Source organism: Schistocerca gregaria, chromosome 10, assembly GCF_023897955.1.
Source record: "Schistocerca gregaria isolate iqSchGreg1 chromosome 10, iqSchGreg1.2, whole genome shotgun sequence".
NCBI lineage: Eukaryota > Metazoa > Arthropoda > Insecta > Orthoptera > Acrididae > Schistocerca > Schistocerca gregaria.
The window spans coordinates 149,950,580-150,072,475 of NC_064929.1; the positions used below are offsets into that span (position 1 = coordinate 149,950,580).

The window sequence follows — 121,896 nt, forward strand, 5'->3', positions numbered from 1 at the left end:
GGACCCCACATAATGCCATCCCAAAACAGCAGGGAACCTCCAGTGTGTCTAAGGCGTTCAGCCTGACCGGGTTGCCTCGAAACACGTGTCTGAAGATTATCTGGTTGAAGGCATACGCGACACTCATCGGTGAAGTGAACGTGATGCCAATCCTGAGCGGTCCATTCGGCCTGTTGTTGGGCCCATCTGCACCGCGCTGCATGGTGTCGTGATTGCAAAGGCGGACTTGCCATGGACGTAGGGTGTGAAGTTGTGCATCACGCAGCCTATTGAGCACAATTAGAGTCGTAAGACGACGTCCTGTGGCTGGACGAAAAGCATTATTCAACATGGTGGCGTAGGTGTCAGGGATCCTCCGAGCCATAATCAGTAGGTAGCGGTTGTCCACTGCAGTACTAGCCCTCGGGCGGCCTCAAGGAGGCGTGTCATCGACAGTTCCTGTCTGTCTGTATCTCCTCCATGTTCGAAGGACATATCTTTTTGGTTTACTCCGAGACGCCTGGACACTTCCAGTGCCCTTCCTGGCATAAAGTGCCCACACGATCGAACCGCGGTATTGACCGTCTAGCCACGGTTGAACTACAGACAACACGAGCTGTGTACCTCCAGCCTGGTGGAATGACTGAAACTGATTGGTTGTCAGACACCCTCCGCTTAATAGGCGATGCTCATGCATGGTTGTTTACATCTTTGGGCGGGTTTAGTGACATCTCTGAATAGTCAAAGGGGCTGTGTCTGTATGCAATATCCACAGTCAACGTCTATCTTCAGGAGTTCTTGCGAATGGGGTGATACAAAACTTTTTTTGTTGTGCGTATATATACAAATATATATATACTGCAAGTTCACTCTGCCATCTAAGAGGGTGTGTCAAAGAATGTTGTCATACATAAGCAAGGTGATAATGGTGAGATACGCAGGGCACTTCAGTTGATAAATTGTTTTATGATTTTATCCTGAAGCTGATACAGGTCAGCTCTCTGAGTTCCATCAAAGTGATTCAGGTAAATCTCTACGTAGAGTTCTGTATTCGGATATTCACATACATGTATATGATCCAATAGGGGGGGAGGGGGGGGAGGAAGGGGTCTTTGCATATTTGCCTTCCAAAGGATATAACTGATGAAAAGACCATTATTAATGGCCGAAATAAAGACAAGCACTGCCTCTGGAGTCCCTTACGGCTTGTGAAAGAAATTATAGGAAACACGCATATGTTCCGTGAAATAAACATTTGAAAATTCTTACTGACTGCTATAAGCACGGTGGTATTAAATTTCCCGTGAGTCCTCAGGACACCGTTAAATTTGAAAGTCAGTACCCCCATATTTCTATTCATGTATGTGGCCTGAGGGGATGCAAGTCAGATGGTGCTGGAGTTATGCACATGGTCATTGGACACCTCCACTTTTCTAAAGTTGCTGGTCAGCGTGCGGCACACGCAGATGTGTTGTTAATCTCCCAGGGTGAGAAACAATACTGTGGGATCAGAAACATTTCGCGCCATCTCTCCTACAAAATAACAACACATTATAGTGAACAACGTTTTTGTCCAAGGTGCCTGAACATATCCGGTTCATTGCTCTACCAAGGATGTGGTACATGTTCTAAAACCTGCTGAGGAGAATGAAATCTTGAAGCTTAAGAATTTTCTCCAGAAGGGGCTACTATCCTTTGTTGCATACCCCAACTTTTAATGTCTTCTCACTGCTATGGCAGGCTTTGAAGACGGTCCTATTTTCTCATATACTACTTTCACTAAACAGCACGTAGCTTTTGCAGCTGCCTAACAAGTTTTATGTCCATTTAATTCAAATCTTAATCATTTTGATTCATACGTTGTGGACAATTCTATGGATTGGTTGTCTCTGAGCTTGAATACCACGCAAAAAAAAAGAAAAAGAAGATGGTATTTATGACAATATCGTTCCAATTACCAAGAAGCAGCAAGAAAAAAAACTGTACAATCATGCAGTTAATTGTTATATTTGTGGGGAGCCGTTATATAAAGCGGTAACACCATGAAGGAATCACTGCCATCTAACAGGCAAATTCTGCAATGTTGCACACAATGCATTCAACTTAAATTGCCAACGCCCAGGACATGTACCCAGTTTAAGTGGGTATGATGTCCACATCCTAGTTAAGCCCTTTGCTGATTAGGGATGTGCAGAGGTCGAGTTGGTGTGCATGCATTTCATTTTCGAAAAGAATCACCAGTAATCCCACACTGATGTTCTTTGACACAGTGGAATTTAAGCAGGCTCCACTACAGAAACTTGCTGAATCCATGTGTCAGCAAGGACTTACATCTCACTTGAGCTGCATTTCTCGATGATGCTAAGTTTCAGTTCGTAATGAAGCAGGGGTTTTCCTGTGCGAATATCTGGATTCATGGGAGAATCTCAATGAAAGTACACTGCGCGACATAAATGCATTCTCCAGAAAACTTTCAAGCACTGTCTTATCAGTTGCGGAGTATATGCACTTATTGAGTTTATGCCAGGAGTTCAACAGCCCTAATTTAAAGGAATGTACGAAACTTTATATGGACAAAGGTGTGCACTTACTTGCAGATGTTTCAGAACGATTTCGGAGTGTGTGCATGAATAAATACTAACTGGATGTGCCTACTACACTACTGGCCAATAAAAATTGCTACACCAAGAAGAAATGCAGATGATAAACGGGTATTCATTGGACAAATATATTATACTAGAACTGACATGTGATTACATTTTCACGCAATTTGAGTGCATAGATCCTGAGAACTCAGTACCCAGAACAACCACCTCTGGCCGTAAAAACGGCCTTGATACGTCTGGGCATTGAGTCAAACAGAGCTTGGATGGCGTGTACAGGTACAGCTGCCCATGCAGCTTCATCACGATACCACAGTTCATCAAGAGTAGTGACTGGCGTATTGTAACGAGCCACCACTGACCAAACGTTTTCCACTGGTGAGAGATCTAGAGAATGTGCTGGTCAGGACAGCAATCGAACATTTTCTATATCCAGAAAGGCACGTACAGGACCTGCAACATGCGTTCGCGCATTATCCTGCTGAAGTGTATGGTTTCGTAGGGTTCGAATGAAGAGTAGAGCCACGGGTCGTAACACATCTGAAATGTAACGTCCACTGCTCAAGGTGCCGTCAATGCGAACAAGAGGTGACCGAGACGTGTAACCAATGACACCCCATACCATCACGCCGGGTGGTACGCCAATATGGCGATGACGAATACACGCTTCCAATGTGGCTTCACCGCGATGTCGCGAAACAGGGATGCTACCATCATGATGCTGTAAACAGAACCTGGAATCATCCGAAAAAATGACATTTTGCCATTCGTGCACCCAGGTTCGTCGCAGGCGCTCCTGTCTGTGGTGCAGCGTCAAGGGTAACCGTAGCCGTGGTCTCCGATCTGATAGTCCATGCTGATGCAAACGTCGTGGAACTGTTCGTGCAGATGGTTGTTGTCTTGCAAACGTCCCCATCTGTTAACTCAGGGATCGAGGCGTGGCTGCACGATCCGTTACAGCCACGCGGATAAGATGACTGTCATCTCGACTGCTAGTGATACGAGGCCGTTGGGATCCAGCACGGCGTTCCGTATTACCCTCCTGAATCCACCGATTCCATATTCTGCTAACAGTCATTGGATCTCGACCAACGCGAGCAACAATGTCGCAACACGATAAACCTTTATCGCGATATGCTACAATGCGACCTTTATCAAAGTCGGGAACGTGATGGTACGCATTTCTCCTCCTTACACGAGACATCACAACAACGTTTCACCAGGCAACGCCGGTCAACTGTTGTTTGTATATCAGAAATCGGTTGGAAACTTTCCTCATGTCAGCACGTTGTAGGTGTCGCCACCGGCGCCAACCTTGTGTGAATGCTCTGGGAAAAAAAAAAAAAAAAAAAAAAAAAAAAAAATTGTTCAAATGGCTCTGAGCACTATGGGACTCAACTACTGAGGTCATTAGTCCCCTAGAACTTAGCACTAGTTAAACCTAACTAACCTAAGGACATCACACACATCCATGCCCGAGGCAGGATTCGAACCAGCGGCCATAGCGGTCTCGCGGTTCCAGACTGCAGCGCCTAGAATCGCACTGTCACTTCGGCCGCGCGAATGCTCTGAAAAGCTAATCATTTGCATATCAAAGCATCTTCTTCCTGTCCGTTAAATTTCGCTTGTGTAGCACGTCATGTTCGTGGTGTAGCAATTTTAATGGCCAGTAGTGTACTACTTTCACAGAACAGAACGTAGCTTTTGCAGCTGCTTAACAAGTTTTATGTGGATATGATTCAAGTCTTAATCATTTTGATTCATACGTTGTGGACAATCTTATGGATTGGTTGTCTCTGAGCTTGAAAACCTTGCCAAAAAAGTTGATGGTATTTATGACAATATCGTTCCCATTATCAAAAAACTGTACAGTAATGCAGTTGATTGTTATATTTGTGAGAAGCTGTTAGATAAAGCGGTAACACTATGAAGTAATCACTGCCATCTAACTGGCTAATTCTGCAATGTTGCACACAATGCATGCAACTTAAATTGCCAACACCCAGGACATGTACCCAGTTTAAGTGGGTATAATGTTCACATCCTAGTTAAGCCCTTTGCTGATTACGGGATGTGCAGAGGTCGAGTTGGTGTACTACCTTATACCACTGAAAGATGCATTTCATTTTCGAAAAGAATCACCAGTAAACCTACACTGATGTTCCTTGACACAGTGAGATTCATGCAGGCACCACTACAGAAACTTGCTGAAACCATGTGTCAGCAGGACTTACGTCTCACTTGAGCTGCATTTCTCGATGATACTAAGTTTCAGTTTGTAATGAAGCAGGGGTTTTCCCGTGCAAATATCTGTATTCATGGGAGATTCTCAATGAACGCACACTGCCTGACATAAATGCATTGTCCAGAAAACTTCCAAGCACTGTCACATCAGATGCGGAGTACGTGCACGTGTTGAGTTTATGGCAAGAGTTCAACAACCCTAATTTAAAGAAATGTGCAAAACTTTATATGGACACAGGTATGCACTTACTTGTTTTCGAACGATTCCGGAGTGTGCGCCTGGTAACATATGAACTGGATGCTGCCTACTACTACACTGTGCAAAGGATGTCGTAGGATGCTATGTTGACATGTTGTTTTTACAGTGAGCGATTCTGGTGGGCTTTGTAAATGTGCAAAGGCAAACAACCTGCGAGTGTTTGAACATTTCATTGCGTATGGTGATTTAAGTTATATCATGTACTTGGATGAAACAAGTTACGCAACAACTTTCACCTGTCTGAAGGGTTTTGGTTACTGTCTCATAAGGAAATCACCCAACTGTGTGAAAATATCAAACTTGTGCTGGCAGATTCTGAAATGGGATACGCTCTAGAAGTAGATTTAACGTACCCTGTTAGTTTGCATGATGAGCACAACAATGTTTCACTGCGTCCAGAGCACCGAATTTCAGAAAACGATTTCCGCCCCACGGTGATGACAAATCTAGATTGGAAAACAAGGTAATCTCCAGCTATGTCTCGAGTTGCAGTTGAAACTGGATGGAGTCGTCTGCTCTGTTTCTTTCAAGTAGTGTTCCTGGTTGGAGGAAAATACTGCTTGAAACACTGCAAAGCGGCCTCACATGACATGTACTTTCGATAAAGAGTTTTGCAAACTTGAGAATAATGCAAAACTGTGCAAAAGTCAGAGAACAGTTCGAAATTCACGTAGTTACTTGCTGTAAGGGGCTTTATGGTACAGCAGATTATATTACCAGGCCAAATTTTAAACAGGCCACAGTCTTCAAATAGATTTCGTTGCTCTGAGGTTGTTAAGATTTTGGTAGAGTTCTCGAAACCTGTTTATGTCAGTATGGTTGTATTAGACTTGTCCAAACTCTTCATGCGCCAGCTTCAGTATATTATCATAAAAACTCATTTCGCTGTAGGAATCAACATGGATTCCGGAAACAGCGATCGTGTGAGACCCAACTCGCTTTATTTGTTCATGAGACCCAGAAAATATTAGATACAGGCTCCCAGGTAGATGCTATTTTTCTTGACTTCCGGAAGGCGTTCGATACAGTTCCGCCTTGTCGCCTGATAAACAAAGTAAGAGACTACGGAATATCAGACCAGCTGTGTGGCTGGATTGAAGAGTTTTTAGCAAACAGAACACAGCATGTTGTTCTCAATGGACAGACGTCTACAGACGTTAAAGTAACCTCTGGCGTGCCACAGGGGAATTTTATGGGACCATTGCTTTTCACAATACATGTAAATGACCTAGTAGATAGTGTCGAAAATCCCATGCGGCTTTTCGCGGATGATGCTGTAGTATACAGAGAAGTTGCAGCATTAGAAAATTGCAGCGAAATGCAGGAAGATCTGCAGCGGATAGGCACTTGGTGCAGGGAGTGACAACTGACCCTTAACATAGACAAATATAATGTATTGCGAATATATAGAAAGAAGGATCCTTTATTGTTTGATTATATGATAGCGGAACAGACACTGGTAGCAGTTACTTCTGTAAAATATCTGGGAGTATGCATAAGGAACGATTTGAAGTGGAATGATCATATGAAATTGTTGGTAATGCGGGTACCAGCTTGAGATTAATTGGGAGAGCCCTTAGAAAATGTAGTCCATCAACAAAGGAGGTGGTTTACAAAACACTCGTTCGACCTATACTCGAGTATTGCTCATCCGTGTGGGATCCGTACCAGGTCGACAGAGGAGATAGAGAAGATCCAAAGAAGAGCGGCGCGTTTCGCCACAGGGTTACTTGGTAAACGTGATAGAGTTACGGAGATGTTTAGCAAACTCAAGTAGCAGACTCTTCAAGAGAGGCGCTCTGCATCGCGGTGTAGCTTGCTGTCCAGGTTTCGAGAGGGTGCGTTTCTGGATGAGGTATCGAATATATTGCTTCCCCCTACTTATACCTCCCGAGGAGATCACGAATGTAAAATTAGAGAGATTCGAGCGTGCAAGGAGGCTTTCGCGCGCAAGCAGGGTTTCCGGCAGTCGTTCTTCCCGCGAATCATATGCGACTGGAACAGGAAAGGGAGGTAATGACAGTGGCACGTAAAGTGCCCTCCGCCACACACCTTTGGGTGGCTTGCGGAGTATAAATGTAGATGTAGATGTAGTCTAGATGGATGTCAACAGCCTTGTCACGATGCATAGGAAGTAATAAGGTGCCACGCCAACACATTCGACATGTCTGGATACGTCTATAATCTTTATGGCATAACACCTACCAGCACTAAGGTTATCAGCCTGATGAAAGACGAGGCAAATGGGTCGCGATTGTGGAGTTTGTAGGTCGTTGCCAAAAAAATTACACATCCTGTATAGACACAAGTGGCATCCTTAAGCATGAAATGTTGCATCGATGGTTCTCATGGTTGAAGACTACTTGAAATGCTGTTCAGCGATGATGGTGATGTTGTCTACCTTGCTCCGCATTTGGGACAGTAGTTCGTATTCAGTCGCAAAGACGCGAGGTCAGTAGCGGATATAGAAAAACCTCAAGTAGGGTGCGCTAAAGATCTCCTGAGCTACCTTTATTTTTACCCTAATAAAAATAATCAAATGACATGAAAAAATTCAAGAAAGTTTATTTTAAACTGATTATACTCATATACAAGATAGTGTCATCTTATAAAACAAAGTTACATACAAGATAGTGTCGTCTTATAAAATAAAGTTACAATTGTGGTTCTCTTCCTTAAATGATGAATTCTATGCGCCTATTCTTCATGGCAAATTGGTTAAGTACATCGACAATAGGACACTCAGTGTCAGGGTGAGAGTTCAACATTAAGTTGATTCTCCTTCATTGTCGACCTCAGCCATGTCTATGTACGCCTCAATGTTGAAAACCTTCTTTGTAGTGTAGCAATAGATGCAGGTAGACAAGAAAAAATTTTGCACAACGTGTGCAAACTAGGATAGTAGGATCTAAGCCACACAGGCAACGTTTGTTAAACAGAATCACGATCATTAAGGGAGGACTTTCATGAAAAACACACACTATTTCAAAAATGCACCAAATCCAAAATTTTGGAGATATGGCAATGAAATTTTGTACCACATTTTACATGAAAGTAACACATTTACATATAAAATCCTTTTATTACATATATTCAGCTTTTAAAAAAATGAAATTTGAAGTTTTATTTTCAAAAAATAATGTATGTTCCTTTTTCTCTGAAAGTATTCAAGAGATTTCTGCAAAAAAGGTTTCTAGAAAATTTTCTCTGTTTCATCTCTTTATGTGCTGTAAGCTTCTCTCATGAGGTTTTTGGAATGGGTCAATTTTCATAATTTTTAATTATAATTCCACAAGTACAGTTTTCAATTCGTGCAAAATTCCAAGCACTTATCCCAATATCTCAGAATTGCAAAATTTTCTCTTGAGACAACGTTTATTAGGTTTACAGAAATACGTGTACAAAATTTCATAATTCTAGCATTAATAGAATCTGAAGAAAAGGTACATAAACTTTAAAAAAACAAACTTTTCAGGAAACCCAATTTAAAGTTCAACCTAACTTTTTTTCACTTCTTCAGAAGGCACTACATTTGTACTCTGGGTCGTATTTCCCCTCAAGACTTCTCTTCTGGTTTCTTGTTGTCTGTCTTCTTTCCTTTACCATGTCTTCAACTGACTTTTCAGCTGCAGAGACACGCTGTAAATCTATTTTTCTGAGGATGTCTTGAGTAAAATTTCCTACCTTGAAGCCCATCCTCTCTGATACTTTCATCCTCCCAATGTTCCCGTCATTAAACACAATAGCTGCATCATAAGTTGCAATTCTGACAACTGTAGCAGATGGAAATGAATTTTTAGGGTATCGTTTCCGTATGAGTGTAAAATTTGAAATTTTCCCGGCCAATCAACTGGTCAAAAAGATTTCGGGTTTGCAGCCGGTCGTCGTAAACTTCATTGCACGATATTTCGGCTGGACAACTGCAAGCCATCTTCAGGTGAGCCGATCAAGGACGGACGAAGACGTTCTCCGCTCCAGCTTATGTAGTGCTCTGATAGTACTACCGCGCGTGCGTTACAGTTGTCCTTGATCGGCTCACCTGAAGATGGCTGGCAGTTGTCCTGCCGAAATATCGTGCAATGAAGTTTACCACGACCGGCTACAAACCCGTAATCTTTTTGTCCATTAGAGACTCGTTTGGAATTTGGTTTTTGCTATGAACACACTTTTTGAGAATTGCAGGATCGACCAGAAACGTGTAAGTGGGCTTTACAAGATCCAGGATACAATTTGGAAGCCTCTTCTTGTGAATGTAGGGGTTGTTATCCCTCTGAGCTTGGCGTGGCAGGGATGTCGCGTCGCACTTCTAATTATTTTTCAGGCACTTCGGATGCGATTTCAACATTGAAACTTTGGGAACTTATTGTCCATGAGTTGTACTAAACAAATGAAAAATAAATCGAAAGTTGACACTTTTTGTCAGTTTCATTTTGAGGGCGTTTATGCTCGTTTCCTTGTATTGAAGAATCTCTCCCATTAGTCTCTTTTTGACCACAGAACAGTAGAATATTCGCGACTTTTCTCGAACAAATGCCAGACAGAATAACGTATCGAGATCATTAGAATGGTCGCGACTTTTCTCGAAAGTACGTATTTTTATCTTTTTGCCAGACAGAATCCGCCACCACACACTGTTGGGTGGTATAAATGTAGATGCAGATGTAGAAATACGATGACGCCGACGCGCGCACTACATGGGAAAGTACAACTACTCGATAACTCGATTCAGTCGAGTCGATTGATGAAAGAAACAAACGAATAGCGTGCGGGCTGACAGGCGGGGGCGGCGCGGGTGGCAATGCTGGTGCCGCCTGTGGAGGGGGTGGGGGGCGTGAGCCGCGCGATCTCCATATGTATCCGCCACTGCATGAGGTGCAGACTGTATCACAACTGAGACTCCGCCATCAAAATCACTTGGGTGATAAGAGTGAGTGTAATATGTAATAGTAAGACCCACTTATCATAGTGTGTGTATGTATATGTGTGTTTATATATCAGTGAGTGCATGTGTGAGTGATTGCCTAGCGTGTATGTTAGTGAGTACTTTGTTTATTGCACACCATTTGTATGAGTAATGTTGTTTTCTGCACACAACGTCTGTATCTACATCTATATAGATATTGTGCAAATCACATTTAAGTGCCTGGCAGATGGTATTATCGGTACAATGGGTAAAGGTATGCGGTTGCTGGTCATACCAAACGAGATCACGTATAGTTTAGTGTTTTGTCTCACAGGGAAGTTGTAAATAAGTATTTCGTGTCAAGCTTAGATCAAATGTGTAAGTTTTTCAACTCCTACGATTATTCCAAGCTGTAAATAAATACTTTATGTTAAATGTAGTTAAAATGTGTCTGAGAGGAATATTCTAAGCTGCTGGAAGAATAAAAATGTAACTGTTTGTAAACGGTGCTATGAGTATTCCCAGCCACTGAAATGTGTACCAGCTGCAGAGTAAAACATAACCTGTGAGACCTATTTTGTAGATATAGTCCTGTAAGTTGTTAAGTTGCTTTTTGTAAACGTTTTGTATATTCCATTTTTGTACCTTGTTTTACTGTGTATTATTTTAAAATCCTACATGTGAAGCATATGGTTTTTTCTGTGTTGAGAACAAGTATGTTATGTGAAATATGAAATAAGAGGGTCTTATTTTCTGTAAGAAAACCTATTACCTGCAATTTATTTTCAGGAAAAAATAAATCTATTTGTGTTAATGTTTAGTCATTCATTTTCTTTCATTCTACCCTATCATATGTATCTATGTTTACTGTGTACAGCTACATATTGTAAGGTGCCTCTTATGTGAGGAAGACATTTTTACCAGTTTTAATAAATTGTTGTCTCTTATTGATGATTTACGATAGTTAGGAAGTGCTGTAATCCCTAGCTGGCCATGAGTTGGATACCATTTCCCACGCTGGCTGGCTAGGTGACAAAGCCACTGTATGTCGCACATAGTGGGGTGGGGCTCGGCGCTGGACCGTAGCAACAATGTCAGCCTGGGAAATATACATGACGGGAAGTACCGCCATCTTGGCGCCAGAGTCACCGATTTGGTTTATTTATATTTAACAATTAAAGTCATTTATGATAACATCAATCCTAGGAGGAGCCTCTGGATATTTAAAACTATTTATCATAATTTTTCCTCGTTAAGATTCACACCCGTTCATTAACAAATGCATATCTCAGTAAGTACGAACTTGATCAGAAATCCACGAACTGTGACGATATTAGTAAGAGATACGGACTGCACGCCAAAGTCGGCAGTCGGGGTTAAGAGCTCTTCCTGTCTTGTTCTATGGTCGCCATGCTCTCGGTTACGAGTAGTTTGTGACATGAGTGTTTCATTACTGATTTAATAGGAATAAAATGATATTATGGCATTTCGAGTAAACAGATATCACAAAGTTGATCGACAGCAATTTCATGTAATTAGCTTCTACCGACAGAGACATCCAATGCGCCAATGAGGAATCTGGCACGGGACGACATTTACGAGAGCTGCGACGCGCATAGGTAGGAGGAAATCCGACGACCCACCAAGGCGGATCAAGGAAGGTCCGACTTACACTCGCAGATTCCGGGTGGAAATAGTGACCAGCCATATTGTACGTCACATATACTACCCTCTACGATCTCGCAGCTAAGCTGAGTGATAACAGTTTCAGTATAGAAGCGAGGGGATCTTGCAATATGCATTGCACACATCCTTTCTATAAAAATGCAGTGCGTTAGCTGAACTGTCTTTTATACCATGGTGCTTCATGTGAAAAGGTTTCTGACGTGATTATGGCCACACGACAGGAATTAACGGGCTCTGCATTTGTGGAATGGTAGTCGGAGCTAGACACATGGGACATTCCATTCAGTATTCTGAGATCCACAAGGTCAAGAGTGTGCTTAGAATACCAAATGGCAGGCATTACCTCTCAGTGTGGCCAATGGCCTTCACAAAATGACTGAAAGCAGCGACATTTGAGTAGAGTTGTCGGTGCTAACAGAAAAGCAACACTGCTTGAAATAACCACATAAATCATTGTGGGTTGTAGGAGGACCATACATGATAGGACAGTGTGTCGAAATTTGGCGTCAATGGGCTATGCCATCAGACGACCAATGGAAGAGCCTTTGCTAACGGAACGGCATCATCTGCAGCACCCCTCCTGGGCTCGTGACCATATCAGTTGGACCCTGGGCAACTGGAAAACGTTGGCCTTGTCACATTACTCCAGATTTCAGCTGGTAAGCGCTGATAGTATTGTTCGAGTGTAGTGCAGGCCCCATGAAGTCGTGGACCCAAGTTGTCAAAAACGCACTGTGCAAGATGCAACGGCTCCATAACGGTGTATGTTGTTAGAATTGGAAGGAAAATCAGCATTGGCCGTATTTTGTTGTTTTATTGTCAGCAAAATCGATTTTCGGTCACTTAGTGACCATCCTCAGTGCTGTAATATACCATTAAAATTGGTGAGTTTATTTGATCGCTCTAAGCTTGTGGTTATAGCTTGATACAAGTGCCTACGAATTTTAATAGTATATTACAGCACTGAGGATGCTCACTAAGTGCCTACAATCGATTTTACTGACAATAAGACAACAGAATACGGCCAATGCTGATTTTCCTTCCAATTCCATCCACTATTTGGTCGTGGTGCACACAACCCGCCATGGAGTCGCCAGTCAATAAAAAGGTGTATGTTGTGTTTACATGGAATGGACTGGGTGCTGTGGTCCTATTAAAACGATCATTGACTGGAATTGGTCATGTTTGGTTACTGCTTTCTGACCATTTTCAGCCACATGGGATTAGCCGAGCAGCCTCAGGCGCTGCTGTCATGGACTGTGTGGCTGATCCCAGCAGAGGTTCAAGTCCTCCCTCGGGCATAGGTGTGTGTGTTTGTCCTTAAGATAATTTAAGTTAAGTAGTGTGTAAGCTTAGGGACTGATGACCTTAGCAGTTAAGCCCCATAAGATTTCACACACATTTGAACATTTTGACCATTTTCAGCCATTCATGGATTTCATGTTCCCAATCAATAGCGGAATTTTTGTGAATGACAATGTGCTCTGTCAGTGGGCCACAGTTGTTAAAGATTGGTTGGAAAAACATTCTGGTTAGTTTGAGGAATGATTTAGCCATGCAGATCGCCCCACATGAATCAGATAAAACATTTATGGGACATAATCGAGAGGCCAGTTTGCGCACGAAATCCTGTATCGGTAACACTTTTGCAGTTACTGGCGCTTGACACAAGATTATTAGAGAAATGTTTACGTGGTAGTACTTAAAATGAAAAGAAAATTTTAACAATTGTGTATGGGAACAGATACCAAAAACCGTTCTAGTAGGACTTGGTTTGCTAGAAGCTGTTCTGTGGTTCAATGATAGTGCAGTCTGAAGGATTACTGTTATGTAACTTATGGAAGCGACTGGTGGACTAAATATGCATGGAGCTTTAATAGCCACTGACCAAAGGAGACTCTTAGAAGCAGAAAAATCAGTCTTGGGAGCCAATGAAGCAATAATAAAAAGAAAAAGCGTGAAAAAGAGAAGGGAGGAAGATCAACACAGGAAACAAGATGAATATGGAGCTCAGATGCATTACTGTCATTCTAGTTTAATAGAAAAAGCAAGTTTTAACTTAAACTTGAATTTCCCAGAAGTTAAATCATTTCATGTTCTTGTACACTTTGGCCCAAAACTATTAAAGATTTTGAATACAGTTGTAAAACGTGCTTAACTAAAAAGTTGACTACTCTTGTGACTTAACTTTGAAAATAAAAAGCTTTTTTTGAAGAAAAAACCCTGATTCATTTCCAACGTTTTTGATAATCATACCTAAAATTTTTTTGTACCACAATTTATGACAGCACCATATTTTCAATAGTCTGCTATGAAGATAATAATGTAAAGAACAGAAAGGAAAAAAATAAACCTTCTACTTTGTTTGTATTTTGAGTAATGTGTACCTATGATGTACATACATAATTAGCGTGGTTTATTTCACTTGCAATAAAAAATACAAATAAAAAAAGGTGTGAGAGCTAAAGCTGTGGTTCATACATAAAAATGTTCCCGAAAGACGTCTTAACAGAAGATAAGCGTTATATAGGCTTACAAATCGTATTCTTTGAGTTACGCTGTTTAGAAAACTGACAATTTTTTCAAGGCTTCCCTTGATATTCACGGACCAGTCCCCTTAAGTATAGCACAAGTGGATTTGATGGGAAATGCGAACCCCTTTCGAAATGCGAACCCCCCTTCCATTTTTAAACTGAAATAACGTGATGCTGTATGACATATGCGTTGAACATTTGGAACTTGGGTGGCAGTTGTTTAAACGCTGACATCAATGGGGAATTACTGAGGGCATGCAGGATGGAATTACAGAGTTACCTGAATACTGTAAATAGCCCTACATGTCTCTACAGAAGATTGCTTCCCTTTGTTCTAGAACCTTTGATTCTGACATCATAAAGCTGCGCCAGCAGTTCTATATGGATTTGTTGGTCCATAACGAAACAAACATATGCCAATAATGTATCATTAGCAGATAAAGTTGACATGTCTGTGTGGAAAATGGGTAGTATGCATGTAATTATACATTGCGCTTTCAATATCATATTTCGTTTCATCACCTCGTCTTTGAACTGTGTTGTTGCTCAGGGCAATTCTTTTGAGTACATCATAAGCAGGGTTTTTGTAGAACAGCATTTAAAACCCCTCCAATGGCTGTCAAAATTTATTTTTCCTCACTAGTACGTGGTTTTCCAAATGTTGCTATTAGTAGTGAGATATTGTAAGATGCCTGGAAACCATCATATCTTTGTGGTGTAGGCGCGAATTCAGTGTCCAGATGGGTCTCTTTTTGAAGAGTTTAAGTATCTGAATGTATTTCAAATCTTTATACGCTATATTAGGACAACACCTTCTCAGATGATCTTACAGGTTGGATGGTATCATTATGTCTTTGCTTAAAAGTTAGTTGCATTAATGGCATAAAGATAATTGCTTGTCTGACAATGATGGAATGAAGCCGAACTTCAAATAATCAACACTGTACTGTCTACATTTGTTTTTAGACTTGGCTGTGTTTAGTATCAGTTTTATAGGGACAGAAACTAAGCTATTTCTGCAAACATGACCAAACATAGCAATCAAAATCAACCCTCTCAACCTCAGGTCATGACTGACATGTGCCTACACAATCAAAGGAACTACAAAAATAAAATTTGATAAAGAATAATAATGACTTTTCTCTGGCACTCCAAATCAATATGACATTCATTCACTTTAAGTTCTGTGGTTGTAACTATAATCCGTCTGCTAAGAGATGAATGAAGGAATTCTAGTCCTGGATCGGCACAAGTCTGTCGACTTGGGCCGTCTTGCGTTTTGTATGTGGCTGCTGTCGGTCTCATAGTTGTAACAAAGAACCTTACATAACCAGCCATTGTGAAGTGATTTTTGGGCCGTGTTAATAGAGAAATAAGAGCAGATGACCGTAGAGCAAACAAGGAAAGTGTTTTCTTTAAGTCTTTGTGAACTTACCCAATATTATTAGTTCTGCCTCCTTTGCACATAGATATTTCTCTGAGTTTGACCGAATAAAAGAATGCTAACATGTTTTGTCCCAATACTGTCCTATGCTGTAATCTTTTGTGGTGGTGCAGATAAAATAAAAATATTTATTGTACAGAAGGGTGAAGTCATAATATTGTGTTAAGTTGATAAAAGAACTTCTGCCAGTTGAATCTTCAGGAACATAGGAAATCTTATAACTGTGTGTGCAATTCACTAATACAGTATTAAAAGTAAACTAGATTCGCTATCTAGACTGCTGACTGGAGTTTTGTATTCTGCTGCAAAAGTTTATGACAAGTTGGTTGTAGACCTCTGGTAGGTAATTGGAGATTATCTCATTTTCAGTAAGTAAAAGATATCTAATTGGCTGCTCCTATAATTTATTAGAATATAGTGAAATTCAAAACATTTCTAAGCAAATTACGTAGTAGAGATACTGTACTTGTCCCTATGAATTCCTTCTTCAGGAAAATTGTATAGCTTCGAATGTGTCAGGTATTGTTCTGCTCAATACTTGATCTGAATCCTTGTAACATCTTTTTGTTGCCAGGGATCGCAGTGTCGCCATCAACCTTACATACCGCAAAATTACTCTCCTCGTACAAGTATATTGCCTTGTTATGTGTGGAGTTATGAGCATATATATATATATATATATATATATATATATATATATATATATATATATATATATCACCACATTCATTTGAAAATCATTTCGCCAGTCGTCGGGTTTGGCTTATGACTCTTGATGTAAGTTAATATGTGAAAGCTGCCATCACTTCAAAGGTACTGACTTGAGTATTTAGATCGTTCTGTCTGCCTCTGACACTTTATTAACATTTTTAAAGCTATTTACAAACACAGACTACAGCAGAATTTCCTCCTCTATCAGTTAGTGCCCTGGCCTGAAATATCCTTCACGAGGGATTAGCCACTTCTCACTAAAAGTTTTTCTGTAACGGACCCTCACACGTTGACTAATATTATAAAACTGTCAACATATTGAACGTTTGAGGGAGCGTATTGACTTTTTGTCAATCCTAAAAATTTTGCTGACCAGTAATGATGGACCTCAAAATATTCTCAGTATTGTCAATACATACAGAATGTGTGAGGTCAAATATTAGCTGTTTGACGATGTTCTCGATTCCTACAAGGTGCATTCCATAAATACTTCGACCAAATTCGTAAAAAATCCTTTATTGAATATATTCATACAAATAGTCAAAAATTTTCAAAATATCGCCCTCTTGCGTCGATACACTTCTGGAGGCTTTTTTTCCATGCCTGGAATGCATCCTGGAATGCCTTTTCCGGAATGTCCTTTAGAGCTGATGTAACATGCACCTGGGTGCTTTAAGTTGTGTCCCAATGTTTTCCTTTCATTACCCCTTTTAACTGAGGAAACAAAAAAATCTCAGCGGGAGCCATGTCAGGACTGTAGGCAGGCTGGGGAACCAATGGGGTCTTGGTTCTGGCCAGGAAGCCGTTGACAATGAAGGCACTGTGACCCGCCACATTGTCGTGGTGAACTTTCCACCTGTCCTTGATGTCGCTTCGACAGCTCGAGACCCTCCTTTTCAGTCTTTTGAGCACTTCCAAGTAGAAAGCTGAGTTCACTGAAGTCCCGGTAGGAACGAAATCGTGGTGGACAATGCCTCTGGCGTCAAAGAAGACAATGAGAACGGTTCTGATCCTGGACTTGCTCATGCGTGACTTCTTGGGACGGGGCGATGATGGTGTGTACCACTCTGAACTCTGCTTTTTTGTCTCAGGGTTGTACTAAAAAATCCACGACTCATCACCACTGATAACTGAGTTTAAAAAATGAGGATCATATTCACACATTTCCAACATTTCTTGGCACTGAAGCACTCGCATGTGCTTGTGTTCGTCGGTCAACACTTTTGGGACGAGTTCGGCACACACCTTTCTCACATTCAAATATTTGGTCACAATGCGTCTGTCAGAGTTGGAACAATCACGCACACTCGTCACACTTTCGTCGACTCACGCGGTTGGTGACCGTCGGTGATCTCCTCTCGGCCGTCCACGAACGACTTGTGCCATCGGAAAACTTGTGATTTACACAAGCAATAATTCCCAAAGGCATGCTGAAGTAACGGAAACGTTTCAGTAGCGGACTTACCAAGTTTAACGCAAAATTTGACAGTGAACTGTTGCTCTACAGAATGATCCATTGTGCAGTGTTAACATAAACTCAAAACGGGGTTGACAGAAAGTCAAGTCCTGACTCTCCAGCAGCTCGCAGCCGAATGAGACAAAGAGAGTTTTCAAGCTAATACCCCGCTCCACTTAGCCCAGCCAGTTACAACACACTGTGGTGTATCGTAGCGTCAGAGAAAAATTGGTCTTATTACTAATGAAACACACTCTGTATGTTGCCATAGCTTCATGAACAAGCCACACGGCGTTAGTGTGCACTTTTTATTTTTCAATTCGTCGTTGTGTGTATCATAACTTAGAAATGAGACAAAGAGAGTTTTCAAGCTAATACCCCGCTCCACTTAGCCCAGCCAGTTACAACACACTGTGGTGTATCGTAGCGTCAGAGAAAAATTGGTCTTATTACTAATGAAACACACTCTGTATGTTGCCATAGCTTCATGAACAAGCCACACGGCGTTAGTGTGATTGTAAGGAATCACTTAACACTGAAGAACTTCAATAGGCGTATACAAGGATAATCATTGTACACACATAAAAAAAAGTATTGCATCATCTTGGTTCCGAGAGTTCTGGACCTGTACAGAAAATTGGAATAGAGATAAACATCATTTCCGCCCTTTTTTATTGTTCATGAAAATCACACTTTGCATGTCGTACCACCATACAGCGAGACCTTCAGAGGTGGTGGTCGAGATTGCTGTACACACCAGTAGCTCTAATACAAAGTACACGTCCTCTTGCACTGATGCATTCTTGTATCCGTCGTGGCATACTCTCCACAAGTTCATCAAGGCACTGTTGGTCCAGATTGTCCCTCTCCTCAACGGCCATTCGGCATAGATCCCTTAGTGGTTGGTGGGTCATGTCATCCATAAACGGCCCTTTTCAATCTACCTACAGCATGATCGATTGGGTTCATGTCTGGAGAACATGTTGGCCACTTTAGTCGAGCGATGTCGTTATCCTGAAGGCATATATGTCACTGATTGGTGAAGAGAACGTGATGCCAATCCTGAGTAGTCCATACGACATGTTATTGAGCCCATCTGTGACTGGACGAAAAGCATTATTCAAGAATAATATTTTCACTCTGCAGCGGAATTTGAAACTTCCTGGAAGATTAAAACTGTGTGCCGGACCGAGACTCGAACTTCAGAGCTACCCAAGCACGACTCACGCCCCGTCCTCACAGCTTCACTTCTGCCAGTAACTCGTCTCCTACCTTCCAAACTTTGTAGAAGCTCTCCTGCTAACCTTGCAGAACTAGCACTCCTGAAAGAAAGGATACTGCAGAGACATGGCTTAGCCCCAGCCTGGGGGATGATTCCAGAATGAGATTTTCACTGTGCAGCAGAGTGTGCGCTGATCTGAAACTTCCTGGCAGATTAAAACTATGTGCTGGACCAGGACTCGAACTCGGGACTTTTGCCTTTCGCTGGCAAGTGCTGTACTACCTGAGCCACCCAAGCACGACTCACGCCCTGTCCTCCTGTCTTCTTGTATCTAATTACATATTGGATGCAAAATTCCTCTTTCCATTTCGAATACAAAGACTTAGTTATCGATGTTTTATGAAAAATTGTTCATAAAAGTTGTTTAAATTAAGAAAACATAACAATTTAATTTTTAAGGCAAAAATGGAAAACCAAATCCTCTTTATTTTGACTAAGTCCGTCGTTTTCTATCACAGATGAAGATAAGTATTGTAGAAACCGCCATCCACGTTTTTCTTAATCAGGCTTTAGCTATGTAATTTTTATTTCAAAAATTGTATATAGTCACAGTCTCTTACTGTTGTGCTTTGACTGTCGCGCTATTAATATGTAGTGTGCAAGTGGATGGGAAAAGGAAAGAGGTTAAGTATTGTGCATATAGGTAGCAACTGCGGTTTTGCGGAAGGTGGTGATTTAATTTTTGAGTCTAAGAGAACAGGAGACTATCACGAAGAAATGAACGGTGAAATGTTTCTTCAGTGGTGCGCAGAATAATTACTCTGCTGTTAAGTCAGGAATTTTCGTCATTCTTGGTTGTAATTACAATAGTACATTAGCTAAACAGGATAACATGTTGGGTTTTCGTCTAGTCGTCTAAGGAGCGTGTTGTGGGGGATTTGCAGTGTGTTATTACATCTGCTTAAAAATTAAATGACATTCGAAGCTGTGTTGCTACTCTGCTCATCTTATTTTACGTGAGAACTGGAGCTGGCCATGTCACTGCAGCTATACCAGCTGACCGGCCAGTGCTGTCCAAGTTAAATACGCCGGTAAAGCTGTTGTCCCGTATTACGACTAAGTCGATGTGCACGAAACAGACAGTACAAACCGTACCCTTATTATCCTACTTGAAGGTACTCGAGACAGCTTGGCAGCAATCCCAAGTGAAACGGAAATCCAATGAGGTTCAGCAAACGGGGAAGGATACATAATACAATGTTTACATCAGGTTTATTGTTATGGTGAACGGATTATAGTAAGAGATCTGGGAAATGCGTGTCTGTTTCACCAAATTATCACAGATAGCAAAAAGTTTGACGTTAATTGCATGTATAGCTCTTTGACAGGCAGATATAGCTGCTTCATAGGTTTCCATAGAATTTTACTAATTGTGCTTGCTGATGGTACAGAACTAAACTTCGAGAATTAGAATGATCTGTCTATCGCCAGATATCTCCTAATCTCTTGTCGAATGCGACTGCCTCTCTCATTAACGTATTTTTCTTCTCTATTTTATCTCGTATCAAGGATGAATTAGGGTCAGAATACCTGGACTGGGGCATGTTACAGAGGATTTAGGTTCACTATGTACAGGCTTTACTAAGGAAGATACCGTGGTTATTGTGGGTGGGCCGGGCAACAGTATTGATAGAGATCCGGGGTACAGCATAGAGTGTGACCTGGCAAAGATTGCATCAACATCGAGTCATACCAGTGTTGGGTTTGTGTCGGTTTTGGAGCGCCACGACCGACGTCACTTGAGCTCTTCTGTCAGGAGAGTTAATTTGGTGTTGGAATGGCAACTTGGATCTGGTGCAGGGTCACACATTGGTGTGGTTCCTGTTGATTCACTCTGTAGGTGGGACTATACTAGACATGGCCTACACCTCAACAAGAAAGGGAAGGGTAAAGTGGCTGGGCAGATAGCAGGAAATTTAAAGGGGGAGGTACTACATCTCATGGTGGAAACTCTTTTTTAGTGTAACATCACTGTCCAGTGGGAAACTCAGCCAGGCAAGTACTAAAGATGTTAAAAAAGTTCAAGATACAAAAGTAAAGTGAAAAATAATGTTAGTATATTTCATCAAAATATTGGGGGATTGAAGAATAAAATTGATGAGCTTCTGCTTTGTTTAGAAGATATAGAAACTGAGCATGTAATAGATGTACTATGTCTGTCTGAGCATCACATTGTCACTGATATGCAAAAGGTTAGCATCAATGGGTACAAATTAGCTGCACATGTAAGTAGAGATAATATGATGAGACGAGGAGTTGCCATATATGTCAAAAGCTTCCACAGTGTAAAAAATTTAGAAACTAAAATTTTTTGTGTAGAGCAACATATGGAAGCAGGTGCCTCTGAACTAAAACTACATGATGGCACTTTCATAATTGTAACAGGGAATTTCCAGCTATTTCTAGAAAACTTGGATGCTTTGTTGTGCTATCCTTCAAACAGGGGGAAGCAAATTATCATTTGTGGGGATTTCAATTTTGATTCCTGAAAGAGTGTAATAGGAAGAATGAACTTGTAGTATTACTCAGTTCTTTCAATTTGAGCTCCGTCATTGATTTTCCTACTCGGATAACAAAGAACAGCAGGACATTGATAGATATTTTTTATAGACCAAGATAAGTTTAAGGACATGAGTGCTTATCCTGTTGAGAATGGTCTTTCAGATCATGGCGCACAGCCATTACAGTATATGACATAGCTCCATGCAGTACATCAAATCAGAATTTCAAAGCAGTGTGTTCAATTAGCAATATAAATATTGCAAACTTTAAGGAAAGCCTACAGCAGCTAGACTGGGATGAAGTGTGTAAGGAACCCGATGCAAACTTGAAATATAACTTATTTCGTGATACATTTTTAAGGGTATTTGAAAATTGTTTTCCCAAGAAAATAGTTAAACATAATTCCAAGAAAATATATAAAAAACCTTGGCTAACTAAAGGAATAAGAATATCTTGCAACCGTAAAAGAGAACTGTATATAACAGCAAGAGGGAGTACTGACCCCGAAGTTGTTCAATATTATAAAAACTATTGTGCGGTACTAAGAAAAGTTATTAAAAAGTCCAGAAGCATGTGTATCATGTCTGAGATCAGTAACTCTGATAACAAAATTAAAGCAATTTGGAATATTATTGAAAGGGAAACAGGGTAACCAAGAGCACAGGAAGACTTTAGTGCCATAAAACTGAATGATAAGTGTACTAACAAACAATCAGAAATTGAAAATATTTTCAATAATCATTTTTTAAATGTTGTGGAGAAAAACTATAAGAGGCAAGGCTACTAATAGAAGAGGCCATACATGTGCAGTTTGAAACAACTGTATTTCCACCAACCTCTCCACTGAAATCAGTAAAATAATAAACTCACTGAAAAGTAAAAGCTCTTACGGAATTGATGGCATTTCCAGCAAGGTATTTAAAGCTTGTTCCCCATAGATAAGTAGGATTCTCAGCCACATATGTAATAGCTCTTTGGAACAGGGTGTTTTCCCCAATAGACTGAAATATGCCATTGTAAAACCATTGCATAAAAAGGGGGATATGTCAGATGTCAACAACTACCGCCCAATCTCTCTTTTGACAGCTCTATCAAAAAATTTTGAGAAAGTAATGTATTCAAGAGTAGCCTCCCATGTTTGTAAAAATAAAAGGAGGTTGAGGAGGAGATTAGTGTTTAACGTCCCGTTGACAACGAGGCCATTAGAGACGGAGCGCAAGCTCGGGTGAGGGAAGGATGGGGAAGGAAATCGGCCATGCCCTTTCAAAGGAACCATCCCGGCATTTGCCTGAAGCGATTTAGGGAAATCACGAAAAACCTAAATCAGGATGGCCGGAGATGGGATTGAACCGTTGTCCTCCCGAATGCGAGTCCAGTGTGCTAACCACTACGCCACCTTGCTCGGTGTGTAAAAATAAGTACTAACAAAATGTCAGTTTGGTTTTCAGAAAGGCTTTTCAACAGAAAATGCTATATACGCTTTCACTGATCAAATATTAAATGCTCTGAATAACCGGACATCACCCATTGGTATTTTTTGTGATCTCTCAAAGGCCTTTGATTGTGTAAATCATGGAATTGTTTTAGAAAAGCTTCATCATTATGGTTTGAGGGGGGGCAGTGCACAAATGGTTTAAATCATACTTAACTGGGAGAATGCAGAAAGTTGAAATAAGTGGTTCATGTAATATTAAAACAACAGCTGATTCCTCAAACTGGAGGGGTTATCAAGTACGGGGTCCCACAGGGTTCGGTCTGAGGCCCTTTACTGTTCTTGATATACATTAATGACTTACCATTCCACATTGATGAAGATGCAAAGTTAGTTCTTTTTTGCTGATGATACAAGTATAGTAATAACATCCAAAAACTAAGAACTAGGTGATGTAATTGTAAATGGTGTTTTTCACAAAATTATTAAGTGGTTCTCAGCAAACGGACTCTCTTTAAATTTTGATAAAACACAGCATATACAGTTCTGTATAGTAAATGGCACAACTCCAGTAATAAATATAGACTTTGAACAGAAGTCTGTAGCTAAGGTAGAATTTTCAAAATTTTTAGGTGTGCCCATTGATGAGAGGTTAAACTGGAAGCAACACATTGATGGTCTGCTGAAACGTCTGAGTTGAGCTACGTATGGTATTAGAGTTATTGCAAATTTTGGTGATAAGAATCTCAGTAAATTATCTTACTATGCCTACTTTCATTCACTGCTTTCGTATGGCATCATATTCTGGGGCAATTGATCATTGAGTAGAAAAGTGTTCATTGCTCAAAACCGTCTAATGAGAATAATTGCTGGAGCCCACCCACAGTCATCCTGCAGACATCTATTTAAGGATCTACGGATCCTCACAGTAACCTCACAGTATACATATTCACTTATGAAATTTGTTGTTAATAATCCAACCCAGTTCAAAAGTAATAGCAGTGTGCATAGCTATAACACCAGGAGAAAGGATGATCTTTACTTTGCAGGGTTAAATCTAACTTTGGCACAGAAAGGGGTAAATTATGCTGCCACATAAGTCTTTGGTCACCTGCCAAACAGCATCAAAAGCCTGACAGATAGCCAACCAACATTTAAAAATAAATTTAAAAAATTTCTAGATATCAACTCGTTCTACTCATTGGCTGAATTATTAGATGTAAGTTAAGGGGAAAAAAACAACTTAAACATTAGTGTCATGCAATATTTTATGTAATGTAATATCTTGTACAGACATCTTTTATTAACCTGACATGTTCCACATCATTACGAAGTGTCATATTCATGATCTATGGAACAAGTATTAATCTAATCTAATATAATCTACTAATAACGTGTTATACGATGCAGAACTCGTCGGAAAAAAATATACGAAATCTTTCGCGTTCGTGATTCTGATTTCAGTCAGTAAATTAATATGTGGCCAGAGGCGCCTGTTTTCAGTCAATCTCGGTTCGCATTTCCTATTTTTCGTTGTTTTCTGTTGGTTGCAACCTATAGCTATTATAATTGCAGCAGTCGCTTTATTTTGGGGCTTCGACAGCTTAACTTTGAAATGTCGCGTTGTCAACTGTGAACTTTTGCCAGAGTTGTTAGCGAGAGGTCGCTTCGCTTCAATATATTGAGGTTTGACAAAGTAGTAGGGTCAATAAATATTGAACGTGTGTAGGAGAAATGGTAGGCCAGCGTTACATTGAAATTGTGTCATGTGAACACTTTGTCGGCGATTTTTTTTGCATGTACAGAGATTTCCGCAGATATTGCATTCATAATGTTGCGTTTGGACCGGTACTGAGATGTGCTCCGGAACTTTTACGCTAATAAGGCTCCTTAGTGTAGTTTTATCTTTCGTATGAAGTCTTTGTAGTAGCATATCTTCTGTTTACATAAATAGCGTCATGATATTGTTGTATTTTACGGTGAGCTTGGAGGAGACGGAAGCGATGTGAAATATTGAGCAGTCCTAAAGCTACACATTTGTAAGTATTAAACTGCGTAATATAGAGTTTTTCTTTTCTTGTGCTCTGTTGGTTTAGAAAATTCTATTGGACGCAGGTTTTATTCGTAGAGTTTTTATACGACAATATCAACAAACGACTATAAATATGAAATTACCTGATTATTTGCTCACTTTCAGATACTTTGCAGTCGTTTCTTTATTAATCGAATAAAATTATTTCCCCTTTATGTTTTTAGTGAATCATGGCGTAAAAATTATTAAAATATAAAAAGTGCCTTCTAATGAAGATTGCGCTTGCGCTATGTTAATTGAAGTGGTACTTGCTCTGTTTGTTGGTACGAGGACATCACCGTACAAAAGTGTTTCTTCCTCTGTGTAGTAGCCTATGCGATTGGTGACATTGCGGCACAATGCCCGTTGACAATATATCGTACATTCTGAAAGAAAATGTCCGCATATTTAATATCTTATGTTAGAAATATTGTGGAAAATACTTATAAACCTGTACGTTATTTTCATATTTAGCTGTTGGCCAAGTCTCGTGTTGTTTGTTATTTCAGATAGCTGCTGTCGCGTCTAAATATACAAAAATTGTATGCCTTTATGTTTGGTGACCTGCGTCTGTAACGATCCCGTATTTAAACAGACACCGTTAAATAAACTATTTCTTATTTTAGACAGCTTTTATTTTTTGTTTGGCACGTGTTTCAGTGATTCAGTTATTTGTGAATACACTAACTCAATCTTTCTTCTTGTATGTTTAATGTTCATGCCCTGGATAGTGTATAAATTAGAGTGAAATTTGAATCTCTTATTTTATCAGGTGTGCAGAAAGAGACATGATCCAATTTCACCACCATTCTGGAATGTGTGGAATGTAATTGAAGACTTGCATAGAAGGTGGGATTTCTGAACATTGGTTTTTACTCTACATTTACACTATTTTTCTTTTTGTTTTTCAATGTTTTGATGTATTTCGTTTATTTTTTAGAAGTGCATGAAATAAAGATCCAGTTAATCTTATTTTATGTGTTTCATATTGTTGTCAGCATATTTGGCAACCCATGGTTTCATTAGCCATTGTTTAATCACCAAGCACCCTTACCTTCTCCTTTTGATATTTCGTTAAAACATTGGAGTGCAGGTTACACAAATAGGTCAGAAAAATGCAGAGTTATCTCATATTTGTTGCAGCACATCAAGTGGCAGCAATCTGGTATACCGTTATTACAATGAGCTGTGTGTGATGAAATATCAAACCATGCCACAATAATAGCTGCCCTAAGCTAACTTAGTCTATAAGGTGGGAACCATTTTAGGAAATCATACAGTTAAGTTGTTTTGATTCCATCTAACAGGAAACCTTGGCAGACATACGTGGTGGGAAGATATAAATTAATGGGTTTAGAGACCGTCGTCAAATTATCTTTGTACCACACATGCAGTTTGAAAAGAATCTCTGCAAGGTGGCTCACTGTGGTAATTGAGTCAATAAATTGAATGATATTGACCAAAGTTGACTAGTATTCGCTCACTGCCAGTTAACTAATAGATGACACTGTGTTTTATGGGTTTAACATGTCTGTGAATAAATGATTTCAAACTTAGTTGCTCATAACATTGCAGCAACCGTTAACGTGTGGCATTCTTGCTTTGGCACTCTCAGCTGTTTACCAGTTTGTGTTATCTAAAGTTGCCAGTGACAAAAAGATCAATTAAAAATGTTGTCTTATTCTGTTAAAAGCTGCTGTATTGCCTGTTTTATTTGTTGAAACTAGTTTCAATTGTAAAATGTTAATTTTGCAGTGAAGCTTACAAAGCAAAATTTTTGCTGTCAGAAAATGTAAAAATCTTAGCTTTTTACTGGTGAAATGGTGTCATGCCACATTTACATATTGCTTGTGCCTCAAAATTACTGCTTGCATTTGAAATAAGTACTGCCAAATGAAAATCGAATCTGGCCAGTTGCAATAATCCTAGAGTTTGAATCAACTGTCCAGTGCTCACCTGGTAATAGTAATGTTGAACAGAGGCGATGATGTTAACATGGAAGGAGCCTGTACAAGTAACATGATTTTACCTTTATAAGAATAAGATTTTTATATTTGGTTTCAACACATAGGCCTACAGCATATATACATCAGCTTTTGATGGAACACATTGTTTTCTGTAAATACAATGAACATGTGGAATATTGCTTGGGGGGGGGGCTATGTTTATACCGATTGATATCATTTGATATGCTTCTGTTCTGTGTTTCCCATCAGCTGCCTTCCTGAGAATCGTAATATTGTGAGTGTTGTTGATCGTGCCAGCACTTACCATTTACACATTAACTGTATTCTGTATGAGGTTAAATTTAGGATAGATAAGCTTCAGTGTTTGCAGAACACTGCTCTGTAGTCATAATAATGTCCTGAGCCATTACTTTAAGTCAACAAGTCCTGTATCTGGGTAAGCTGTCATATCCATGAATATTCCATTATCATGGGTGTCCATTGGCCTTAGAAAAACAGTTCTAGTGGAGAACAAATCTTAAAGAACTTGAATTTAATTGAGAATAATTGATCTGCATACAGAGCTTACAAGTCACTATGTGATTTGTTGTGCATCATACTAAGTTAGCATTTGACCATTAAAACTAAATAACCTTGCTATTTAGGAGTGCTGCATCAAACCAGTCTCAGGACTGAAGACCACAACAACAACATCATTTAGGGTTCCTATTGATACTTCATTTATGAAGTGTTTTTTTAATTGCATTTTTGTCTAAAAGCACTTATTAGGTGGAAGATGGGTACATATGATTTTGGTTCCATCTAGAAATAATTTCCAATTAAAGACTTTTCCGATGTCTGTGCAGTTTATCTGTTGCTGTTGGACCTAGAGGTAACACAATATTGCCCTGCAGTGACTTACATTACGCTCTAGCTTTGTGTTACTGATTCAGAAATAAGCACAAATTTTATTTAATTTTCATTCTCAATATTATCATTGGCTGGAGAATTAAGTAGCGTACTTTTCACTACTAGGTTCTTAATACTCCTTTCCCTTTAGAAATTATTAAATATTCTGTTTTGAATTCACTTTGTGAAAGAAATATGAGGGTGAGTCATATGAAAAAAATTAAATTTTTTTAAAATATTATTTATTGTGCAGAAGTGGTACAAAGCCGTATCACTTTCCAACATAATCTCCCCCACACTCAATGCAAGTCCTCCAGCACTTACAAAGTGCATAAATTCCTTTAGAAAAAAAAGAAAAAAAATCTTTCGGTAGTCTATGCAACCATTCGTCTACCGCTTGTTGTACCTCTTAAACAGAATGGAACTTCTTTCCTCCCATTGTGTCTTTTGAATGGTCCAAACACATGGAAGTCACTTGTGGCAAGGTCTGGTGGGTATGGTGGATGAGGAGGACACTCAAAATACAAGTCTGTGATTGTTGCAACTGTTGTACGGGCAATGTAGGGCCTTGCATTGTCATGTTGCAAAAGGACACCTGCTGACAGCAATCCACGTCGCTTTGATTTGATTACAGGCCACAGTGATTTTTTTTAGGAGATTTGCGTATGATGCACTGGTGACAGAGGTCCATCCAGACATGTAATGCTCCAAAACGACGCCTTTTTCGTCCCAAAAGAGTGTCAGCATAATCTTGCCTGCTGATGATTCTGTTCGAAACTTCTTTGGTTTTGGTGGTGAGGAATGGGGCCATTCCTTCCTCGCTCTCTTCATTTCTGGTCGGTGGAAGTGAACCCAGGTTTCGTCCCCAGTAACGATTCTTGCAAGGAAGTCATCACCTTCACGTTCAAAGTGCCGAAGTAGTTCTTGACAAGCATCAACACGTCGTTACATGTAGAGGACATCCAAAATGTGCTATCCACACACCCATGAAGGTCTTTGCTGTCATTTCTTCTGAAATGTCTGCTCGGAATGGCTTCTGGCCAATGGGTTTATCGATCAACTGCCGTAAGAAGGTAGCGGAAACCATCTGAGGGCTGTAATGGCTCCACCAAGTCAAGATGGACATGAGCAAATTTTTCGCACCTGTCAGGAAAAATCCCTAACGGAGAATGGGCTTCTTTGGCAGGCCAAACATTCTTGCGCCCATGTCATGCATTCTTTGCGTATCCCGGGCCGTATGAAACATTGTCACCAGACGGACCGTGCTGCCGATGCCAGGATGGGTCTGGTCATGAACGCAATGAAATCCTCATCTGCAGTAGTGCGTTGGCACAAATGGGTGCTTTCTACCTGTAGAAATGTTGCACCAAACTTTGAGACTCGAGTGCGGTAATCTAATTTGCACTGGATGGAGACCCGTATTCTCGTTCAAGAGGAAATGCTGCAACTCTGCATCCTACCCTAGTGCCACTGCCAACTCGTGAAAGTCGATGGTTTGGAATATGCCATTTATTTGGGAAAGATAATGTGCTGCAAAATTGTCTGCCTCTGCTGTATGCCGTATGATGGTTGTGAATTGAGCTATAAATGCAGTCTGTCTGTGTTGCCTCGGAGAAATGTGTTTGCCTCGCTGTTTGAAGACAAACGTTACAGGTTTATGGTCCGTGAAAACGATGAAGTCTTTGGCATCTACTGACGTTCTGAAATATTTGATTGCCTCAAAAACCGCCAGCAACTCAAAATCATGTGCACTTCAGTTTCTTTGCTGCACATTTAATTTTTTGGAAGAAAAATGCCAAAGGCTACCACACAAAAGTAACATATTGTTGCAGGACTACACCTATGGCTGCCTGACTTGCATTGACAACAATTGCCAAGGTGCCGTCGTATCAGGGTGTGCTAGAAGCGTTGCATCAGCTACACTTTGTTTCACTGCCTCAAATGAGCGTTGCATTTCCATAGACCACTGAATTCTGCACTTGACTTTAGTGTTGGTACCTGTGAGTGCTGCAGTCAATGGCTCCTGTTTCTCCACTGTCCCTGGTGAGCACCGCCTATAGAAATTTTTGTCATTCCTAGAAATCTTGGTATGTGGTCTTGGGCTGTAGTTTTAGAAAATACTAGAATGTCGTCAATGTAAGTGATACAAAAATGCAGGCCACACAAAAACTCGTCGATAAACCTTTGCCATGTCTGGGCTGCATTTTTAAGTCCAAAAGGCATATACATGTGTACGAAAAGGCCAAATGGGGTAGTTACAGGTGTCTTTGGGACATCTTCTGCCACCATTGGAATTTGCATATTTGCTCTCGCAAAATCCACTACACTGAATGGCAAAGCCCATGTGCTGTCAGACAGACAGTTCATGTTTTCCTTCAACAATTTCTCTAATTCTTGTTTTGCTATTGCTAGGGGTGGTAATTTCTGTGGCCATGCAGATACTGGTGGACGCCGGTGTGGTTTTGATGAAATTTTGTGTGTTATGTTTCAAGTCTTTCTTCTCGTATTGTGGTGTAACAATCTCGAGAAAGTGTAGAAACAGCTGTGTAAACTCCTTTGTGATGGATGCTTTTTGCACTTGTTTCACGGGATAAGGTGCCTGGGTGCCTCTTGTACTGCAAGCAGAAGTATTGTCGATTAGACAGCCAATCCTGACATCAGGCAGCAAGCTGAAATTTGCAAGGAAGTCTGCTCCTATTATTGGTTCTGCTACATCAGCTACAATAAACTGCCACTGATATCTCTTCCCCAGTCCGAGATCTAACGGCATAGTTATTTCACCAAATGTCTTAATCAGAAAACGGTAAGGGCATGGGCTTCACACGAACACGTAATGTCTTGTGCGGGTATAAGGAAGCATTCAACCCTGTGTCTGTGAGGAACTAGCACAGTGAGTTTGTCTGCCACAAAGAGTCTGTGCGAGAATGAATTATTTTGTTGGCACTGTAAATAACTCCTGCAGCCGGTCGCTCCTATTGCTGGCTGTTCAGGGAGTTTGGGTAATTGCACGGTGGTGAGCACCGTGTTGTACGTTCACCAAAACGCTTGTGATACCAACAAAATTGACATCGATGTGGGCTCTCGTCGACATCCGTTTGCTCATGCTGCACTGTTAACGTCTCTACTTGGAATGACAGTTGCTGTACTGCACTTGGGGTCATTCCACGTCAAGGGGACCAGGGGTCCTCACTCAACCATCTCCGAATCTAATGAAATTTGGTGTGGAGGTTCTTATGGTCTTTGGTGGCTACATACCAAATTTCAGGTCAGTATCTTCAGTGGTTGAATTCTTAGGAGATTTTGAAGAGAGGCTACTCACCTCCGCATCCTGTACAAAGGTGCACCTTGGGTAGGCTTTTTTGAAAGTTCTAGCAAACATTTGGTCATTTGCTTTAATATACACAGACAACTTTTTTATGCTGAGACACACCGTGGCAGAAATTAGGGATTTAGCCTTACATAAATATAGGTTCAAGCCTCTAAAGAGGATAAAATATTTGTTGCGCTATTCTGAGAGCCATGGTTTGACCAACCACTGCTACTTTTCATATTAATCAATCACACCAAAACTTAAAGAGGGTTATTTATATCTGTGTCTATATATCGACCAAATACTATTAACATTGGATGCCCAGATGAAAAAATATGCATGTGCAAAGTTAGCTAAAATTTTCTACTTGCAAATTTTAGGGTATTTTTGGGATGCAATACCTCAACTGTGTCTTCTTCAATCCTCTTTTTCTTGCTACAGTTGGAAAAAGCATGCTGTAAGCTTTCAAAGAAATATCATTTAGTTTCTGGATCTTTCAGTTTGACGAGTAAGAATACATTTCAAAAGTTATTATTTTAGCGATTCAAGAAGATAGTCAAATATTTTGCTCATTAAGTCCCATAATTAATTATTTTTATTTGAGTGTATAAGTCAGTTTCAAACATTAATTTAACACATGACATGAAAACAAGTATAGTACAAAATACAGCTAATTTACAGAGCAAAAATATTAGTTAGTTCAACTTTTGGTTAAGCACTTCTACAATTTTGTGAATGACAGATTGTGGATAACTGTCTTCCTGATGATGATGTTGATGGGGCTTCTACAGTCATGAAGATATGTTGCTCAGGAATCCAGCAGGTATCTTTAGCAGTCAGCCAGTGGAACGAACGAGCATGGCCATGTGGGTGCATAAAACTGATGAGGAAGTCTTATTGTTCATGTGAAACTTCACACTTTTTCAAACTGCCAAAAATTGCCATACATACAAATAACATACTGTCCTGGTTGTAAACTTGGAATTGAGACTGCTTGAATTTCTTCATCTGCTTCGAAGGGGTTAACTGTGAATGCTGTAGCGTCATTGGAAACTCTGCTTACTCTGTGCTGATTACATGTAATTGATTTTCTCTTGTTCCAGATACTGTATGCCCCAAGGTAAACCTTATTTCTTGATCTGGGTGGATTTTTTTTCAATTTCTTCTTTTGGTACACACAAGCTGTACGCCTGAAGTACTATCATCACAGAATTTGAATAAATTGTATGGAATCAATATTTGGTTATCTAAGGCCCTCTGCAGACTAGCACAGGCCGCAAGTCCTTTTGCTGTTCCCCCAATGCCATCTCAAGGCAGTTTACATTGGCTTGTTCCAAAAAAAATTCCATTTGGCAATGATGCCAAAATCCTTTTCATGCATGCATAAATTGATGAAATTTTTGAAATTCTTATATTGAGCTGCTGAATCACAATTAAAGTAATAAATGTTCTTAATGGTAGTATGACAGAACAATCGCTGACGATATGAATGCTAATACTCGTAACATTCTTTGGCATTGAAACGGACATCAGATGGATGAAATGTGTCCCGACTATTTTCCCAGTGGAATCCTTGCACAGTATCGTGAACAGCCAATGCGTAATTCCCAGTAAAATCTATCACTATAATTAATTCGTTTTCTGCAAGATTTCTTTTTAGCTGCTTAAGATATAAACTTTGGTGTTCTGACACAAAGTGATGGCTTCTTTAACTGGTAATTTTCAAAATCAGTGCCTCCATGAAATCTTCAACAGTTCTCTGGCAAGTCTCCAATGTGTCTAAGCCAGCATGGACCCATTGCTTGTATTCCATTGTTTTGCCAGGGTCATAATCTTTAAAAGAGTCTTCAAGAAAAGTACTTGTCGCATTTTTCCTGGACATTCTTAACAATGTTGGAGCATACAATTTTTCGATTCCAAACTGCGTACAATGTTTTTCATCAAATCCTTGTAGTCACCTGTAATGGATGTTGCTGAAGCCAACATTTATTTGACATTTTGATGAAATGCACATACACATAATGAACGTGATCCAGAAGTATCAGCAGTACTACACTATTTTGGCCTGAGCTCGCAAAATTTTGAGAAACAATAAGAAGCGAACATTTTTTTAAGGTTACAAAGGCGCAGGCATTTCTCCTTGTGAATCTTTTCTTGTTTATTCTTACTGCAACACAATCCTTTTTGCCTCGGTGTAAATGAGAAAACTCATCGTCTTCAAAGAGGACATTTTGTTTAATTTCATCAGTGAGCTTTTTCGGTTTGCAGGTGTTGCCAAAAACATACAAATTAGGCTGCCAAACATATTGTTTTAGTGCTTACCTTCAGCTGCAACAATGATTACTGATTATTCAAACACTCAGTACTCAACACTAAGATTGTTCAGTATCAACATTAAAGATTACACCGCACAAAAGACTGACAGTGTGAAAATTGCCAATAATGAAAGCAGCAATTGAAAGTGGTGATTTGGCAATGTATATCATTGCTGTCAGGATACAGCCTTAAAAAACAATTGCTGCTTTTAAATACCAATGGAAACCGAGTGACAATGCATTGTAAGGTTAAAATCTTCTATAGCAACATAGCATTCCACTATAATCTTCTAGATTTTATAATCTTCAGGGCACTTTCTGAGGTTTTATTACATTTCTATTCTACACTGTAAAATAATGTAAAAACACTTCTTATAAGCATAGTTACTTTCCATAAACCACAGGAAAATCCTACACTATTAAAAGACACTATAATTACACATTTTTTGATTTACAGCTTCAAGCTGTATAATATTTGTATTTACAGTAATCCATTTTCCCTACTTTTTATAGGTATTCTCATTCGTCAATATGTAGGATCGAGAAATTAAGCAATATAGCTTTGAAAGCTCAAAGGAAAAAAGGGATTGAAGGAGACACAGTTTAGATATTGACCCCCAAAAATACCCTAAAATTTATGGATAGAAAAATTTGGCCAACTTTGCAAATGCATATCTTTTCATCTGGGAATCTAATGCTAAATAAATTTGATTGATTTATAGACATCATAGGTAGGAATAGCCATCTGAAGTTTTGGCTGATACAAAAAGTAGCAGTGCTCGGTCAAACCATGGCTCTCAGAATAGTGCGACGAATTTCTTAGCCACTTTAGAGGCTTGTATCTATATTAAGGTATGACTAAATCCCTAACCTTTGTTGTGCTGTGATTCAGCATAAAATTTTGTCTGTGTATATTAAAACAAATGACCAAATGTTTGTTAGAACTTTTAAAAAAGCCTAGCAAAGTAGGCACATTTGCATCTTTGTACGTGATGCGAAGGTGAGTGGACTCTCTTTAAAATCCCCTAAGAATTCAACCACTGAAGATACTGGTCTGAAATTTGGTATATAACCATCATACCAAATTTCATTAGATTTGGATGATGGTCCGAGTGGGGACACTTTAATATTCGTCTCTTTGACGTGGAATGACCCTTTGACAACTGTTGCAACTCGTCCTATATACCTGTGTGGTACTTCCGCTGTGTCACTGTGGCCATCTTCATTGACGCTGCTGTATAATGTCGTGGAAGTTCTGTGACTGGAGGTAGCGGAAGTGAAATTGCTTCCTGTATTCGGTCAGCCATCTCTGTCAGCTTATCTAAATTAGATTCCATACGTGAACATACAAAGGTGTGCACTGATACAGGTACGTGATTTGTCTACAGCGCTCGTAGCATTGAGTGTGGCATTTCCATGTTCACTGCATGGCTTCTCAGGCATTGGAGAAATTGCGAAGGTGTCTTGTCTCCCATCTCTTCATGATGCAATAAATGTAGGGTTTGTTGCTCAACTGACTTGGAAACCCATTGTATTAATTCTGACTTCAGTGTTGGTAACAGTTTTCAGATGGTGGGCTGACAATTAAATCTTCCACCATAGATGCGTAGTTTTGGTCCATCTGGCTTACCACATACGCGAACTTCGTTTTCCCGTTTGTTATTCCACTATACAGGAAATTTGCTCCTGCCAAATTTTCGGGCTCTGTGGCCAAAATGAAGGTAAACATAGAGCTATCTGTGAGATTAAACCTGTTTATGATTCGCTGCTGTTACGAAACGGCACGGATAAATTTTTGATTGGAGTTGCTTGAACTCTGCTGCTTTCATCTTCCTGCCATCCAATTTCTATACATGATCGAGTCCCTTCCATTCGTGTTGTCACTTTTCTGTGTGAGCTAATTTTCGTGTTTGTAATATCAGAGTCACCACTGAAGTTACTAATATACATTGCTGAAATAACGCAGAACTTCTTGAGATTGTTACTTGGCTTTTATTATTTGACTGAATCCACAAAACACAATCAGATTATCAATCACACAAAAACTCACAAAATAATTCCAGAAAACAACACGAAGTAGTCAAATACAAAAACTACGAATAATCAAGGAACCAAAGGGGTTCCTGCGCAGTTGTACTCCGTTGCGTTGGAAGGTCTGCTTTTAGCACGACCACTCGAAATCACTGTTGTTCTCCACATCTTCACTGCCGAATTGGTGGCTGTCAAATGAGTCCTTAGCCACACCTGTCCTTTCACCAGTGACTCCCTAATCAGCCTTCAGGCTATAGACCAGTACTACCTTCATCACCCATTAGTCACAGCTGTCCAGGATCTTCTCTCTGACATACATCAAACTGGACAGCCTGTCACCTTTGTTTGGACTCCTAAACATGTCGGGATCTTAGGGAATGAATGTGCCGACTGCTTGGCAAAGTTCGCTATGAGAATGCCGATTTTGGAAATGGGGGTCCCACAACTGGACCTTCAGTCGACTCTATTACGCCAACAAATGTTGAAATTTGGAACTCGGAATGGTCCGCCCTGCATTTCCCAAACAGACTAAGGGCAATAAAGGAGACCCCAATCATGTGACAGTGTTCCCTTCTCACTTCTCGCATGAAATCCACTGTCCTTTGTTGGCTACGCATTAGCCACACTCGACTGACCCACAGACAAATTCTCCGACCTGAAAACCCTCCTTACTGGTGATGTGATACCCACCATACATTGGCCGACATCCTACTAGTCTGCGTAGATTTGGCTGCCTTGCGGTGATAGCTTAACCTTCCCGACAAACTAAGTCTGGTGCTAATGGGTGACAGCAAAGCAACTGGACCTGATTTTATATTTCACCCGCAAAGGTGCTTTCTGCTCTTCTCTATGAGGAGCAGCACCTCGTCTGCTCTGGCTCAGGGGACCCACTCAGCCCTTGCTCGTCAATCTGGCCTGGTCTGGCCCGGTCCCTACCTTTCCCAGCTTTTTATTCTACATTTTCTTATATTTTTGCCATTTTTAATGTTTTGTCTTTCCTAAAATTTTATCATGTTGTCTATGCTACTCATTTTCTTGGGGTACCAGTCGGTAGGGTAGTGCTGGTGTGATGCAGAGGGTGCGCCCTCACCACATACCATACTCAGGTGACCTCCTCCATTTTTCCTCTGTCTTATTGTGTCTTGGCTACAATTGAGCGTCCCTCGATTTGCTTTTTGTATCCTTGCTCAGAGGATTATTTCTGGTTCGATACATATAAGATGAAGAGACTGATGAACTTGCAGTTTTGTCCCCTTAACTGCAACAACCAGCCAAGCAATCTGTCACACTTCCCTGGGAACTCCTGCCAGTACCCTTGTTTCTGACGAACACTTGCCATCGAGGACAACATACAGGTCTCTGTTACCTACAAAGTCTTTGAATCAGTCAGATATCTTGGAACCTATTCCATATGCTTGTACCTTCGTTAACAGTCTTCATTCAAAGCCGGTTTTTGAAACTTTGTTAATTGACTTAGTTGGGATAGACGTAAACTATCTTCAAGAGTCTTCCAGTTCACTTTCATGTGTATCTCTGTGACACTTTTCCATGGATCAGACAAACTTGTGACCATTCTTGCTGCATTACTCTGACGTCCAATACAACCAGTTTGTCCTGTCTGGTATGGGTCCCACACACTTGAGTAATATTCTAGAACCGGTCACACCAGTGATTTGTAAGCAGTCTCTTTTGCAGACTGATTGCACTTCTCCAGTATTCTACCAATAAACTGAATTCCACCACCTGAACTACCCACGACTGAACCTATGTGGTCACTCCATTTCATATCCCTACAAAGTGCTACACCCAGGTATTTGTATGGGTTGGCTGACTCCAACAGTAACTCATTGATATTATAGTCACAGTACACTTAGTTTTTTTTCATTTTGTGAAGTACACAGTTTTATTTTATTTATTTATATATTTTTCAGATTTAAAGCAAGTTGCCAATCTTTGCACCACTTTAAATTTATCAGGATCTGACTGAATATTTATGCAGCTTTTTTCAGACAATATTTCATCATAGATCACTGCATCATCTGAATAAAGTCTGAAGCTTTTTGTAGTATCTGCAAGGTCATTACTATGCAACATAAACAGCAAGGGTTCCAGCACACTTCTGTGGGACACACCTGAAGCCACTTCTACATCTGATGATGACATGCTGCTTCCCCCGACCAAAGGTCCTCAGTCCAGTCACAAATTTCACTTGATGTATATGATCATACTTTTGACAATAAGGGTAGGTATAAATCAGATGCTTTTTGAAAATAGAGAAATACTGCGTCTACCTGACGGCCTTTATCCAAAGCTTTCAGTATCTTACATGAGAAAAGTGCAACTTGAGTTTCACATGCATAGTGTCATTCCATGTCAAATTAACTAATTGTACTGCATGATTTGAACCATGACCCCTCAGATTTGGATAATTTTTTTTCATGTAATGTACCCACTAACACTAGCTTAAATTTCAAATTTTTCTGACCTTTGGTTTTTGAGTTTATAGGGTTTAAAAATAAAAATAAAACCTCTGTTTTTGATCAATCGATGATTGTTTTAAAATGCTGTAGCTCAAAAACTATACAACCTAGAGAGCTCAAATTTGCACCATTGTTTTCCTCTAAGAATTCTCTTCAGTTTGATATGTAAAATGACTATGCTATCTAAAGCTGAAAATTTTCAACTATTCCAAAAAAAACATTTTTTGAAATTTCTAAAATACGTACCCTCGGATTTTTTAAATAAAAATTATATATGTTGTCCAGTCTAAGTGACTACATGCATGCAAAATTTCAAGATGGGGTCTCAATGGGCTCTTGTATAAAATAATATTTTACTACCGCAATACACACTAGTGAGGTGAAAACACAGACTATTTCGAGGCTATGAATACCAAGGTAGACATGTGTAATTCTAATGAACTCAAATTATTATGTTAGTCTTTTTATGCAACATTACCCTCTTTTGCATGCATTTAGTCAGTTATAAAAAAACCGAGGGTATGTATTTTGGAAATTTCAAAAAATGTTTTTTTGGAATAGTTTGAATTTTTCAGTTTTAGGTAGCATAGTCATGTTACATATCAAATTGAAGGGAATTCTTAGAGGAAAACAATGGTGCAAGTTTGAGCTATCTAGGTTGTATAGTTTTTGAGCTACAGCATTTTAAAACAATCATCGATTGATCAAAAATAGGTTTTTATTTTATTTTTAAACCCTAGAAACTCAAAAACCAAAGGTCAGAAAAACTTGAAATTTCAAATTTAAACTAGTGTTAGTGGGTACATTACCTGAGAAAAAATTCATCCAAATCTGAGATATCAAGGTTCAGACTGTTAATTGATTTGAGATGGAATGACCCAATAGTGTTTCCGGAATTTATGCTACTTGGAATTGAGGAGGTTATTCTGATCAAGATACCTCATTATGGTTGAGCTCAGAATATGTTGTAAGATTCTACTACAAATTAGTGTCAAGGATATTGAATGGTAGTTTTGTGGATTACTTCTACTACCCTTCTTGTAGACGGGTGTGACCTGTGCATTTTTCTGAGAAGTGGGTATGTTTTTTTTTTTTTGTTCCAGGGCTCTATGGTAGATAATGGTTAGAAGGGGGTAACACATTTGCAAATTCAATATAGAATCTGATAGGCATTCCGTCGGGTCCTAGAGCTTAACTTAATTCTAATGATTTCAGCTGTTTCTCAACACCACTGTCAGCAATATTTATTTCATTTGGGATTAAATGGGGGCAATTATCTTGAATTTCCCTTTGCAAAGCAACATTTGAAAATGGCGTCAAGCATTTCAGCTTTTGCTTTCGTACCCTTAATTTCAGTTCCTGTCACACTTGGTAGGGACTGGACACCAACTGTGGTGCCACTAATGTACGGCCAGAATTTCTTGGGGTTTTGTGAATTATATTACAGTATTCTGTTACAGTAGTCACTGAAGGCATCGAGCATTGCTCTTTTGACAGCCAAACATGTTCCCATTACTGACTGTTGTACTGGGTACATACACTATGTGATCAAAACTATCTGGACACCTGGCTGAAAATGTCTTAAAAGTTCGTGGTGCCCACCATTGGTCAGTGAGTTGCTGGAAGGTTTATTGGGGAATGGCAACCCATTCTTCACAGAGTGCTGCACTTAGAGAGGTATCGATGTTGTATGGTGAGGCCTGGCATGAAGTCGGCATTCCAAAACAACCCATATGTGTTTTATAGGATTTAGGTCAGGACTCTGTGCAGGTCAGTCCATTACATGGATGTTATTGTTGTGTAACCCCTCTACCACAGGCCACGCATTATGAACAGGTGCTCGATCGTGTTGAAAGATGCAATCGCCATCCCCGAATTGCTCTTCAACAATGGGAAGCGAGAAGGTGCTTAAAGCCTCAATGTAGGCCTGTGCTGTGGTAGTGCCAGGCAGAACAAGGGATGCAAGCCCCCTACATGAAAAACACGACCATACCATAACACTACTGCTCCGAATTTTACTGTTGGCCCTACACATGCTGGCAGATGACCTTCACAGGCCATTCAGCATACTCACATGCTGCCATTGGATCACCACATTGTGTACCGTCATTCGTCACTCCACACAACCGTTTTTCCACTGTTCAGTTGTTCAACGTTTACGCTCCTTACAGCAAGCGAGGCGTTGTTTGGCATTTACCGGCTTATGAGCAGCTGCTCGACCATGAAATCCAAGTTTCCTCACTGCCCGCATAAGTATCATAGTACTTGCAATGGATCCTGGTGCTGTTAGGAATTCCTGTGTGATTGTCTGGATAGCTGTCTGCCTATTACGTGTTAAGACTCTCTTCAACTGTTGGCGGTCTCGTGCAGTCAGCGGACAAGGTCGGCCTTTACACTTTTGTGCTGTATGTATACCTTCACGTTTCCACTTTACTATCACATCAGAAACAGTGGACCTAGGGATGTTTAGGAGTGTGGAAATCTCACATACAGACGTATGACACAAGTGACACTGAATCACCTGACCATGTTCGAAGTCCGTGAGTTCCGCAGAGTGCCCCCTTCTGCTCTCTCACGATGTCTACTGACTACTGAGGTCACTGATGTGGAGTTCCTGGCAGTAGGTGGCAGCACAGTGCATCTAATATGAAAAATGTATGGTTTTGGGGGTGTCCGGATACTTTTGATCACATTGTTCTATCTAGTGCATGGGCCAACTATTCTTTTAAACTTGAGCAAGAATTCCTCCACATGCTCCTGACCCGTACTCAAAGTTTCACGTTCCTCATTGAGATATGACACTACTTACTTTTTATGCTGAATTTATGTGTCTCGCTCGTTGTAGCGAAAACCTCAGCTCACTTGTATGTAAGTTCCTCAATCATACAGTAATCATCAGTGGAGACTTTAATCATCCAACAATTAAATGGGAAAATTAAAAGTTTTGTTGGCAGTGGGTGTGATGAAGACATCGAGTGAGACATTACTATATGCTTTCTCTCAAACTACCTAGAACAGATAGTCAAGAACGCCACTCATGATATAAATGTACTGGAACTCCACTCATGATATAAATATACTGGCTCTAATGCTAACAAATAGACCCAACCACTTGGAGGATATCCCCGACCCCAGTTGAGAAGCGTCATTTGTTCCAACAGTGTCCAGTTGGTTGCAGTCTGTTTTTTCAGTGCCTACTGCAATAGCCTCTTCGACATGTTGACATGTCCCTTGCTGCAGTTTCCCTAAGAGGAACCATCATAAGCCATACATTTGTACCACTGATGATTAATAGGCCATGCCCTTTTGGCATAGTCCATATCAGTTCAGGCAGGCTAGGAAAAAATCTTACCTTCATGGTCTCGGATGTTATTGAATTTAGCATATGTTAAAATTCAGGAGTAAGTAAGAAACGTAATTTTTTTGTTTTCTCCAAAAAAAAATTCAGCCCTCCAGAGATGACACTGCACACACCATTTTGAAGGTGCAAATTTTGGAAAAATTTTTAAAATGCTGTATCTTTGGAACAGTTTTAGACATTTTGTTGTTTTTTTTTTATTTGAAAGATAACTGTTTTATGATTACAAGGAAATCCTCCATTTGTACTTATATGTCAAAAGTTCTTTTATTATAGCGTTCTGAACTTTTTTTATAATAATGGGAAAATTTTTATTTCCAAAAATGCCAACCCATAAAATTTTGATTTTTTTTTCTATGTAATACCATTTAGTTATATATTCCCTGAAAAGGAGAGTTTCCACTTTTTGGTTGAACAGGTTTTATAAACAATTTAAATTTTTGCCATACATAGAACCAGTTTTGTTAACACATTATCACATAACAGGCTCATAAAAATAAAATTTATGTGAGAGGCCTGAAGACGTTAAATCAGAACTTTTTAGGTTAGGCTGTACTGTGACTGTTATTGACATTAAATGAAACCACAAGTTTACTGTTACGAGTCACTGTTTATTTATCTCCATGATGCATTTCAAAGGTTTAAACCTCCATCATTAGGTAGATTTATATTTGTTAGTATTACATTTGTGTGTGTGTGTGTGTGTGTGTGTGTGTGTGTGTGTTGTGTTACATAAGCATATCCTTTACCACAGACAACAAGATTGTACAAAAGTTACCCCACATCATCAGCACACGAAACCCACTTCACCACACACGTGTGTACAAAATTGAATGTTTGGACAGCGACTGCTTCTACATAGGCCAGACAGGCAGGTCATTTAAGATTAGATTCAGATAACACATGGCAGCACTAAAAAACAAAAAAATACCACACATTAGCAGTAGCCACTCACCTGCATGAAACAAAACACCATGTTAACAACACAAGTATCAGGATCTTACACATCCAACCAAAAGGCAGAAAACTAGAAATCCTTGAAAGACACCAGATATACAGCCACCAAACCAAACAACCTGAATCCATCTTAAATGACAAAAATGATAATATTTACAATAGTATCATCCCTCCACTCAGCAACTGCCTCGGTTACTAAATTTTCAAACACTCTCTCTCTCTCTCTCTCTCTCTCACACACACACACACACACACACACACACACACACACACACACACACACACACACACAGAGAGAGAGAGAGAGAGAGAGAGAGAGAGAGAGAGAGAGAGAGAGAGACACCCCTTAACCCTTTGGCTGTTGCAGCCATGCATCCATCTAGCAGGGTCAAGCGCTCCATTGAGGCTGCCTAATCCTGGTAGCTGCGCTAACAGCTTTCCCCACTGGAGCATACAGATGCCACTAAGGCGGCGCGCATAAACATGTTTAGAGTACGAGGTAGAAGGACTGGTGATGTGCGTAAATATGTTCAGAGTACACAGGGACAGCTACAAAAGTGCGCGTTAACGTGTCCAGAGCAGTTAAAGGGTAGTTATGTTACCTTGACGTCGCCAAGTGTACAACAGATTGATTTCATTTACAGATATATCATCACACCAACAACTTGTACCCCTTGTCAGCTTGAAACTATATTTACATCAACTACTGGCACAAATTGTAAATCCATCTGCACATTTTAAAGCAATCACCAATGTATTACCCCAACCTTTAGGCATTTATTACATGTAACAGATGACCCCCTTGCCTTGTAAAGTTTGCTGTCATACAATCACTCTTTCCACCCTCCCTTTCACTTTCTCTTCCTCTCCCTCTGCCTACACCCTTTGAAACACGTCGTGGATGTAGTAACCAAAACCAACCGCGGGAACGCCTTGGGCTGTGGATCAGAGCCGCCAGGTGGGAAGCCGCCGGCAGTGGAGCACGCACCACGGAGTAAACACCAGGACGAATCGGACGACAGACCAACGACAACCGACAATGACCGACACAACAAGAAAGAGATAAACAACGGAGGCTTGTAGAATCCACAACACCAAACACCAACAGTAAATCCACTCAGAACCAGAGCCAGGCAAATGTCAACAACGAGTAACGACCAGAACGCAGTACCGTCAAGATAGAGAAGCAATCCAGAGCGAGTACCAGATTGACTGGACTAGGGCAGAGCGGGTCCCTATATACGAAACCAGAGGGAGCGGCTATTGGCTGCTGTCTGCACGTGGCGTAGCGGTGGCGCCCTCCCTGTGCGAGAGCCGCTGCATGGAATAGCCGCCGCGGACATGGAGCCCTCTATGGGCTGACCACGTCCATTTGTTCTGGTGCGTGTTAGATTTCCGCAGCAGGAGGTACTAGAGTGGAGATAAACAAACAGGTCCAAAGATTTAAAGGTTTTAATTTATAAAACTTTTGTGCTCTCTGTTTTGTACCGACATTAGCCAGTCAGTGAACTAAAAATGTGTTCTACTGTTTCGGTATCTTCCATTGATATAAAGTGATGGCTTCCTGTTGAACCAATAGTAACTGGAGCACTTACAATTTTCAAAACATTGTGAACAGGAAGTGAGCACGAGTGGAGATGTGGCTGTCCTTCAGCTGGAAACCTGTATCCAGCAGCTGGTCCATGTGTGGTCCATGTGGTAGTATAAAGTTCACTACAATTTTGTTTAACTTACAACTGGTGTTTATAATCTCTGCAATACACCAGTCACTGTGATACACACACACTGCAAACACCCTCTTTGTCAGGTTGCGAATCTGAATATTATCCTGCTGTTTCTGAGGTGTTGGCTGAACAAACTAAATTTCTTCTTTCTTGCTATTTAAAGTCCAAAAATGTGTCTTCCGAATTCCTTTCACAGGAGTAGTTTGTTTGGACCATTCTTCTTTTTTCTGCTCATGGAATTCTTCAATTTCATCTTTGGACAAAAGAACGAGGGCTGTGGCAGATTTTAAAATGACTGGGAGCACCATCAGGAATAATTATGATCTCTGCCCTGTTTGCAGTTGAAGAATTTTACGCATCGCTAGCAAAGCAAGTGATGAGTCATGTCCTGTGTCATCACTTATAACTACAACACTTGGGGTCTTGTTTTGAAAATATGTGACTTCTGTAAAAATTGAAACATTGTCATTACTCCAATGATACACTTGTACTTTTTGTTGGAGAATAACAGATCAGTTCTCAGAAAAATCACAGTGAATCACTAAACACAGTTCTTCAGCCTGTACACACCCTTTCGCTTCTGCAATTTCTTCAGATGCTGGTGTTTACTACTTTCACTGACGATTTACCAAGTTCATCAAGGAAACTGGCAAAGGCGACAGTTTCCTTAATTAGTATATTTTCCTTCCATGTCGCATATGTAATTTCTGCAGAGTTACCTGCTGTGTCTTCCAGGCCAAGTGTCTGTAAAGACAGTCCTCCCTTTCCAGGGCAGTCATCACATTCATGAAACAAACAAATCTCTTGCTTTACGTCACAGACTACTAATGACTTCACACGCCCAACCAAGGTGTCATATGTCATATGCTCCACTAAGTCCTTCAAAGCTACCTCACAAAGTTCAAAATTTGTGCAGTACCCACACAGACAGACATCTCTAGGTAGGTGTGGAACTACCCACCTAGGTCATAGTGCAGAAAATTTTGATGTTCCAAATATGGGAAGTTATATAGTTGCTCTTACAAATTTAAAAGTTTCACTAATACTGCGAGTCATGTACCTCTTCACTTTCAGAACTTTTTGACCTTCAACTGTTACAGTTGTATGTCTTTTTTGTTGGCACTCTGGCGAGAACGGTCCCATTTATCATCCAGATAAAATGACGGAACTATTTGAACTTGAGCTGCTTCTACAGGATGACTATAATAGCGATCTGGTCTTCCAAATTGTCCTTTTACAGACCTCACATTTTTTGATTCGTCTACCATGTACTTCAATACTGATTGAATGTGGTTCAAAATTGTTTTCTTTGTGAATGTCTCTGAAATAATAGTTATAACTTGCATCTTTTCACTGAAGGATGCACAATATTCAACAGCTGAATTGATATTTGTGAAAAATTCCTGGCAAGAGATGAAAGAGAGCTTTGGTTCATTTCCTTCTGAAGGTGGATTTTCTGCTTTGAAGAGTTTGGTCAGTTTTGCTGTGGTGTATTCATCCATAGCTTTAGTAATTTCTCTGTGATTTGTTCATGCATAGAGCTTATGACTCAATTTCACCGGCCACAGTTTCTTAACATGACTAACACTTACCTCTGTAGTTGACTGATTCAGGGTATTTAATTCTTCCTCTATTGATGCAAAAGCTGCATCATCTGCACCACGGGAGGCTTCACCTTGTTCAGATACTATCATTGTTGTTACCGTGTCAGAACATTTATAACACAAAAAGTTGTCGCTGGAAACATCTTTACTTTGAAACAGTCTTTTAATGAGAACACTTATTCCCAATCTGAACAAAGTCTGTTTTTTGGTTTGTCTTATATATCACTTTTTTATGGATATGCAAATACTCAGCACACTTCACTTTCCTGTGGCCCCAGTCAGAAGACATTTCAAATAGTCCTTTCACTTTAGAAGCCTCTTCAGTAAACAAGTTAGCACTGAACAACTACAATATAGAAACCTGCAATGAACAACCATGACAAAGAAGCTACACGAAAGAAATGTCTGCAACAATGAAAGTGAAAAGAAATAATGGCAACAAAGAAAGTGATCAGAAATGACTGCAGCAGAGACAATAGAAATAAACATTGTAACAAAGAAATTAGTAAGATGCAACTTCAATGAAGACATATAAGGTGTGATTGGAAAGTTTTAAGACTGGATCCACTACAGCTTGCTTGTCTGGCGGGCAGGTACACGGAGGGTGGGGAGTGAATTATTGCCTTGTCCCTGAATGCCCACTGACAGGAAACTGTGTTTCCTTTATTCAGTTCGTTGTGGCAGCTGGTTGAGTGCAGGTCTGTTAGGGCTTCTTGCCGGATTCTGTCTGCGTGAAAATGGACGTAAAAATGGAACAACGAGTTAGTGTGAAATTTTGTTTCAAAACTGGGAAATCAGCTTGTGAGACTTTACTGCTTTTGGAGATATTTGCATGAGCCAATCAAATGTTTTTGTCTGGTTCAACTGATTTAAAAATGGGTGCGAATCATTTGAAGATGAAGCACAGTCCGCCAATCCTTCCACCTCAAAAACGAATGAAAATGTGAAAGTTTGTGACTTAGTGCGCTCTGATCGTAAGCTTACTATTAGGAAGATGGCTGATTAACTTAATTCAAGTTTTTATGCAGTTTTAACTGAAGATTTGAACATGTGTCGAGTGTCTGCAAAATTCAATCCAAAAGTGTTGTGAAGTGATCAGAGACAAGACCAACTTGAAGTGTGCCAAGAACTGATTAATTGGACTAAAAATGACCTAGATTTGTTTGATAGGGTCATTACAGGTGACGAATTGTGGGTGTAGGGATATGGATCCTGAAACCAAAGTGCAGTCTCCGCAGTGGAAGACTCCACGTTCACCGCAACCGAAAAAAGCACGGCAAAGTCGGTCGAAGATGAAGACAAATATTGTGATTTTTTTTCGATTATACCAATATTGTGCATCATCAATTTACCCCTGGAGGACAGACAACCAGTAATACTACAAATGTGTCATAGAGCGTTTGCGTGAAAAGGTGCAATAGAAAAGGCCTGCATTTGGGGAAGACAGGAGTTGGGTGCTCTGCCTCATTGTGTCTTCTCCATCATTGAATTTTTGACAAAATTCAAAATTCCTGTGCGTCCACAACTGCTCTATTCCCCCAATTTGGCCCCTGTGGACTTCTGTTTCTTAAACTGAAATTTTCACTGAAAGGGAGGCAATTTGACTTGATTGAAGACATCCAGGCAAATATGTAGAGCGTCCTTAACACACTTCAGGAAGAAATACCCCTGCGGGTTCGGGGGTTAGAATAGGCCCGCGGTATTCCTGCCTGTCATATGAGGCGACTAAAAGGAGTCTCAAACTTTTCGGCCTTTTATGATGGTCCCCTGTTGGGTTTGACTTCCATCTCTCAAAATTTTCCGAAGAGCGAGCCGATTGGGGAAGGGCGCCTTACTTGGTGCATTGTGTCCATCTTGCGATCAGACCTTTCGCCAGCACCGTTGAACTGCAGTCCTGTCCACTCTCCATCTCTTGGGCATGACTCCGTTTTTGCGTGCAGATTCCACCTTGCACTGTGCAGTGCCTCTTTCTGCACCGACGGCGACCATGGACCACATGTTACCTAACATCCAGCACGGTAGCCAGTCCGTTGTGGTGGGGCCGCCATGTACCCTGTTGGTTGTAGCCCCCTGACAACACAGGGATCGCTCTACTGATGCCTGCGCCGTTAACTCCCCACGTATGCCAAGGAGTAGATGCCTATTCTCCTGGGGTATCGGGACTCCCGGCAACGGCCATCCTGCCAGGTGGCTCTTGCCGTGGCTGGGTGGCGCCTGTGGGGACGGCCCTTGGTCGGAGTAGGTGGCATCAGGGCGGATGACCCGCAATGAAGCGTGGTACATCGTCTCTCACTGGTGGCCAGCCGCCAGCAGTCTCTAAGCGTTCTCGGGGTCAGTTTACCGCTCAGAAGTACGATCCGAAAATGTTCCCCTCCCTGGCCACGCCGTCTCAGGATGGCAGTAGCAGTTACTCGCCCCGCTTCTTAGTTTGTACGAGGGCTGATGGGGAGTCTTTTCTCTCCACAAAGCCTCAGTTCTTCGTCGAGCATTTAGAGGACAAGTTTGGGAGGTGGAGGGCTTGTCAGAAATGCGCTCTGGGTCAGTCCTGATACAAACGGCATCCTCTGCACAGTCACGACGGTTACTCACTTGTGACAAGTTGGGGGATATTGCCATTACGATCACACCCCATAAGAATTTAAATATGGTCCAGGGAGTTATTTACCATAGGGATCTTCTTTTGCAGTCTGATGAAGAGCTGCGCGTCAATTTAGAGCGCCGAGGTATACATTTCGTCCGGTGCGTTCATCGGGGTCCGAAGGAAAATCAGATTGCTACCGGTGCCTTCATCTTGGCCTTCGAAGGGGATACATTACCGGAAAAGGTCAAGGTGATGGTCTACCGATGTGACGTTATGCCCTATATCCCTCCCCCGATGCGGTGCTTTAAGTGCTGGAAGTTCGGCCATATGTCTTCTCGCTGCACTTCCAGCCTCACATGTCGAGATTGCGGATGCCCATCACATCCTAATAGCCAAACTAAATCTTGCAACAAAACCCATCCACCTGTGGGCACCAGAAAGTATAGAAGCCTCGTCGGTAGCTTTTGGAGAAAGATTGACACTCTTACAGGCTTTAAAAACAACTGCGGGGAGCACCATTCACCTTGCTTGCCAGACTGCCGAATTTTCCAGAAAGAGCGTAAAATCATGGAATACAAGACCCTGGACCGACTAACCTATACTGAGGCCAAAAGGAAATACGACCGACTCCATCCTGTGATAATGACATCTTCCTACGCTGCTGCTACAACACCTGTGCTAGCCCCATCTGTTTCTCCAATTGTGGCCGGATCGACGAGTAGTAAAACTCCTCCTGCCCCCTCGCCAGTGGGGGGGCTCTACCCACTGGGTTGCTCCTGTGCCACCTACCTCAGGAGCAACACCATCCCATCCATAGGGGACGTCCGTCCCCACTTCTAAGCCGGAGAAGTGTCCAACTTCTTCGGCTTCTCACGCTCGCAAGGGGTCCCTTGGGTCCCTTCCTTCCCAGGTTTCCGCTAGCGAGAAGGCTGACGACCGACAGTGGCGTAAGTGCCCGCAATCAGCTGTTCGTAGGGCTTCACGATCCTCCTACGTCCCGGAGACTGAATCGGTGAAGCCCCCCCCAGCCGGTGCGACCCAAGGAACGGCGTGAGAAGCCCAAGAAGAGCTCTCAGCCCAAGGAACTCGTGGTGGCAGCCATCCCACCGCAACCTTCAAGCTCTGCGTCTGAGGATGCGGTGGAGATTCTGGAGTCCGCTGAGGACCTCGATCTCGCCGGTCCATCAGACGCCATGGACAGCACTATCACAGGTGCTAAATCGGAGGCAGCTGGGTCTAGCAGGTGACCCAGCGGCGTAATCTCCCTTCCCAGTCCCGTCACGCCTTTCTCAGCCATGGACAACACCATCCTCCAGTGGAACCGCAGCGGTTTCTTCCACCATCTAGCTGAGCTCCGCCAACTTATCAGCCTTCACCCTTTCCTCTGCATTGCTCTGCTGGAAACTTGGTTTCCGGCAGTGCGAACCCCTGCCCTCCGTGGCTACCAGGGTTATTATAAGAACTGGGCGGCTTATGAAAGGGTGTCTGGTGGCGTCTGCATATATGTCCTGAACTCTCTTCACAGCGAGTCTGTACCTCTCCAAACGCCTTTAGAGGCTGTCGCTGTTCGGGTGTGGACACCACAGGCTGTTACCGTCTGCAGTCCTTACCTTCCACCGGATGGTGATGTCGTGCAGCATGTCCTGGCTGCTCTGATAGCCCAATTGCCGCCACCTTTCTTGTTACTGGGCGACTTTAACGCCCATAACCATCTGTGGGGTGGGTCGGCGGCAACTGGTTGAGGCGCCATCGTTCAGCATTTATTGGCGCAGCTCAATCTCTCGATTTAAAATGATGGTGCGGTCACACACTTCAGTGTTTCGCATAGCACATACTCTGCCATTGACCTTTCGATCTGTAGCCCTAGCCTCGTACCGTCTGTCCAATGGAGAGTGCATGATGACCTTTGTGGTTCTGACCACTTTCCGATCTTTCTGTCACTGCCACAGCATCAGTCTTCTGGGCGCCCTAGCAGATGGGCTCTGAATAAGGCTGGGACTTGTTCTCCTCCACTGCCGCTATTGAGCCTCTCTCTACCGATGACATTGATGCAGTGGTTCAATCGGTCACCACCGGTATCGTTACTGCCGCCAAATCTGCCATTCCCCGTTCTTCTGGGTCCCCTGGGGTGGCGGACTGTGCCTTGGTGGTCGCCTGAGATCGCTGAAGCGATTAAAGCTCACCGGCGGGCGCTCCAGCATTACAAGCGACATCCGTCAATCGAACACCTTATCGCCTTCAATCGGCTGCGTGCGCGAGCCCGCTGCATTATCCGCCAACGTAAGCAGGAGTGCTGGGAGCGGTATGTGTCCACCATTGGCCTCCATGTCATTCCATCGCAGGTCCTTGCCAAGATTCGCCGCCTCTATGGCTATCGGACCCCTGTCAGCATCCCTGCCCTCTCACTGAATGGAACAGTTTGTACGGACTCTGACGTCATTGCAAACCGCTTGGCAGAGCACTTTGCTCTGAATTCCGCTTCTGCCAACTACCCCTTGGGCTTCTGCTCCATTAAAGAGCGGATAGAACGTCGGAGTCTTTCTTTTCGCATCCACCATCCTGAATTGTACAATGTTCCATTCAGTGAGTGGGAATTCCGCAGTGCCCTTGCCGCTTGTCCTGATACCGCTCCTGGCCCAGATAGCATCCACTCTCAGATGCTGAAACACCTTTCAGTGGACTGCCAGCGATGCCTCCTCGACCTTGACAACCGCATTTGGGTCGAGGGTGAGTTTCCGTCGCAATGGCGGGAAAGTCTTGTTGTCCCCATTCTTAAACCGGGGAAGAATCCTTTGAATGTGGACAGCTACCGTCCCATTAGCCTCACCAACGTTCTTTGCAAGTTGCTTGAACGAATGGTGAGCCAGCGCTTGAATTGGGTACTGGAGTCTCGGGGCCTTCTGGCTCCGTCTCAGGGTGGGTTCCGTAAAGGCCACTCCGCCGCCGACAATCTGGTGAGCCTGGAGTCGGCCATCCGTACTGCCTTTGCCCGCCATCAGCATCTGGTCGCTGTCTTTTTCGACATGCGGAAGGCGTATGATACGACATGGCGTCATCACATCCTTTCTACGCTTCATGGATGGGGCCTTCGGGGCCCTCTGCCGATCTATATCCGCAATTTTCTGTCATATCGTACCTTCCGCGTGCATGTCGCGGCCTCATGTAGTTCCTCCCAAGTCCAGGAGAACGGTGTGCCACAGGGTCCTGTTCTAAGTGTCTGTCTGTTTTTAATAGCCATTAACGGGCTCTCTGCGGCCGTGGGAAATACTGTCTTCGCTTCCCTGTATGCTGACGACTTCTGCCTTTACTACAGCTCTATTGGCATTGCAGCTGCTGAACGTCAGCTACAGGGCGCAATCCGCAAGGCTCAGTCTTGGGCTGTAGCACATGGTTTTCGGCAGCCAAGACCTGCGTTATGCATTTCTGCCGGCGACGCACTGTTCACCCAGAGCCGCGGCTTTATCTTGACGGCGAGCTTCTTACAGTGGTGGAGTCACACAGGTTTTTGGGGGTGGTTTTTGGTGCCCGGTTGACTTGGCTGCCTCATATTCGGCAGCTTAAACAGGCGTGTTGGCGGCATCTAAATGCTCTGCAATGCCTGAGTAACATCAGGTGGGGCGCTGACCGATCTACTCTCCTACGGCTTTACCAGGCGTTAATCCAGTCCCATCTGGACTGTGGCTCAGCATCCCCATCTGCGTTGCGGCTGCTGGACCCAATCCTCCACAGCGGGATACGCCTTGCCACTGGTGCCTTTCGGACCAGCCCTGTGGACAGCATACTTGTGGAGGCAGGTGTCCCTCCACTGCAGTTACGACGCCAACAATTACTGGCTGCTTATTCTGCCCATGCTTTTAGCTTGCCCGGGCTTCCAAATTATCGTGTCCTGTTCCCTCAGTCAGTCTTCCTCTGCCAGAACGTCGGCCCCGGTCGGGTTGTCCGATCGCCGTACGCGTCAAACAGCTTCTCTACGGGCTTGGGTGTTTCCCTGTACCACCTACTTTCCGGGCCCCTCTGCGTACACCCCCATGGTGTGTGCCTCGCCCTTCTCTTCGGCTCGACTTGACACAGGGCCCGAAGGACTCAGTCCCTCCGGTGGCCTTCCGACGCCGCTTTTATTCCATCCTGGCCACGTATCAGGGCTCTGGCGTTGTCTATACCGACAGTTTGATGGTTGCTGGTCACGTTGCTTATGCACTAACTCTAGGGGACCATTCTGAACAACGTTCGTTGTCGGCTGGCTGCAGTGTTTACACTGCTGAGCTGGTCGCCATCTTTCATGCCCTAGAGTATATCCGCTCCTGCTCAGGTGAGTCCTTCGTTATCTGTAGAGATTCCCTGAGCGGTTTACGAGCTCTCGACCAGTGTTTCCCTCGTTCTCGTCTGGTGATGGCTATCCAGGAATCCCTGCATACTCTTGCCCATTGCGGCAGATCTGTGGTCTTTGTTTGGACCCCGGGCCATGTTGGGATACCCGGAAATGAAACTGTTGAGTGCCTGGTGAAAGAGGCCACTAGTGCACCATCTCTGGAGATTGGCCTCCCGGCGACTGATTTGCGGGCACTATTACGCCGCAAAGTTTTCGATTTATGGGACACTGATTGGCGCAACCTGCCCGTGCCAAACTAACTCCGCCGTATCAAGGAGATGACTACTGTGTGGCGGTCATCCATGCGAGCCAACTGCAGGGAATCAGTCGTCCTTTGTCGTCTCCGCATTGGCCACACCCGACTCACGCACAGTTATTTACTGTGTCGTGAGGATGCCCCTCTTTGTCGTTGTGGGGCGTCCTTGACGGTGGTCCATATTCTGTTGGAGTGCGCCCTTTTAACTGTGCTCAGGCAGACTTTTGAGCTGCCTGATACGCTCTCTGCGCTTTTATCTGACGACTCTTCCATAGCGGACATAGTTCTGCGTTTTATTCGGGCAGGGGGATTTTATTGCTTAATGTAAGTGTGTGAGTTTTTGTGTTGATTCTGGCCTATGGCCTACGATTTGTCTGATTTTTTTTTTCCCATGTGTTTCTCGGTGGTTGGCTTTTGCCTTTTTGTTTGTATGGTCAGCCAACCACCGTCACACTCTGTGTGATTTTAGTTAGTCTTGTCTGGTCTTTGTCAATGTTTCTCTTATTCTGTGTCGTATGTCTTATCGTCTGTTGATTGTTTTTATTCTCTGTGGGTGTTTTTAGTATTTGGAAAAAGGGACCGATGACCGTAGCAGTCTGGTCCCTTTAACGCCCATAAACCAACCAACTTCAGGAAGAAAGTTTCCAGGAATGTTTCCAAAACTGGAAACACCATTGGAGTCATTGTGTTCAGTCAGAAGGGGACTATTTTGAAGGAGGTGCATCACAGTATCATGTAAGTATCACCATTGTAAGTTACAAGCCCATTCTTAAAACTTTCCTGTCACACCTCATACATTACCATTGAGAGTTAATTTTTTTTTTTTAAATAAAAACTGTCCAACTTAAAAGTGGAAGCTCTTCTTTACAGAGAATATAGTACTACATGGTATTAACCAACAGGGAAAAAAAACTAAGTTTTCTCAATTGGTATTTTTGAAATTTTTTTCTGTAAATATTAAAAAAAATCCAAAGGGACAGTAAAAAGTAAAAGAACTTTGACAGATATGTCCAAACGGATGATACCATTGTAATCATAAAGCAGTTACCTTTCAAATAAAAAGATTGTAACAAAATATCTAGATCTGTTACAGATATATAGCACTTTAAAAAAAGTTCCGAAATTCACATCTTCAAAATGGTGTTTGCAGTGTCATCTTTGGAGGCCTGTATCTCAGGGCAGGAATTTCTTGGAGAAAGCAAAAAAATTATGTGTTTCTTACTTACTCCTGAATTTTAACATATGCTAACACCCCCCCCCCCCCCCCCCCCCCTCCGCTATGCCTGAAGTGATATGGATTATACCTTTTGAATTTGCCTCCTCTTGATACCGGACAAAACAGGTTTCCCAAAAACAGGTAAAGTGAGTCCCTCTGGATCATTTTGTATCAGTGAACGATGGCACCTCAAACTTGTTCGTTAGAGGGATTGGTACAGCACCCTGAGTCCTCCCTGGTCCCCATCCACCCGGTACAGGTCACACAGCTCTACCACTGACACGCCACTCACAGTCAAGTCAGATGCTGCACTTTCTGCAGAGGAGACAGGATCCACAGTAAAGGATAGCACTTGAGGTATCACAGGTACAGGATTCTTGGGAACTCTCCCAGCACACCAATTTGCTGCAGCTACCAATTGTTTGATGGTAATCTGGGTGATTTCTAGCTGCTTATGAATGTCAACCAACTCATCTCATGTTAGAGAACAGCATTCACAGTGGGCTGCATTTTGTCTGGTGCAATGAACAGATAACTTTAAATTAAGCCCGCTGATTATCCTTTAATCTGTTTTACATCTACATCTACATCCATACTCCGCAAGCCACCTGACAGTGTGTGGTGGAGGGTACCCTGAGTACCTCTATCTAAAAATTTGCTAATTCCCTATGAGAATTGAAGCAAATATATAAGATTCCGTTTAAGGCAATACAAAAATCTGTGGTAAGAACTACTAGTTTCCTAAAATGATTTGGATCTTAGTTATAGTTGTTAGCAAACTTGAAAATAGAGTTAATTTACAATAAATATAGATAATAAATAAAGCTGTTACTCTTTATGGGAACACTAGATGTAATGGAGTATGTTAGTTAGAATACCTGCTACAGTAAATAAATCACAAGTGCTGATTTACTACAGATTTCTCATACATTGTGCAAGAGAGTGTGGTAGTGTCCGAAAATTCTGAAAAACGCACGTTTATTTGCATTGAAATATGATGAAATGCAGTGGTGATGTATTCTTTGGCAGTAACTGTGACCAGAAATGCTGATACTCTAATATAAAAATATGTATCCAAAACACTCCTCCATCCATAACTTGCAGCATATTATGCGAGAAAAGAGAGTTTTGCACGAGTGATGCTTTCTAAAACAATACTGGTTTGTGGCCATAAGCTTTTTGGTCTCTAGGAAATTTATTATATTCAAACTCAGAATGTGTTCTAGAATTCTGCAGCAAATCAGTGTTACAGCTATAGGTCTGAAATTTAATAGGTTTGTTGTCCTATCTTTCTTATATATGTAAGTCACCTGCACATTTTTCCAGCTGGGTGAGGTATTCAAGATAAAAGCAAGCTAAGTAAGGGACTAGTGCTGTAGATTTTTGTTCGTAAAACCAAATTGGGATTCCATCTGGTCCAAGTGACTTATTTGCTTTCATATTGTTCAGTTGTTTCTCTACGCGAAGGATGCTTATTACTAAATCTTCTGTATGCAAGTTTCTCCAAAGGTCAAATGATGATATGTTTGTACAATTCTGCATTAACAATTTGTTGAACGTGAAATTTAAAACTTTGCCTTTCGATTTGCTGTATTAAACTGCCATACCAGATTGGTCAGTGACTAACTGGATTTTACTGCATTATGCAGATCTAGGGAACATCCGGGATTTTTTTTTTCTGTGTCCATGTATACACCCTGATAACGTTGGAGCTTCCAGTAACAAGCAAACCCCCAGCCCACATGTGCCTGCTAAGAGCCTGCTGAAGAAGTGGCCACAAGTTCACTCGCCGGATGAATGGGAGAGGTCTGGTGGCCAGTCTCCACATTGGCCCTCCACCTCGAGTGCTGCCAACGTGTTACTACGTGCATTTCACCCTGCAGTGAGGGTGGATCTAGCATGTTAGGTGCACTAGGAGGAGGTCGGAAGAGAAGTTGGAGCAAATCACGAAAGCTCTAAAGGAGGCTGCCAGCAAATTTGGGCTAAACATAAACGAAGCCAAGACGGACTATCTCGTTATGTCGCGTGGTCATTGTCAGACTGCTGATCATCTACAATCACTGCATGTTGGGGGCCATTCCTACAAGAGAGTGCAAGAATTCAAATACCTAGGGGCACTTTTCACTGAGAACTCGTCATGTGAAGCAGAGGTCAATGCCAGAATACAAGCAGGAAACCGATCTTACCGCAGCCTAGCACAATTGCTTCGGTCCAAATATCTGTCCAGACATGTAACCGTAGGCTTCCGCGGCCATTGTCAATGTCAATAAAATTCTTCTGGGTTAGAGACCGCATTGTCATTTATAAAATTCCAACGTTTCGGCGTCTGTTCCAAGACGCCTTCCTCAGGGTGTGCTGCTAACACACCCTGAGGAAGGCGTCTTGCAACAGACGCCGAAACGTTGGAATTTTATAAATGACAATTCGGTCTCTAACCCAGAAGAATGTTATTGACATTGACATCTGTCCAGACAGTTCAAGATTCAACTGTACAAAACCCTGATCCAGCCTATTGTTCTATATGGCTGAGAGACATGGAGTATCCGGAAACAGGACTTCCATAAGCTCCTTGTTTTTGAGAGAAAAGTGCTTCGGAAGATCTTTGGTCTTGTTCTGGATGCAGATACAGGGGAATGGAGGATCAGATACAACTAAGAGCTTGAGGAACTATACCAGCAGCCCAACATAGCAGGAACTGTCAAAGCCAACCGAATGCAGTGGGCCGGCCATGTGGCCCAGATGGAGGATCACAGATGGCCTCGGAAGCTCCTGGATTTCACACCTACAGGAAAGAGACCACCCGGGAGACCCAAGAAGCGTTGGAGGGATGGACTCAATGAAGATTTAAACAGAGTGTCAATAGATGTGGACAAATGGCAGATAGCCGCAATGGACAGAATACAGTGGAGGACGAAACTTGTAGATGCGTGTGGTCCACTGGGCCTGATCACTTAGTAGTAGTAGTAGTAGTAGTAGTAGGTGTCTTGGCAGCAGGGCCCATGGGCAAAACAAGGGACTCCTGAGGTTTCCGATGCGACATGCCAGATTCGCTGCCATTGCTACACTCCAAGGCAGCAGCCTGAAGGTGGTAGGTTGTAGTCGAAAGCACATTGTCAATATAGACCGTAAAACAAGACTTTTGTACTTATACTGTAGGTGCCACACCGTTGGAGACCTTCTAAGTGTAACTGATAGTACATAAACTGTAAATTATGAAATTTAACAGTGTAACATTTTTCCTCTTTACAGTTGTAGGGTTAAAGGCTTGTTTTGTCTGCAGTCTTTCCAAAAGATGTTCTCAAAATGGTTGTGTTTAGGGTCTTAGCACGATCAACTATGTCGCTAGCTAAATGTTTAATTTGGACAACTTCTTTTATGGTAGTTGTTAATTTGTGATTTCCATATTTATTCCTCATATTCGAGAGGACAATGGTTGAAACACGCATCCAGCCATCCTGATTTAGGTTTTCGTGATTTCCCTAAATTCCTTGAGGCAAATGCTGGGATGGTGCCTTTGAAAGTGCACAGCCAACTTCTTCATCATCCTACCCTAATCTGATGAGACCGATGTCCTCACTGTTTGGTCCCTTCCCCCAAATTAATCAACCAATCCTATTTATTCCAATTTATTGTAGTGCCTTTTCCCATTCCTGAATGATTTTTTTTTCTGTATTACAACACGAAAGCTTAACCCTTTTATGATATCAAAATTATAATTTCAGATGGTGTCACTATTTTAGTGACAGACCTAAATGCATCATTTGTGAGGGGTTCTTAGGTTAAGTGTGTCAGTTTGTTGTATACTTTAAATTCATTGGGTATCAAAACATGGGTCGTCAGCTATAGAATTATATTTTTGTTGTTGTTGGAAATATTAAAGGTGATTCTGTCTTCTTTTGTCTTTGTATATCATCTTGATGGTTACGTAAAGGAATATTTAAGAGTTCCTGTTAAATCGCTTTGTGCTTCACATTACGAGTCGTGCATAAGTGTCTGCGTGTATGTTCACATCTGTACTCTGCAAACCAATGCAAAGAGCCTGGCAGAGTGTACTTTCCCATGAACCGGTAATTTAAATTTATTTCTATTTTGTTCTTACATGGAGTGTGGGAAGAGTGATTGTTTAAATGCCTCAGTATTCACAGTTGTCATGCTCATTGTGGCTTCACAATCCTTTCAGGGTGATACTGAGAGGTTTGCAGTATAATCGTATATTCATCACTCTTTAAAATCTGGTTGTCGAAAATTTTTCAGAAGGCTTTCTCAGGATATTTTGTCTTAAAGTGTCTATACCAGTTCAGTTTTTTCTGCAGCTTTCTCAAGGGTAAAAAGAAAAAAAAAAATCGTATGACCCTTTGTACTACCCTTCCTCGTATTATGTAATTTTCCTATTTGGCTAAGGCCCCACACGCTTGAGCAGTATTACAGTATGTGTGGTCCGAGTGTTGTGTAGCCATCGCCTTTCAGGTTGATTGCACTTCTGCGGTATTCTGCCAATGAACTAAAGTGTGCCACCTGACTTAACCCATGACTGAGACTATTTTATCATTCCATTTCATATCTGTGCAAATTATTCACCCAGGTATTAGTATCAGTTGATGGATTTCAATTGTAACTCATTGATATTGTAGTCATAGGATACTCTGTTTTTAATTTTCTGAACAGCACAATTTTACAGTTTTGAACGATTAAAGCAAAATAAAATTTTTTGCAGTACTTTGAAATCTTATGGGGATCTGATTGACTGTTCGTGGAGTGTTTTTCAGGCAGTAGTTCTTTATAGGTAACAACATCAACTGCAAAAAGTGAGAGAGTATCATCATCACATCATCATCATCATCATCATCATCATCATTTAAGACTGATTATGCCTTTCAGCATTCAGTCTGGAGCATAGCCCCCCTTATAAAATTCCTCCATGATCCCCTATTCAGTGCTAACATTGGTATCTCTTTTGATGTTAAGCCTATTACTTCAAAATCATTCTTAACCGAATCCAGGTACCTTCTCCTTGGTCTACCTTGACTCCTCCTACCCTCTATTGCTGAACCCATGAGTCTCTTAGGTAACCTTGCTTCTCCCATGTGTGTAACATGACCCCACCATCTAAGCCTGTTTGCCCCGACTGCTACATCTATAGAGTTCATTCCCAGTTTTTCTTTGATTTCCTCATTGTGGACACCCTCCTGCCATTGTTCCCATCTACTAGTACCTGCAATCATCCTAGCTACTTTCATATCCGTAACCTCAACCTTACTGATAAGGTAAGCTGAATCCACCCAGCTTTCGCTCCCATACAACAAAGCTGGTTGAAAGACTGAACGGTGCACAGATAACTTAGTCTTGGTACTGATTTCCTTCTTGCAGAAGATTGCAGCTGAGCGCTCACTGCATTAGCTTTGCTACACCTCACTTCCAGTTCTTTCACTATGTTGCCATCCTGTGAGAATATGCATCCTAAGTACTTCAAACCGTCCACCTGTTCTAACTTTGTTCCTCCTATTTGGCACTCAATCTGTTTATATCTCTTTCCCACTGACATTACTTTCGTTTTGGAGATGTTTATCTTCATACGATAGTCCTTACATTTCTGATCTAGCACTGAAATATTACTTTGCAAACTTTCAATCGAATCTGCCATCACAACTAAGTCATCCGCATATGCGAGACTGCTTATTTTGTGTTCACATATCTTAATCTCACCCAGCCAGTCTATTGTTTTCAACATATGATCCATAAATAATATGAACAACAGTGGAGACAGGTTGCAGCCTTGTCTTACCCCTGAAACTACTCTGAACCATGAACCCAATTTACCGTCAACTGTAACTGCTGCCTGACTATGTAAAGAGCTTTAATTGCTTGGAAAAGTTTGCCTCCTATTCCATAATCTCGTAGAACAGGCAATGACTTCCTCCTAGGAACCCGGTCATATGCCTTTTCTAGATCTATAAAGCATAGATACAATTCCCCGTTCCACTGTAACACTTCTCCATTATTTGTCATAAGCTAAAGATCTGATCCTGACAACCTCTAAGAGGCCTAAACCCACACTGATTTTCATCCAGTTTGTACTCAACTAATACTTGCACTTTCCTTTCAACAGTACCTGAGAAGATTTTACCCACAATGCTGATTAAAGAGATACCTCTGTAGTTGTTACAATCTTTTTTTCATGTTTAATGATTGGTGTGATTACTGCTTTCGTCCAGTCTGATGGAACCTGTCCTGACTCCCAGGCCATTACTATTAATATTTTCTGCAAGTTCAGTAATGTACAAATTGAACAGCAAGGCTCCGTCCACACTCTTGTGGGGCACCTGTAGGTGCTTTTCCATCTGGGATTACACATTGTGTCCTTCCTACCAAACAATCTTCAGTCCAGTGATAATTCTTGCTTGCTATCCCACTTGCTTTGTTGCTAACTGTTTAGAAGAGAAATGTGCAGGTCTGTGTTAATGAAGTTTTTCTTGTTCTTGTTTTTCCAGGGAACCTCTGGACACAAGATGCGAGATGTATACAGAGGCCAATACACTGTGAATTCTCATTTTGGACCATTGTGGAAGGAATAATATTTTGCTGAGATGGACTCTTGTCTATAATACATAGCTGGAGCATAGTTGTAGTGCTGTTACAATTATAAGTTTTAAGCAAGAGAAGGAAATGTCAGTGTACAGCGTTTGTGTTGGGAACAAAGTTCAAACAATTGGAAAGAATGGGCAATGCTCTTCAGTGATAGACACCAAGTCAGAAGAAAACTGAACATTTTTACGGCTTTATCAGCTTTACTTTTGTGGATTGTGGGAAATATGTACAGTCACTCAGGCACCACAGTCTGAGAAGAGCTAATACTGCAGGTGACAAAGTGGACTTTCCAGATTAACAGCAGCTACAATGGATATGGCATTGGAGGCTCACAGTCTTGTCGAAATAAAGCGAGAACCGGTAGACAACTTGGCGGTAGTAATCAAGACGGAACCTGAGTGGATACCGGAAGAGAGCAGCACTGGACTGCTCGAGTGCACAAGCAGCGCCTCTCCTGACATATTGCAGGAAGAAGCTCAGGTGTACCCACTTGTCAAACTGGAGCCTGCAGAAAATGCAACTGAGGCTTGTGAGAATTGCAAGAGTGAGACTCACTTGGATCCATTGGACACTATTTGTAGTACTGGTATAAAAAGTGAAGTGACAGAACAACTTTTGAAAAAGAAAGAATTAGTGGATTGCTCAGATTGTTCCAACCCATTACAGGAACTTGGTGAAGAGGAATGGGAGAAAATTCCAGATGATGACACAAAAAAAAATGTGTTAGCCAATCTCGTCCCTTTTCTCAAGCAAGAATTGGACTGCAACTTGCACAGCATTCGTGAGGAGAGGCCATCATCAGAAGCAGTTGACGGATCCTCGGACAGTGTCCCAGAGGTCGATGATGACGACGTTGACAATTACGACGATTCACCAGAAAGCCCCCGGCTGGTCATTGCGGAAGTGGAAGATACTTCTAGCGTGACAGCTGTCGATGAGCTTTCGGAACCGTGCGATATGTTGGGGGATGGCTGGAGGATAACAGTGTTCAGGTGTGGCCACTGCATGGCGCTGGCGTGGGATGTCGTCAGGCTGGCACGCCACGACTGTATCTTACCGCAACAGCGTAAGTTAAACGGCAGCATATTGGGGCGGCTGAGGCCCGGCACCCAGGTGAGGTACGTGAACTTGTTCGGATGTCACGTGTGTGGGAAACTGTTCTTCAAACGCAAAAATTATCGGAAGCACGTGTCTACGTTCCATTCTGAAGCACTGCTGAAGCCGTTCTTTAAGCCTAAAGTATGTTCTGACGGTGACAGCTGTAACCGATCTGCATCTGTGGTAAGTTCGAGTGATTCGGATGCCAAATTGGCACTTGTCGGTGATGTGACAGTGTCGGCCACCGCTGTTTCTGGTACGAAATCTACAAGACACGAGAATGGTGATAACCTGGAACTGTGTGTGGTGTGTCGTAAGGAGTCGTGTCAGATGCACAAGTATGTTCTCCTCAGAGGCAAGTGTGACTCCACCAAGAAGGTGCCGGTTTTCATTTGTCACAAATGCAAAAGGGATTTTCGGTGTGAGGATAATTATTGGAGGCACATGTATTATCACGGGTTCAAGATGGAAGTTGTGTCAGAGGAGGAGCCGACAGCAGTATTGCATGCAGTCAGTCATGTCGACAGCAAAAAGAAGATTAGGAGACCTCGGAAAAAAACTTGCAGTTCGCTCGTGGAGCCGAGTGTGGACCTGTCCCACGAGAACACCGTGCCGCAGTCAGCCCCCCAGCCTCTGTCGGATGTGTGTAGTTTGAAAAGTGCCTCACAGGGGGAAGGTACAGGAGGGGTCAGTGTGGCAGCCTCAACTGCCAAAATTTGCTTTGCGACGGTTGGCGCTTGTGAAATTCGTAATCGGCCTTCGATTGAAAATCGGAGTGCTTCAAAAAGTAATAAGAGAAAAATTTCAGAGGTATCTTTCATCACAGAAGAGGATGGGCCACACCCCAAAAAGAACTTCTCGCCTGCAGATGACAAGGGTACTGTTGACGTGTTGACCGGTTGCTCCTCGGCACAAATTGCATCCAGACCATTCCGACCGGAGACCTCGGTGGCTAAAGACAGTTGTGGTACTGTCAGTTCTGAAGAGAGAGAACGAGTGTGTGCAATGGAGGGAGAAATGTCTGATTTGACCATAGATAGTGTCTGGAGTGCTAGATTGGAGAAGAATGAGTGGAATACCATAGGAGCTCTGAATGAGGAGGGGGAAGAAGTAACTACAGAAAAACTGCCTGAAGAATATAATGGCCCATGCAGCACAGTTAGTGACAATTTTTCCACAGTGACAAGTAGAGGAGACATGAGTAATTCATCATCTCTGCAGTTAAGAAAAAGAATGAATCAGATAGCTGTTGAAGTCATAGATGATGAAGATGATAATATTAATGGTAATTGCAAGGCTGTTGAAGTTATAGACTTGGATGATGATGATGATGATGATGATGAAGTAGATGTAAATATTAATAGTAATGGCAGGGCTGACAAGATTTCCAGTTTCCCAGATACAATTGAAACAGAAGAAAAGTGTGACGGCAAGATAGTGGCAGTGTCTGGGCAGGAGAATTTGGAACGAGGCTCAGACTATTCTAGCTGCACTTTGGTACAGGGGCTCTGTAATCCGGGTGAAACTTATTCGACTTCACAAAATATGGAAATCGATTTCAATGCGAGAGAGCAAGAGGCAGTTTCTGCTGACAGGACTGCCACCGGAAAAAGATCTCTGTCGACAGCTGGAAAAGTGACCGTCGGAGATTCGCAGTCGACAGGTACTCCATTTGTACAAGCCGGTGTTAACTTGGGTGCTCGGGTAGCTGTGATAAAGTGCGCGAATGGCAACGAATCTCGTTTAGTACACGAAAAGCTAGCTCCGAATGGGTGTGAAGGACGTACTGGAGTGAGGATACTGCAAGTCTCAAACACTGCAGTGTATCGGACTGTGCCAGTTCGACAGGTAACGAAACTGGCATTTCTACCTGCTGTGAGGCACTCCGCAAATAGTGACGGGACGGTCGGTTATTTGAGGAAGCTTTCGAATATTTCTTTGAAAGTATCTGGTACACCTAGGATAGGTTCGTGTTTGTTGAAATGTGAGAAGTGTAATCTATTGGGAATGTATAGTCCCACATTTTTCTCACACAAGTGTTCACCACCTAATAGCAGTGCAAATGACAGCAGCGGGGTGCTCTCTGCTGACAGTGTGAGGATGGTGCCGAATCACAATGCCAGAGTGATACCTGGGAGCAGTAGGGTGTGCGCTTACAGAGGTATTGTTGCCAACAGAAAACTGACAGGTTCCGTATTGTGGAAGTGTTTGCGATGCAACTTCACGACGTACCGTTGTGACGTATTCAAGTCGCATTTGTGTAATTCCCCGGTGCATTTCAAGATACTCTTGGACGGGCAGGCACCAGGTGCTTTAACAAGATGCGACGAGGATGTGTCACCGGATGCCGGAAAGAGACGTGACGCAGAAGTGGTCCTGGGTGCCGGAACGAGAAGCGACTCGGACATAGCCCTAGGTACCGGAATGAGAAGCGATGCAAACACGGTGCCACCTGCCGGAACGAGAAACGACGCAGACGTGACGCCAGGTGCCGGAATAAGAAGTGATGCAGACGTTGTGCCAGGTGCAGGAACGAGACAGGACACAGACGTGGTGCCAGGTGCAGGAACGAGAAGCGACACTGGCGTGGCGCCTGGTGCAGGGGCGAAATGTGACGCAGATGTGGTGGCCGGTGCTGGGATGAGATGTGACGCAGATGTGGAATCAGGTGCGCGGACGAGATGCGATGCTGACGTGGTACCGGATGCCGGGACGAGATGCGACGCAGACGTGGTGCCAGGTCCCGGGACGAGATGCGACGCAGACGTGGCGCCGGGTCCCGGGACGAGATGCGACGCAGACGTGGCGCCGGGTCCCGGGACGAGATGCGACGCAGACGTGGCGCCGGGTCCCGGGACGAGATGCGACGCAGACGTGGCGCCGGGTGCCGGGACGAGATGCGACGCAGACGTGGCGCCGGGTGCCGGGACGAGATGCGACCCCGACGTGGCGCCGGGTGCCAGGAGGAGATGCAGTGCAGACATTGCACCAGGTATCGGAATGAGACGCAATGCAGATGTGGCGCCAGGTGTTGGAACGGGACGTGACACAGATGTCGTGCCAACTCCACCAGTAGAGTACCTTTGGAAGTGTGTGGGGTGTGGTTTGTATTCAAATTCCAGACAATGTCTACTGATGCACAAGTGCTCATCTTTCAAGAGAAAAGTGACCGGTTCTGATGCTGTCTTCACTGGGCCGGAACTCATGTGCTGCAAGTGCGGCTTCAAGACGGCCGGGCGACTGATGTTCGCGACGCACCGGTGTGCCAGCCTCGTGCTGCCACCGTGGCTGCCGAGGGATAAGGTGCCTGCGAAGTGGACTGGCCGTGGTGCACCCGACAGCACCTCTCCCAAGGTATGTGAGAAATCGACGCAGAAAAACGACTTGGGCACTGTTCACGACTCCGTTTTGAACTTTCTGTTGCTGCACAGTGGTGCTAAGATGGTAGAGAATAATGGTAGTTTTCTTGTAATGCTGCCAAATATGTCAACTTCGGGGTCTCCTCCCCGAGTGGGTAGCTGAACATCTAGGAGGCAAGAAAACTCGAGTAAATCACTTTGTAACAGTGTATGAAACTGTACCTAAAACTAAAACAGAGTGCTACGTGTGATAACTTCATTTACTAATTGTCGGGAGTGTGTTTTCTAGTCTCAAAAAATTGGCAGCAGTTGTAGTACATTTCACATGGGACGGCGCCTCTACACACAGGAGGAGAACAGTAAGGAAGTGTGCACAATATTGGATTTCCGTATGCCTGTCAACGTAGTGGAGGTAAACACCTTCCACTGTTGCCATGACATATTGAGTGTCCACAGACAACAACAAATGAAGTTACATCAGGATGTTTTTGTCTGCGGGAGGACATTTATTGCAATTTGGAACTATTCACGGCAACAGGTCCAGAGGAAGACTGAATCTCACTGGTTGCTGGGTGTTAGTGGACGGGGATAAGGATGAGGAGATCAGTTCAAAACTGGCCCATCTTTCAGAGTGACATACACTACAGTTTCCTTAGATAACTTTGTAAATGATTTTTGGAAGATGTACACCTGTTTCTTTTACTGAAAGAATTTGTGCCAGAAAAACTGTCTTGCGGTTAACTGTAACACAAGTTCATAGTGACACTTTCTGTCATTCTAAGTTGGTTGTTTTTGCTGTTGTAAGATTATTCAGCTTCTGCGATCTTATTGTAGACTGAAACTTGCCACGTGTTTGCATAGCAGTTTTTCTGAGGTAACTGGGGATTTTTCGTGCCTTGTGTTTACAACCTTTACACATCAGTTGTGTGGTAGGTAATTTTGTGCAGTTATACTTGAAGCTAAGTTGGAAGTTGTATAACAGGAAAATTTTTCTGGGAAATGTCTTTAATTAAAAGAAACTGAATGGCTTGTTGTAAGTATCTACACTTGGGATGTGTAAATATGACCAAGTGGAATATTGGATGATAATTAGTTTTCAGCAGCAGTGAAAATGTTCCTCTGTGTCAGGCTAATCAAAACAGCTAAAGAAGTTGTCTGGGTTGGCCTTTCACAGCTGCAACATTCTACTGCTGCCAAAAACAAGTTACCACTCTATACTCAACTTCACGTATGGGATCCTGTAGCAGCTTATTGCAGTACTGTTACCTGTGGATGTCAATGTGTATCTATGCTGAAGAAGTGTTAATATTTATTCTTAACTGGCTTCGGTTAATTGAACTGCCATGAATGGCGTAACAGAAAAAACCCATATATGTGATACACACAGACCAAAAAACTGAAATAGAAGAGTTGTACCTCTGGACATCAACATTGTTTGAAGGCTTTATCTCAATAGTGGTACACACCTCCAGTTTTGTATCATTTTGGCTTCAACATAATTGAGTGATTAGTAGAAAGAAACAATAATCCTTTCAACAAGCGTTGGACTGCAGCAGTTCAAGTATCTCACTTGGACAATAAACTATCAACTCTAGAAGAAATTGGAGGAAGATTTTTAAATTTTAAAACTTTACTTCATTAAGCACTTAATCCTGTACATATCTCATTCATTTATGTTTAACCCTTCGGTGGGTGCACCTGTGGCAGATAGCCGCAAGATTTAGTTTTCTGTCAGCATCACAGATAGCGTTACAGTTGCGTCCATGTCCAGATACGTATTTGTTGTTCTCAACGGATGTCACCACTTACTGCATTTGCGCTATTCATGCTTTCAGCAGTTTGGTCATTATTGTTGTTTGGAATGTGAGTGTTGCATTTGCAGTGTGTTGGCCGCTAAGCGCCTTGTGATGTAAGTATTTTCTATACTTGTGTTTTTCTTTCACCTCAAGGCAATCTTTTTTTTATATTAGTATATAATGCATATTTGTATCGAATCAAAGTTCCCATATGCAATTTTCATTATTTTTTACAGTCTTGGATATTGATTTGCTACAATATATTACTTTTACAAAAACATGTTTCATTAGGTCTCTTAAAAGCATGGAAATGGAGAAAAAGAGGGCATTTGACAGGCACCGTCTAATTGTACATCCTGAAGACTATGAGAAAGTACTGCGAGAATTGTCAGAAGAAGAATAACAGGAATCGTCAGATTCTTGTAAATCTGAGTTTGAAGAGGAAGTTATTAAAGGAGAAAACCACAGCAGTGACTCCGAACAATCAACAGAGGAAGCAGATGACCACCTGGTTGAAAATGGGAGACAACAAACAGAGGATTACCAATTTTATGTAGGAAAAGAAAAACTATTTGGATGAGTGAACTGCTTCCTTCTCCTAAAACGAAGGCCAAGAACATCTTAAAAGTTTTGCCAGGTCCAAAAGCAAATGTTGAAATTGCGGAAATAGAAATTGATGCATTTTGCCTCTTTATTACTGATGGGACGCTTATTTTTCTTTAGGTTAAAAATGAAAAACTAATTGCGATGCAAAAGCCGCAGCGCGTCCACTCATGGAAATATAAAAGCCGTGCCCACTGAAGGGTTAAGTTTCAGTATCTTTAAATGAACAAAAGTGCAGGTGTACTGTTGTTGAAATAAGACCTTCATAAACAGTACTCACAAAATTATACCATCTGTTGGTTTTTAATAGAAGACACTTCATATACCCAATGTTACAATGACAAAATGTAGAGTCAAACATAACCAGATTTTGACAATATCTTGAAAATTTCAGTAAGTTGCACATACACCCCTGACAGTTAACGGGCAACTGCCATCTCAGAATATGTAAAATCTCAGAGTCTAATACAAGAGAGTAGAAATATAAGATGGTCTGCAATAAAGTAGGTGGTGAAATCAGAGAGGACACCAGTTTCAAAAATCTACCAAAAAGTCCTTAATACAGTCACAAATTCCATTCGTTTCCCCATATGATCAAACTTTTGACAATAAGGGTAGGTGTGACACAGATTCAAATCATTTTTGGAAATCAAGAAATACTGCATCTTCCTGACTGCTTTGATCCAAAGCTTTCAGTATGTCATGCGAGAAAAGTGCGAGTCAGGTTTCACACGATCGATGTTTCCCGAATCAGTGCTGGTTGGCATTTAGGATGTCATTCTGTTCAAGGTACATCATTATATTTGAGCTAAGAATGTGGACAGTAGTTTTGTGGATCGTACCCTTCTTGTAGACAGGTATTACCTGTGCTTTCTTCCAACTTCTGGGCATGGTGTTTTGTCTGAGGTCTCTGTGATAGAATATAATTAAAAGAGGAGCTAACTCATCTGCAAAATTAGTATAGAATCAGGTAGGGATTCCATTGGGCCCTGGAGCTCTGTTCAGTTTTAGTGATTTCAGATGTTTCTAAGCACCACTGACATTAATACTGATTTAGCTCATGTTTTCAGTGATTCAAGGATTAAATTGGAGCAGTTCTCCTTGATTTACCTTTGGAAAGGAACGTTTGAAAAACAGAGTTATTCATTTCAGTGTTTGCATTGCTATCTACAATTTCAGTTCCTGTCTCATTTGCTAGGGCTGGACACTAACCGTAGTGCCACTAACAGCCTTTACTAAAGGTGGTGGTGTGTAAACGACACTTGTAAATAGTAATTACGTTAATTGAACTTATCATTCAGTGAAGAATGCACTGAATGATAAGCTCAATTAACATTATACAAGACATTACTTTCTTATATTCTTTTCCTTGATTGACAAGTTTTGCAAGTTAGTGCAATTTAGTCTTCGTTTTCGCGAACATGAAAATTAGTCTTTGTGACTATGTGCTCTCTGACTTCACCAGTGATTGTATTAAGACCTTCGTATGATTCTTTGGTCATCTGCAGTTACATATGCTTGATATGGAAGTCGCCTGTTAACTGTCTGGAGTGTATGAACAGATGTTATAATGTCGTAAGTACTGTATATGATGTTGTTGTTCAGAGGTACAACTCCTACGTTTCGGGTTTGTGGGCTGTGTGGCTTTTTCTGTTTGTTCAGTTTTCCAGTTGATAATGGTTTAATTAACTGAAACCGGTCAAGGAGAAATACTATAGTAGGCCTACAGCTTATGGCAAATAAAAATGCATTTCTACAAATATCTCTTAGTTTGAAGGTGTATATCTGCAAATAAACCGAAAAATAATTATGCAATTTATTTTTTGTGGTGATAATTAAATTTTATGGCTAACTGTTGTTAAAGTTGGAAATACATTCCAAGTCTGCAGAAATGTTATGCTCCTTTGTCAGGCTTGGAAAGAGGGGTTGATTGCAGAAGTTTGGAAAGGAAAGGCAGGTCAATCAGATCACAGTTTGAGGGGTTGAAAGCTGAACTGAAACAAGTTAATATGCCACTGCAATGGCCCATAGCAACAATTTTCAACAGTCCTTGGAAATTGGTTCTAGATGTTAGTAATGACTCTTTGTATTCTCTCTCTCTCTCTCTCTCTCTCTCTCTCTCTCTCTCTCTCTCTGACTACTCCTCCACTACCTTTTACCTCAGTGTGTTAATGTATTGAAACAGTCTCTCAGTGTCTTTTGTCAAGACGAGTCTGTAACTTACCTCAAAAATGTGACTGGGAACCCCCAGTGATAACTTGAAAGAATGGATATGCAGTTTGAACAACAAATTCTCTTTGTTGGTCCAACCTTCAGAAGATGACTATATGATTAACAAGTGATATATAGAGTGCAGCTTTGTACTGACAGTTAGGTGAATGTGTCTTACATGCAGAACGTAATCTTACATGACAGTGTGCAGCCTATATATGTATAGGATTAAGTGCATAATGAAGTAATGTTTTAAAATTTAAAAATCTTCCTCCAATTTCTTCTAGTGTTGATAGTTTATCAAGCTATTGAGAGATGATAATAGGCTAGCACAGGGAGCTGCATCAAACCGGTTTTCATACTGAAGAGCTCAACATCATCAGCCGGCCAGTGTGGTTGAGCAGTTCTAGGCGCTTCAGTCTGGAACTGTGCGACCGCTACGGTCGCAGGTTCGAATCCTGCCTCGGGCGTGGATGTGTGTGATGTTCTTAGGTTAGTTAGGTTTAAGTAGTTCTAAGTTCTAGGGGACTGATGACCTCAGATCTCAAGTCCCATAGTGATCAGAGCCACCACCATCATCATCTTATTGTCATAAGTCAGCATTGACGTTATTGTTTTAGTCTTAACGTTTGTTGCAGACTCTTTCGTATAATTGTCTCTGGTCGCCCTAATGTTCTGTATTCTTGAGAGCGCATTTGCAACCAAATTCCTTTTACTGCTTTTGTAGATAATTTGGTAATCATACTCCTTCAAGTTCAACTGGAATGTCAACACTTTGGTTGATGGATCTGGGATGCTGTTGATCCACATTAGTAGCTTATGATCTGTACATATTGTAAGCTTGCGCCTGAACAAATAAGGTCATAAATGTTCGATCCCCCCCAACAAATGGCCATAATTTCCCTCCCTATGGTGCTGTAATTTCGTTCTGTTTTATTTAGAGTCCGTGATGCATAGGCAGTAGGTAAACCAGCACCAAGATTACCCTGTCTTTAAAACAGCTCCTATACAGCTCAGGCTTGTATCAGTTGTGATCCTTTACTAAAATCAGGGTATTGCAGTATTAGGGGGCTCAGCAGCTTTTCCTTCAATTGTTGGAATACCTCTTTTTCTGTTCCCGACATATAGTCAGCTTCCTTTTTCAACTGGTCATATCACGGCTTTGCCATTTTACTGTAGTTGTGTAAATATTGGTCGGCTGGGGTGGCCGAGCGGTTCAAGGCGCTACAGCCTGGAACTGTGCGACCGCTACAGTCGCTCATTCGAATCCTGCCTCAGGCATGGATGTGTGTGATGTCATTAGGTTAGTTAGGTTTAAGTAGTTCTAAGTTCTAGGGCACTGATGACATCAGATGTTAAGTCCCAGAGTGCTCAGAGCCATTTTAACCTTTTTTTTTTTTAAAATGGGCGATAATATCCGCTTAGACACAGAAATGCTTTCAATTGTGTTGTAGTCTTTGGTTGTGGGTATTACTGTACTGCTTCTACTTAATTTGGATCCAGCTTTAATCCATCAGCAGTAAGGACATGTCCTAGAAAGGGAACTTCCTTATGCAGGAATTCACATTTGTCGATTTGTAACCTTAACTTGGAACTTCTGAGGTCTCTCAAAGACTTCTTCCATCCTGCAATTATGATTGTCTAACGAAGCTTCAAACAATAATATGTCTTCCAAATAGATAAATACCTCTTCACCCTGAAGTCCCATCAGGACAGAGTTCATTAATTTTTGAAATGTGTTTGATCCCATCTTTAATCCCAATGGCATTCTTTTATACTTACAGTACCCGTAGGGAGTGTTAGGCTGCCTTGATTATTATTATTATTATTATTATTATTATTATTTTTTTATTTTTTTATTTTATTTTTTTATTTTTTTTTATTTTTTTTTTTATTTTTTTTTTATTTTTTTTTTTTTTTTTTGCTAATAAGACCTGATGGTAACCCTTAATGAGATCAAGAGTGGAGAAATATTTTTCTCTCCTAGTCCATGTAATATCTCATCTATTCTGGGCAAGTGATATACATTATTTATTGTCATTTAATTTAGATGCCTATTTATTTCTTTATTTTATTTCACGTTCAGTTTGCCAGATGCGTTACAGTAGTATACACATTCAGCATGGGAAACCTAATTAACATGCAAATGTAACAAAACATTATTCGTTATAAATTTAGTTATACATATTACATTACTTACAAACCAATAGTGCATACATGCTGTAATCTGTCAGAAAAATTAACAGCTAAACAGAAACACTTAAATTACAAAGCCAAGAAATGGTGCAGTCTTTAAGTCTATGCAGATCCTCTAGTGAACCGTCCCGAAAACCATGAATTTCACACTTGATTATGTGCTGCATCTTCTGTATTTCACAGTGAGGATCATCCATGCAGCCTCACTCGGCCATCAGATTGTTGCACCTCCCAACACCAGTTCTCATTCTGTTTAGTGCCACCCAGGTTCTTCGAGGCATGTTGAGACCAGGAACACGATCAGCCAGGTTCTTAATGACATTTGCTTGTTGTGATAGATGTTTCTATTCCGCTATGGTGTCCCGATTGTTTGAGGAGTGGATCCAGAAGGGGTTTCTGACTTTAATCGTGTCGAGCCATGCAGATCAGCTCGTATCGAGAGTGTGGTGTCAGCAGCAATTTTTTACGTTTCGCTTTGGATTGCGTGTTGTCTGCAGAGTGTGGAAGGTTCAGTGTTTGACAGCACAGAGAGCCACGGTATTGGGGTAGATCTCACTGTTCCAGTTATTGTTCGCAAAGTGTCATTTAAGCGAATATCTACTTTATTGACAACCAAACTGTTGCCCGTACAGGCGCACAGATTTCTGTAACGTTGTGGACTAGAGCGAAGGAGGAAGTGTGAAGTGTTGTAGCATTACTTCCCCAGGTAGAGCCTGCAAGTTTCTGGATGATATGGACTCCGCCTCTGAGTTTTTGGATGACATCCTGCAGCTGTTCTTTGAATGTTAGGCCGTGGTCCAGTTTAACACCTAAGTGTTTTGGTGTTCTTTAATGTCTTATACTCTGGCATGCTATATTCAAGCACATCTTCCTGCCTACTTGTTTGTTATTCAGGTGCATCACTGTGTTTATTGTTTTTGATGCAATAAGGTTCAGATGCCAGGGCCTGTAGTAGTTATGAAGTTGCACCAAGTCAGAATTTAGGCCTGATTCCAATTGTTGTAATGACTCGCCATACAAAGCAATAGCCAGAATATCGCCATATGCAGATCAGAGATGTACAAATTTAGCAGTAAAGGAGCTAGCACAGAGCCTTATGACAGTCCCTTATTGAGGATTTGGGCTTCGATTGTTTTTCCATGAAAATGTACTTCTTTGTGAATAGCATATTATAAAGAACTTTAATGACTTCTTACATTTGACTACTGTAGCAAGCTTATACAGTAATTCTTTAAGCCATACTGTGTTGTACGCAACTGAGAGATCTATAAATACTATACCGGTCCACTGAGCGAGGTGGCGCAGTGGCTAGCACACTCGACTTGCATTCGGGAGGACGACGGTTCAATCCTGCGTCCGGCCATCCTGATTTAGGTTTTCCGTGATTTCCCTAAATCGCTCCAGGCAAACGCCGGGATGGTTCCTTTGAAAGGACACGGCCGATTTCCTTCCCTGTCCTTCCCTAATCAGATGAGACCGATGACCTCGCTGTCTGGTCTCCTCCCCCAAACAACCCAACCCAACTACATCAGTCTTTTTCTTGTTCTGAAAACCACGTTCAGAGATCAGAGATGTACAAATTTAGCAGTAAAGGAGCTAGCACAGAGCCTTATGACAGTCCCTTATTGAGGATTTGGGCTTCGATTGTTTTTGCATGAAGATGTATTTCTTTGTGGATAGCATATTATAAAGAACTTAATGACTTCTTACATTTGACCACTGTAGCAAGCTTATACAGTAATTCTTTAAGCCATACTGTGTTGTACGCAACTGAGAGATCTATAAATACTATACCGGTCCACTGAGCGAGGTGGCGCAGTGGCTAGCACACTCGACTTGCATTCGGGAGGACGACGGTTCAATCCTGCGTCCGGCCATCCTGATTTAGGTTTTCCGTGATTTCCCTAAATCGCTCCAGGCAAACGCCGGGATGGTTCCTTTGAAAGGGCACGGCCGATTTCCTTCCCTGTCCTTCCCTAATCAGATGAGACTGATGACCTCGCTGTCTGGTCTCCTCCCCCAAACAACCCAACCCAACTACATCAGTCTTTTTCTTGTTCTGAAAACCACGTTCAATATGTGTGGTTAGCAGCAGGATTCCATCGGAGCAGCTCCTCTTCGGCCTGAAACCAGCTTGCTCCATGGGTATTGCTGCACCTGTTAGGTGGGATCACTCACTTTAGGAGAATTTTCTCGAGAAGTTGGTACATCACACACAGCAGAGAGATAGGTGTGTAGCTCTTGGGATCTCTCTTGTCCTTTCCAGGCTTCAAGATAGCTATTATCTTCAGCTCCTTCCATTTGTTTGGATGTTTCCAGTCTCAAGTATGGCGGAGAAAAATTTCCAGAGCCATGTGTGTGCTCTTGGACCTAGGTTCTTTAGAAACTCTGGTAGGATTTCATCAGGTCTGGCCGCTTTCCTTGATTTGAAGTCATTTGTTGAAATTATCACCTCTTCTTCAGATACAGTACTCACAATGTCTGTCTGTTGTGCACAGTTCTTCAGTGCTTCAGCCATGAGTTTTTTAAGGTCCTTCTTCAGTTGTGCAGGGACGTGCATCTTGGAGTTTTCAAGTATAACTGAGGTAATTTTATTAGGGTTTACAGCACTCTGTTTGGAGCTAGGATATACAGCATCCCCTTAATTTTCTGAGAAGACCCCAAGGACTGGAATGGGTGAAGTGAGTCTGCAGTCTAAGGATTTCCAGTGTTGTTGTCTTCCTGAAGAACAGGTTCACATTGTTTGGTAAAGCCTGGTACGTATTCTCTTTTAGCTCCACGTGGGTAGGTTCTTGGGCTGCTTGCAGCAGCAGTTTACTAATCCGTTCTTAGTTCATAGGAATTGGAGTAATTGTGGTCACAGTTTGTAGCATGAGAGGTTGGAATTTGTCCCATTGTGCCCTACAAAGGTTCTAGCAGGGAGAATGGTGGGCTGGTACCAGCAGGCCAATCTCCACAATGACGGCAGGCAGGTCAAAACACTTCGCTTTGCTTGCATTGGGATCCCGTCATTACTGGTTGTCACAAAACAGAGACCTGGCGAAGTTGAAGTTTTCCATGCATTCGGCGTAAATGTGACCTTGTCCTCAGCATCTTGTATGAAATGGATATTGTTGACATCAGCCCAATCTGCTAGCTGGAGACCTTGGTCATCACGGGAGTGGTATACCCATCTGAAATGTGAAATCCCCAATGTACATTGCTGTGTGGCTTACATCAGGAAAAACAGGAGATGCCCAGTTTTTGGATGGTGTTTTGCACACGTTGACTACATCTACGTCTACATCTACATACATACTCCGCAATCCACCATATGGTGTGTGGCGGAGGGTACCTCGTACCACAACTAGCATCTTCTCTCCCTGTTCCACTCCCAAACAGAATGAGAGGAAAATGATTGCCTATATGCCTCTGTACAAGCCCTAATCTCTCTTGTCTTATCTTTGAGGTCTTTCTGCGAAATATAAGTTGGCGGCAGTAAAATTGTACTGCAGTCAGCCTCAAATGCTGGTTCTCTAAATTTCCTCGGTAGCGATTCATGAAAAGAACGCCTCCTTTCCTCCAGAGACTCCCACCCAGTCTCCTGAAGCATTTCCGTAACACTTGCATGATGATCAAACCTACCAGTAACAAATCTAGCAGCCCTCCTTTGGATTGCTTCTATGTCTTCCCTCAATCCGACCTGTTAGGTATCCCAAACGCTCGAGCAATACTCAAGAATAGATCGTATTAGTATCGTATTTACAGATAGATCGTATTTACAGATGAACCGCATCTTCCCAAAATTCTACCAATGAACCGAAGTCGACTATCTGCCTTCCCCACAACTGCCATTACATGCTTGTCCCACTTCATATCGCTCTGCAATGTTACGCCCAAATATTTAATCGACGTGACTGTGTCAAGTGCTACACTACTAATGGAGTATTAAAACATTATGGAATTCTTTTTTCTGTTTATCTGCATTTATTTACATTTATTTATATTTAGAGTTAGCTGTCATTTTTTACACCAATCACAAATCCTGTCCAAGTCATCTTGTATCGTCCTACAGTCACTCAACGACAACACCTTCCCGTACACCACAGCATCATCAGCAAACAGCCGCACATTGCTATCCACACTATCCAAAAGATCATTTATGTAGATAGAAAACAGCAGTGGACCTACCACACTTCCCTGGGGCACTCCAGATGATACCCTCACCACCGATGAACGCTCACTATCAAGGACAACGTTCTGGGTTTAATTACTTAAGAAGTTTTCGAGCCACTCACATATTTGGGAACCAGTCCCATATGCTCGTGCCTTAGTTAGGAGTTTGCAGTGGGGTACTGAGTCACACTTTCCGGAAGTCAAGGAAGATGGCATCCGTCTTATACCCTTCATCCATGGTTCACAAGATATCACGTGAATAAAGGGCGAGTTATGTTTCGCAGGAGCGATGCTTTCTAAAGCCATGCTGATGCATGGACAGCAACTTCTCTGTCTCAAGGAAATTCATTATATTCGAACTGAGAATATGTTTGAGAATCCTGCAACAAACCAATGTTAAGGATATTGGTCTGTAATTTTGAGGATCCGTCCTTGTACCCTTTTTATATACAGGTGTCACCTCCACCTTTTTCCAGTCGCTCGGGACTTTACGTTAGGCAAGAGATTTTGCGATTAATGCAAGCTAAGTAAGGAGCCAATGCAGTAGAGTACTCTCTGTAATACCGAATTGGAATCCCATCAGGACCTGGCGATTTATTTATTTTCAACCGATTCAGCTGCTTCACAACCCCAGGGATGTCTATCACTATGTCCTCAATACGGGAATCTGTACGAGACTCAAACGGCGGTATGTTTGTACGATCCTCCTGCGTGAAAGATTTCTCAGATGCTGAATTTAAAATTTCAGCTTTCGTTTTGCTGTCTTCCGTTGCCAGGCCAGACTGATCAGTGAGGTACTGGATGGAAGCCTTCGACCCGCTTATCGATTTTATATAAGACCAGAATTTCTTTGCATTTTCAGTAAGACCTTTTGCTAAGGTGTCCTCATTCTCCTGATCTTTCTTGTACCGCGAGTGCAACTGTCTTTGCTTCCTGACCATTCTCCGAATTGCGCTGTTAAACCACGGTGGGTCTTTCCTGTCCGTAACCCACTTTTTCGACACATACTTCTCCAATGCGTGATTTACAATGTGTTCAAAATTTGCTGTGTAGTATTATTTAATAGCTCATTTTTAATAAGTGTTGTAATTCCATGCTTTTCATGGCCTTTGAAGACAACTGTGGTAAATCCTTCCACTTTAAGTTGGTAAGTTGAGCTCTCATTAGTATGTGTTTCTTGAAGTGCTAGTACGTCCACCTCATTTTCTTTCATAATTTTGGAGAGGATATCCCCTTTGGATCTGCTATAACCTTTAATGTTGACTATTCTTAGAAAATGCCGCCTAATTTGTGGCTTTTTGATGGGCCGCATTCTGCTAGTTTTCGAGTAGCGCATCTGGTAGAGAGAAGAGGTACTAGTATGTCTGGCCATTGGCTTCGTGTTTCGCTCTTCTCATCACATTGAAACACTACTATGGGAGTAGACCACGTCAAGGCTGTCACAGTCCACACCTACACGCCACTTTTGCTCTCCACTGGAGTCCAACTTTTTCTGTGCCACAATATCATCTCTTAACATTATTTCTGTTTCAGCTTGTAAAATCTCTTTTTGTGGCTGTGGTATTTGATATGGTCTTAAATTAATTACCTTTCCGTGCTTCTCTGAAATCGATGGATTTCTGTGTTTGACAAAGTCGTTGTAGGTGATGAAATACAGGGTGTTAATAAATGAATATCGGGGTTTTAACACTTTATAATATTTATTACATTAAACTTACAGTTATAAATGATATGTCAAATGAAAGAGCAACTCAAAACAGTTTTACCAGGAACCTTATAAATGTTCAATGTCAGCGCCATTTGTCGCACATCACACTTAAAGTGTATAGCCGAGTTCTTCCCAAACGTTGATAAGTGTGTCTTCAGTGATTGTAGCAACATCTGCTTCAATACGGTTTCTTCATTCAGGGAGGTCTGCTGGTAGCAGAGACACATTCACACGGTCCTTGATGTAGACCCAAAGGAAAAACTCGCATAGTGTTAGGTCGGGTGAACGTGGAGGCCATGCAAAGCAACTCATACTTCATTATGCCAGTGAGGTGGCGCATCATCTTGCTGGCAAATGAAGTTCTCTGCCTCATCGTCTTTCAACTGAGAGAAAAGCCATTGCTCTAGTGTATCAAGGTAAGGAGTGCCAGTTACACTAGGTTCACCAAAACAGAAAAGCCGTGATACGGCACAAAAAACAGTCACCTTAGGGGAATATTGTTGCATTTATACCATCTCGTGATGATTTTCTGAGCCCCAAATTCGCACATTGTGACTGTTAACATGTCCACTAAGGTGAAAGGTTGATTCACCACTTAAGACATGATCCAGATCATCATCATCATCATCATCATCATGAAACAACATTTTGTTTGCAAAGTTGGCACGTAATCCATGGTCTGCCAGCATTAGAGCCTGTAATAACTGTAACGGCAAGGATGTGGTTGTACACGTTTTCTCAAAACTTTCCAAACAGTTGACACGGGAACTTGTAATTCACGACTGGCCTTCCGGACTGATTTCTTTGGGCTACAAGTGACTATCTCACTCGCTCAACAGTCTCTTCACTAATTACTGGTCGTCCTGTGCTCTTCCCTTTACAAAGGCAGCTGGAATGCACGTTGCACAGTAACTACAGATTTGTTCTTTGCAAACTGCAAAATGCTTTCTGTTCACTAGTCGCCATCTTCGCTACTACCACTGTCTAGCAGATTGCGGTGGAAACATTGTGCGCTGCACGTGGGCACTGGTACCAAACACAACTGTTCAACTGTTTGAATTGCTCTTTAATTTATAACTATAAGTTTAATGTAAAAAATATTATAAAGTGTTAAAACCCCGATATCCATATATAAACAGCCTGTATATCATTCTAAGCTAGACACTATTCAGATGATCAACTCTTTCAGTTTACTGGCTCTTGATGTCATTCCTGAAGACACATTTTACATATCTTACTGTTATGTCTTCCACTAAAGGTAATTCTTCTGCTCATAACTGAGGATCATCGATTTCAAACTTTTCTTTGATAGCATTCAAGACTTATTATACACGTACCGCCTTTTACTGCGACTAAAACTTCAGGTATATGTACACCTGGTTTTAGATCTAGTTTTGGAACTATCGTTTCTGATACACGCCCTAAACCAATTTACACTCTTGCAATTTTCTCTTCCCTGAGGCCTACACTTAACTTATAATTCCGTTTACTTCTCTTTCCCCCCATGTGATTATTCTCGTAATAAACTCCTACTTCTGCAGCTCCGACTGCCTCTGGCTCGCTGGGTAATTTCGTGTTTTTCACCACTTTTGAATAACTATGTTTGTACCCTTTTGCATATTCCACTGTCACCTCATCACCACCTACCAGTTCTGCATTATCACTTCTTGACATTGAGTTCATGGCACACTTACCGATACTTAACACTTTCTTTACAACATCTTCTCGAAGCCACTCGTGTGCAGTTCTCAGCAAAACAAATTTCCCACAAATCACATTTCTCGAACTGCAACCCCTAATGGCATTATGCTTCACAAGGACAGAATGTGACTACCTCAGTGCACCTCATTTTAGTTTCTGTGTTTTGTAGGTTATGACCAATTCTTATATTGCCAAGCATAGTGACCTTTCTGATTTCTGTTGAAACAAGTAACATTCGCTAACTGCACTTTACTTTCATCATCTCCCTTTTGCGTTGTCATTCTAACTGGTACTTTCTCTACACTTCGTATTTTGCTACTGTTAGGACAACTTTACGATATGTATTCTGGTTTTACACAGTTAAACAGTTCTGGCCTTTATGATGTTCTGTCCTGGTGGTGCGTTGTACATCTACATCTACACTGATACTTTGCAAATCACATTTAAGTGCCTGGCAGAGGGTTCATCGAACCACCTTCACAATTCTCTATTATTCCAATCTTGTATAGTGCGCGGAAAGAATGAACACACATATCTTTCCATATGAGCTTCGATTTCCCTTATTTTATCGTGGTGTTCGTTCCTCCCTATGTAGGTCGGTGTCAATGAAATATTTTTGCATTCGGAGAAGAAAGTTGGTGATTCAAAAGGCTTTCCTTTTGCAGAAGCTATAGCACTTACCTCTGTAGAGGCAGTATCTACTGCTTCAGACAGAGTTATTGACTCTCCCCTTGTTCTTACGACTGCCTTATCGCTTTGTCGTATAATCCTTGGATGAACACAGCGCTACTCAATTTGTAAATTAATGCAAGGCTACTTCCTAATTCAGATTCCGTCATAATTGCTGTAGGCAGACTGCCAAAATGCGCAGTTAATTCTGCGCTGCCTCGCTCTTTCCACAGTCAAAATGAATGCATACACTCGTTGCAAAGGAAAGGCGGTTGAAATGAAAGTACATGATTCACAAAAGTGGACTGTATTTAGAGAATACATTTCGAGACACAGTTACAGATGTGTGTGCGCTGCTTGGTGATCACAGCCCGTCTCCCTGGTCCCAGCCAATTTCAGCTGTGCATTGTGTGGACGACCGGACAGAAAAAATTTGTACTTGTAGCGAGCGTCCAGTCGCTGCTGCACCCTTGTAGGATGTATCACCAATACGGAACATTCCGTACACATAATTTATGTAAATTACACAAATACAAATAATCACATGCAGCGCAAGGAAATAAAATGATTGAAGAAATTGTGTCCACTGTAAACAAAGGAGACCCTTCAGTTAGTAATTTAATAGTTGTGTGTGCTCGAATCTGTTTCCTGTGGAACAACGCAAATCTTAGACAGTGGTCGTTTATAAGTTCCCGTTGCTGTGCGCACTGAAACAACTCATACCATACCATCGGGACCCGGGTGTATACCAACAATGACCCCAGACCGCCACCCAAGTGGTGGCAAACTGTCTTCTTTCAGGAGAACCAATGTACATGGCTGTAGGTTAACCTTGTTGATGACCATTTAGTTCTCTTTTGTAGTTGTGATACGTAGTCCTTTACCACCATTTCCAGATGTGCTGCTTGCACTATAAATTACCTCACAGCTCCCTGTAGACCGGCAATGAAACTGCCAGACTAACATATGGCTCGAACACGCCATGCAGTCACAATTCCCCAAAGCAAATCATACGCTGCATACGTATATGCACACTGCTATCCGATCCGCATGCCTCATTCCAATTTACGATCCAATACATCCCTTATCTTAACACTTGATCCTTTCACGAGGTACACCCGCGAAAACTCACTCCCATTGGAGCTAAGCCAGTCGAGCACCTCAGGAAGAACTCCTGCACTGAATCCCTTAGGAGGGACTATAATCTTTTTAATAAACGCCCGGAAGCTGAAGTCTTTTGTCATCAAGTGGCACAACTCTGAACGTCACAACTTTAAGCCGTAACAACTTCCGTAAATTATAGTCAAAGCTTCGCTCCAAATAATTGACTTCTATGGGCAGGTCATCACTCACAACCTTACTGGCCAGTTCGACCCAGGATGGGAGTGGGATGTCCAGCCAAATGCTTCCCGCTACGTCAAATTCAAGTATGGCGTTTATTACATTATACTGCGCAACATGTGCCCGAATAGTTTCTAGATTGAAGCCCTAAACTGGATTCCATACATCTCCCTCGTGCATTGCGTTCGTGTACTGAGCTGTGGCCTGCCTCAAATCTCGGAGCATCCGTATGCAGTTAGGATTCAACCACACTGACATGGAAACTCCCTCCAATATTCTGAACTCCATAGAGTGCCTCACCAGCAAATCAACGTTGGTGAAGTGTGAGTGAGTCACCGACATATCTTGAACTGAGTTCCAGAAGTCTCCGATTTCACCAGTCGCTCTGATACCCGATAAAAATTTCAAATGCTCCAGGATGGGTCCACTCGGTGGGGATATTAATTTTATAAACCCCCCCCCCCCCAGTGGAATGTTCCATCTTGAATTGCATACTGCACCGTCATATGCCGCACCGAATCCTGACTAAAACTCAGCATCGTGTACGTGATAGTCTCATAGGGTCGATCCCCTGCCGTGGGGAACATAGTCCGATCACATCGTCAGGAATTCTCAAACCTGAATACCAATTTAACCGATTATAGTCATTGACAATGATGAAGAACTTCAATAGTTTCCGAGCTATAGCCCCAAAATGACCTGAAATTCCACCTAATCCTATTGCCTTTCTGCTGCTTTCCATAGCCTGAAGGACTGACATTGTGCCATAGTATGTCCTCCAGTTATTTGCGGATGTTTCGTAGTCTGCTTCATCCACCACTCTCTGATCATCCTGAGTAGACAAGAAAAGCTATGCTCTTGAACAGCTTTCGTATCCAGGATACTTGGGAACAACTCGGAACCGTCTTACTTCAGCCTCTCACCAATGTGCTCCCTCGCCCATATTGTGGAGGAGTTCAAGGTCCTCCAAATGCCCATGTGCCTCAATTTGATCGAGAGGATGATACCCAGCCAAGTCCAACTGTCTAGTGACACCTGCCCTCACAGTGGATGAACTTATTACCACCTACATGTCTCTAACTGTGACCAATGATACTGAATTCCACCGATCCTCATGATGAAAGCTGAATAAGAACTTCGCTCCTAAAGCAATTAATAATCGTTCATAAGCTCCATCAGGTGAAGTATCGTCAAAATTGATAGAGAAAATGATCGATCCAGAAAAGATCAGGGATGCAATGAAGGCAGAAATTTGCTCATGCATATCCAATCTAAACCGACAAGTCAGAAATGTACCAATCACCGTTGCGCCAGTAGCTGTGATAGCAGACAAATTGAATATATAATTTGTATGCATTGGCGTCGGTGTTACATCAGTAGCAATAACTTCTAAGAGCATGCCCAGCGAAAGTGGCACTGCTCGCGGAATACCCGTAAAGATACAATTCAGACTGAAAGAACTCGCCATTGGAGAGATTAACTTTTTCGGCTGAATCACAGGAACTATTCCAGTAGAGTGCGTTCCTTCTCTTACATAACTTTCAAAGTCTCCAGCTAGTATACGGCATTTCATCTTGCATAATCCAATAAAACTCGTCTTGAGTGTGACTGGAATTAATCCCGAGAATAGCCTGAGCTCAGCCGATAACGGCCTGGTTAGTGCGCTTGGAATGACAGAAAGGCAACAGAGTATTCTGCAAGGCTTCTGTATGTTGGAAGCCCTCTTCCGCTAATTCACTATAAGGTACGCCCAAAGAATTAGGGTCCATGCACTGTTCTTGAGCTATGTGCCGAAACTCCGGCCGTAGAAGGAATTTTCCTAACTGTCTGAAGATTTCCAAAATCTCCTGGAACTGACTTTCAAAGGGGGAATCGATTCCATCAAATGCCCCAGGAAAGATGGGCTTCTTCAATACGAAGACACAACGCTTCTTACCTATGACAATTATTTCCCGAACCGGCATGATCTTACCGATCAGTTTTACCTTCCATGGCGTATGGCCAATATTAATCAATCCATAACTGGGCCTCGCCTTATCAATATTCGAATAGGTATACTCATGGTCCAGAAGCATCTGCAGAGCCACGAGGATCCGGAAGATGTTCGACTCCCCAGCCACATCGTCCTTACCTCCAGCATCCCCAGTCTCCTGGATCGTTCTTCCCTTTCACCGTTTCCTTTTCAGCCAGAAGCGCTGATTTCTGTTTTTCCTCCACTGCGCTCGGCCCTTCAAGAGCTTTTGCGTCTGTGGAGGAACCCTCACCGTCTGAGCCTTCTTGAAAGCTATTAACAAATGTGGAGAGTCTAATGAATCGTGACTTGATTACTGCTCTTTTCTTAATTAAATTTCATTTCTCGACAGGATCTGTGTTTCAGGAGATTAGCACAAAGGATACTAGATAAAGGAAATAGGGCCAGGCTGCTCACAGAGCAGGACGATGGTACCTGTAGAGTGCTGATGGGCTGCAGCTGCTGGCAGAGACGGCGACGGACGGCACTAAATGATGCACTGGTGTCGTGTTGTCGGAACTGCTTGGCTGTTTTACGATGTTTTCTGGCTTGAGGTGAATTTCACAACACGATTCTCACGGCGTATGTAACTCGAAGAGCTCTAGTGCGCACGTCTGTCACTGCTGATGCTTGCTAATCTCGGAGAATCATACAGAAAGCTACGATAACCGGATACTTGTAATTCGTGGCACGTGCAAATCAAAGCACATAACTTTTGTTCTGGAACATGTTCGTTACATCTGCGCCCGGAGGACCAAAATTTAGGCAGTCGCAAAGCGTGCAGTTAATTCTGCACTGCCTCGCTCATTCCACAGTCCAAACGAATGCATAAACTCGTTGCAGAGGAAAGGCAGTTGAAATGAAAGTACACAATTTGCAAAAGTGGACTGTATTTAGAGATTACATTGTGAGACAGCTACAGATGTGTGCACACTCACGGCCCGTCTCTCTGGCCCCGCCCAGTTCCAACTGTGCATTGTGTGGATGGCTGGGCAGAAAAAATTGTTACCTGCAACGAATGTCCGGTTGCTGCTGCGCCCATGTGGGACATTGCACGAATACAGAACAACTGCCTTGACTGCCTCCCTGAATTGATGCTGAAGTCAATCTATTATAGAACCCCATTGGACTATGTTTCCTCATGGTCTCTGCGTGCTTGAAAACATTTTGCAAGCTTAGTTCTTTTACAATCATGATTTTGTACTAAAATAGCACGTACTGAATAGCACAGGTAGCAGTCAAATCTCTGACTAGCAATTTACTTCGTGCTGCTCCTACTATTCACTCCTTTGCAAATTTCAGCAGCACATCGTGCTGCTCTGCTGTAACAAGGTCGAAAGCACTATCACAGTTGTCGAGGAACTCATTGAGTTGCACCTTATTACCTTCAAAAGAATGTTGCAACAATTTAATTGCTTCACCTAAACTAATATACATTCTTTGTGGTGCCGAGGATGATCCCTATCTGCCAAATACCTGCTGCTCCTTAAGCTCATTTTTCTGAAGAATCTGTTCCTCACCTTCTGTGGCGATGCATCATAACTTGTGGCCGTGCAGTCCACCTTCTACGAGTAGGGTCGAAAAGTTTCTAGCCTAACAAATATAGAATGACAGATGTTTCACAGTACCAATTTATTTTTCAATATAATACCTGCGGGCATGCTCAAATACCTTCTGCATACCATTCAAATAAAAGGTCTTTGATTTCGAGTCCAACCAAGTGTTCACTGCATCATCATTGCCAAATCGTTGTCCTTTGAGGTCTTTTTTTAGGTTTGGGAAAAGAAAAGTGTGATGGAGCGATATATGGAGAATGTGGTGGATGACATAATTTGAAACTAAATGTAGGCCTGTGGAGAGAGAAGATTCTTTATACAGTTGTACAACCTCAAGGGCACACCCATTTGCTTTGCAATACATGAAGTACGTGTCAACTTTTAATTAGTGTAGTCTCTGTCTATGGTGCCTTCACGTTCGTAACTGATTGAGGCCGATACAGCACAGTGCATGTAGGAGTAAAGGGAAGTAATTGCGCATACGTAAACAAACAGATCGCTGATCCCAAACCTTGGATACCAACTTAAATACCACAGTATTCATGGTTGTTAACAGTTGTTTCCCAACTTGAACTTATGTGATACTTCGGCAACAGCTGATTTGTCGACCCATGTTTGTTGGAGTTTTGTTTTAAACTTTTGGCCTGTACTTAACATGTGTGAATTATTGACCATCTTTTCTGAAACACCCTGTATATGTATACAGGGTGTTACAAAAAGGTATGGCCAAACTTTCAGGAAACATTCCTCACACACAATGAAAGAAAATATGTTATGTGGACATGTGTCCGGAAACACTTTCTTTCCATGTTAGAGCTCATTTTATTACTCCTCTTTAAATCGCATTAATCATGGAATGGAAACACACAGCAACAGAACGTACCAGCGTGACTTCAAACACTTTGTTACAGGAAATGTTCAAAATGTCCTCTGTTAGCGAGGATACATGCATACACCCTCCGTCGCATGGAATCCCTGATGCGCTGATGCAGCCCTGGAGAATGGCGTATTGTATCACAGCCATCCACAATACGAGCACGAAGAGTCTCTACATTTGGTACCGGGCTTGCGTAGACAAGAGCTTTAAAATGCCCCCATAAATGAAAGTCAAGAGGGTTGAGGTCAGGAGAGCATGGAGGCAATGGACTTGGTCCGCCTCTACCAATTCATCGGTCACCGAATCTGTTGTTGAGAAGCGTACGAACACTTCAATTGAAGTGTTCAGGAGCTCCATCGTGCATGAACCACATGTTGTGTCGTACTTGTAAAGGCACATGTTCTAGCAGCACAGGTAGAGTATCCCGTATGAAATCATGATAACATGCTCCATTGAGCGCAGGTGGAAGAACATGGGGCCCAGATAAGACATCACCAACAATGCCTGCCCAAACGTTCACAGAAAATCTGTGTTGATGACGTGATTGCACAATTGCGTGCGGATTCTCGTCAGCCTACTCATGTTGATTGTGAAAATTTACAATTTGATCACGGTGGAATGAAGCCTCATCCGTAAAGAGAACATTTGCGCTGAAATGAAATGAGGATTGACACATTGTTGGATGAACCACTCGCAGAAGTGTACCCGTGGAGGCCAGTCAGCTGCTGACACTGCCTGCACACACTGTACATGGTACGGAAACAGCTGGTTCTCCTATAGCACTCTCCATACAGTGACGTGTTCAACGTTACCTTGTACAGCAGCAACTTCTCTGACGCTGACATTAGGGTTATCGTCAACTGCACGAAGAATTGTCTCGTCCATTGCAGGTGTGCTCGCCGTTCTAGGTCTTCCCTAGTCGCGAGTCATAGGCTGGAATGTTCCGTGCTCCCTAAGACGCCAATCAATTGCTTCGAACGTCTTCCTGTTGGGAGACCTTCGTTCTGGAAATCTGTCTCGATACAAACGTACCGCGCCACGGCTATTGCTCCATGTTAATCCATACATCAAATGGGCATCTGCCAACTCCGCATTTGTAAACATTGCACTGACTGCAAAACCACATTCGTGATGAACACTTACTTGTTGATGCCACGTACTGCTAGTACTGTAGGGCAATGTGTCGCATGTCAACTCAAGCACCGAAGTCAACATTACCTTCCTTCAATTGGGCCAACTGGCGGTGAATCGAGGAAGTACAGTACATACTGACCAAACTAAAATGAGCTATAACATGGAAATCAAGGATTTCCGGACACATGTACAAATAACTTCTTTTCTTTGTGTGTGAGGAGTGTTTCCTGAAAGTTTGGCCGTACCTTTTTGTAACACCCTGTATAAATAAGAACTGACTTGTAATGGAGTGCAGGAAATTTTATTTATGGACATAAATTGGATCATAAACTACAATAAGCACATTTTTTCACTTTTCAAGATAGTCACCGTGATAATTTAAGTCGTGGCACAAGCTTTTGGCTCCCGGCATCAAAGAACTCTGCCGTCTGACCGTGAAAGCAGTTAGTAACAGTTTCTTTCAACATCGTCATTTCCTTGTGCTTTCCACCAAGGAAGTCCTTCAGTTTAGGAAACAGATGAAAGTGTGATGGTGCTAAGTCAAGGCTTTATGGTGGATGATCCAGTAATTCCCAGTGAAATCTGTCCAGCTGCGTCTTTGTTCTCACCACAATGTGAGGGCAAGCATTATCGTGAAGCAGTTCGACACCAGTAAATAGCAGTCCTCGCCAGCGATTTTGAACAGCACACGTAAGTGTTAATAATGTTTCATTGTACCTCTCTGCACTGATCATTTCTCTTGGCAAAAAAGAATGCCTTTCTGGTCCCAAAAAACTGCGGTGAATGTTCTTGTTTGAATTTTCGTGGTTTCGTCAGAGTTTGAATGATGCCACTCACTGTATTGATGTTAATTCTCTGGACTGTAGTGCACAATCCACTTTTCAACAGTGGTCGCAAAGTACTCAAGAACTTGTCACCATCCTTCTGATAGTGCCCCAATTGGATAAAAAAATGTGCCATTTGTTTTATTTTGTGTTCTTTTGCCTCCATTTTTGGCACCCATCTTGCACACAATTGTTTGTAGTGAAGTTTGTCAGAATTAGTACGAAAAGCTACCGATTTTGAAACTTGTGGAAATTTCTGCTGTAGTTCGTCATAGTGGAGCGCATGTTCTGGGCGAATTGCCTAATCAACTTCTTGTGTCACGTCTTAATTCATGACAGTAGTCTGTTCTTCATCGTGATCATTCGACCTTCCTTTATTAAACAGCCTACAGCGTTTACACACATTCAGTCGTTCATTGCACCTTGAAACTGTCGTTCCACTATTGTTATTTTGTAATAAAACCTGGCATAGTTCAAATAAAGTAGTCACTTTTTTGTATATATACAATAGTTAAATTCCTACAGGTGGCTTCAGTTGTCAAATATGAGTATGATTCCATTAGTGCCGTTTGTTGGATGCAGAAGTTCCGCTTTCTCCCGTGTCTGTCTCAATTTGGGTGTTTCTAATACCATTTTTCTTTCTGGATATGCTTGCTTGCTGCTACTTGATATAAAAAGTAATACGAAAAACTCATAAGTTCGTCATTCACTTCCGATTTATTTCACAGGGAAGTACAATTTTGTTCCACGACTACGTCTCAACCGACCACAGCCGACTCTACAAGTGACAAAGTATGACTCTAGCTTCAAAGATATTCCAATCGACCCCCAAACTTCCGCTTGTAATAAGTCTCTTTGATATTGTTCGTCATATCCACCAATATCAATCAATATATTGCAATTTTTAAACATAATAGTAAATTAACATAAAAAATAAGTAAATTATAATTTATAAAAATTCCGACAAAAATATAAGAGAAAAACATTCACCACTTCGCCCACTAAATTCGGTATCGATAACTTCAGTTGAAAATAATACATCTCCCAGATCCATTACAACCTGCACCACAAACTTCAACAAGTTGCTGGTGAATTTTAGCAGGATTATCTTGTTCATCATTTAAGAACAAAATAACCAAGTGTACTTTACAATCAGAAGGATTAGTGATTGACATGGTGAAAATCGAGGCAGTGTAACTGGAAAATCAGTACTGGCAGATACCTGAAATGTAATGGCGGCATAGTGAGAGACTGGCCAAGAATTGCCGACCGTGAACGGATGTCACGTCACGTGACGTGACACACTGACACAATGCGCTATTGGTTCTCACTTTAAACACTTACAGTGCTGATGTAGTTGGTAGTTGCTGTCACCTGCAGACTGGGTAAAATCAATGTTTTTTGTAATTTCGTACTATCATACAGTTCAATGTTATTGGAATTCGAAAACATTTTTATGTTTATTGGACTTTTAATGTTAAGTCCCCAAATTTTGGGGTCAATAATTTAAAATTTGAAGGCACCAATGAAATTTCAAGTCAGTGATATTTATTGATAGAAAAAAATTAAAAAAGAATTGCAGTACTGTGGGACTGGCCTCACACAATGGACCTTGGTTTTCAGTCTTTTGAGCACTTTGCAATAAAAAGCACGTTTGACAGTTTGGCTTCGGGACACAAACTCATGACAAACCACACCCCTGACGTTGAAAAACACAATCAGCATGGCTTTCACCTTGGATTTGCTTATGAAAGTCTTTGTTGGACGTGGGGATGCTGCAGTATGCCATTCGGCACTCGTGCACTTTGTCTTTGGGTCGTACTGAAACACCCATGTTTCGTCTCCAGTGCTAACATTATTTAAAAATTCCAGATCAGCTTCAAGGCTCTGGAGATCCTTGGCACTCATCCACAGAAGCTTGTTTGTGAACGCCCGACGAAATCTTCCATCTTGGCACAGATCTTCCTTGTTGACATTTTTTAGTGATGATGATGTGCACTGTCATTTTATCAGGTCTGAGGTCGTCTGCTGTCATCTTGACACTCACCAGATGGTTGGTGTTCAATAAAACGTAAACACGGTTGATGTTTTCGTCAGTTTTGCTGGTTGATAGGCGTCCGGAGCAGTCCTCGTCCTCAACATTCGTCCCGGCCGTCATTAAAGCTCTTCCCCCACCTGGAAACCCGGACCTTCGACAGGCACTCATCGCCGTATGCTTGCTGACACTTATCCAACATTTCCGTACCCAGTTTTCGTAGTTTCACACAAAACTTGTAACATTGCTAGATTGTTTGCTGCACTTCGTGCCGTGACCGCAGACTTTGCGACATGTCCACTCGACGCACGATGCTGCCGAGACAAGAGACGGCAGATGACTGGCACGCCAGTTGTTTTCGGCCAGACACCCACTACCACTAATTTCCCCTCCTCCCAGGGTGAGCGCGCACTGCGAAGTACAGTCGCCTCAGCAAAAAATCTGTCTCATTACTTTTTATACAGACCCTGTATAATAATTTTTTTGAGTGCTCCACTTTGTAATGTACAAACCTGTTACCCTTCACCAAGGAATGGATCCAGTATTTGGCATTGTCCATGGTGGTTAAGTTGAGTCAGGAACTGCTTTGTCGCTAATCAACAGAGTATTACTTGACCTTGAATCACAGCGCAGCACAAGTCACTTCACAATGGCTACACATGTGGGGGAAGAAGGGGGGGGGGGGGGGCTAAAAATTACTGGAATTCTTGTTATTTTGCATTTTATTGAACTCTACATTCACAGTCCCCTCGAAGTATTGTCCATGTGCACTAATGCACTTGCTGCATTGCTTTTGTCGCTACTGAAAACAGTTCTATAACTCCTGAGGTGGGGTACTGTTCAAAGTGAGTTTCCTTTTCCTTTGATGTCATCCACATCACTGAATCACTTTCCTTTCAGAGTTTTCTTCATTTGTGGGGGAAAAAAAAAAAAAACAAAAACAAAAAACAAAAAAACAAAAAGTCACATGGAGGGGGATCGGGTGAATTGGATGGATGAGGCACAAGCACCATTTTGTTTTATGCCATGAACTGTCAGACATCAGAGCTGTGAGCTTGGAGCAGTCTCTAGGTGGAGTAATCAGTTCCTATTTCTCCACTGTTCTGGCTGTTTTCGTCACACACTGTCTTGTAATGTTCTTAACACATCCAGATAAAAGTGTTGGTTCACTGTCCTGTAGGAATACACTACTTACGGACAGTGTCAGTGACATCAAAAAAGCAAATAAAGATTATTTTCACATTGGATCGCACTTGAAGTGCTTTCTTGGGACGTGGTGACATTTCAGTTTTGCAATGACTAGACACTTGCTTTGACTCTGGATCATACCTGTAGCACCAACTATAATCCCGCAATAACTTATTTAAGAATATTTTGATCATTCTGAACTTCACTATTCAAGTCGCAGCAAACATTCACATGGAGTGTGCTCCAGAACACTATTGTTTTGTCAGAAATTTGCTCAGTGGTCCTTCGATGATCTTCATCAGTTAAACATTTAATTGTGGGAATATTACCGATTACTTAAATAATGAGGACAGTGTACCTTCCCAAGACGAAAAACAGATAAATTTGAAGAGCGGTGAATCGAAATAGGGAGTGAGATGAGGATCAAATCTTCCCCCACCACAACCACGACCACGACAAACATTGTTGCCGCCACAAGTATCTGTTCTATGTCTTATCTCATTGTTCTTTCAGCTCAGAAAGTATTAGTGCCACAGGGATGAAACACACTTTTTTTTTTTTTTAAAGCTACCAGCTCTGGAATTTTTACTGTGTTTTACTCTCTGTTGAATGCACTTCTCATATGTCAGTTCTATTGTTGTTGTTATTATTATTATTATTATTATTATTATGTGCGTATGGACCCTTTTGTATCATGCATTCCATTTATGATTTGCATTTCTAATATCCCATATAGCTTTCATTTTTTCGCTTTGTGCTTTCTTCCTTTTTCCTGACCGCTTGGTCCCTGATCATTTAGGGACTTCATTCTCTGGCCTTACTACCCATCTATTTATTTTCTGACAGTAAAGTTTCCTGTCTAGTATGTCCGATGTTCCTACCTGTGACTTTTCCGTGTCATATTCGACTTCTTCTATCCATGGAATGTTCTTCAGTTTCGCAGTGTATGTCAAAATCTTGTGAATTTGCCTTGAAGATAGGAGTCTATGAATGTGTCCACAGAATTGCAGTCTTCATTTCCTGATATCTGCAGCAGGGTTGTGGACAGTCCTTGTGTTGCTTTGCGCAATTTGAGTCTATATCCCTTTTCTGTTGTATCTGGTCCCAGCATTTTCCTCTTGATCTTTCTTTCCTCCTTGAAGATGTTACCAGATTGCCTTTTCTATTAAGTACCAAGGTTTCACTCGTGTACAGCACTTCAGGTTTAAACACTGTATTATAATGTTTGATCTTTGTATGAATGGACATACACTTCTTGTTGTAGATCTCACGCGTTCTCCCATATGCTCATTTGAGCTTTTGTAACCGAATTTTCTGTGCTTCCTTTTCCAACCATCTTGGTTCTATGATCTCACTGAGATATTTGAAGTGTGGAACTTGTTTGATCTGCCCATATTTTGTGTTCAGTTCCTGAATGTCAAATTTAGTGCAAATGAGCTTGGTCTCGAATGAAATTTGTAGTTCTTTTCTCAGCCCATTCCTTGAGGACTTCAATCTGTTTGATTGCTGTATTTTGGAGTTTTCTATTTTTTCTCCCATTCTTGGATGACTTTATCCAGAACAAGGTTGAAGAGCAGTGGTGACAATCCATTGCCCTGTCGCACACTGGTCTTATATCTCATAGGGCTCTGACAATTTGACCATGAATTTCACTTTTAACTTCGTGCCCATGAGTGTTTCCTTGATGAGTCTTAATGTCTTTTGATCAAGTCCTTGTTCTTCTAAGATGTTAAAGAGCTACTGTCGATCGACCAAATCACATACCTTCTTCAAGTCGATGAACATACAGCTGTTCCTGTGTCTTGTTTGAAGAAGGCACGCCTTTTGGCTCATTACTCATTCCAAAAATGCATTTTCCACCCTGAGGTGACAAATATTGTAACATGGTCAAGAAAAGAGACTAAAAACTGGCTGCACAATCTGCTGAAAGTTTGTTCTACACACTTGGTCTAATTTTATGAGATAAATCAGATATACTGTTATGTATTTTCAAATAGAAAAGTTTAAAAAAACTGCCACCAAGTCTGTGCTAAACAAGTGCACATTTTATGGTACTGAAGTTAATATTCTTTTATTCCCTTCTGATTCAGCTGTTCCATATGAAGTGCATTACTGTCACTGTCAGTATCCATAGTGGCCCAATGACTTCTCAGTTAAAATCACAACAACAGTCAGTTTACTGACAATCATGTTATTGCATAACATTCAGTGATCAGTCAAGTTTGCCAAAATACTTATTTCCTTCTAATTGATTTAGTGTCTTGAAGCAAAGTCGACATACTGTGCCACATGATGTTATGTAGTAAGAAAGGTAAATTTTCACTTTTGTTTTCAACCATCAGAAAAATAGTTCAAATCATTTATTAATGGTAATTCCATTTTGTTCTATTCACTATAACACTGGGACTCAAGAACATGTTACTGAAATTTTCGAAGCCTCTGGAGAGACATCCTTTCCAAGTCCGAGATAGATCCCAACTTCTACATCATTTCATCTACTGTTCCAGAACAAAAGGCTGTGTTCACGCCCTGATTGCTGAGACACACTACGGCTGTTCTCATGTAACTAGATAGATAAAAATTTCCCGACTCTAAGCCGCACCTGAAATTTGAGACTCGAAATTCAAGGGGAGAGAAAAGTTTTAGGCCGCATCTCCAAATCGAAACAAAGTTGGTCCACTGTAATATGAGACAATTTAGGTCAAATGAATGACGATACAGCTACAGTAGCTTGGTTCGAGTCGTAAGATTAGCTGTTAAGCTTTACCAGGTAGCCATTGCTATGTGTCAGGCGCTCCGTCCGTATTTATATGGGTACCCTTCCTTTTTCACGTGATTCGTCTGGTTTGAATTGATTGCTTATTTTTCTTTGATCTGATAAACGCAGTTGTCTTTGTTACAGGTGTTTACGTCACTCTACGCTGAATATGCATTACTGTACTGTGTCATGCATTGTTTGTCGTACTCTGATACTGTGTGTTTACGGCCTGTCGCCGATCGCGGCATGGCTTGCTTTTGTGCGCGCTACCGCCACTTACAAATAAAAATAAAAAGAGAGAGAGAGGAATCGTCTCATTAGCGAAACAGTGGCAAGAGACTGCTACTTGTTGTTACTTACACTGCTGCTTTCTTTGATAATGATCAACAAGAACCAAATAACAGACTGCGTATGATAGAAGATGTTCTGAACGAGAGTTTAGCGATAATTTTTCTCCGTTTGAAAATCTTTGCAGGCGCCTCTTCAATGCATTACATTCTGCACATAAATTAGTCATCTTAGATTTAAAAATCTAGTCAATTGCCTCACTTCATTTCTGACTGTATCACTGTTTAGCATAAGAATAATACGAATATAAACATGACATGATATTTATATGCTTCCGCGTTTGCTCTTGTCTCACTCTAGTTTTGTGGTTTATTACGCAGACAGGATTTAAATGAGATAGCAGCAAACACGAAGCAATACATGTTTATATTCGTATTATTCTTATGGTGACGAGAATACTGCATGTGATTCACAATTTATAAAAGTTCCTATTAGCAACCATTTCTTCTCACAGATAGGAAAAAATTCAGAACGTAGAGTTGGCCATATTGACGAACACCCTAAACATTCTTGCCAGTCGGGTTTTCGTAGTACATTGAAATGCTGCTACATTCGAAGATGAACAATACGGAATTTGTATTGTATTTACTTCGCTGGATAATGTATGAAAATGCGCGGAGAAAAAAAGTTTCCTTTTTTTAATTTTTTTAAATATATACTGACGCATAGGTTTTGGCGCCAGCATTTATCTTTGTGCCTACAAAGCATGCCTGTGTAGCGCTACATTATTCGACGGCAGAACTAAGTTGTGGCTGCACCCACCGACATTTTTAAGACCTTCCGCTTGCTTTGCACTCGATTCTAAGCCGCAGGCGGTTTTTTGGGTTACAAAAACAGGAAAAAAACTGCGGCTTAGATTCGAGTAAATACGGTTGATTTGATATCCCCCTGTAGTTCTATTTAGGATGGGTCCTGCACACTTCCATAGATTTCTGTGATGGGGCTTATTAGTGTTTTTTAAGCAGTCCCTTTTGTAGACTGGCTACATTTTTGCAGCATTCCTGCCAGTGAATTGAAATCCGCCACCTGATTTACCAATGACTGAACATATGTGATTGTTCCATTCCATGTTTTTATAAACTGTTGCTCTCTGGTATTTGCAAGTGTCTAGAGTTGCAGCTGTAACTTACTAGTATTTTAGTTGTAGGATACTACTTTTCTCCATTTGTTAAAATGTAATCTCTAAAAATTCTGTACAAACTTTAAGTAAGTTGCAAATTCTTGGACAAGTTTGAAATCTATTCGAGGTCTGATTGAATATTTTTGCAGCCTGATTTCAGATAGTTACCTCATTATTTGTAACTGCATCTGTAGTCTGGAGCTGCTATTAATATTTGCTGCCAGATCATTAATATAAAACATAAACAAGGGTTCGTACACACTTCTTCCAGCATGACTGAAGTTACTTCTACTTTTGTTAATGACTCTGCGTCCAATATAACATGCCTGCTTTCCTAATAAGAAATCCTCAACTCAATGAAAATTTTATTGATACTCCACATGCAATCGTACTTTTGTTAATGAACGTTGATCTGGTGCCAAGTCGGAAACTTTTTGGAACTCTAGCAGTACACATCAACCTGATTTCCTTGATCCGTGGGCTTCAGGATGTTTTGTGAGAAAAGACGGGTTTTGCACAGTTTACATTTTTGGGATTGATGCGCTGGTTGGTGTGGAGGAAGTCATTTTGCTGGAGGCACATTGTGTTTCAGCTCATATGTTACATGATGCTACAACAGAGGGATGTTAATGGGATTAGATGGTAGTTTTGTGGACCACTTTTGCTACCCTCTTTGTAGACGGATATGACCTGTGCTTTTCTTTTTTCTTCTCACTCTTGTTGTTCAAGAAATCTGAGGTATATTGACTAAAATGGAAGCTAACCCAGCTGCAAATTCTGCACATATATTTGGTATTCTGAAGCTGTATCAAGCTTATTTATCATCATACGCCAGAGAGTTTTTATTTTTTGCACTTTATGTTATTTTGTTTCTTTTAATTTGTATTTAATCATGCTGGGAAATTGATGATTTTGGAGCAATTCATTCTAAGGCAAACAAGCAACTACAATAACAAAAACAACCAACAACAAAAAAAATGATTTTTATAACTGTAACCAGTGTCTTTGTTTTTTCTTTTCTTTATTTGGAATCAGAGTAGCTTTAAAGACATTGTCACAAAAACAGTAATAAACAGAATGTGTGAGTTGGAAAGTGAAGTTTTAGACTGGTACTGATGACAGTAATGAATTATGACACATGTTAAATTTCATCATTATCAGTCCTAGATTATGTCTTACGTCTAGTCCATTTAATGCAATCTGTCTTACTACTGTGTTTCCTCTGAGGTCTGTAGTTCAGTAATTGTAATGGTATCTGTCATTTTTCATTTCTCTTTAATGCGCCAACTATTTGTATTCTAATTTGTAATTATGTCATTATCTACAAATGTATGGAGTTTCTCCATCAGTCAAGACTTTCGTAACCCTTTAAAGAAAATGAAAGATTATGACAACTGCTGTTGGGAATGAGATTTTCACTCTGCAGCGGAGCTATCCTGTGAACCTACTGGAGAGCTCCTGTAAAGTTTGGAAGGTAGGAGACGAGGTACTGGCAGAAGTGAAGCTGTGAGTAAGGGGCGTGAGTCGTGCTCGGGTAGCTCAGTTGGTAGAGCACTTGCCTGCAAAAGATGAAGGTCCCGAGTTCAAGTCTCGGTCCGGCACACAGTTTTAATCTGCCAGGAAGTTTCATATCTGCTGTTGGGAATGTCTCACACCAGACGAGCGTAACCCCAATGTTTGCGTAGTAGAGTAATTATGGCGTACGCATACGTGGAGAAAGTGTTCGTGCAGCAATTGCTGACATAGTGTAACTGAGGTGGTATAAGGGAAACCAGCCCACATTTACCGAGGCAGATGGAAAACCGCCTTAAAAATCATCCAAAGACTGGCCAGCACACTGGGCCTCGACACTAATCCACCGACCGTCCCACTCAGTAAGCAGTGTGTCAGACCGCACAGCTAACTGGATGGGCTTGCTGTACTTTAGATGTGCATTCTGCAGTTTGACTTTGAGTTTTTCTGGTGTATCACCAATTACTTAGTTTGTTTTTGTTGCACTGATATGATGTTATTATGTACAGTATTTATCTGTCTGTCACAACCAATGTACGGGAGCACAAGTGAAGCTGTAATGCTTTGAGACACATTAAGTTTTGAGTGTAAAGTAGGAAATGTGTACCAGTTTGTAAAAAGTGTTGAATTTTTTTCTGCATGACGTGGTCTTGCTTGTTTGTTATCAATTTAGAAATAAGAGGTTTGTCTTCATATTATTCTGAAGTCTGCCTGTTGAGGTAACTACTTGCAGTCACTATGGGGAAGCATATGTATTTCATAAAAACTGCGAATATATTTGTGTGTAGTACCATTTTTACCTCAAGTAAGTGCTGGTGGTTTTTTTCCCCATAGCAAATAAATTGGAAGAGATGCAGGCTACTCTTATGTAAGGCATTGTGGCAATGAGTAGAAAGTATTCTCTACCAAGTGTCTGAGGCTACAATACCTTAGATGCTGTGATACGTGTGCTATCCCTCATACTAGAAACACCTGAGTAGCTGTCAACATTTATGTTCAAATAATAATTTCTGTGTAATACATCCTTACTGTATGTAAGTTCATTTGTGCCTCATTTTTCTTTCCTTTCCACATGTACTTGTTATTGTGTTTTAGATCTGTTTGTAAAGTTTCGTGCCCCTATGTAAAATATTAATTGTGGGTTAGAAGAAAATGGATTACTGTTTCACAGAGAATGTATGCTTATCTTTTCACCACTTAAAAATTGATGAAATAAAAATAACTTATCACTAGGTTTTTTTAATCTTGCACAAAAGTTACATTTTTGGGTGTGTATCTGGGATCATTTGATGTCTACCGAACTTGCACTCAGGACATAGACTTGCTGCAGAGAATACAACAGATCACTATTGCATGGGTCCCATATAGATGACTCGACAGGTGTCTTGAAATATGCATGAGATATTTGTGGAATTAAAAAACATTCAGAAGGGGGAGAGAAAACTGACGTGAAACTGCAACAAGCTAAATTAAATAACAGTTGGCATGCAACTGTCTTACTTTTACGAGAAAGTATGTATTTCATTCAGAAATTGAATTATTATTTTAGTTGTTTGTATGACTTTTCTGTGTAATTTAAATTATTTTGTCTTTTTTGAGCAAAGATCTGATGAGCTTTCATTCTGGCTAAGAAACCCAACATTGGCTCCTTTTATTTTTTTTGTGATGTTTCACGAGAAATTTTCTCTCTTCTGGTGAAATGTGGATTGGTGCAGCAAAAAACCCGAGAAGATTTTATTGCACTACTATTGGTTGCTTATTGAAGTGTCTTTTGTATTTATTTTTGTTAAGGTGTTATCACTATAAACATTCAAACAGGTTTAGGCAATAAAAATGTGAAAATTGTATGACTTCATTTTGTGGATAAGTACTGACGTGTTATTTTGTGCAGAAATTAATTAATGCTGATTTTTAATTTATAGTATTTATTAAATATATTTATTACATTAAATTTTTTGTATTAAGAACATGGTAACCTGTCACAGTAATTTTTATAGAAAATAACTGAGTCACAAGCACTGTTTTCTAGATCTACAAATTACTTGTTACACTGAAAAAGTAGCTATCAGATGTTTTGTGATAAAGCCAGTTCTCTTGCAAGGTCTGTTATGTTTCATTTGGAGACAGAAACTGTCTTGTGTTTACTGTTTTATGATTGTAACTAGGTTTCACTGTATGTGGCCAACAACTGCCCCTGCAAACACCATAATTTACAACATGATGGCAGGTTTGATTCCATGGGGAAGCAGTTGTGCCCAGTGACTGTTTATTTCAACTACTAAAGTGTACAGAAATTGGTTGCAAATAATGTTTGTTGTGTATCCAGATTTGTCATTTCATGGCCTCTTCAGTGCTAAAAGACACACAGAACCAGTTACAATAAGGTAACATGCATACCTTATTAAATGTACGGCTGAATAAACTTTAACAAACGTAATTGTTGGGTTCAAATTAATGATATGAATATAATAGAGGGAAACATTCCACGTGGGAAAAATATATCTAAAAACAAAGATGATGTGACTTACCAAACAAAAGCGCTGGCAGGTCGATAGACACACAAACATACACACAAAATTCAAGCTTTCGCAACCAACGGTTGCTTCACCAGGAAAGAGGGAATGAGAGGGAAAGCCGAAAGGATGTGGGTTTTAAGGGAGAGGGTAAGGAGTCATTCCAATCCCGGTTGCGGAAAGACTTACCTTAGGGGGAAAACTTGCACACGCACACGCACACGCGCACACACACATACACACCCATCCGCACATACACAGACACAAGCAGACATTTGTAAAGGCAAAGAGTTCAGGCAGAGATGTCAGTCGAGGCGGAAGTACAGAGGCAAAGAAGTTGTTGAAAGACAGGTGAGGTATGAGCGGCGGCAACTTGAAATTAGCGGAGGTTGAGGCCTGGCGGATATCGAGAAGAGAGGATATACTGAAGGGCGAGTTCCCATCTCCGGACTTCGGATAGGTTGGTGTTTGTGGGAAGTATCCAGATAACTCGGACGGTGTAACACTGTGCCAAGATGTGCTGGCCATGAACCAAGGCATGTTTAGCCACAGGGTGATCCTCATTACCAATAAACACTGTCTGCCTGTGTCCATTCATGCGAATGGACAGTTTGTTGCTGGTCATTCCCACATAGAAAGCTTCACAGTGTAGGCAGGTCAGTTGGTAAATCACGCGAGTGCTTTCACACATGGCTCTGCCTTCGATCGTGTACACCTTTCGGGTTACAGGACTGGAGTGGGTGGTGGTGGGAGGGTGCATGGGACAGGTTTTACACCGGGGGTGGTTACAAGGGTAGGAGCCAGAGGGTAGGGAAAGACAATCATATAGAAAAAATTTCGAGCCCAGAAGATCAGACATTTATGTCGGTATTGAAACTTTTACTGGCACATTTGTGTGGTGTATCTTAAAGTGTAAGACTCGCAAAAAACAGGTCAAGATTATACGTGAAAGTTTAGCTTCTCTTGCAGCTTATTAATCGTTCAGACCAGTATTATATGTGAAAGCTCTGCTTTTCTTGTAGCAACACTGTGCATGTTAATGTACACCATTAACTTCTCATATTTGTATGCACGCGCTACCTAACAATGATAATGCTATTGGCTGACTACATCATGTGTCCTAAGCACTGAATATCCCCTGTATCGGCTGGCGAAATCACGTGACTGGCTTACAAAAGTGCATCACATTCTCGATTTCAATGCTCTGGAAAGTGACATGCGGTGTTCGGTGGAATTATAATTTGTTGTTGTTGTCTTCAGTCCTGAGACTGGTTTGATGCAGCTCTCCATGCTACTCTATCCTGTGCTAGCTTCATCATCTCCCAGTACGTACTGCAATCTACATCCTTCTGAATCTGCTTAGTGTATTCATCTCTTGGTCTCCCTATACGATTTTTACCCTCCATGCTGCCCTCCAATGCTAAATTTGTGATCCCTTGATGCCTCAGGACATGTCCTACCAACCAATTCCTTCTTCTAGTCAAGTTGTGCCTCAAACTTCTCTTCTCCCCAATCCTATTCAATACCTCATCATTAGTTACGTGATATATCCAACTTATCCTCAGCATTCTTCTGTAGCACCACATTTTGAAAGCTTCTATTCTCTTCTTGTCCAAACTAGTTGTAGTCCATGTTTCACTTCCATACATGGCTACACTCCATACAAATACTTTCAGAAACGACTTCCTGATACATAAATCTATATTCGATGTTAACAAATTTCTCTTCTTCAGAAACGCTTTCCTTGCCATTGCCAGTCTACATTTTATATCATCTCTACTTTGACCATCATCAGTTATTTTACTTCCTAAATAGCGAAACTCCTTTACTGCTTTAAGTGTCTCATTTCCTAATCTAATTCCCTCAGCATCACCCAATTTAATTTGACTACATTCCATTATCCTCGTTTTGCTTTTGTTGATGTTCATCTTATATCCTCCTTTCAAGACACTGTCCATTCCGTTCAACTGCTCTTCCAGGCCCTTTGCTGTCCCTGACAGAATTACAATGTCATCGGCAAACCTCAAAGTTTTTACTTCTTCTCCATGAATTTTAATACCTACTCCGAATTTTTCTTTTGTTTCCTTTACTGCTTGCTCAATATACAGATTGAATAACATCGGGGAGAGGCTACAACCCTGTCTTACTCCCTTCCCAACCACTGCTTCCGTTTCATGCCCCTCGACTCTTATAACTGCCATCTGGTTTCTGTACAAATTTTAAATAGCCTTTCGCTCCCTGTATTTTACCCCTGCCACCTTCAGAATTTGAAGAAACGTAGGTTTGCCTTTTCGTAATCTTTCTTCTAAGTCAGTATTGCCTCATGGGTTCCAACATTTCTACAGAATCCTCCCCGAGGTCCGCATCTACCAGTTTTTCCATTCGTCTGTAAAGAATTTGCGTTAGTATTTTGCAAAGGTGACTTATTAAACTGATAGTGCGGTAATTTTCACATCTGTCAGCACCTGCTTTTCTTGGGATTGGAATTATTATATTCTTCTTGAAATCTGAGGGTATTTTGCCTGTCTCATACATCTTGATCACCAGCTGGTAGAGTTTTGTCATGTCTGGCTCTCCTAAGGCTGTCAGTAGTTCTAATGGAATGTTGTCTACTCCGGGGGCCTTGTTTCGACTCAGGTCTTTCAGTGCTCTGTCAAACTCTTCACGCAGTATCTTATCTCCCATTTCGTCTTCATCTACATACTCTTCCATTTCCATACTATTGTCCTCAAGTACATCGCCCTTGTATAAACGCTCTATATACTCCTTCCACCTTTCTGCCTTCCCTTCTTTGCTTAGAACTGGGTTGCCATCTGAGTTCTTGATATTCATACAAGTGGTTCTCTTTTCTGCAAAGGTCTCTTTAATTTTCCTGTAGGCAGTATCTATCTTACCCCTGGTGAGATATGTCTCTGCGTCCTTACATTTGTCCTCTAGCCATCCCTGCTTAGCCATTTTGCACTTCCTGTCGATCTCATTTTTGAGACGTTTGTATTCCTTTTTCCCTGCTTCATTTACTGCATTTTTATATTTTCTCCTTTCATTAATTAAATTCAATATTTCTTCTGTTACCCAAGGATTTCTAGCAGCCCTCGTCTTTTTACCTACTTTATCCTCTGCTGCCTTCACTACCCATTCTTCTTCTACTGTGTTTCTTTCCCCCACTGGTATCAATTGTTCCCTTATGGTCTCCTTGAAACTCTGTACAACCTCTGGTTCTTTCAGCTTATCCAGATCCCATGTCCTTAAATTCCCACCTTTTTGCAGTTTCTTCAGTTTTAATCTACAGTTCATAACCAATAGATTGTGGTCAGAGTCCACATCTGCCCCTGGAAATGTCTTACAACTTAAAACCTGGTTCCTAAATCTCTGTCTTACCATTATATAATCTATCTGATACCTTTTAGTATCTCCAGGCTTCTTCCATGTATACAACCTTTCTTTCATGGTTCTTAAACCAAGTGTTAGCTATGACTAAGTTGTGTCTGTGCAAAATTGTACCAGCCGGCTTCCTCATTCATTTCTTAGCCCCAATCCATATTCACCAACAACGTTTCCTTGTCTCGCTTTTCCTACACTCGAATTCCAGTCACCCATTACTATTAAATTGTCATCTCCCTTCACTATCTGAATAATTTCTTTTATTTCATCAAACATTTCTTCAATTTCTTCATCATCTGCAGAGCTAGTTGGCATATAAACTTCTACTACTGTAGTAGGCATGGGCTTTGTGTCTATCTTGGCCACAATAATGCGTTCACTATGCTGTTGGTAGTAGCTTACCCGCACTCCTATTTTTTTTATTCATTATTAAACCTACTCCTGCATTACCCCTATTTGATTTTGTATTTATAACCCTGTATTCACCTGACCAGAAGTCTTGTTCCTCCTGCCACCGAACTTCACTAATTCCCACTATATCTAACTTTAACCTATCCATTTCCATTTTTAAATTTTCTAACCTACCTGCCCGATTAAGGGATCTGACATTTAACGCTCCGATCCGTAGAACGCCAGTTTTCTTTCTCCTGATAACGACATCCTCTTGAGTAGTCCCCGCCCGGAGATCCGAATGGGGGACTATTTTACCTCCGGAATATTTTACCCAAGAGGACGCCATCATCATTTAATCATACAGTAAAGCTGCATGCCCTCGGGAAAAATTACGGCTGTAGTTTCCCCTTGCTTTCAGCCGTTCGCAGTATCAGCACAGCAAGGCCGTTTTGGTTATTGTTAAAAGGCCAGATCAGTCAATCATCCAGACTGTTGCCCCTGCAACTACTGAAAAGGCTGCTGCCCCTCTTCAGGAACCACATGTTTGTCTGGCCTCTCAACAGATACCCCTCCGTTATGGTTGCACCTACGGTACGGCCATCTGTATCGCTGAGGCACGCAAGTCTCCCCACCAACGGCAAGGTCCATGGTTCATGGGGGGAAAATTATAATTTTATTATATTTTATTATAATTTATACTTTCGTAATACGAAAATATACAGCGTAAATCGTCTTTTTTCTGAGTTTCATTTTCAAAAGGGCTTAAATTCTACACCAGTGTATAAAACCATAACCATTCAAAGAGTTGATAAGTTTTACAGTTCCGAGGAATAATATACTGTTACTTAACATGGAAAAAGTGTATTTTCACTTGGGAGTGTGTGTGTTTTTAACCGGGAAATCCGGGAATTTTTTTCCTTGTCCTTGTATACACCCTGCAAATGTTTAACAAACACTGCAGATTCCGACATTAGCATTGGTGCTGACCTATGCATGCATGCATGCATGCATACACTGGGTTCAGAGGAAGGCTGGCTGTGTACCTTTGATGCAGTAAAGACAGTGACACAGTTGACAGTGTTTTCTCTGCATGCTTCGGAGTGAGTCATCCCTTTCTCCCTAACCGTACATCTCGGTTGTTCTGAGATACTACAACCCGAGCTTGGGGGTGCCCTATTTACTTATGTGAAGTGTTGACAACATATATTAATTTTGTTTTACAATTCGTATGTTTTATTATTTTATGTGTTATTTCATGCTTTGCATTTTATCTATTATTACATAATTTATAAGAAACTTATCTACATAAACCAAATAAGATGGTTGTAACTAAAAATAGTGACTAACGGTTCATAGTCACACATGAAGGTAATTGTGTTGTGAACTAACCAGTAGCATCAATTATTGTTGCACACGTTACAGCTGAACATAGTTTTAAAAATCGTGTTCAAGATATGTAAGTTAATAATTTTTTTTAATTAAAAGTGTGTTACATACTAAGTGCAGTCCAAGAGATCTGAACAAAGTTGGTGTTGAAAGCTATCATACAAGCAGTGTTATGTTAAAAGGACCAGAAATCTTTCTGCCCGAAAATGTCTTGTCTCACAAGTTTTGCAGAAAAATACATTGTAATTTAAACAGACATTAAAGCTAACACTTTCAATTAAATCATGCAAGAATGTGGGACATACATTATATTTGTCTCCAGAAACTTTATACTCATAAACAATCCAAAATGCGTGTAATTGTAACTAGGTTGTTTTTGTATGATAAGTGTGTCTGTTGGGACCAGTCCATAATAGCTGAACCTCAATGATTTTTGAGCTGTTCCCAAAACTGGGAGCTCCTCGTAGCCAACTGCTCATTAAGCAGTGTTGTACGAGACGATGCCTGACAACAAAAAAAATTCAAACTCCTCCAACAGATTATACGCCTCTTCTCCTCGCATGGATGGAGCATCTTCATATGTGAGAACAAAACTGGTGCAGTACGCTCACTTTCAAGAAAGTAGAAGTTAGATTTTTCCTGACTCATTTTTAAGATTTAACACGACACGTTCACTACATCTGTCTTCCAGCCATCTACCATTTTGCCCCAGATAGTGAGAATCGCAGCCAGGAAATTCAGATTTAATTATGTGGCTCAAACTGGTAGAAGGCTGGAGCCAGATTTAAAGAACAGGTTGCACTGGATCTTAAAAATGAGGCAGGAAAATCTACCTTCTCTGCCCACTTTCGTGATAATGGAAGACATATTGACCTGTTGGAGAAGTTTGAAATTTTTGCCTCGTAGAACAGTGCTTAATGAGCAGCTAGGCATGAGAAACTCCCGATTTTGGGAACAGTTCAGAAATAATTGGGATTTGGCTACTATGGGCCAATCCCAACAGATGCATTGATCTGACAATTAATACGTATTTGTGATTTGTAATTGATTTTTTATTTTATTATTCTTTGTGTGTATGAACTGATTACCAGCCCTTTAAAATGTCATGTACGTCTGTTGTAATGGGAATCCAAACAATACAAGTGGTGTGCTTAAATAAATGCTATCTCACAAAATGAGTCAGAAATCCATCTGAGACTGTGTAACTGTGTTGCAATTAACCTTTATCAAAAATAATTAGAAAACAAAAAACTGTATCCTAAAGAATTAGACTGGTGAAATTGAGTATTGCTAAAGTGCGTGATGTCACAGTATGTGTCTTGCAATTCTAACATTAAAAAAACTAACAAAGTAAAAATTTTACATAAAATTACAAACTGAACTATGGATGAATAACTGCCCAAAATGCTTTTGTGAATACTGTCCTGCAAATTTAAGTACCAAAACTGAGTAAATAAAATTCCTCAACTCTGAATAGCACATAAATGGAACACATAACAATGCACTGTAAGAATAAGAATGTTTTACAAAAAATGAAATCCGATCTGCTCTTTCCCTAAACTGAACCTGACAGTTTTGTAATGAAATACATAACTGTGAATGACTTTACTGTGTCCTGAATGTGACATTTAAATGGCCCTAACAAACTTTGTGATCTGCCTTGCTGCAACGGAAACTCTGTATTGTTCAAAAGTAGTAAAAATTAAAATTTTGTGCAGCAGCAAACCACTAAAAGAAAACCCCTGCCATGGAAGAAAAAACAGCTGTGCTAAGGACATCATGCTCTATGGTTGTTCCACTAAGTTCAATCGCCAATACACAATTACAAAATTTAACCTTCGTGGTGAGACAGTGGCAGAATCAGAGTTTACTGAATTACGTAGAAGAGGGTAGCATTTTAAAACTATTGTGAATTATGAAACTCACTCCGTAACAATTAAACTATGTTTACAAAAATCGCTTATTATAAAATAAATTACTCTGCCATAAAATTAATTAATGAAACGGTGAGTGAGTAGAGAGTGTGTGTGTGTGTGTGTGTGTGTGTGTGTGTGTGTGTGTGTGTGTAACTTTTGAGTCCAAGCTCTGTGAGCAACCTTATATATATATATATATTAACAAATTGAAATTATACAAAGTATCTTTGTGACCCTAACTTAACACGGCACATCATGCGCCTTACATTGCTCATAAATCCCAGGTTTCCTCCTTTTACCCTTCTTAACTTTAACCTACTGTTGGTTTCCAATAACTGTTGGTATCTCCTCTACCATCCTTTTGAATGGTTTTATGCGACTGATGTGTATAACAGACATTTTTGTGGGGAATTTTATCTTCATGCTGACCAATGAGGCCGTTGCCACAACCTGGTATGGTCCAAGGTATTTTGTTAAAAGTTTCGTCGTCTTCCTGTCTGACATATAGGGACTAGTGACCATTACCCCTGCCCTACGCAGTATTGCAGCAATTTGACCCTGCATCCGTTCAATTATTCCTGGTGTTCTAGTGCCTTCTTGTTTGCCTTTTGCACATTCCTCCAAACTTCCCTAATTCTTCTGCAAACTTCCTCACCATCTCACCATGTGGTCCTAATTTAGGAATCGAAATGTCGAAAGGAGATAACATTTACCTGCCGTACACCATCTCAAATGGTGACAAGCCTGTTGCAATGTGTACATTGTCCATAAGGTAAATAGGTGTCCCAGTTGTCATGGCTGGAACCTACATAATAGCTCAATGTCTTTGCAGTTGTCTTGTGGTCATGTTCTGTTCTCTCATTGGTCTGCAGATGAAACTTCCATATATGCACCACGTGGCATAGCTGTTTCTTTATATCTGAGAAAATATTTTTACACTGTTATGTAATTATGGTCTCGGGCACCCAAACTTTAATATCCAGTTGGTTACTAATGCCTGCGCTACAGTATTAACCCGTTGGTCTGGCATCCGTACCATTGCCAAAAGAGAGAAAAATAATTGATCATCGTGAGGTGTTGTATTAAATGGCCTGAGGGCATCCTACCCTGATATAGGCAATGGACTGGACACCTCTGGTAATCTTTGCAGTGGCACTTTCTGATGTGTGATCTCGGCCCTCTATGCATGTGGCACACAGTCCTTAACATGCTGCTCCACATCACGTTTTCTGTTCCTGCACTAAAACTGCTCTGCTACATGTCTGTCCATTGCATGTCGCCTACCATGACCTAACATACAATTGTGAGATTGCTACAAAAAAACCTCTGGAACCACCAGAATTGGTCCGATGCCTTGTCTTTCTACACAACAAATGCTTGTGCATAATGAAATGTGCCTGTGACTTAAATGCTTGGCACTCCTTATACCTTTCCTGTGCGTCTGCCACTCCTCGGCACTCTTCCCTAGTGTACTTAACATCACTACCTGATGGCGTAACGACTCTACATTTACATGTGATCTCCCTGGCCTATGGATTACCTCCTACTCAAATTCACTAAGCATAAGTGCCCACCGAGTTAATCTACTGGATGGATCTTTTTAACCAAGCAACCATTTCAGTGAGGTGAGGTGTTGTGTGTGTCAACCATAAATTTCCTACCATATAAACAACACCAAAAATATGTAATACCATATATGGCTGCCAACATCTCTTTCTCCGTTGTTGAGTAGTTACACTCTGCGTTGTTTAACTGTCTTGAAGCATAACCTACTGGATGTTACTGACCATATACAGTACCATTTGTCCCAAAACACAATCAACTGCCTCATTTGAAGCATCACACCAAAGGATAACTCTTTCTCAAAAATTTTTCAGATGTGTCCTGACATTCCTGTGACCAATGGAATTTCATCCCTTTCTTCAGTAGCTTGTTTAAGGGTGCAGCTATTTTTCCTTCGCAAACCGTCTATAATAATTGCAGAAGGCAATGAGTGACTGCACCTGCTAGTTATTTGTGGTATCAGATAATTTTGAACTGTATCTGTAAGACGAGGATTGGCCTGTACACTGCGCTCAATAATCACGTGCCCCAGGTAGTTTACCTGAGTTTGCACAAAATGGCATTTGTCCACATTTACCATCAAATGTGGCAATTTTAGTCTACTAGGCATCCTCCAAACGTTTCACATGTTCTGGTAAATCCTTTGACTAGACAGTTACGTTTTTGGCTCTAATCCTCTCAGTACCCCATCTAACAACTGCTGAAAAGTTGCTGGTGTGTTCTTTTGTCCAAATGGCATGCATTAACTTAGACTTTAGAAGCAAACATGTGGTGATCCAGTATCTGCTTTGTGGCCATATGCACTTCTTCTGGAAGTGTTGTGATCCTAAGAGCTGACTCTTTAAGTCCTCTGGGTTCTCCATCCATACCCTCTGTACCATTTCAGTGGGTATACCATGCAAAAAGACACCCACCACTTTGTTTTCTGCCTCCTGTAACAGTACCCTATTAGTTTCTGCATTCTGGATCTGTACATATGTCTTTGCGTTTAGCTTACAGATTCTGTCGGAGAATGCTGCCACAGACGTGTTGCTCTGCACTGATAATGTACTTGATTTCTCCCAAAAAGTATCTCACACTGTTCCGCTTTTGGTGCCGCTGGCACAGTGTAGCAGACCACTCCTGGAAAGTATGTGCTTGACTCAATGTCTCATGGTAGACAACATATACTTTGACGTGCCCCTCCAAATGCATATTAGCAATGTACAGAGTTACTTCATCTGACCACCCATGACCTTCCATGGTGTTCCTAAGATCCTCAATGAAAATTGTAATGCCCTCTGTTGCCTTGGCTGAGAAGGGATTAATCAGTGCGACTGCTGCTGAGTCATAAGGAACAAAAGGCATGATGGCAGTCTAAATCCAGACTTACTTTCTCGTGACTGATTGCAACTGAAGGTGACTCTCCTTACGAGCCTCTAACTTAGATTAAGTTTGAAATTTCTCTGTTTCATGCCTTCAGACTGCTCTGTTAATGCTTGCAAGTGCCGAGCTACAGCAGCAAATGCGTCTGTGGTAGTAGCATGTGTTTCCATCATTTTGCATACTCTACTTCCACATTAATTCACCTGTTTTTTCTCACTCTCTCTCTCTCTTTTTTTTTTTTTTTTTAAAAAAAAAAAAAAAGAGACAAAAGGCAAGATTCTATTTAACCCTACAAAAGAATGTAATCACAAATTATGAGTGTGAGTGATTGTTGCAACTGTTGTACGGGCAGTGTGGGGCTCTGCATTGTCATGTTCCAAAGGACACCTGCTGACAGCAATCCACGTAGCTTTTTGATTGCAGGCCACAGATGATTTTTTAGGAGATCTGTGTATGATGCAGTGGTCCCTCTAGGCATGTAATGCTCCAAAATGACGCCTTTTTCATTCCAAAAGAGTGTCAGCATAACCTTCCCTGCTGGTGGTTCTGTTCGAAACTACTTTGGTTTTGGTGGTGAGGAATGGTGCCATTCATTGCTCGCTCTCTTCGTTTCTGGTTGGTGGAAATGAACCCAGGTTTCGTCCCCAGTAACGATTCTTGCAAGGAAGCCATCACCTTCTCGTTCAAAGTGCCGAAGAAGTTCTTCACAAGCATCAACACGCCGTTCTCTCACTTCAGGAGTCAGCTGCTGTGGCACCCATCTTGCAGACACTTTGTGAAACTGGAGTACATCATGCACAATCTGGTGTGCTGACCCATGACTAATCTGTAAACCATGCTGCAATGTCATTCATTGTCACTCAGCGGTTTTCCTTCACTATGGCTTCAACTGCTGCAATGTTCTGTGGAGTCACAACTCGTGCCTGACCTGGATGAGGAGCATCTTCCTCAGAAGTCACACCATTTGCGAACTTTTATTCCATTTGTAGACTTGCTGCTGTGACAAACATGCATCACCATACTGAACCTTCATTCTTCGATGAATTTCAATAGGTTTCATACCTTCACTACACAAAAACCGAATAACAGAACACTGTTCTTCTCTGGTGCAAGTCGCAAGTGGGGCGGCCATCTTTATATTGTGACGGTACGTGTGCATCTGCACTATGCTACCACCTGCAGACCATTCTGCACGCTGTTTGTAGTACGCTTACCAACTTATGGGATAACGGCGCAAAATTTCGATTTGTTGCTTACCGACTTACGGGATAGAGGTGCAAAATTTTGATTTGTTGTTACAAATTTAAGGTTTTCATTGGACTTACCCTCTTCATCCCTCCAGCAAATCATCGCCCATATACACTCAGTACAACTACTTGACACATGACTAGTACACAAACATACATACAGAACAAACAGCTGCTACAGCTCTGGTACACAGTCGCTTGTGCCCAGACGAACTGCAAAATGGACACCTCACTGGCTCTAAATTATCACATCCACCATTACTTCTAAACAAAGATGAGTCAGTGGGGTCCTGTGGCTTCACAAAATTAACTCTAAACAGTGTGTAATCTAGGTCACACAACTAACTCTGACAGTGAAAGCAAACATCAAAAATAATATAAATAGAACTTTGACTCGCCTACATAAAGTGCTGCTGCCTCACTCACTAGTCACCAAAACCAACTTGCTCACCGAAATATAGCGTCGGGTGTGAACGAATACTTTCTGACACAATGTTTTGTGTCAGAAAGCAAAGCGACCACTCCCTGACACAAAATTGTTACAACCTTTCCGAGCTAAGGGGAGAGGGGTGGCTCACGTTGGACTGTGCTGAAAAACAACGAGGGTGTCATTAATTTTATTGCATCAAAGGTACACAGCTGGCCTTCTGGCGATGCCAGTGACAGTGCCGCACTGCGTACAAGCGTGGGGCAGTGCCAGTGCTAATGCTGGAATCTGCTGTGTCGGTGCCGAGTCGCCTAGCCTAGTGCTCCTACTAGTGCCACGGCTAAGTGTGTTGGCTGCACTGGTAGCCTGGGACACTGTTGACTGCACCCTAAAGCGCAACTCGCAGACCCCACGTAGAGTGCCGAAGGGAAACAGCTGTCCACTGCCGTTGTAGTTAGCCTTAGCAATTCGGGCCGTCTGCGTGGGGCAGCTCTGTCAGTGATTGCAGACAGCTCTACACCTGGGAGGTCACGAGTTGGCATCCAGGCTCTGTTCCTGCAGATGGCAGCTTGCAGTCCGCCAGACGATGTCGCCCACAGAGCGGAGGTTAGAGCTCTCTCGCTCCTGATGTTGGTGCAGCTGCCAGGTGCGGCCCCGCCCCGCCACAGCTGTGGCACGTCCTTACAGTGGAGGTTGTGTTAGGTTCAGCAGGCCGATTGGCTGCCAGTATCGATCACAAGAGGTCATCGTCGTTGGCCTGCAACTTAAACAATCGTCATTCTCTCTCGTTCTAGGCGCGGACAGAATGGCTTCTTGTGTGGTGTCACAAGGCTTAGGCCTGTCCCACCCCTCATTAAATCGATTGCGGCAAGTCGGTAAGGAATAAAACGAATGCTGCAAACTACCACGAGCCGTGGAAGAGCCTGGGCCGTGAGGGCGTCGAGCTTCTAGGTCGTTGTTGGACAACGTCAAAGGAAGAGATAGTCTGCTTTTTCTTTGTAAACAGCCCTATCGAGTCTTGAAAGGTTCACGTAAAACGTATAGGCAGGTGATACATTAGGTGGGACCCATTGCCTGTAATACTTCCACAGTTATTAAAAAGTTGTTAAACAGCAAAACCAGTAGTTCATCATTTATATACACTCCTGGAAATGGAAAAAAGAACACATTGACACCGGTGTGTCAGACCCACCATACTTGCTCCGGACACTGCGAGAGGGCTGTACAAGCAATGATCACACGCACGGCACAGCGGACACACCAGGAACCGTGGTGTTGGCCGTCGAATGGCGCTAGCTGCGCAGCATTTGTGCACCGCCGCCGTCAGTGTCAGCCAGTTTGCCGTGACATACGGAGCTCCATCGCAGTCTTTAACACTGGTAGCATGCCGCGACAGCGTGGACGTGAACCGTATGTGCAGTTGACGGACTTTGAGCGAGGGCATATAGTGGGCATGCGGGAGGCCGGGTGAACGTACCGCCAAATTAACTCAACACGTGGGGCGTGAGGTCTCCACAGTACATCGATGTTGTCGCCAGTGGTCGGTGGAAGGTGCATGTGCCCGTCAACCTGGGACCGGACCGCAGCGACACACAGATGCATGCCAAGACCGTAGGATCCTACGCAGTGCCGTAGGGGACCGCACCGCCACTTCCCAGCAAATTAGGGACACTGTTCCTCCGGGGGTATCGGCGAGGACCATTCGCAACCGTCTCCATGAAGCTGGGCTAGGGTCCCGCACACCGTTAGGCCGTCTTCCGCTCACGCCCCAACATCGTGCAGCCCGCCTCCAGTGGTGTCGCGACAGGCGTGAATGGAGGGACGAATGGAGACGTGTCGTCTTCAGCGATGAGAGTCGCTTCTGCCTTGGTGCCAATGATGGTCATATGAGTGTTTGGCGCCGTGCAGGTGAGCGCCACAATCAGGACTGCATACGACCGAGGCACACAGGGCCAACACCCGGCATCATGGTGTGGGGAGCGATCTCCTACACTGGCCATACACCTCTGGTGATCGTCGAGGGAGGGGACACTGAATAGTGCACGGTACATCCAAACCGTCATCGAACCAGTCGTTCTACCATTCCTAGACCGGCAAGGGAACTTGCTGTTACAACAGGACAATGCACGTCCGCATGTATCCCGTGCCACCCAACGTGCTCTAGAAGGTGTAAGTCAACTACCCTGGCCAGCAAGATCTCCGGATCTGTGCCCCATTGAGCATGTTTGGGACTGGATGAAGCGTCGTCTCACGCGGTCTGCACATCCAGCACGAACGCTGGTCCAACTGAGGCGCCAGGTGGAAATGGCATGGCAAGCCGTTCCACAGGACTACATCCAGCATCTCTACGATCGTCTCCATGGGAGAATAGCAGCCTGCATTGCTGCGAAAGGTGGATATACACTGTACTAGTGCCGACATTGTGCATGCTCTGTTGCCTGTGTCTATGTGCCTGTGGTTCTGTCAGTGTGATCATGTGATGTATCTGACCCCAGGAATGTGTCAATAAAGTTTCCCCTTCCTGGGACAATGAATTCACGGTGTTCTTATTTCAATTTCCAGGAGTATAGATAAAAAGTAATAAAGATATAGGAAAGGAGAGTTGCGGCGTCTGAACGAAAAGTGATACATCGCTCAGCAACAGAGAAGGGCGTAAACAGCGGGCGTTACGTGTAGGAGACGAGATACTGGCAGAAGTAAAACTGTGAGGACGGGGTGTGAGTCGTGCTTGGGTAGCTCAGTTGGTAGAGCAGTTGCCTGCGAAAGGCGAAATCAATTGATAAAATAGTAAGTCTGTAATTAAGCATAAAGCCACGTAACACTGCACATGATTACCCGATTTGAGCCTCCAGGATTATGTCACATATTTATACATGTTTTCCCCTATTCCTTTATGTTGTCCCTCTGGAGGGAACAAGTGGACTGCTCTTTAATAATTGCAGTGTCAGCTTTACTCAGCCCACTTCGGCCCTGACACACAAGCACTGTTGTAACTGGGATGTATGGGTTCTTCATAGCATGTCAGTGCCCTATGCTGTTCGGATTACTTCAAACTTGCTTACCGTGCCTCTCGGGCCAGCCTTCTTGCCTGCAAGCGCTATTGTAATCCTGCCTTGCAGAGTCGTTTGCTAAATATTGACATTGCCCACATCTGCTGTCTGATGTGACAATTGGTCTTTTAACTACAACTAGTTGTGTGAAATTTGCAAGAGGTTCGTTTGAGCAGTTGCCAGACAGCACCAGACAACAGGCTTTACTGTACGTGCACAGCTACGATGACATAGGCAGCCTATGCTTGGTGCTTCCTCTGATCATATGCTTTTTGTCCCATTTCTGTGTGGAATTTCGTGCGTGGTGGGGCATCACGTGACCATGTGCAGTCCTGCGGCATGTTGTTGAGAGGACATACAGAGTTGTACTTCCAGCAATTGCTTTATCATGTCGTTGTTGTCTTCAGTCCTGAGACTGGTTTGATGCAGCTCTCCATGCTACTCTATCCTGTGCAAGCTGTTTCATCTCCCAGTACTTACTGCAACCTACATCCTTCTGAATCTGTTTGGTGTATTCATCTCTTGGTCTCCCTTTGCGATTTTTACCCTCCACGCAGCCTGTAATACTAAACTGGTGATCCCTTGGTGCCTGAGAACATGTCCTACCAACCGATCCCATCTTCTAGTCAAGTTGTGCCACAACCTCCTCTTCTCCCTATTTCTATTCTATACCTCCTTATTAGTTATATTATCTACCCATCTAATCTTCAACATTCTTCTGTAGCACCACATTTTGAAAGCCTCTATTCTCTTCTTGCCCAAATTATTTATCGTCCACATTATTTATCGTCCACATTTCACTTCCGTACATTGCTACACTCCATACAAATACTTTCAGAAACGATTTTCTGGCTCTTAAATCTATACTTGATGTTAACAAATTCCTCTTCTTCAGAAACACTTTCCTTGCCATTGCCAGTCTACATTTTATACCCTTTCTATTTCAACCATCATCAGTTATTTTGCTCCCCAAATAGCAAAACTCCTTTACTACTTCAAGTGTCTCATTTCCTAGCCTAATTCCCTCAGCATCTCCTGAGTTAACTCGACTACATTCCATTATCCTCGTGTCGCTTTTGTTGATGTTCGTCTTATATCCTCCTTTCAAGACACTGTCCATTCCATTCAGCTGCTCTTCCAGGTCCTTTGCTGTCTCTGACAGAATTACAATGTCATCGGCAAACCTCAAAGTTTTTGTTTCTTCTCCATGGATTTTAATACCTACTCTGAATTTTTCTTTTGTTTCCTTCACTGCTTGCTCAATATACAGATTGAATAACATCGGGGAGAGGCTACAACCCTTTCTCACTCCCTTCCCAACCACTGCTTCCCTTTCGTGCCCCTCGACCCTTATAACTGCCGTCTGGTTCCTGTACAAATTGTAAATAACCTTTCGCTCCCTGTATTTTACCCCTGCCACCTTCAGAATTTGAAGGAGAGTATTCCAGTCAACATTTTCAAAAGCTTTCTCTAAGTCTACAAATGCTAGAAACGTAGGTTTGCCTTTCCTTACTCTAGCTTCTAAGATAAGTCGTAGGGTCAGTATTGCGTCATGTGTTCCAACATTTCTACGGAATCCAAACTGATCTTCCCCGAGGTTGGCTTCTACCAGTTTTTCCATTCGTCTGTAAAGGAATCGCGCTAGTATTTTGCATCCGTGTCTTATTAAACTGAAAGTTCAGTAATTTTCACATCTGTCAACACCTACTTTCTTTGGGATTGGAAGTATTATATTCTTCTTGAAGTCTGAGGGTATATCGACTGTCTCATATATTTTGCTCACCAGATGGTAGAGTTTTGTCAGGACTGGCTCTCCCAAGGCTGTCAGTAGTTCTAATGGAATGTTGTCTACTCCCGGGGCCTTGTTTTGACTCAGGTCTTTCAGTGCTGTGTCAGATTCTTCACGCAGTATCGTATCTCCCATTTCATCTTCATCTACATCCTCTTCCATTTTCATAATATTGACCTGAAGTACATCACCCTTGTATAGACCCTCTATATACTCCCTCCACCTTTCTGCTTTCCCTTCTTTGCTTAGAACTGGGTTTCCATCTGAGCTCTTGATGCTCATACAAGTGGTTCTCTTTTCTCCTAAGGTCTCTCTAATTTTCCTGTAGGCAGTATTCTATCTTAACCCTAGTGAGATAAGCCTCTACATCCTTAAATTTGTCCTCTAGCCATCCCTGCTTAGCCATTTTGCACTTCCTGACGATCTCATTTTTGAGACGTTTATATTCCTTTTTTGCCTGGTTCATTTACTGCATTTTTATATTTTCTCCTTTCATCAATTAAATTCAGTATTTCTTCTGTTACCCAAGGATTTCTACTAGTCCTCATCTTTTTACCTACTTGATACTCTCCTGCCTTCACTACTTCATCCCTCAAAGCTACCCATTCTTCGTCTACTGTATCCCCCCCCCCATTCGTGTCAATTGTTCCCTTATGCTCTCCCTGACACTTTGTACAACATCTGGTGTAGTTAGTTTATCCAGTTCCCATCTCCTTAAATTCTCACCTTTTTGCAGTTTCTTCAGTTTTAATCTACAGTTAATAACCAAAAGACTGTGGTCAGAGTCCACATCTGCCCCTGGAAATGTGGTACAATTTAAAACCTGGTCCTTAAATCTGTCTTACCATTATATAAATCTATATGAGACCTTTCGGTATCTCCAGGTTTCTTCCATGTATGCAGCCTTCTTTTATGATTCTTGAACCAAGTGTTAGCTGTGATTAAGTTATGCTCTGTGCAAAATTCTAGCAGGTGGCTTCCTCTTTCATTTCTTACCCCAAATCCATATTCATCTACTACGTTTCTTTCTCTTCCTTTTCCTACTATCGAATTCCAGTCACCCATGACTGTTAAATTTTCGTCTCCCTTCACTATCTGAATAATTTCTTTTATCCCATCGTACATTTCTTCATTTTCTTCGTCATCTGCAGAGCTAGTTGGCATATAAACTTGTATTATTGTAGTAGGTGTGGGCTTCATGTCTATCTTGGCCACAATAATGCGTTCACTATGCTGTTTGTAGTAGGTTACCTGCACTTCTATTTTTTTATTCATTATGAAACCAACTCCTGAATTACTCCTATTTGATTTTGTATTTATAACCCTGTATTCACCTGACCAGAAGTCTTGTTCCTCCTGCCGCCGAACTTCGCTAATTCCCACTATATCTAACTTTAACCTATCCATTTCCCTTTTTAAATTTTCTAACGTACCTGCCCGATTAAGGGATCTGACATTTAACGCTCCGATCCGTAGAATGCCAGTTTTCTTTCTCCTGATAACGACGTCCTCCTGAGTAGTCCCCGCCCAGAGATCCGAATGGGGGACTATTTTACCTCCGGAATATTTTACCCAAGAGGATGCCATCATCATTTAACCATACAGTAAAGCTGCATGTTTTATCATATTTCACCTAGATTAAGTATGCAAATAAGGAAGCAGTTTGTGGCATAATATAAATTCGAAACTAGACTCTACAGCTCAAAGTACCATAACATTTTGCTATGTGGTGACTTTGACAGATTTCTTTTTTAATTCGTTCTCTGATGTATTGTTATGTAGCATTTGCAATTTGCAATCCCATTTACATCTACACAGCACTGAAAAAAGCTAGTAAGAAGGAGTACAAATAGAAAGGGGGGAGGGGGAGAGAGAGAGAGAGAGAGAGAGAGAGAGAGAAGTTCCTTGTGTAGCTTACACCAGAATAAGTGACAATAAATTTCGTGACTATTTCAAAATGTGTTAAAAATTAACAAGGTTGTCTGGGAGTCAAAGAAATTGTACAACTGACAGTTTATATTCTTCTCTAGGAATAAATATAAAGCCATGTAGGGAGTTCAAACAATAAAACACGGTATGCTGCCAGTCTACAATTTACAATTTAGCATAGAATGGCATTCTATAAATTTAAGGTGTGAACTAGGTTTCAGGCCTAGAGTCTTGCGATGGAAAACATTGTGTTTCATGGAACGCAGATTGTAAAATTCTGCTACCGCTGTCAATATATTTCAAACAAGATATTTAGTTCAAAACTACTGACCAAATTTGCTTGCTTAGTCAGCTTCAAGTCAATGTATGTATGTTCGTACGTATATAGCATTATGAGATCTTACAGTGTCATATGAGAAACAGGACATCAGAGACTCCTCCAGCAGCATCGGAATTTCATAAACCATACTAAAATGCTTCATTCTGCTCTAATTGCACATTTCTATGTCCAGATGAACTCTGAAGTACTTGATATTCAACTTTTGTATGTGGTTTTTTGGGTACCAATTTTGTTGGAGGTCCAGTACTGTATTCTCATGTTTGGTTCTTTATTATGGTATAATGTTTTTTGTCCCAGAAAATGAAAATTTGCACTTGAAATTGGACGAAGTTGAAAGTAGCCAATATTGTGGAATGAAACACTTTGTTTCAAATAATGTAACTGTTTCCGCCGAAAAAATTAATAGAAGAAAATTTCTCTACAAAACTGACAGAAATAGCTTCATTAAGACATTAATAGTTGATTGCTAATAATGTGAAAATAGTATAAAATCAGAAAATTGAAACTACTAGCTTATTTTAGTCTTTCTTTGTTATGAGAATGTATGTTAAATCACTTGATTGTTCCCGGCCACAGAAATCTGCTTTGTTTTGTTTTCATTTGACGTGGGAGCTGTAAACGAAGAGACACCAGCAATTTCCCAAAACAAATACACAGGTCACGTGGAGAATGACCCCCTCTATAATTCAGCTTGCTGTGCGTATGTGCAAATCTGACAGTTTGGGCGTGCCAGAAAATTTTTTCTGGGTAGCTTCTGGCTACTTGCTGCTACTGCTTATATGGCGAACCGCCACGCTTCAAGTAGCCAGAAGCGGGAGAAGGCAGTGCTCATACATGAATCGAACTCTGCAAATGCACACGAGCCCACTGGCAACTGTTCAAACGAACCTAAGAATTCCCCAAATGCACACCTTTACTTATTCTTGGTGCAGCAAAGCTGTAGATTGATATGATGTACACTGAACCTATCTGTGTGGTGTAAACAAAGCCCTCATTGTGAACTCAACATTTGACATGAATAGTCCAGTTGGGACTACTTGCATATATGGATGGTTTTAAAGTTTGAACTACTTTTACTGTGTGTTTGGCTCACATTTATTGCTTATACAACTATATGTTAAATAAGGCATATATGTTACCTTATTGTAACCAGTTCTTTATATGTCTTTGAGCTCTGAAGATTGCCACACAGTGACTGGAATCTAGATGTTCAATAAACTGAGTGCGTGCTGTATCCTGTAATGGTAATAAAAGGAATCTCTGAGAACTGTGGTATCCACACATGCTCAAGTTCGGTCATATCATTTTGCTCCATGTGGTTCCTATATTTTAGTGAAGTGCCTAGACTAACTGAAACATTCACAAAATGGATATGTGCACTTTGTTAATAATGGTTTCGAAAAAAAATTGAGTGAGAATGACTATAAAAAGTTTGTATTTTGGCTGCAACAAATTCTGTAATTAACTGTGAAGTCTGTGTTCAAAAATAGCCATTTAATTCAGTAACACACATCTGTGTTTTATTTTTATTTGATATTTGGCCACACTGTACATCTGTTCATCAATGCACGTATGTTCAAATTAATATTTGCTGTATACATAGAGTAAAGAATATTTGTTGTTAAAGTATTTAAACATTCATCTTTGCAACCACTAAATATGTGTATCTCCCATATGCATTTTGCTTTATTTATTTAAAATTTGATCAGCAATTGTGTTTTGGTTTTATTTCTCCTTACATCTGAAAGCCTCATCTGCAGGCCACTACCAATGTTTTAAATAAATAAAACAAAATAAACATAATAGAATAATTTAGATTTTAGTAGTTGTAAAGACAGATTTTTTTTAAAAAATAAGCAACTTCAGACACTGTGGTCACACAAAGGAAGAGGAAAGGCATGTGCTTGAGTCTGTCATTATTACACCACGATGAATCTAAATATAAAATAAAGTGTCATCCTAACTAAAACTGTACTTATGTTAATTTTCTTTCCTAGGATCAATATAACATCATGGATCAATATAACATTGTCTCATGATTAAGGAACATGTCATTGCACCAAATAGATAATAATGGAACATACAATCAAAATAATATAATGAGTAGTGATAGTAATAATTTAATCTCAAGCTCCAAATAATGAGCAAATGTTAGGAATGGCAAATGTTGCATGTTGTTTGAGCAATCTCAGCATTCACCAGAAATTATTTAGCAAACACATGGGAGATGTAAATCGGGATAGTTGCAGCAGCAGTAGTAGTAGTAATAATAATAATAATAATAATAATAATAATAAAATGGTTTTCCAAGCTTTCCATTAATCATGTATTCAACATCTTTTGCAGAAGACCTAAAAGTCAGTAGCAACTAAACTACTGACTTACTAAATACAAAAAAGAATTTAAGCAAAGATTTTGTCATATATTCTGAGAAATGTGCATTTAGAGGACTAAATGAAGACATCAGAAATCCAAGCAATTGTTAAGAGCTTTACAAAAATATGAAGGTAAGTTCAAAGATTTGCAGCCTGGTGTAGAGGTGGTATCGCCATGAGTGATGCTTTGGTTTTGTTTCGTTAGTACATGTTCCATAGTTTTTGGTGTCTGTGTAGCTTTCAAAAGTAGTCAAGATACAAATATTTTGGTTAGTTGGATGAACTGAAATACAGTTATATCATAAAATATTTTGCTTTGTACAGTTTATTGCCAACAAAATTATGTATAGTAAATTAAGGTATGTGTGTCTCTTATTTTCAGGTCTGTGCGCAACAATTAGGATGACGTTTTTTTGCGTGTTGGTATTTCCAGTTGCTACGGGTTTATTTATTGATCATTACCTCTCATTTATAGTTCAGTGCTGCTATTTGATCTTACATATTGTCATTTTGTCGTTTTAAGATAGTGGAGTTGTGCACACTAGAAAATGGAGTGCTGAATAGAGAAATCTGAACATTTCCAACATGTTATTCTGATTGAGCTCAGTAGAGGGGTGACAGCAACAGAGGCAACCAGAAACATTTGTGACGTGTTTGGAGATAATGCCATTGGACAGAGCACAGCAAGAAAATGTTTTTCTCGTTTTGATATTAGTGACTCTCCATCTTCAAGAAGACCTTCAGAGTTTGATGACGATTGTTTAAACATTAATCCAATATTATTTATGTAAGCATACTAGAGAACTGGGAAAATGTGATCAACTGTGATCATTCCATCATCGTGCAACGTTTGTGTGCAATGGGGAAGATTCAATAATTGGCTGTGTGGGTACTGAATGCTCCAAGCCAAAATAAAAAATATCTGTGGGTGGCCATATGTGCATCTCTGTTTGCTCCTCTTCAATTCCTCGTGAACAACATAGACCATATGAGGTGCTTGGCCTAGCAGTGAAGATGAGAACTTATTACATTAATATGCTTCATCCAGTGCTGTCCCAGTAGTTTTATATCCTCTTTGTAGTACCCCCTTGAAAGTGCTGCAGAGTTTTGGTGTACAGCAGCAGTTGCTTCTCGGTCGGACCAAAAATGCCGACCAGCAAGAAAGATTTTGTATTTTGGGAAGAGTTGAAGTCTGAGGGAACCAAATCTGTAGAATGGGTTGAATAACACCACAATTCATAATGCAAATACCACCACGATTTTCCCTTTTGGGAA

The 121,896-nt window shown here is 41.5% G+C and overlaps 1 protein-coding gene across 4 annotated transcripts; it reads left to right on the forward strand.

Moving 5' to 3' along the window:
- Positions 1-24,537: 24,537 nt before the first annotated feature.
- LOC126293596 (uncharacterized) lies at positions 24,538-121,604 on the forward strand. 4 transcript variants are annotated; one of them, XR_007552315.1, is made up of 6 exons: positions 24,926-25,074; positions 25,879-25,955; positions 53,510-53,681; positions 60,651-65,199; positions 120,593-120,753; positions 121,004-121,604. XR_007552315.1 is itself a non-coding variant. In XM_049986874.1 (5 exons), the coding sequence occupies exons 4-5, from the start codon at positions 61,057-61,059 to the stop codon at positions 120,599-120,601; spliced, it is 4,152 nt and encodes a 1,383-aa protein (XP_049842831.1). In that variant the 5' UTR covers positions 24,926-25,074; positions 25,879-25,955; positions 53,510-53,681; positions 60,651-61,056; the 3' UTR covers positions 120,602-120,780. The 4 variants fall into 4 exon arrangements, 3 of the variants coding, with proteins under 3 accessions (XP_049842830.1, XP_049842829.1, XP_049842831.1); XM_049986874.1 differs by lacking the exon at positions 121,004-121,604 and having other exon boundaries at positions 120,593-120,780; XM_049986872.1 differs by lacking the exons at positions 120,593-120,753; positions 121,004-121,604 and having other exon boundaries at positions 24,750-25,074; positions 60,651-70,004.
- The last annotated feature ends 292 nt before the right edge of the window (positions 121,605-121,896 follow it).

Coding starts and splice junctions, on each gene's coding strand:
- LOC126293596 (XM_049986873.1), top strand. CDS start 61,057: ATGGATATGGCATTGGAGGCTCACAGTCTTGTCGAAATAAAGCGAGAA.